General features: G+C 41.8%; 5 protein-coding genes across 11 annotated transcripts; 3 read left to right on the top strand and 2 right to left on the bottom strand.

Annotated features, from left to right (window-relative positions):
- Positions 1 to 12,188: 12,188 nt before the first annotated feature.
- On the top strand, positions 12,189 to 14,855 carry fibinb (fin bud initiation factor b). The gene has a single exon (XM_084000321.1). It carries the CDS (start codon positions 12,599 to 12,601, stop codon positions 13,220 to 13,222), a length of 624 nt encoding a protein of 207 aa, XP_083856447.1. The 5' UTR covers positions 12,189 to 12,598; the 3' UTR covers positions 13,223 to 14,855.
- A 5,693-nt stretch (positions 14,856 to 20,548) lies between these two features.
- bbox1 (butyrobetaine (gamma), 2-oxoglutarate dioxygenase (gamma-butyrobetaine hydroxylase) 1) lies at positions 20,549 to 51,135 on the top strand. Its single transcript, XM_083998379.1, has 8 exons — positions 20,549 to 20,675; positions 22,762 to 23,224; positions 26,504 to 26,618; positions 43,537 to 43,735; positions 44,616 to 44,721; positions 44,917 to 45,113; positions 46,654 to 46,820; positions 50,776 to 51,135. Exons 2-8 carry the CDS (start codon positions 22,820 to 22,822, stop codon positions 50,934 to 50,936), a joined length of 1,350 nt encoding a protein of 449 aa, XP_083854505.1. The 5' UTR covers positions 20,549 to 20,675; positions 22,762 to 22,819; the 3' UTR covers positions 50,937 to 51,135.
- A 2,202-nt stretch (positions 51,136 to 53,337) lies between these two features.
- madd (MAP-kinase activating death domain) lies at positions 53,338 to 113,297 on the bottom strand. 3 transcript variants are annotated; one of them, XM_083998797.1, is made up of 32 exons: positions 112,941 to 113,297; positions 104,568 to 104,786; positions 102,042 to 102,689; positions 97,150 to 97,453; positions 95,933 to 96,064; positions 93,667 to 93,780; positions 93,390 to 93,470; positions 90,267 to 90,439; positions 88,940 to 89,175; positions 88,041 to 88,197; positions 87,821 to 87,924; positions 87,533 to 87,738; positions 86,636 to 86,889; positions 86,214 to 86,353; positions 85,357 to 85,458; positions 78,696 to 78,804; positions 77,643 to 77,829; positions 77,073 to 77,223; positions 73,514 to 73,617; positions 73,297 to 73,380; positions 72,680 to 72,838; positions 72,368 to 72,488; positions 70,416 to 70,536; positions 70,182 to 70,287; positions 69,966 to 70,076; positions 69,153 to 69,260; positions 67,647 to 67,811; positions 67,491 to 67,563; positions 65,806 to 65,912; positions 60,833 to 60,902; positions 58,311 to 58,357; positions 53,338 to 55,891 (listed from the first exon to the last, which is right to left on the bottom strand). In XM_083998797.1, the coding sequence occupies exons 2-32, from the start codon at positions 104,624 to 104,626 to the stop codon at positions 55,778 to 55,780; spliced, it is 4,647 nt and encodes a 1,548-aa protein (XP_083854923.1). In that variant the 5' UTR covers positions 104,627 to 104,786; positions 112,941 to 113,297; the 3' UTR covers positions 53,338 to 55,777. The 3 variants fall into 3 exon arrangements, with proteins under 3 accessions (XP_083854923.1, XP_083854924.1, XP_083854925.1); XM_083998798.1 differs by having other exon boundaries at positions 86,753 to 86,889; XM_083998799.1 differs by lacking the exon at positions 60,833 to 60,902.
- Positions 113,298 to 115,831: 2,534 nt separating this feature from the next.
- On the bottom strand, positions 115,832 to 129,080 carry nr1h3 (nuclear receptor subfamily 1, group H, member 3). Of its 4 annotated transcripts, none has more exons than XM_083995111.1 (11): positions 128,897 to 129,080; positions 126,119 to 126,338; positions 123,921 to 124,003; positions 123,442 to 123,684; positions 121,978 to 122,244; positions 121,642 to 121,847; positions 120,955 to 121,134; positions 120,154 to 120,253; positions 119,698 to 119,811; positions 119,458 to 119,552; positions 115,832 to 119,124 (listed from the first exon to the last, which is right to left on the bottom strand). In XM_083995111.1, exons 3-11 carry the CDS (start codon positions 123,961 to 123,963, stop codon positions 118,978 to 118,980), a joined length of 1,395 nt encoding a protein of 464 aa, XP_083851237.1. In that variant the 5' UTR covers positions 123,964 to 124,003; positions 126,119 to 126,338; positions 128,897 to 129,080; the 3' UTR covers positions 115,832 to 118,977. The 4 variants fall into 4 exon arrangements, with proteins under 4 accessions (XP_083851237.1, XP_083851234.1, XP_083851235.1 ...); XM_083995108.1 differs by having other exon boundaries at positions 126,124 to 126,338; positions 128,897 to 129,079; XM_083995109.1 differs by lacking the exon at positions 128,897 to 129,080 and adding an exon at positions 128,632 to 128,869 and having other exon boundaries at positions 126,124 to 126,338.
- Positions 129,081 to 130,872: 1,792 nt separating this feature from the next.
- On the top strand, positions 130,873 to 138,571 carry arl14ep (ADP-ribosylation factor-like 14 effector protein). 2 transcript variants are annotated; one of them, XM_083969380.1, is made up of 5 exons: positions 130,873 to 131,049; positions 135,702 to 135,897; positions 135,997 to 136,125; positions 137,453 to 137,493; positions 138,122 to 138,571. In XM_083969380.1, exons 1-5 carry the CDS (start codon positions 130,979 to 130,981, stop codon positions 138,348 to 138,350), a joined length of 666 nt encoding a protein of 221 aa, XP_083825506.1. In that variant the 5' UTR covers positions 130,873 to 130,978; the 3' UTR covers positions 138,351 to 138,571. The 2 variants fall into 2 exon arrangements, with proteins under 2 accessions (XP_083825506.1, XP_083825505.1); XM_083969379.1 differs by having other exon boundaries at positions 138,119 to 138,571.
- Positions 138,572 to 144,179: the final 5,608 nt, after the last annotated feature.

The raw sequence follows: 144,179 nt of genomic DNA, 5'->3' as shown, positions 1-144,179 counted from the left end.
TGAGAATATTGCAGTAACGCAAAACTGAATCACCTTGTGTAACTGATATTGATTTGGAAAACATGTTCTTTTGGCCTCCCTCCTCCTCTCCTACACTGTATGTGCACAGTGTTGGCTTCAAACACCCATGTGCAGTGCACACAGGAGATCAGGCACAGCACGTTAGTTATATTTTGCCCCAAGCTCAAATAACTGGCTCGAAAGTTAGTGTGTCACTTAGTTTGTTGTAAATTAATTAAATACAAATTTACCATAAATTGGCTTTTCACAACATGATATGTCCTTGGCATAATGCAGGAACTTCAATCATATTATTGTAATTTGCAGTTCATGATATGACACACTAACTCACCTTGCACCTTCAAAGCCTCTGAGGACCAGGAGCCCAGGGTAGTTGTCCACTTTGGTGGGTAATGCAGCCTTGGCAGTGACTGAAAGAACTGAGTTAGTTAAAAGACTTGATTTTTAATTAACTTCCTATCCTCCTGGGGCAGAGGGCAGACACCCTCTTCACATTTGAGAGTGTGCTCAAAACTTTACTTTTTGATAAAGTTTATAATTAGGGCACGCTCAGGCTTGCCTTGAACCATCCCCTAGTCATGCCGCCTAGTCCTCGACTGCTGGGGGACTTCCCATGATGCAACAAGCTCCTCTCTCCTCCTCTTCCTCTCCATCTGCACGCAGTCATATCCCATTAATGCATTGCATACTACTAACTCAGCATCTTCTCTCCTCCTGTTGCTGTCTACAGGTATTTCTGCCTCAGGAGCTGCAGATTCTGGATCTCTGACACCTACTGCATCTATAAATCTGCTCAAACCCACTGTTACCACTACTTCTACTGTTATTATTGTTATATCCATACGTACATCTCTTGCATTGTGCTTTGTTCTATTTCCTAATGCTCACTCTTTTTCTTTCGTTTGCAGACAGCCACTCATCACGATCCTGGCCCTGATCTGTTTCAAGGGAGTGTTTTTTTTTTTTTTTTTTTTTACCACTGTCACCGAGTGTTTCTTTATGAGTCTCTGCAGAGTGCAGTCTAGACCTGCTCTATATGAAAAGTGACCTGAAATGACATCTGTTATAATGTGCAGGTTCAACTGAACTGTGCCTAAATTGCATCAGTTATCTACTGTAAGCCAGCTACTGTAGGTGTGTTAGAAAGCATTGGTGACATAATTCCAGTATGCACTGAGTTAATGGAATCATTATCAATGCAGGTTGTGCTAAAACACAGTCTCATGTTGACACACATAACATTATCATCTGTTGTGAGGACCTAAACGTTCCTTGCAACCTGACCACATCTTTTAACTTGTAGTGGATGGATGTGCATTCATCAACATTTTATTGCTATGGCGAAAGTGTCACAATTTAGTGTTACATACAGAATATATGATAAAAATGTTAATGTTATTGTATGTTTATGTTATTTGTATGAATCTGTCCTTAAGCAGAACTGAGTTTCCTTTAACTGGAGGGTGCTATTTGTAATTTTCTAATTGCTTTATAGCCAACAGTAGAATTAGGAGCTGTTTATTATACCATTAAGGCCAAAAACTTCAGCCCTTGTTGCATTTACAGTAGGTATAGATGATGAGCTTCTTCTAAACTGGACACTACAGTGACTCAGGAGTGGAGAGGGGTGGTTGGTCCAGCCCAATTTGGGACTAGCTGGTTAGCACACTAACTTCAGAAGAAGAAAAGAAGTGATAGAAATGATGATGACAACTACGTAACAAAAATGTATAGGCCTAACCTCCTGTTATAGACGGACTAATCACTCAGTGTCACCAGGTGACTGCAGGACCTCATTACGTATGAGTTTAGACAGTAAAACTCTGCCCTTTGTGTATATTACAATGCTTGACTCATACCAATCCTGATGATGAGCATAAACCCACAAATCAGCAAATTTGGCTCTTGAGACTCACTGGTAAATGTTTTCATCAGAACTGCATCATAACATTCAATCGTACTGAATTAGCAGCCTGCTGCACATGTTTATTTTTCCAAACTTCCTGTGCTTTGAATGAAGTAGTGTATTATTTATGTCTCCAGAGTTCAAACACCGCAAAGTCCCTGAAGTCATTATCCATTGAATGAGACGTACCCAGTGACGCAGCCCTGTGACTGGTGCATATGCAAGGCATTATCATTTACTGATTATACTACTCCTGACGTTGTAGGCTGTGGATCTGAGATGGAAAAATGTCACATGTCAGGACTCAACTATACTTCCAGAAGAAACTGAATCATTATTATAGTGTCTCTAGTGTGCTTTTCAATCACAGAATCTAGGACTATTGTCTATTTCTAGAGTTACAAAGGCATCATCATAGCTGCAGAGCATTTTCCTATCAGGCTCCTTTGCTGTGGAACAGCTAATGTCAGCCTCTCTGCTGACATTAGGACAGCTGACTCCATTCAGACCTTCAAATCCAATCTTAAAACATATTTTTATGCCTGAACCTTTAATGAGCACTAAAGTTCAGGCTTTATTCCTGTTGTCATTCAACCTCCAGTGAGTGGGCCTCAGTTTTACTAGGTAGTTTGCCTTACCGAGTTTAGGCCAGGTGAGATATCATATACTTTTTATAAACGACTGAATCATCCTAACCTGTTGCTTTCTCTCTCAAACACATGAGCCTTTCACTCCTTTCTCTCCCCTCTACTCCTCTTGTAGTTTGTCCAAGCCCTCCCACCTCCACACTCACAGAGTCTCTGCAACTGTGGACCACCTTCTGCTGCCGGATCATGTCTATTGCCTTCTGCAAAACTCTTCAATCATTTTTATTAGTCCGGTATTAGTAGATTATGTCTGTACTTGTTGTACCTCTCTCTTTCACTCTTCCTCTCCAACTCTACCAGTTGAGGCAGGTGGCCGCCCACCAAGTCAGGTTCTGCTCAAGTGTGTCTGCCTCTTTTTTTCCAGCCACTGTTGCCTTCTGCGCTTCGTCTTGGTGGGCTCTGCCTGGTCTCTGTAAATACTGTTATGAAGAGAAGGTCTAGAGCTTCTCTATTTGTAAAGTGCCTTGAGATAACTTATGTTATCCTATGTAATATTGACTTGACTTGGCTAATGGTATACTTCCTAGAGTATCTACTCATTCTGTACGCAGAGAATTTGCGTGATTATCTGTCTGAGTTCACTGGAAAATTGTTTAGTGGCTTCCCTTGCAACAACAAGAATCATTAGATAAACTGAGTATATTACACTATGAGGGAACTCTATAAAAATTAAGACACCCATTGAGCTTAAAGCTGCTACCAATCCCTTCAAAAGTTTTTCCACACAAAGTCTCAGTAAAGGTCCCCTTAGTCAGTGTTGTGTGCGTTTTATGGCAGTAATTGTGTGGTTAAACAGTTGAAGTCACTATTGGACAGAGTACAAGGCGCATTATGTCCCTGATCACTTAGAGGACGAGTGACGCACGAGTACTTGCGCTGCAGCCATGCTTAAAATCTCTTAATAAAGTGGTTGGTTGAGTTTTTGTTCTGAAATGCTTCATACTTCCTCCACAGCGCTGGTAATTGAGCAGATTTGTCTTTGAAAAATGCAGTTGTCTTATTAAATTTATAGAGGAGCATGCAAAGAACTATTGGGGCTACCAACAAGCCTCTGATTTACAGTCAGTTCTGTCCCCAGTTAATTTTGGTGTGATATATTTTCTGTTACATACTATATCATAAGAAAAACAGCTGAGTGTCATAAAACTGCTGCTCTGCAAAAGTGTGGATTAAAATGCAATGAAAATGCAAATGAACTTAATTATTTTCTAATAGTTGTGTAAAAGGAGATAAGGTATAAATTATGTGTTATGCCTGTAATTGGCTTTAAATTGGTTTTGTTTCTGGACCCAGAATATGAGTAAATGGTGGTATGGCATAATATTAAGTACAGAAAATAAATCATATCATTCTAAAGAGGCTTAATAATTGAGTTTTAGATTTTCATGGGTGTTATCACAAACTGCAGAGACACTGGTTTGTCAAACTCATGTTGAAGCAATTTCCGCCCCTTTACAAACACAAGTAGGCCTAATTCTAACGTCACGTTATGAATCTGAAACTGCCTCAGAGTAAAGTAAGACCGTATTTATCCAGGGAGGGACACACAAGCTTACCATAAATGAGAATAAAAGGAGTTTTGGTAAATATGTTTACAGTTTTGTCTCTGGAGGAGAGACCAGTTGCATGTCTGGTATACAAGCTTCAGCTTGCTGCTGTTAGCTCAGCTTGGCAAAAAAAAAAAAGATGGTAAACATTTAGCAAGGCTCTGTCTGTTATTGAAAAAAAATTGCCAACCAGAAGTTCTGCTCACTAGTTAACATCTCACATATGGTATAACACAAATGTTAGGTAATTGCAGGTGAATTTGCTCTGTGCTAAGATAAACTCGCTTGTCTAAACTAAGCTAATGAGCATCTGGCTGTAGGTTAATGCACATAAATACATGGTACCAATCTTCTCATCTCTCACACTGTAAATAAGCACAGTTAATGAAATGTCAAAATGTTTTAATGCAAAGTCGGTAACTGTACGTGCCAGTTAAAAAATCGATCTCATCCATGTTTAATGAACAAAATGTGCGGTTTTTGAATCAGGCTGAAGTCATTGCTCCTGAAGAGCTTATAAATGAAGCTCAGAGACTGTGTTTCATTGTAGTTTTATATGGGGTGAATCATTTTTGGCATTGGAGGATTTGCCAGTGAATGTTATACGACACTTGGAAAGAAATTTCCACAAAACAGAAACCCCAATTTCCTCAGAAAATGTTGAAATCTGAATGCATTTAATTTCTTATTGGTCTCCTCAGAAATAATGACGAAACACCCACTGTCCTAAATCCAGTTCTTTTCTGGCATACCTTTAAGTTCACATGAGGTTCATTGTGGTGAAGTATTCCCTGTTTCTCAAAGATCAATAGAGCTGCACATGTGCATGGACACAAGGCCAATACGCTTTGCTGTCCATTCGTCAGTACGGTCTTCATTTTACACAATGAGTCAAAGGACATGAGCCAGCATGAATAGGAACAGCTGGAATCTGCCAGTGGCCATAAGGGAAGACCACGGTTTTAAAAAGACAGGTCACTCGAGGCAAAAGCATTCGGTGGTGCTCATACGGCACACTATCATGTGTTTTTTAAGATATCAAATAAAAATCCAGACATTTCGTATCAAGAAAAATATCTGATGACAATTTTTTTCTTTCTTCTTTTTTTTTGATCCATAAAAGACTTATTTGGGCTGGTCAAAAAAAAAAGAAATCAAAATGATTCCACTATTTTCTTTAGTACTGTAAACAACATGATTTGTGGTTCAACTCTATTAAAAGTTTTATCTTAAGATGTTGGAAAAAAAACATCATTCAGCACCCAAAATTAGAAAAATAATATCAACATACTGTGCCTGACAAATTTGAAGGAAGACATAATTAAATTGGATGATCCTTAAAAAAGAATAAATGACCCTGGCATCATATCAAGCAAGGAGAACTCCCGTTACAGATGTCATCCAATTACCAGTAACGACTCATGTTAATTAACGATGTTGTGTTCACATTAATGAACACCAAAACAAAATGATACACCATGACACATTTTATTTTAATCCTGCACATCCCTCGGGGACAGTAATTAATGTTTTGAAACCCACCCTTGCAGAATGCCTCATACAGTTGAAGTTAATCAAGTTTAAATTCAGACTTTCAAAGTGGATCCATGTTAGAACTGTAGGATAGAAGTCATGTGGCTGGCATACGATAAAACCACATGCAAAAAGAACACATTACATTTATTAAGCTTTCTGTTTTTTTCCAAGTAAAACCGAATTACCAGCCCTTCTGAAATGTATTTTGTAATGACACGGGCATTGAACGTGCAGACAAATGGATTTGTTCTTGGGCCATTATCTCAGGCTGAAAAGAAATAACTTCATTAGACGGGGAGGCAAACTGTGAGCCCAGGCTGCTGGAGCAGGGGAAAACTGACACAATGAAAAGGGGAAATATGAAGGGAATATATAAATATGGATGGAATAAATTAGGTGGAACAAAACATAACATAAACACTGCAAGAGTTGTGAGAATTAAAAACTGATCAAGCATGAAAAAAGTATACAGTATGCGATGTGCCTTTCTTCTGATTCCTACAGTAACTGTATAGCATATCATACACAAAACATTCCGTATACAAATAAGAAAAAACAAACATTAAGGAATCTAAATTACATGCAAACAAAAAATGTATTACCATCCAGAAATTGTTAAAGGGTTAGTTCAACATTTTGGCTAATCCGTATAGTCATAGGAGTAGGTTCATTACCTTTAATTATCGGTGCATGTTGTTTGTAGATCCGCGGGGCAGAGACACAACTCTGTTTCATGATGTTACATTATTTCACCACACTATGAAAAAATAGTGTAACATCATGAAACAGAGTTGTTTTCGAGGCAAATGCGTAGCCGGAGTATTTGCTTCATGTGTCATAATGGTATATAATGACTATTTCATAGCGTGGTGAATGTGCAGGTCACAACTTGTCCATGAGAGCGTTTTGGAGTTGTTGGATTGTGTATTTGATGAGTTTGATGAGGGACATGAGACCTGTACCATTCACCTCCATTGTGTTGGGTGAGCAGCTCACGTCTCTGCCCCGCTGATCTCAAAACAAAATGCACTGATAATTAAAGGTAATGAACCTACTCCCATGACTATAGGGATTATGGCATTAGGCAAATTTGCTAAAATGTTAAACTATCCCTTTAAGATATTTCAGTGTGGACCAACCAACAGACAGACCAACACTGCCATCCATAGAACCATGGAGCGACTGTGGTTTTTAAAGAAAAAGAAAAAACAGTTTCCTTGCTGTGCACATGCTCTACTGTTAACCGATGCCCATGACTGTCCATTAAGAGTTGTGGACATCATCAGACTGCTGCCGGACTAAAACAATCACCTTCAGTATGGTTGTCTTAGCCTGGTCATCCAAAAAATAAAGTAATCAAATACCAAGATCCCTTTCATGCCAACACATCTGTGCGTATGGGAATAAGGATTATGATGTGTTGTGCATATTAAACTTACATAAGCCTGGTGTTCAAGTTGGAGAGAATCCAGGGAGTCTGTTAGTTACACTCACATGAAAGACTAACACTAAACCAACAGGATGGCTGAAATGTATTACAGCTGTAAGGGGACAGGACATCACACTTATGCATTAGCTCTGCCTTGCCAAGCAGAGACACAGTTTTATACACACAAAATGATAGGTCTGTCGACTTTACTGATACAAAAGACTTTTGGCTTTACAGATAAACTGTTTGAGGATCCTCAGACAAGGCAATGCATCTTCGGCACTGGCTGTCTCCCTGCTGTACTATCTAAATCCTCCTCGGCACCGCAATATGTCAAGAAATACAATAGATTTTCCTACGAGGAGAAACAGCTGATAATGAAAAAGCCATAGGATGAATACTGGAGTTTGTCTTTGTGTTTCATTTCGCAGGGTTCTGAGTGGCTACACAAACAGACTATTGAAAGTCCACATGATGCATGATGTCAGTGGCACCGTCCTGCAGCCACTGGGCACACTGGGTCATCATTTCTTTGGCTTGGGGCTAAGCAGCAGACTGCCAGAGGGTTTTGGAAGAGAGTTGCAAAGTATGGTGTCTGGATATAATTTGAAGCAAACTGTGACATAAGGGCTCAAAGTAAGCAGACGTGCAGCCAAAAACATTTTCATAGATTTTCTGTTATGTCTAATTGGGTGAGACTGAGTGACTGTGGCAGAATATTGTTGCAGCATTGGACACAGATGTGTGACACATTGGACACACAAGGACTTTCCCCAATCGACAAACTCTGTGTCGGAGCTTAAGTCAGGGATGTGACCCATTTGAACTCAACACCGCATCTGAATATTTCACTTTTCTTCAACTTCATTCTCTTGCTTAATTCCCAAGGAGCTAGAAATGACTTCCAGCGATTTCATGCACAAGATTATTGAAGCTATTTGTGCTTTTGGAAAAACAAGCTACTCGATCTGACTTGAAATTAGAAGAGTCAAGTGTTTGTAGTTGAAAATTAGCATATCCATGTAGAGTGGTAAAAGAATGTAGCAACAAAAAAGCAACACATGAGTATTTCTTTGGCCTGCCAAGATCAGACAACCCAGGGGGAAAAAAGCACTTTTCACCACTTTTCTGAATTAGTAGTAGTTATAATATGTGTGTAGTTGACAGTGGGGCTGCTGTTGTGTGACTACCTGGTACAAAACATTAGGTACATTGTGGAATATATAATGCATTGTTGCATGGTTTGGCACCAAGCTTTTTGAGTTTCTTATTTGTAATATTAGTTCATCTATCAAGGCTCTCCTGGGTCTAGACTGATGACAGTTTTGGAATTAACTTCAGCATTACGAAAGGAACTATTATTACAAGGTCATTGTGCTGCATTTCAAAACATTTACTGTGTTTGTAAGTGTTGTTTCCTTGCCAGCATGCACACACCTATTTACACTCTTTTAACATTTGTCTGTCTGTCACCTGATTACTACCTGAAACCACACCTGCTATTTATTCTCCCCATAATAACATACTGTAGTGTATGTATACATACTCTCAAACTCATCTGTTCCTTTTCTGCCTTCTTGTTTTTTTCTGCCTGTTTTTGTCCAGCGGCCTGTTCCCTTTTAAACTTCATTACACTCTTTGACTTCTGTTCTCAACATAGACTGTAGAGTTATATTTCACTAGCTCTGCCTCTTGTTCTGCTGTTTGACACATAACACCTACCAGAATTAGGGCAATAAGGGGGCCTATTAATAACTGTGTTCTTAAATATATAAACTCAGTCTAACCGTTTCCAATAACATTATACGGTTCAGTGCAAAAGTCAGTCTCAATTGGTCCCAACAATTTAAAAGTAAATAAAACTGCAATCACTGGAGGCTGTATTTGAGCCTGATTGTTGAATCATTTTCACTCAAGTTTGGAATCAGAGGTTTGCCAAGCTGGGATCAAATCCCAACTTGGTCAATTTAGCTGAAATTTGGAGCCACTTTCACTTTAACAAATGAGGTTCTTAGGTGTTATTACGTATTGTTAAACTTACATTTGAGCCAATATGCAGGCAGAGGACAAAATGCCTCAGCAGCGCACACAACAGATGACTGGTGAGAGAAAAAAGTCTCTGAATTTTGTGCCTGAAGTGTAAAAAGAGGGAGGTCGCAAAGAAGTCCTTGCAGAGTTCTTTTTTTTATGAGACTGTCCTATGTGAGTAGGTGGAGTTCCTCTCCTCTTCAGAATGATTTAATGTAAATGCAAATGTGCCACAAAAGGCTTCAAGACAGAGTGACACACCCTAAAAGCCCACAACATGACTTCATTTTCCATTTACTTTTTTCTTTTTTCTTTTCTGACACCACATTGAAATTCCTTCTGCAGAACAATGTCACAGGGCAGGCGCTGTTATGCATCTCCAGGCTGCCACTCTGGTCTCCGACAGCATATTCCCTTTCTAATGGAGTTAGCACAGCAGGTTTCATATAAAATAAAATAAAAAGACGTGCATTATTACTGTCGGCATAGAGGGCAGATAATTTGTAATTGTGAAATCTCTGAACTTGAGTGCAGAAGTGAGTTCGAGACGAGTGGGTGACAGACAACATGAAATTATGGTCTGTCAATTTCTATTTTATTATCGAGGTTGGATGCACAGGCAATGAGCAGTAAAGCACATTGTGAATCAAGCTGATGCACAGTGCAGACTGTGGTTTATGTAAGGCTTATGCAACAGACTTTCACTTCCAGTTTTTATGTTATAATAGGATTTTTTTATGTGATCTATAAATCTGTCAATAAATAGTTTCAATGATGCCTGTTTACCGCTTAAAACTTTTTCTGTTCGAGCTTCATTTATGAGGTCACAACCCTAAATAACCACTCATACAATGGAAAAATGAGAGCAGGGCTCCTCGGAGGTAGGTGATGCTGTCTGCTGTTTCCATTGGAAAGATATGCACACATTGAATGGAATTGTGGGTTTAGCAAATTAGATCATCCTTAGCATGTTGGTTCTTGAAATAGAGGATCACATTGAAAATTCCTCTTTCTTGGGGGCATTGCTTTTGTGACTGATGACTTAATCCTGCTGGAAGAAGCACTATCATTTCATTTGAATGGCATTTCTTGGATCAACATATAAAACACATTTTCTGCTGGCACACTGTGGACCGTCTTTTCAGAACATTTCTTTTGCTCTCAGATGAGAACAGTTATAATCAACACACTGTGGTAAAATGGTCTAAGCTATACTCAAGCCTCCGAGCTTCCATTTCTCAACAGGTGACAATCACATGTATTTTTTGCCCTGAAATAAACCAGCCTTGTCATCTGATACCAGGAGGCAACAACAAGCAGGTGCTCTGTCTGTCTGTTAAAGGGAGCACAGTGTATTTCAGATTTACAAAGGCCAGACACAAGCTCTAATACAGTATACCTAATTCTGAATAATGACTTTCACACTTGCATTTAAAAAAAAGTCTTTAAAATTCTATTTAAATTTTATGTTAACAAGAGTTGGCAAGGATAAAGTGAAGGGTAGCCTATATAAGGTGTCCAAAGGTCTGGTTTAAATATAGCTCTTCTTTAAGGAGTATACACAGTGGACTCATTAAGCACTTTATTAGGGACGCCTGCTAATTCAGGCAATTATCCACTCATCCATTCATATCAGGAGCTTCAGTTTATGTAGGGATCTCAGTGACTTTAACAGTGACATGATCGTCAGTGGTTAGAGTATTTATGAAACTGTGATTTTCATACACGGTTTTTACAATGATGTGGAAAAACAAAAAAAGAAAACAATCCAAATCAGCAGTAGTTTTATAGACTGAAATGCCTTGTTGATGATAGAGGTCAGAGGAGCAGCTGAGGAGCTGAAAGGCTACAGTAACTCAGATAACCACTCTTTACGGCTGTGGTGAGCAGAAAAGCATGTAAGAGTGCACAAAACATCAACACTTGAGCTGGATGGGTTACAAGCACAAAAGACCACATCGAGTTCCCCTGCAGTCAAACTACATCAGAAATCTAAGGCTCTCGTGGACACGGGCTCGCTAGAACTGAACCGTTAGGAAAAAGCAAAGTCATCTCAAACCTGCTTCCTGAACATGACAATGAGCTCAGTGTGATTATGTGGCCCCCCAAAGTCACCAGCTGTGACTCCAACGCAATAAGTTTGGGATGTGGTTGAACAGGAGATTTGGAGAGTGAATGTGCAGCTGACAAATCAGTAGAAATGATGTCATATAATCATGTTAACATGATCCAGAATCTCAGAGGCACGTACACTCCATGCCAGGAAGAACTGAGCTTGTTAAAAGCACAAAGGGAGGCCCTATCCCCTGCTAGTATGATGTTCTTAATAAAGTGCTCATTAGCAAACAGTAAACTGTGACTGATCCAGCCTACTGTTGTACAAGGGCATATTATAGTAAGTGGAGGGCAATGTTTTAGAAACTTCATTCAAGAAAATGTCTATATAAATTATAAATCCTGCAATGAAAACCTGTATGACAAATAAAAGGGCTCAGCAGCAAAACTTAATTATAGCTTATTATCTTGTATTGGTATTGATTATCAATAAACATTATATTATGCAGCATTTTAACATTGTACCAGGCTTACTCCACCTCAGACAAATATAATTCAATCAAATAATGTAATGACCTGATCCAGTAGCTTACAATAACACCACAAAAGTCTCACAAATTACTGCATACAATTGAATCCACATTTCTGCCACATGTCATCAGGTAGTTAGAATTATAAGTTTCATAAACGTGGGCTACTACAAGACTGTAATTACTAGACTGGTGTGTGGGATTACGTTTCAAGCTATATATAAGTGGTCACTTATGTATTTCTCTGCAGTCTAATATAACTTTTCTGATCTATCCACGCCAACTTGTCACGGTTATTGTGCGTTAACACAAACTTTGGTCTTTCCTGGTTTCCGTGAGGCTTTAACAGCTTGGCCCCTCTGGTAGCCTGGTCCAAGCTGAATGCAGCCTTTTAAGTGACGGAGGGGCTGTAATTTGAGAGTAGCACAGAGGTATTATTAGCCAAAAACCCAGAGCGCGGCACTTGAGACATCCAGATGTTGCGTTGCAGGCACCGAGTGAAGTCAGGAGTAGAGCCTACAACTGTTTTCCCACAACGAAAACACAACTCTCATACATTTTGCTTTCCTGTTCTCCACCAGCAGTGATGGGAACTGGCAGGGTCGATTGAGTTGAAGGAAGGAGAAGTGAGGTTGTATGAACTTTTTTTTTTTTTTTTTTTTTCCATCACTCCACAAATTTTGTTGTGAGTGTTTGGACAAAGAGGATTGAGGAGGACGTGAAAGCTTCAACAAAGTCCTAATTTAACGACGCACTTTGGACCTTTAAACGTGACTGAAATGTTTGTGTTTCTACGCCTGGTTGGAGTTAAATAGTCCACCCGTCTTCTGACTCTTCCGCTGAATTAAACTCGTCTTATTTACAATTTGTGAGTGTGTTTTGGGGAACAAGCGGGCACCATGGCTCTCCTTCACTTGCTCCTGTGTGTCGGGATGTTATCGGTGCCGACGTTTGGAGCTTTTTTCACCGGACCTTTACACCCGGAGATGTCTAACGGCACTTTTCATCACTACTTCGTCCCGGACGGAGACTACGAGGAGAACGACGACCCGGAGGCATGTCAGATGCTTTTTAAAATGACCGACGAGCGAAAGTGCGGGCTCGACGAGGACCAGGACGCAGTCATACGGGATGATTTCACCATCATCAAGAGGCAGATTGAGGACTCGGCCAGGGTGCTGGAGGGGATCGGGAAAAGCATCTCGTATGACCTGGACGGAGAGGACAGCTACGGAAAGTATTTGCGGAGGGAGACGGCGCAGATAAGCGAGGCGTTTACAAACTCCGAGAAATCTCTGCTGGAGTTGGAGGTGAAATTCAAGCAGAGCCAGGAGAGCGAGCTGAGGGAGGAGCACCGGCTCAACGACGACTTTCTCAACATGATAGTGCACACCCGGGACGTCCTGAAGGACACGTTGGACATTTCTCTGGGACTGAAGGACAAGCACGAGCTCCTGTCTCTGATCATCCGCAGCCACGGCACGAGACTGAGCAGACTGAAGAACGAGTACATGAAGTTCTGAGAGAAAATAGTTCCTACAAGTCTCATTACAGTAGGCTACTTCATTACAGGTCCATTACTTCCTAATAATTTATTGAACGCTTCCTAGAAAGAACCACGTATAGGACCTTTGAACTAATTACAGGATAAATTGAGAGTTCTTCCTGGATGGGACAGTTCAAGTAGCTATTTGCTCCATTGAAACTCTAGTCATTCTTTACTACTAGTTCATTTAGCCTATTATTGGCAACTTTATTCTTCATATGTGGGGAATTATAATTAATTAGTACCAAATTACAAGGTTCTTTCTAATAAACTCCTTAGGAGTTCCTTTTAAGTTTTATGGTTGAGTGTGGCCATGAAGCAGACTGAGGCAAGGATGGAAATTTGTATCAGGGATATGAAGTCAAAGTTTAAACTGTCAGTTTAGCCACAAAATAAATGAATAATTACATTTATAGTGACAAGTGGAAGAAGGAAATACAATCTCTGCTGCAAACTTTAACAACTAGACTCTCTTGAAATGTGAAGCTTTTGAAGAAAGGCTGACTTTGTTTCCTGGTTTTGCGTTCTGTTTGCTGTATGAGCTGTATTTACTTCTCTTCAAATATCAAAAGATACTTCAATTGCCCAGGTTTTGTTATATCTTTTTCCAAAGGTGGAATAGGCTACTAACCAGGCAAAGAAGGCAACTGCTCTAAAGCCCAAGACTCCCAGGGGCCCAAAAGGTCCCAGATTTACTGCTTAACTTGGATTTTCATAATTCCATAGGCTTAGTTTGCTTGTTGTTTTGTTATCACATGTGCATCGCTTAAGTAGCTACATTATCATTTAGGAAGGGTCCTACATTATGTGGAGATGTGGAGAAATCATGTGACAAAATCATGGTAGGCTAAGTTATTTTACTCACGTGGTATGAAGTTGGGTTCTGTCAAATCATCACAAACTAATTTTTTTCCAGCATAAGAGGACTGGTTTCTTTCTGGTCATATAATGAGGCTCTTATGTATAGTCCTCTGTATAGTCTGTACTTGATTGGAGCTCAGGGGCACCATTGTATACACACTACACAGGGTGCATGAGCTAATTTTTGCCCTGGGCCCCTAACAGTTTCATATGACCGTGTATGTATGAAACTTCTGGTGCCAAGAGGTACAATGAAGGTTAAGAGAATTTTGCTTGTGGTGCCCTCTTTCAAAAATCCAGCAGCACTATGTCTGTCCAGAAACAATGTAAGAGTTACTCAGGTCCATCCAAAGAATATGCCTGAATTGCAAAATATTGAACAGGGAACAGTCTTCCTGAAAACAGCATTTTTGCAGAGCGGCCCAAACTCAAGGTCTGCTCATTAAAGGTCCCATGTTGGATGATTTTGTTGTTGTTGTTGTTTTTTTATTATAAAGCAGGTCTAAGCTGTTTATTTATACTGTGAAATTTTCTAAATGATCAGTCCACTGAGAAATGCATACAACTTGTACTATAAATTAATGCCTTACAATAAGCCATAGGGAGTTAACTTAACTTTGTGATGTCACAACACATTCTCCACACCCACAAGCCCAGCCCCTGCACCCATGAATCAGCCTCTCTTCAGATAGGGTTACACAAGAGACTTGTGTTTATCAGCGTTTTAAATGTTTCTACAGATTTATTTTTTTTTAAAAAGGATTATTTTTTATGCTAGGACATCTAAAAGGAGGGATATCGCAAAACCTGGGCAAAAATGTAAATTTATGTCTGACCAGAACATGACACTAAAATCCTTTCTTTGCTTCAGCATTGATAGGAGGCAAAGATTGTACATAGATATTGGCGCCCACCATGAACTATTGTGATTTCGAATGACCATCAAAATTGACACACCAAAAATACACGCAGTATTAACATCGCCATATTTAACAGAACTAAATACAAATCACAGTAATATTTTCCAAGGAAATAATATAAAAATGCCTCTTACTATATTGGTCATGTTCAGTTAGAGCATTGCGTATTGCATTGAGAGCATTGGTTAGAGAATTTATTTTGTTAACAGTCAGAAGTGTGTGGGTATGTGTGTGTATGTGTGCATGTGTGTGTAGAACAATGGCTTCAAATAGGCAGCCAGTCAAAGAAGTTAGAACCCAAATACCAGTTTTCAAAATGTGGGGTTTGTAGTCTCATGTTTGACTACAGCATGAAGGGTTTTTCAAAGTAATGGTGCGTTTTGTTGAGGTTTATTAGCTTTTTAAGTACTACATTTTTGACACTTTGGATAGACTATGTGCCAGTGTCAATATTCTATAATGAGTGATACATGTCTGGCTTGATTTTGATCCAAAAGGTTAAATAAATGAGCTCTGGAAAACTCTTCACATGCAGCAGACAGGAAGAACCTCATAGGAGCTTGGTTGAAAGCTCCTGAAGTGAACAACTGTTCTCTGTTTCCCTGCTCTGAAACTCTAAAGGATTTAAAAAAGAATATTAAAGAATGTTTACATGTGGACACCTATTTGTTGTATTTTAAATTTTTTAAAATTTTATTTTATTTTGCTTTATAGGCTAGCTAACTTTGCACAATTCTTTACTGTTCTGGTGCTAAAGGTTGTGACATAGTTTAAAATGCAAGGCCTTTTCAGTATAACCTTGAAAAATGTACAGTGTATTATTCTAAGTAAATACTGTGAGTGCCAATATCTTTATTACAGAACAACCTAATATGTATTCATTGATTATATTAAGGTTTGAAATAGAGCAGTATATATCTATTCTTGTTGACCTTTAAGATACTGTATGTGTGATGGATAAGACTGCAGGCAGCACTCATGGACTTCAATGTTAAACACTTGTCAGTGTGACAACATTCTCAATGGATTGTGTTGTGTCTTCTCAAATAAAAAGGTTGTGTTTAAAGAACAGCGTTGTTGCAAGGGCATGTTTTTTGATGGCAGAAATTATACATTTTCTAAGGTATTCCACTGACAATCTGCTGTGGTTTGGTCTGTGGTTTGAGTCAAAACATTCATTCTTTCCACCTTTCTTGATCTCTTCTAGTATAGTTAATGACAGAATTAAGAATAAACTATTCCTTATGCTGCAAGGGATCCCCATGGAGCTGGATCTAGGATATCCCTGTACTTTGTGGTATTTAGCATGCCCATAACCACAAGGACTGCACACTGAATTGCCACGTGCTTCAAAATTACAAAGTTCCCCTTCAAGTTTACTTTACAACCTTTTTTCTGCTGTAAATAATACACAGGCTGTGGCCCCGTAATTATCAGTTCTCTGAAGGAAGAAGCTGCTTGTTGGTATTTATGAGGCACACAGATGTAAGGATGTTGTGCGGATGGTATTTAGAGTGTTGTGGTGGGTCATACAAACAACTTGTTTTTTCCTGTGTTCCACTCCAGTCTGCTGAAAACAACTTTTCTTAAATAAAACTTTTATGGTCAGGAGAAAGGTTCAGTAAACAGTTTGAGGATTTGAGTTAAAGGGAATCTAAATGTCACGGTTATCCATGACTCAACAGTGTGCATAAAAGTACCAACTGATTTAAATTATGTAACATTATGAAGGGCAGTGGCACGGTTTCACATGTGATTACACACTGTTTGTACATACTTTGAGCCCACAGATGAGATTCTTGATGAGGCAACATATATACTGTACGCACATCCAGCCACAGAACCTTTACCCTACAATGTTTCCACAAGAAAGGAAAACCCCTGTTACTTAAACAGATGACTGGCAAAATGTAGAGGAAAAACTATAAATGTAACATGCATGAGGACTTCTGCTTCAAGTATTACCCTTAGAGGAAATACATTGTACGACATTGTATTTTATATTGCGGTATACTCTGTGACATCACTTAAAGTGTTGCATAATGTCAGCTCCCTGGAACTCAGGTTGACCTTTGGTATAATTAGATAAATCACTGCAGTGAATTTATGATGAAAGTTAAATCTAAGTAATAGGCTGACGTTGAACACATTATTGCGTCTAATGACAATGTCCTCCATCCACAGGACACAAGGGATCAATGAAAAGTTTGACAAGTATGAAAGGTCAGCATTAACAGGATCCCAAATAGTAGTTACAGAGACTTTGGTTGCATCAAAGCTGTTCTTTTGGCACATGCAGGCCCAACACCACACTAAAACACTTTCTGTTGGTATTTCCTTTGATATTATCCTGTTGTATTTACTAAACACAGCACACATACACTCACAGTATACGCAGACATTTTGCAGTTTTATTGTGATTCATAGTTATATGTTTGAACCAGTGCCACAAAGTCCACGGCGGAACTACAGTATCAGTGTTACTATTGTTGTTGTTAGTTGACACGTGGGCACTGATGACAGTTGCAAAGGTGAGTTGTAATCATCACTTACCCTTTGACACGCAAGTCTGTTATGTTATAAATTGGTCCTCATGTGATCCTGGTTAATAATTGCAAAATGAAGCATTTAAAACTGAGTTGTCGGCCAGTGTCACCTGGAATGAAGACTGTACTGCACATCACCTTGGCCGTGGCACTCTTCTCTGAACCTACAAAGGACACAGAAGAATTCAATTGAAAGTGGAGCTGAGGGAGGTATGACTGAATACAGAAACTTTAGTTACTGACAATACTTTTATTGTGTTGATTATTTTCTTGATAGTCAGTCGTAGTCTTTCAAATGTCAGGAGATTATTATCAGGCCAAGGTTGTGGCCTTAAATTCCTTGTGTTATCTAACCATCAATCTAAAACTCAAAGTTATTCAATTTACTGTTATACTGTATATGACAAAAAAAAGAAGCAAATCATTACATTTAAAACTGAAATAATTGAATATGGAAATGTTAAACAGCTAGTATAACTAAAACTAATTAATAATCCTCAAAATGGTCAAATAATTGTTCAACTAATTGATTAATTGACTCATTTCTTTAGCTGCAGTGCAGTTGAAGAGCCTAGAGGGATGACCTCTATTTCTGTGCATCTACATGTGCACTCAGCTGTGGAAAAGACTGCACAGAATTTCAGGGCATAATTAATTAGTGCTGAATTGATATAATATCTGTTTCACAATATAGCCACCCAAGCTGTATAGCTCCAGGAAGGGTAACCTCAGTCAGTGGGTCAACTACTTTCCTCTAGACTGAAATATCATGTCAACAACTGTCAGGTGGATTGTAAAAAAAAAAAAAAAAAAAAATTACATTAGCATTCATGCTCCCCTGAGGGTGATATTTTTGGTTTAGAGTCAAATATCAACCATTGGGTTGATATGTGTGGCATGAAATTGAAATCAGTATAGGCTATCGTGTTGTAATTAGAAGAGTGAAAGCAGCAGGAAATGTCTAAAAAAAAAAAAAAAAGGCAAGTAAACTGGAATGCCAGAGTTTTTCATTCAATATAATCATACCTGAATTTAATGGCATAACCATCTTGAGCTTGCTGGGAATTCTTGCTGCAGATATTTAAGGTCACAAAAGCATTAAACTCAAATGATTTTGCAGACTTTCCGTCTAGAGCCACCAGCAGGCCAAAGTTTTTAATAAGACCAAGTTAGGGTTGGAGTTACCTCCTCAGCTGTAGCCTACCTTATGTTGGGTACTTGGGTGCTGGCATGTTAATAATCCACACTATGGTGAACATGGGAAATGTTAGACATGCTTAACATCTCAGGTTAGCATGCTGATGAAAGTCAACATGCTTAATTGTGTCCACAGTCTCACAGAGGTTTGGCCCAGTTGTAAATAGGTCAATTACCATTCACTTTGTACAGGCAAGTGTTTGAGCTTCACAACATCTCACCTTGCTGATCCTCTGATTTTTCCTTTAGCAACCGACACAAGTCAAACAATGACTTGAAATATGAAAATTTGTGCTTTGATGACTCACTGACTCCAACCCACAAAATGTAACCAGAGACAAATTTCTATCCCCACATTGGCTCAGCTTAAAACGCCTGAAATTGAAACCACAGGCTGACAGGACCATGATGACAGGTGGTTAACCATCCAGTCCACCCCCTGGTAATGAAAATCTTAACCAATTAACAATATAAAAAAGTAAGTAACGATCAAAGTACTCTGGGAAATCTTTAACACTTATGGTTGTCACACAATGCATTCTATCCCAGTTTGTGGCCAGCCATCTGATGTAGCCTATTACAATGACATTTAGTGGAAAAATATTCATGTCCAAATACCCACAGAGATAATGACATGTCCATTCGCCTCAGCTGCTCTTTCTGTTTCGTGTTAATGCTAACCCTATAAACTTAGACTATAAACACAACAAACATCAGCCTAGTTTTGGCAGTGCTGGCTAGCATTAATTAAGCTTAACCATACACAGTGCCAAAAGTATTCCATCAGGTATTCAGACTGACAAACAAAACAAAACAAAAAAAAACATCAACTTGTGCACACACATTTTGTTGAAAGTGATTCAAAAGCTGCCACTGAAGGGACATTCCAGAGTTGGAGGACATGTCCCACAAATAAATCATATATGGAATTCCAAAACTTGAATTTGCAAAATGATACCTATGTGAGACAAGATATATAGGCTATAGTTGTACAAAAACTGGTTCCAAATTTTAAAATACTGAATAACTCTAAGCACCCCCTTAAATGGCATTTTTCTCTTGCCCCACCTTGATGACCAGCATGCATGTCAAATATAGCCTAGCGGTTACAATAAGTTTAAAATCTTATTTCTTTTGGTATGATTTTGTTGATTTAGGCTATGTCATGGGTAGACCACAGGTAAGTCCTCTCTTATTTTTCAGCCTTGATTGAGTGTCACACTAACCAATGCTAAACAGCACATTAGCATTGAATTTGCAACCCTGTTACTTTAATTAGAGTAGCCTAACAGTTGCAATACTAACAGATATTAGCCTACAGATTATTGGTAACAGGTTTGCACCAAGCATGGCACACAATAACATCTAAGAAAACGTGTAGCCTACCTGAGCTGGACAGGCATAATTAGGCTATTTGATGATTAATTCTGTAGCCTATTTCTTCTTTTTTAACCTATAGCAGGAAATAATCAAATAAATAGTGAAAATGTCAGGTGTTTTGGTCCCTGAACTGTCCCCTAATTCTGGAATGACCCTGAAATGTTTAAACATACTGTAGATATAGAAACCTTTCCATATCTATGTGTTTCAACACAGCAGTCAACAAGGAAGAAATCCTCACATTGTAGCCAGTCAGTGAGGTGGAGTTTCCGCATTTTAATCACTATTTGTTTATGAAAATACAATCATGCTGGCTCAGGACTGGGTTGTCAGTGGGAAGTGAAAAGTGGGGCAACGTTCACACTCACAGTTATGTCATGCAGCAGCAGCAGCAGCAGCAGCAGCAGAGCAGGCTGGCCGGTCAACCTTTCACCTACTTCCTCTCTCAGCACTGACAGACAGCCGGTGTGTGAGTTAACAGACGAGCCGCGCGTACAGAAGAGGAGCCGTCCTCAAAGTGTTTCAGGTAACAAAGTCTGTTACTCACAGACTCTATTTCGAGGGCACTTTGATACATAAACTTTGAATACAGTCGACTGGTTAGCCTCTGTTTTAGTGCGGAGACAGAAACTAGGATGTGTCGTGGAGGAGCCGGGGGGTGTGTTTGTTATCAAGCTAGCAGGCTAACAGCCGGGTTAGCTGCCTCTAACAACACCGGCTCATGTTGTTTATCACCGTTACAGCCCCGGGACACGTAGCTCACATACTGTACTCTTTGTCTAGGTTTATTATCTAGGACAGGCTGTTTTCAAGGGCAACATGTTGTGTGCTGATAAACTTAGGTCAGTGAGACCTGCTTCACTTGGTTATTGTAGTGTTGACATGTTGTTTGCAGGTAAAGTCAAAAGTAAACCATTGCACTCTATGTTTTATGTCGCAGCTCGGGCTACTTATCAGTCATCTTCTGCCTAAAATGAAAGTGTTGTCTGTGACATATGGGCTGCACAGGACTTACAGGACAAGCTACTGTTGCCTCACTTAGCAACTCAGGCGTTAACAAACTGAACTATTTCTGGACCGTCCTGAATGTTCACATTTGCTTAAAGTGATGTTCATCTCATTACTTTCCTTGAACGAGCAGAAGTACTCTCTTTTACAGCTGTTTCATTTACATTGACATGATATTTCTGGAAGACTGCCCTGACCTAATTGTGCAGGAATGGTGGTGGATGGTGATGGGTAATTGTTCTGACAGCGGTGTTGTATCACTGCTTGTCTAGCTTTCTCTGGGAGTAGTTTGCACTAAAAATATGAGAAGAAGAGGAGGAGATGCCGTACTGGTCCTTTAAGGTCTCTTCTAATGCGCTAATGAGGGCCCCAAAATCCACTGTTATCCTTTCATGCAAATATTTATTCCAAAGTTTATCTTAAGATGATGTGAGGTTTTAGAACGCTGAGATAAGTAAATCAAGTAGGCCTAGATATCTCACTGTTAATGATATCATCAAAGGTTTAGGACTTTAGTATACTAGGCTGTAATTTTGTAAAATATCCACATGATTTATTGAACATGGGTATCTGAAGCCTCAAATTATGAAAACATCTTTGCATGGGAGGATTCTGTCCACTTACTTTAGTACTGCATTATTAAGGGATCTCTTATGGTTATTAAGAAAAGGAGGAATGATTTCAAATAGGATAGCCTGTTGCGATGTTCAGATGCACACCTGACTATTTAGGACAGACTAGAAATATTGCAAACACTCTTTTAAATTTGACAGAAAACAGTATTTTTATTAATTAAACTACTAAATTGGTCTTAAATAGTCTCTGTGTTCACTTCATGTTCATGTTTATGTTCATCCCCTGCTGAAACCTGGTAAATAAGGAGGTGAATACACTGAGCAGCCATAATATCAAGACCAGTTACAGGTTTTTAAGTTCTAGGTGACAAGTTTTGTGGTTGCTGGTGTGTGTGGGACACAGGTTTTCCACCTGATCCGGCCTGCTGTCTTGCACTTCAGCTTTTCTCAGACATTACCAACACACAGTCAGCTGACCGTGCTCAGAGAGTACCTCTGGTTGGTACAGTTACCTGTCTTTCCCCATGACTGGTAATTGTTCCCAAAGCCCTTTGAAAAATCTCATAATTTGATCTGTATCCAATGAGCAGCTCAGTTTTGTTCAAAAACAAGTAAAGCACTGTGATTCTCGCTTCCTGAATGGGTTGTTCATTAGATATGAATTAAATTCAAAGTAATAGAAAATGTTTTCATCCTTGTTAATGCATCAACACTGATTGATTAATGCTTTACTCAGTTTAATTTTACAGTATGGCAATGAGAGAATACATAGTTACCATTGACAAATGCGGCATAAGTAAATTTAGCTTAGTTTATTATCCACCATGATTTATCAACATATAAACTGAAAGGTATTCTTTCTTATTTTCCTCGTGTCTCATTTGTCTTCCTAGTTTAGCACCACAAAGGGTATAATCTTGCAGCCGAACATTTACTATGCAAATTTGTGACAGTCACCAACCCTCCCTCCCCTGTCTGAATGATGCTTCTCTATGCTCACAGTCTGTATTTTATTTCTTCCCTCTCTAGTTGGTGGCCCTTTCTGGTGTGCTGACATAGACGTACCTCTGGAGGTAACCATTCAGAAATGTGGAGGAGCATATTTGCACGATTTGCCCTTCCTGCCCTGCAGAAGAGGTCCTCTGCCTTGGCCTGCCAGACACTGAGGGCTTGTCCTAGAGCGGGGCAGGCTGCAGGTCTGCTACCCTCCTGTCTAACCTCAGTGCAGCTTCGTGGGCAGCAGACGCTGGGGTCAGCCTCCCTCCCTATGGCTCGCCAGTCAGTGAGGCTTGTCCGGGCCCTGGATGAGGAGAGGCTGATGGAGGTGGAGTGGGAGGATGGAGGCCACAGTCTGTACCCATTCACCTGGCTCAGAGACAACTGCCAGTGTCCACTGTGTACGCTGGAGTCGGCTCAGGCCCGGAAACTGTTGATGACTGATCTTGATATCCACACGGGAGTCGACGTTGTGGAGGTCACCAATGACAACAAGGTAGGCTGCTGCCATAATATGAGTTCTTCAGCTTCACACACAGCGTGAGTGTTTTGTACTACAAATTACACATGCCTGCTGTGTCCCATGAATTTTAAAGAGCCTTCACCCTGGTCCAATATGAACCTCCCACTCTAGTTCTGTAGTTGTACAATTAGGACATTGTGGGTTCATTAACTCTGATTTTCACTTTTCAATAAGCAGGAGTGAAAAAAATAAGGCTAGTCTTGGGATGTATTTAAAAACTACAACCTCTTTTACCGTCTGATTGCCTCTGTTGCTTATTCAGTTTGACATCAAGCAAAGGTGCTGCATATTTAAATCGAAGCAATCACTTTGGTAATTAACCAGGGGCCTCATTTTTCTAAGCCTGTGTAGAACAGAAAAATGTGCATATTAAACTGTGTGCAAATTTGAAAAGTGGCATCCATTGGTGTTAACATGCACAGTCAACTTCACATCTTGAACAGTGATAAATATCACCTATTCCATTCTCAAACTATTTAGATTGTCACCACACTGAAGTACAGAGTAATGTGTTGAACTTTGCTCTAATAATGTCTTATGTTAGATAAATTGACTCACTCTCATTTTGATAAGATAAATAAGGAAACTTTATTAGGTAGTGATGATTGACAGTTGATTGATTCATATTCAGATAAAGGATTTCGAGTAAATAAACATTAAATACTATTAATAATAATATTAAATGTCCACTTCATTATAAATGCAGACAAATAACAATTTAATTTAAAGATAGCTGCAGAGATAGGAGACAGAGAGAGGAGGAATGGCATGCAGCAAAGGGCAGCTGGTGGAATCGAACCGGGGCCGCTGCAGCAAGGACTATAGCCTCTGCATGTGGGGCGCTTGCTCTCCCAGTGAGCTAAACGACACCTCGTCTAATTCTCTCTGAAAGAAATACTTTAGTTATTTTCCAAATATAAAAGGAAATGCGGGAATGATATGAATGTTTACAATGTTTCATTATTAAATGCTTGGTGGCAGAATTGGGGTTTGTGCGTGTAATATGTAATTTAGGAATCAATGTGTCTGTGACTATAGCTGTCTACCACTCGTTGGTGAGCCTCGTCATTTTTAAGCACATGGGGAAAAAAAGGATAGATTGGATTCTGTGCACAGAATCGGGCGTACACATAATCTAATCACGGTGTGTATGCGCATGGTTGATAAATGAGACTCCAGGTACAGATTTCACAGTAACTTTATCAGTGTAAACAGTGTGACAGCCCATCTCTTCTCACTGGGTCCCCATAGATTTGTCTAATTTGAAATTCTGGTGTTACGGCATTGGCGGTCTTGTCCGCCCACAGCAAGAGAAAAATCCTATATTAAAGAGGGAAATAGCATAAACACTTATTCAGGAAGTTTCCAAAACAAGTTAGAGTGAGTGAGATAAGGTTTGACTCACTACAGTCAGATTTAATTAAATCACACTCAGTTGCAGTGTCAGTCAACTGACTCATCAATTGACAGTAAATTAAGCCACGTCTGGCAAGAAAAAGTAAGTGAACTCTTTAGAGATATCCTCCAGCTCGGTTCAGATGACTCCAAAAGAGTGAGGCAGACGCACAGAGGAACGGCTTAACGTGTACCATACATAAATTATTCTGTGTAGCTGCATGGGGCATGTTGTCCTGTTGTGGAAACCTTACAGGAAGCTTAAAGGGATAGTTCAACATTTTGGCAAATTGGCCCATTGCCATAATACCTATAGTCATAGCAGTAGGTTCGTTACCTTTAATTGTCGGTGCAAGCTGTTTTTAGAATGGTGGAGCAGAGCCGTGAGCTGCTCAGAACTACGCTACGGTTTCCCTCCCTGTTAACCTACATTTCAACCCATATTAACTTATTAATTCTAACAAATAATATTTTCCTTCAAAATAAATTCTCAACAAGTGAAGTCATCATCACAAATTGATGTACATACAGTGGAAGGAGCATCATAATGTGGGGCGTTGTGGCCTCTGCCTGGACCACTTCCCTCCATCCAGAGGAAAATGAATTCTCTGCTTGGTTAAGGAGTCTAACGTGGCTGTCCACCTGCTGAAGCTCAGCAGAACCTCTGAGATGCAGCAGGACAGTGACCTTAAATATCCAAGTAAATCATCTGCTTTCAGAGTCAGAGCCCAGACCTCATTCCAGTAGAGATGCTGTGGAATGACCTGAAGAGAGCCAGAGAGCCTCTCTCACACACCAAACATCTTAAATATGTGGCTAAGCGAGGCAGCTCTGTAGGGAGAAGGTCCAAATTTCCTCCTGAACATTGTGCAGGTCTGATCAGCGGTTACCAGATGAGCTTGTTTCAGGTTATTCCTGCCAACGCCAGTTCAACCAGCCATTACAGTTTCCACCAGCACTGTGAATGCTTAATGGCTTGTTAAGTGAAGTAAGGTTGTAATCGTACATACGATATTAGCTTAGGGACACTGTGGTTGTCTGCATGTATAACTTAGATGAAGAACAGATCAGTTTTTATAATTAATCAGTGCAGAGAACCAGGTCACTCCAAAGGGTTTGCATACTTTTCGTGCTGCTGTCTTTGTCTGATATTGAATTGGATATCTTAGAATTTTTTTCCATGACCCAGACAGAGCAATTAGACACAGGACCTGTACTGTGGTCAGGAATCATTACACTTAAAGGCAACTGCCTGCTGATGAGACGTGAGCTTCTGTGTGGTAAGATGATCCAGTCTGGGCAGAAGCACATGTCCAGCCTGACCTTTAAGTCCTCCAGAGAAAATCACCTTCATGAGCAGGGGCTTTCAGAGGATGCAGCCCCTGAAGTGGAGCGTGGATAAAAACTGATTGCTTTGATATGACAGTGCTGCCAAGCTGCAGTGTGCCTGTGCTTTTGTTAATGAAAGGTAAACACAATAAGTTAGATATATTGTTGCCTGTAACAAGATTTACTGGATAGACTACTGAAGTGAAGGTGTGTTTTTGAGGTACAACACTGCTTTAATCATGTTTGTAAGAGGCTGTAGAAAAAATACTTACGTGGTGAGTAGAAGCAAAAAGTGAAAATGGGAAATCATCATTTGAAAAACAAAGAAAAGGACAGATTTCAAACAGAAAGCTTAAACTTTAAGTGGCAGGCTGATCTTCAGTCTGGAAAGTGAAACAATATGAAAGAGTAAATTATGATGGTGCACTTTGCGTTGATGGCTCCTCACAACAACATATTAACACATAAAAAAAGAGCTACTGTACGAGATTGTGGCCATTTGGGATCAACCTGCTCTTTGTCTCTCAGGTGTCCATCGTGTGGCCCGACCAGCACACCAGTGTGTTTGATGCAGAGTGGCTGAAGAAGCGCTGTTTCTCTCCTGCTGCCCGGCAAGCCATGCAAGAAGAGCTTTTTCTCAATGGTGAGTTTAACTGTCGTATTTTTCTCTGATGTATATGATATTATTTCAGTATGTCATGTGTTGAAGAGGTATGAAGGACGACCCCCACTGTGAGGGTTATTCCTAGGGATGCATTGACTGCCATCTTCCATCGGAAAATACCGATGGCAGTCTGTTATGTGGCATATTGTGCTGACTCAGAGGAGAATCCTGTTATTTTTTTTCTCTTTTTCGGGGGCACGAGACTCCCGAGATGCCAGAGGGCGCGCGCACATTCAGTTTGTTAAAGGGATAGTTCAACATTTTGGCAAATTGGCCCATTGTCATAATCCCTTTCAGAACACAGCTCTGTCTCGTAACGTTCCGTTATTATCTCATAGCGTGGTGAATGTGCAGCTCTCAACTTGTCCACCAGAGCGTTTGGGGGTTGTTGGATTGTGTATTTGATGAGTTTGATGAGGGAAACCAAGAAATCCCATTAGCCTCCGTAGTGTAGCTCTGAGCAGCTCGCGGCTCTGCTCCACCATTCTAAAAATAGCTTGCACCGACAATTAAAGGTAACAAACCTACTGCTAAGACTATAGGGATTATGGCAATGGGCCAATTTGCCAAAATGTTGAACTATCCCATTCCCTTTAAAGTTAAGTGAGTGAAAATTATGTTTTTTTTGTGGGTAATAAATATTTCTTTGTTTCCTCTACACAAAAGAGGAATATACAACAGAGAAAAAACATCGGTACCATCGGCCAAATTGTTATTTTAAACATCGGCATCGGTATTGGCCCAGAATCGGTACATCCCTCGTTTTTCCATGAGTCCAGATTAGTCTGCTTTAGTACCAAGCTCTGGTGTTCTTCCATTGGTCACACTGTTGACCACAGCCAGCTCCCCTCTGCCATGTCTTCGAATATTTTTTCTGTCTCTGTTTAGCCCTGTTCAGCTTTTATAGCTTCTACCAGGATATCTGTGGTTGGGAGGTTAATTTCATTCCATTGTTTGAATTTTCAGAAACCAGCTTTGTTTTACTGTATTGAACCAATGCCAGGTTACTGCAGATGTAAAATCTACCTGTCCTGCTGTTGCTTTCCCCTGGAAAACCAGCAGGATGCTATTATTGTGGAAAAGTTACGGGCAGTGCAGGATGCATATACGGTAGTCATTTTAGTAGGGCTTCAATTAGTGCTGCTATTTTTTTCAAAATCAAAGCAGATTTGAATAAACTCTGCTGTTTGGTCAGCAGATCAGATTAAATATTGCAGGGAGGAGCAGGACAAACAGAGGTAGTCACAGTGAGCCAGAGTGAGCTGCAGGCACGACAAGGTCTTTGTGTGGTTTTGACTAGCACACCTCCAACACATCATCAAGGTAAACTTTACCTTGCAGTGGAAAAACACTCGCACAACTCGACGGCTCACGGCTGTTTGCTGCGTGGCTCAGCATAACTGTGTCTCCTAATGTGGAAATCCCCCTGAACTGAAGGGAGACACGGCCAATTCAAGTGTTATATAGGAATACGTCTGACAGAAATACATTTCATAGTAGTTTATTAGGAACACCCATGCAATAAGTCTATCTTGCTGAATATTCTAATGTTCAGTACATTTTTTGACAGACATGTTTGTTCAACTTTATTTTCATTTTAGAAGCTGGCTGTTGCCATGTAGCCTATTACATCATATTGAAAGGTTTTTTTCTTCTGTCTACTTTGTATGAATGACAATAGCCTAAATAGCTCTGTGTTTCTAATAAAGTGGCCACCGAGTGTCATTCATGAGCATCAGGGGATTTTTATGCAGAACATTTAGCTCAATTTATGATCTACTTGAAAACTTAAGTGTGCTCAGCTCCTCCCAAATACATTAACCATATGTACACACACATGACATCAGTGGTGTTCTAGGAAATGACTGATTAAATAGAAAAAGAAAATACACATATTGCATACAAACTGCTATTAACCAAGGTGGAAAGGATTGACTGCACCGTTCTGACACTAATGATTACTGTCTGATTCATTATTCTGTTGTTGATCTAATGATCGAAGAGCAACAAGCTTTAACAATGACTTCTACCTGCTCACATATAAAAAGCAAACAATAAAACTTGTCATGGACAGATTCCAATCACTGACTACAATCTGTTTAAGATATGATCTTTCAGGCTGTGTACACACTTCTGTTGCTAACAACAAAAAGTGTATCTTTAGTTCTTGGTCCAAAATCTAAAGAAAATGAGCCAAATCTGAGCACATCAGATGCTCAATGACCCGACAGGTTCCGTGCTTCATTTCTCACGTCAAAAATCTCAGCTTTCATGTCTGTCAGTGTCATCTTGACTTTTTTGATGGCAAGCCAGTTACTGCAATTCTTTGCAAAATACTAGATCATCCAAGTTACATATTTTCCTTCCACTGAAAACACATTGGAAAGTGAGTAAATATGTACTTTCCTGTCTAACGTCTTTTAAAGTCATTATAAATTCAAGACTTAGTGCTTAAGATGATCAACACAGTCATTTCATTAATTCCACTCTATAATGTCTTTATTTGATGTCTTGTCCTTTTTCATTTAATATCTATCAGCGTCACTCAGCCTTAAATGATATTCACTTTTATTTCACTGTAAAATTTAATTATGTAGTGCGTAATTGTGTTCTGGCTTGTTATTATTTTTCTTTTATCAAGATGTTTTTTTTTGCGTTGCTGTTATCATCATTTCTTTTATTCTGTTAGTCTTTGTCAGTTTTAAAAACACTCATGTATTCAAACAGTTTCTGCCGACAGCAGTAAACCTCATCAGTAATGCCGAGAGTGTTTACTGTTCTCAAAAAAAGGCAAAGAAATATATTTTGATTAGAAATGTAATAGGTAAACATTTGTCATGTGCCAAGAGCAGGAACTGAGTGGTTGTTCACATCCATAGTCTAATTAAGCAGCTCACTGATGTGTGTTGGTGTGTATGTGGACGTTAAATGAGAATGGGTGTACTGTACTTTCTCAACTAACTTTTTTTCTTTGGGAAAGAAATTCATTTTTTCTCTCTATAACTTAACAGACTTGTTAGGGATGGAGTTTTTCAAGTTTCTCAAGACTGGAACTCATTTTACAGTACATTTACAATGGCTCAAGACAGTTTACAGTGTGCCAGATAGCAGGGGAAGTTCAAATGTGGAACAAGGTAGTGGTACTTCAGTGGAGCGGGGGATGGACTGTAGTCCGTTTGTGTACACACACACACGTGGTCCTGAAGGACCCACAGGGCTGAGAGGCTCCCACTCTGTTCCAGACTGATTAAGGGTGTGTGTGAGTGCGTCTGTGTGTGTGTGTGTGAGAGAGAGGGTGAGTGTTTCAGAATTTTCTCCGTTCATGTTGAAGTATAAACAGAATCCCCTCACAGCAATTTACAGACAGTTATTTTGTAGTGTAGATTTGTTCAGCCACTCTCAGCAGCACAGAGCCAGGAGCGCTCCTGGAAGACACCGCTAAGCTCATGCACCAAAACACAATACAAGATGACGTGTGCGCACACACACTCGCTGGGTTTAATTATTTCCTCCTGAGCGGCAGTCTGAAATTCCTTGCGCAGAAAAATACCGGAAAAGTCTAGACACTGAGAAGATGGATGATGAACAGCTTTTGTTCATACTCTCACTCCTCACTTCTCCATGACGTTAAAGGGATAGTTCACCCAAAATTCAAATTTCACTCATTATCTACTCACCCTCATGTCAACTAAGAGCTGTGAGAATTTTCAGAGTCCTCCGTTCCTTCTCTGAGTTACGGGGGGGTCTGCGCAGCAGTATTTGTCCATATAATGGTTGTGAATGGACACCACGTTTCTTCGTCCAAAAAGACACACCAAAAAACATCCAAATACCTCCATACTGCTCGTCTGTAATGTCCCTCTTGTATTGAAGCCCCGACATGAGAAATTGTTCCGAAAAAAATTAAATAAGTCTATATTTTAAGCTTGTTTGTAGCGGAAGCTCCCAGTGTCTCAGTTCACTGCTCTGCCTGTGTAAGTGCAAATCTCACGTGATTTGCACTGACCGGCGGAACAATTTCTCATGTCGGGGCTTCAATACAAGAGGGACATTACAGACGAGCAGTATGGAGGTATTTGGATGTTTTTTGGTGTGTCTTTTTGGACGAAGAAACGTGGTGTCCATTCACAACCATTATATGGACAAATACTGCTGCGCAGACCCCCCCGTAACTCAGAGAAGGAACGGAGGACTCTGAAAATTCTCACAGCTCTTAGTTGACATGAGGGTGAGTAGATAATGAGTGAAATTTGAATTTTGGGTGAACTATCCCTTTAACTCGCTGAAGCGTAGACCACAGTTTGAATTTCTGTTTCCTTTTTTTTTTATGCAGTGCACCTAGATTTTTATAGGCCCACCTCCGCCTGTAAAAGTGTTCTCCGTAGTGAAACAGAGTGCACACAGGACACCATGAGGTCAATATGATAATTGGAGCTTTGGGGATATTATTCCGCCTGTACGATACCTCCTGTTTTTATGTTTGAACTAATGTTTTTTTCTTCTGCTTTTTCCGTTTCTATGGAGTTGTGCAACTCAAACCACAATATGTAGTTCAGCAGCAGTTATTATTGGAGCAAGACATGGAACTAGTTCTCAAGGGCACTGACATTATGAAAAAAGCAGTTTATCATCTAATTTTTGGGGGTTATACATTCTCAAAGATGCATTGAATTGGTGCTTCTCACGCTTTTTAGAATAGTTTACGACGGTGTCAGGATATGTTTGGTCAGCATCAGGATCCAGATACCCAGTTTCCATCAATCTCACACTGTTATTTTTATTTTAAAGTAAATCCACCTCCAGGTCTTTATTTTCCTGTCTAGTATTGGAAGTACATGGGATTCGTCAGCATTTCTACTTGAGCAGACTGAACTGTGTTACAGTATGTCTGCACGTGAAACAGTGCACGGCAGTGGAGCTTCTGGAAGGCTGACAGCTGTTTAAATGAGGGAGTCTCGTCCAGACCCCCACTCTGCCTCTGCCATATGGAAAACTTACTTTGAGTCAGGGTCAAGAAAAGATCTGCATGTTCTTACCAAACACAAACTCTCCAGTATTTCCTTCCTTGGGAGCGAACAAATCCCTAAGCCTGTAGGCATGTGTAACCAGGAATTTAAACTCACACTGGCTGGTGTCTGAGTTTACACAGACATTATCTTTCTAAGTCCCTAATATGCTATTATACAGTTGTCATTGTTTGGACACTATATCTTGGTTTTTATTAAGATGTGCTTTTTGGCAGCTTTGTCATGAAACTTTTGGAAACTGAGCCTCATATTTGGGCCTGTATTTGAATCGTAATTGAAAATTTCAAAAGGCATGAACCACAATAGGCCACCCCATGTTTTTTTTTTCTTTTTCTTTTGCCAAAATAGTGGCTTGGCTCTAAGGATGGCAATTCCTGTTGGTTGGGTTAGTCCACTGCTTTGGTGCAATTTGAAATATCTCTAAACCTGTTGGGTAGACAGCCATGTAATTTCATACAAACATTCGTGGTCCCCAGAGGATACATCCAATTGACTCAGGTGAGCTCCTGACTATACATGCAGCATCACCACAATGACTTTTTTACTCCATCAGTGAAAAATTTTCAACAACTACTAGATGGCTTGCCACAAAATACCACAGGGACTTGTGGTTGTGACTGATGGATGGCTCATTGTGTAATTTGATTCAAACCTCCATGCTTTCCTTTGGATGAGTCCAGCACCACCAGCAGGTCAAAAGTTTCAAACATATATCAACATCTGCAACATCTGACAGCACAGTGATTCCTATAATGACCTGCGCCTTGACTTTTCCTCTTTGCGCCACCACAGGTTGGTATTTGTGGTTGGGAGTAAAATGTCACAACAGCTATTATATATTTCTATTGGATGGGTAGAAACTGTTGGACGGACTACCGTGCAATTTGATGCAGACATTGTGGTCTTTGTGAAAATTGGTCCTTTGGTTTTTATCTACTAGTTTGGTTTTTGTTTCAGTGAGAATTACATCCTCACTCAGCCACCACTGTGGCTACAGGCTCTCAGTGCTGTTTAATTAAGTCGCAGACAAATATTCAATTAGCCGACTGCAATGTGACAAGCTCGCTGTCAGATTTGTGAGTTTTTCTGCAGTGCCTACTTCGCTGTCTGCTGTTTTAACGTTCACCTCTCATTCAAGAGCTATTGGAATTCACAAAAGCCATTTTCTTGTTGGTGTTTTGCACTTTGTACCTCTTTACAGAGTGGTGACTTTGAATTGCTCTTGGGAAAACCAAAAGCAATGTCACACGTGTCCTTATCTGCAAGGACTCTACCTTTCCCTGATAAATCTGTCAGAGACTTCCCCAGACGCCTGCCAGATGCTTTTAATATTTGAGGCATGTCATCATCTCAGGCCTCCCATTTTGCGCTTGTCATGTTTATTTAGTTGAGGTGGGAGTCATGACTAATTTCATGTCACTGATATTTAAAAGACAGATGGATTTTTCGAAAAGTAAAAATATGCCCAAACCCATGTATTGCAGCTTTTTGCATTTTTTTTTCTTAGCCACATCCAAATTAGGATTTTATAAATGTAGTCTGTCGTCTTTCCAAAATGCCTTGCAACCATTCTCAAATTTAGTACACTTGCTTGAACACTTGCATTTGCTTGAATCACTCAGTATTCCTGCATCGAGTTGTACTAATAGAATTAAGAGCCACTGCTTGGCCCTCCTTTCTCATGTCTTTCCACTCTGCAGGTGTAAGTTTGATGTGGTTTTACTTTGAATGGTAGTTTGACCGTGTGCTGAGAGCTGCGAAATGAAAAAGCTTAAAACTGTTTTCCTCTGTCTACTATATTAAATTTGAATATTCATTCATGTGACGGCTGATTTTATGTTTTAGGTGCTGAACAAATGCAGAGTTGACACACTGCGAAATTGTATTCTATGCATTCTGGTAATGAAGTCATCAGTAAAGTGTGAACACATCCAATAAATGCTGTAGATCTTTAAGAAATTGATTTGTAAAAATGGTTCTATGAAGTTGATTCTTGACTTAGGACACAGGAAATGGACAACTTCTAATCCCTTACTGTGCGTTCACACCAAAAACATCCAAAGCTTCAAAAACAAAAAGTCATTCATTGAGAGCCCGGCGACCTGAGCAACCAAAGCGTCAACTGCCGTCAGCCACGCTTCCAGAGTTTTGGATTAGTCATCTAAATGAAGTGGAGTTTTATTGTGTATTGTTACTGTAAGATGTCTTTAAGCCTTTGTTGTTGCTGCAGTGAGAGGGAGACATCATACTCTGTGTTTACGAGGGTGATGTGGTGGGATCTCCTGTATCTGCGGTCATTCGTTGAACTTTTTGTACCACAGTGTTACAGCTGTACAGATGTAGTCATCAGCTGTGGGTCTGCACTGTGTGGTCTGGTCTACATCACGGCCATGCTTCTCGAGGTAATCCTGCAGGTTTTTGCTCCGGTTCCACAAAGTAAAGTGGCCTCTAAATACTGTAGCCCTGAGTTGAATAAGGAGCGTGACAACATAAATGGATAGAAAGCCTAGTTCTGGGAACTCTTGATGAGTGAAGCGTTTAATAAGAGACATGAAAGATAACTGACTAACACTCACTGACTCACTGGAACAATGTTCACTTAAGTCAGCCAACTGTTTTCAGCACATGGCCCTCATCAGGGTTTTTTTCTACAGAATGAGTAATACCACATACACGCCACAAAATGGTTGATTCTTAACCAATTACCCAGTGACGAGCAGACGCATATGTGTCCTAATTCAGGAGCTGGATCCTCTGGAGCCTTTTATTTCTGGACTGGAACACGTCAGTATAGGCCTGTCCCCTTTTAGATTCTACAACCAGTAAATAAAGCCTTCTGGTTTCTGTATTTTGAGGACGTAATGGTTGCATCCTTTGCAATACATACACAGTATGCCACAATCTATTGTTGTCAGTTCTGATTTGCAGTGATTGTCTAAACTTGGGGGGAAATTGAAAGTTGTTTCCAGGTAATAGCCAGTCATTTATGGAAGAGCTGCAGGTTCGGCTTCTCCTGGCACAGTTGGTGCACAACCACAAATGGCCACATTTGATGCACTTCAAATACAGGCACAAAATAAGCCGTTCCATAAATCAGTACACACAAAAAAAGGTACAGAATATATTCAAACTACAAGTATTTATGGAGACAATCATGTTGGAAATGTCAAGCGGACTGTGCTGCGTAAAATTTATTGTAGAATTTCAAGAGTCTGATTGACGGAAAACTGTTTTGACAAAAGCGGTGCAATGAGATTTCCCTCCCTGTAACAGCTGTCCTCATATATTTCATATCTTCATCTGGCTCCCCAAAAAGATCCCCCAGTTCCTAGTTACAGCCAAAAACATGAAAGATTGTCTATCAACAAATCCCTGGCAGTTCCCCTTGACTTTACCTCAACAACCTGGTTGTAATCAGCCTTGGCAGCACGATGATTGCTGTGAAGCTGTCAACGTCTGACAAAGGCCATACCTGCCCTAAATACAAGGTGGGAAATATTCCCCAACAGGGTGTTGGTAGTAGTAGTAGGCTGTGGCACCGTTTGTGGTACTTTGGTATTACAATTTGTTTCCAGTACTGACAGATTATCTCTATCTGGCAAGACAAGTGCGCTGTTTCTGTCTTGTTGACCCAAAACATTTAAACTCGGTTAACAGTGATGGAGACCTGGAGTGCTGGCTGAGACCAGACGCAGAGCAAACATTGCACCCAATTTAAAAGCTTTCCTCCCGTTGTTTTTTGTGCAGCAGCTCTCAGCTCGTGTTATAATTTCCGTCGTCAAAGAGGCCTTGAAGATCAGTGACATGTAAATTTTGTCATCTGTTCATGTTCGTGAGGAACTTTGCTTTAGTCTTTGTGGATGGAAAATTTATGAGTATGAGCAGTTGGCATAAGAAGACACATCTGCCTGTGCAGACACCCAGTGTCATGTCAACGCGACCATTTGCACGTCAACCAAGTATTTCGTGCAGATTGGCTTAAGGATTTAGGGAAAACTAAGAATTGCAATATCATTAAATTAACCTAACACCTCAACTTCTCACATTTGCACAGTTGAGTTTTTTTTGTATTTTTATACCATAACTCTTAACTTTTAACACATTTGCTTTTTGCCATATTCTGCATTTTAGTTTAAAGTGGTTGCACATGATTTTACTATTTGCATTTTTACCGTCTCATACAGTAAGTTTATAGCATGGCTAACACCAGACCTCATCTCAATGTAGATTGAGATTCGGTCTGGGAACCACCCCTTCATTTTTTCGTATTTAAGGCGTGGTTTACAAAAGCCCAGAGCTGTTTATTGGGTGCTACGAATGTCTATCAAATGTGTCTGTACTGTATGTAGCTTATAGCCAATCGTATCAATCATACCCAATGACGTATGTAGAGGAAAAAAACGCTAAATGTTGCTATTTTTTCAAAATAAACTTGCAGTCTAAACTACTTAAAAGACTTTGCAACGCTGCATCGAAACGTAAAGCATCTGCTTTCGCTCATTTGCAAAACTCTGATCTACACACATCAGTGAAGATGCAATATGCTAAAAAGGATAAAGTGTTGTGGCTGTCTCTGTCACTTCTTTGACAGTACTTTGCTCGACAGCTTGTGGCGGAGTGTTTTTATTGCACTCATTTCCTGTTTTGAATATCTACAGTACATACGTCAATAAGGATTCTACTCCAGCGGGGACGCTTACCGTAAACTTTGTGACAGATTAGTGCGCCACTCTCCTAAACGGACTCATTTGAGTTTGGACTTTTCTCCATTAAGTCTGCTGACTGATTGTATAACGCAGCCAAGTAGCAGCTGATTTGTCAATTCCCTGTCTGGCTGGTGTTTCCCCTTTGCCATCTGGACTGAATTTATTCTCCTATGTCATCAGTCGACAGTTGACAGGAAGGCTCCTGGAAACATAGCTGCGGAGGTCCATCAGTGGAAAAACTGGAAGTCTCTTCCAGAGCTGACCATCACTTCACTGTGCAGCATCAGCAGGACACGTGCTCCTCTGCACGTGTACATGCCTTGTTATCAAGTTGAAAGAATTTCAGGAATCCAAAATGTAAACTACGACTTCAGCATTTCAATTCGTCAAAATCATCCGTTATCTTTGTACAGTGTGCTTTCATGGACATTTGATGGATCTAGTATCTCAGACTTGTCAGAAATATCGGTGGTCAGCCAGACTTTTCCTCCTAACACTTCTTTCTTTCAACAAATCCAGAAATTGTCCCTTTTTCAAATTTCACTAGTTTTCATCCACACAAAGTTTGTATTTCACAGTGTATTGTTGCAATTATTCCTCAGATCAACTGTATTTGGGTTCAATCCCCTCTTCTTTGTCACGTCTTTTGAAATTTCAGCACCTTTGCGTCAGTCTCCCTGGAAAGCTTAGTGATTACAATGATTGGATTTTTCATTTCTTTGGCAAAGCCAGAGCTGCTTGGCGCTTCAAATGATACTGAAAGCAGTTTGAGTATGAGCTGGCAGAAAGGACATCATTTGACAAACTGCTGCAAGGTTCAGTAGAACTTTGGGAACCTAAACTTGCTCATGGAAAGAGCTGAGTTTGGATAAGTGTGAGGAGGGCCCGCAGCGCTCTGGTGAGAAAACACTGCTCACTCTGTCTACAGCAAACTCTGAATTCAGAGGTTGGCTGCACTGTCATCCAGGTCTGTTTCATAAATAAAGGCGTGTTTGTCAAATTAATAGAGGGTGGAGTGGGTTATGTACACACATATATGCAAATCGTTGGCTGGAATATATCCGTCTAGCAGGGGAACCGTTTATTTTTTATGCTCTTAAAAATCGCTGGTCTCTAAGAATATTTACATAATTTAAAAAACGTGTCACTCTTCTTTACAAGTAAATCATTTCTATCTACTTTAGTTGCTACAATACGTCGTAATCCATCACAGAAAAAAACAAAAAGCCTGATAAAAGAAATTTTACATTTATCAATTTAAATACTGAAAGATAGTTCCCAGACATGGTGCAATGCCTGTTAAAAACTAGTAATGTAGTTACTCTGGCTAATTTACCTCAGCGAGTTGTGTAACAAATTATCACTAATGAATGAACAGCATGTTGCCAGTATGGTCATGTAATGGGTTCTATGTCTTCTCAAGAACACTAATCATCAGTCATTTGTACTTGCAGCTGTTTACAAGCTGAGTTGAGGGTGAAGAACCTGGGTTGGTAACAAGAGCTGTTAATCTGTGTTCATTTACACATTTATTAAACAGAGACCAAGCTGTTAATTATTTATTACTCTCAGTGAATAATGAGAAAGTTAATGCTGCTTTATTTACAGGCTGAGGAAGTAGTCAGGTCTTTTACTCAGGTACAAGTTGCAATAAAGTAAAAAGTGCATTAATACCAAGGGGAAATATGAAAATATCACTTTTTGAAGGCTCCTATCTGGGTGTTTGTCCTGCCTTCCGGCCCCCAAAATGTGAGAATTGACCAAAGAAATCTGTAATGTTCAGGCTCCATAGGTTGAAATCCATGTGGTTTTACGTGTTTTCCCTCAGTTGATGTAACTAGTACCCCTTTCCCACTGGCCAAAACCGCTAACAATCGGCTTTTGGTGGCAGTGGGAAAGGCGCATCGAGCAAGCGACGCGGGTTAAAATCGCCTTTAATCGGCTCGGCTCCGAACGGCTTGCAGTGGGAACGCCAGACCCGCGTCAACCCGCTAATTTACGTGATGACACTGAACGTTGCGTGACGCTACGTCATCGCGCCGGTCGCGTCTCATATCACGTACCAAAACAAAGCTCTGCTCCGCTCTGCTCTCATCCGAGACTGGGATCAAAAGATCAGAGAACACTGACCAAAAACGATAGAAAAAACGAAAAGAAAAGAAGCGACAGTCTGTTTAACTGACGTGTTGTGCCGCGGACGTCCGTCATCCGGCCGCAGCAGACTCTCTGTCCTCCGCGGTCCTGGTGCTCCAGGTCAGCCAGCCAGAGAGTCTGCCTCGGCGGACGGACAACTCCGCGGCGGGCGGCTGTGGCATGACTGTGTGTGTCTCTTGCACCGCGGATGAGAGCGGGGAGACTGGTTTATGCTCCGTCTGATCCCTCAGCGGGGGGGCAGACTCGGCTCATTTTGGTCAATGGGAAAGGGGCCAAATGCCAATTGTTAGCGGGTCGACCCGCGTTTAAAAAACCCGCGTCGACCCGCTAATTTTAGTGGGAAAACGGCTTAGGATTCCAATTTGTATAATACCACCCCTACCTGGGACCGGTAGAAGGGATAGGGCAAGCAGTGGTTCATTTGCATTTAAAGGGACAGGCACCGAAACCAGCCGTTCTGAACAAGGCTGTTTTGAGAGGATGAAAAGAGCTGTGATGTTTGATCCTTGGGGTATTTTGACCAAAGTAAAGCAGCAGACATGTCTTTAAGACACTATTTTAATTGTGGAAAGGGGGCATAATATGTCTCCTTTAAAGTACTCATCATGCAGAGGTGGCTCTTGGTAGGTGTTGTACCTTTGTACAGTATAGTGCATTACTGGATTATTGATGCATAGAAAAGACAAATGGACTTTATTGATCCCATACTGTAAAATTCTCTTATTTCTGCACCTGAATAGAAAATAATAATGCAAGAAATGAAACAACAAATAAGAAAATAGATCAAATGGCTGCTTTAAAAAAACTCTGAAAGCTCTGAAATGTGGTCTTAGTATAAACGAATGCTTTAATCTAGTTTATAAAGTATATTTTGTAAAAAAAAACAAAAAAGCACTACTCTGTGCCCCTCCGGCCCTGAGCCCCTCCACTGTGCATTCCATAGACGGTCCATTGAAGTGAGCTGATCCGAGCTGTGTGATAAAACTTGACCAAGTCAAAACAAGAGCTCTGTGGATAAGCACGGCGATTGAAGCAGAGCTTTGAAGGCGCTCCCAGCTGCAGAGGAGAGTGACGCAGCCCTGCGAGCTTAAACAGAGCACAGTGAGGGCAGAGCCAAACTGCCATGAGCTGCCTGACAGCCACAGGAGCCATGGCTTCAGGTTTCCTCATCTGGAAAAGCCACTGTAACAGACCACAACCGAGGGGGGAGGAAACGGGGGGGAGGGGATTATGCACATATACTATCTTGTCAGGCTGTCAGAGGTGTTCCTTCATACACATGCCAGCACAGTCCTTCCTGTAAAAAAACCGCAGCGATTTTATACAAATGAGCTCACACCAGAAACTCAAGGCCGTCTCATCTTGACTCTTTGTCGCTGTCTTTTCCCTCTTGCAGACAAATACGTAAAAAAAGGAAAAAACCATATGCTAATTGTGACATGGTATCTCTCTTAACCACAGCTGGGAACTATGCAAGAGAGAGGGAGATTGATTTCTTTCTCTGTTCCAGAAGAACAAAAAAGCGGTGATGGATTTGCCTCTGGCGAATTAAGAGTGTTACGTATCGGACAACTGTGAGACCGGAGCATTATGGGCTCAGCCCCATCCAGACCCACAAGCCTAGGTTTATTGCTGCAGGACACCGAAGGCGGCATTAGATCACGCCAGGCCTCAGACCGCTCATCCAACACCGCTCACTCTACTTTCGCTTTGTCCGTCGTTCAGTCATTTTCTTCAGTGTTTTTCCAGTTCGTTTCCTCCTCTGTCCATCTGTAAGGCTTTAACACTAGCTTAGGTAGTCTGAGGACATTAATCACTGTCTATGATTAGTCAGTTTGTCTGTGTTACAGATGGTCTACTCCTCAGGAAGTCAAAGTCCTGCAGTGATGGAGGAGATATTCAGATCATTTACCTGCAGGAGCAGTACAATTATATTTTAACAAAGGATCGAGTAGCTACTTGTATATTACAGTATAACTACACCTACAATGTAGTGATAAAGCCACAGAGAATTAGCACCCAACTCTGCTGTTTCTACACAGCTTTATATCTTTATCGTCTTTTTTTCAACCCAAAGTTGCACAACTCATCTCGTAGTCTTTTGTAAAGTTGTCAGAAAAAGTTCCAGCTCACTATCAAACAGCAGACAGACAAAGGTACTGACTGAGCTGAGGAGCAGTTAGCAGCTGTATAAAATATTCCAAGCAGCTGATGGATATAATAAAACATAGAAATAGAATAAAATAGAGCTAAAAGGCTCCTGGACTTAAACATGAACACGTAGAATTGAGCTCTAAGCAAATGGCTGATGTTAAGGCCACCCACCCACCCACCCAAAAAAAAAAAAAAAGATTATGCAAAAATTCTGTTAGTGGAGCATTGTCTTTGTCTTTACACACTGAGCAGATATAGAGCAAGATATGCACTAATTCCAACACGTGTCCACCTAGTTCACCTTTTAGCTCTGTTTTTGGTCTCCACCCACTCCTGAGAAAAAGATATCTGGCTCCATTATGCCCACCAGCTAGCCGCTAACAGTAAAATAAAGAATAGATGCTGGCCCCCTGACTCTACAGAGAGCAGAATCTTCATTAGCACGAGCCGCCCACATCACACAGTCATTAGAGCCATCATTAATGTAGAGATAGCGGTTTTAATCTAAAGAGCAAATGTGTCAAGAGTAAAAAATAGAAAGTAATTAAGCAGAGTGCCCACATTTTCTTTATTATTCTACATTGTATAACTGCATCTTTGTTATTAATGTTTAACATATACCGGTAGGCAGATTCTATACAACCATATGTTTTAAAAAATTTTAAAAAAAATTCTGTGAAGGAACTGCAGCTGTCATAACTGCAGTGGAGCAAAGAGCAGGATATTTCTTACTGAAATGAAGGGGATGAACAGCGAATAGTTAATATTGCTAGAGAGCCTGAGTACATGTACTTTTCCACCGTGTTTTATCGGCTCTAAATCGGACCAGATTCGTATCTACAGCCGCAGTTTGGATGACAAGGCACCTCATTTGCTCTTTGATCTGCAGCCAGCGTGAGCAGAGAGACTAAAAGGGAGCTTCCTCATTATCCTTTGCTCATCGAAGATTTGTGATCGGCCTAAAGTTTAAAAACAAGCACGTGCGAGCTGATGATTACATGATCGGGGAGGCGGATAGTCATGCAAAGTTCTCATCTTTTTTGTCCGACCCCGCGGCCCCCCGCGGCGCGAAACCCCACTTGACAGCGGGGGAGAACGTGATAAGTTTTCACAATGAGAATGTGGCTGAACTGCAGCCAGGACTTCCACAGCTGATGTATAATGCACACTGCGACCAAGGCTGCAGCCTCTTTTGTCACCGGTGACACCCTAAAAACCATTTGAAGGGCCGGAGCAACCGCTGTGCACCACATCCAGGTCCGGTTTCACAAGAGTAATTGTAACATTCAGGCCTGACCTTAGCCCCAGTTCCTCATTCTCAGTCTTTGTTTCTCTCCACCCCTCTTAACAAGTTTTAACAAGCGGGGGGTTCTTGACCCTTTGAACTGTGCAGCCAGATACTCATTGTTTGTGACAACAGCCTGGAGGGAGGTCTGCGAGTCACGATGACGGCTGTGTTTCTGACTGATGTTGCATCTGGTGTGTTTTGCGCCTCTCTGCCCTGCTGCTTTAAAAATGTATAGTTTATATTAAAAAAACACACAAAAAAACAAGTTGGAAATGTGCTTGTTGCATCTGTAAATCTTCCTGGGCCTGCAGAGTGGGCAGCCAGTTACACACACACATGTTAAATAATGATAAATTATACATGGCACCAAGCGAGCTCGCCCTGTGTGTCCATCGTGAGTGAGTTTCAGCCGTGTAATCTGTTTTGCGACGCAGCCATTAGGAAAAGTCGTATTTGTACTGAGAGGAGACGCGAGGAGGAGCCACGAAACATCAGACAGGTACACAACCTCCTCAGTTAACCTCCCCCCCTCCCCTCCTCCCTCCCTCCCCCCCCCCCTCCTGCAAATGTACTTAGCAGCTGTTTCTGTAGAAGTCACTGGAGAGAGACTCCATGGAAAAAGGAGTCGGGCCAGCTGGGTGGAGAGCGGTGGGAGGATTTTTTCCACTTCTGTCTGTCTGATGGAGACATGCTGATTTCTCTCAGCGAGCTATTCATCTTGGAGTGTGCAGAGTATCGCATGCAGTGGCAAGCTGCAGCATTTATAGATGAAATGGGTTTTTAAAAAGCAAAGCAGCCAGTAATAGACTTTGAAATTTATTGTTTCCCCTTTTTTTTTTTTTTGCAGCACAACAAGTCTGAAAAGTCGCAACTACAGATTGAAAATATGTCTGATTCATTGGAATGTGTGCGTTCACACTTAACTTGATTTCCTTCACCCACAGTGAAACACTTTTCCACACATTGTTTGACTTTTTTCTTTATTCCTCATGGGACACACACAAATAAAATAAAAAGAAATGTCCCAAACTAAGCAGTGGTGTTGCTCTGTAACTCATCCCTGCTGCACAGCTCACCTGGGCCGAGCAACAGGGATAATGTTGTTGACACAAACACCGGCATCTTTGTCGGCGTCGGAATCCGAATGGTATCCATGTGCTGTTGTCGTTCATGCTTGTGCGAAACCCTGCCAGCATCCCCCCCCCAGTAAAACAGTCGTCAGGATTTATTGATGCGGCATGGCGCGCATTAAAGATGGGAGCCATGCAGAAACTCACGCAGCGGGCTCAGAGCGGCTTTTTGTAACGGACATCGAGGAGAAGGAGGAAAAAAACAAATGGAACATCTGATAAAGCTTGTGCTGCACGGTTGTTTGTTTGTTTAACGCAGCAGCCAGCATGTTAGGACAAAGATGCTTGTCTGATGGAACGGCTTCATGTTCACACATTGCAGACACAGCTTACTTCCTGTCAGACAAACAAACAGAACCATAATAAACTACAGAATGGACATGTGGGGGGAGGCTTTTCTTTTCTGACTTTCTTTTTTCCCTGTGTCTTCATTTTCAGAGCGTTATTACTGGGACTCCAAACTGCGCATTCCCACCGCCGACTACCAGGAGGTCCTCCACGACGATAAGGCAGCGCTGGCCTGGCTCCTGGCCCTGCGCCGCGTCGGCATCGTGTACCTGCGGGGGGCTCCAACGGACCGGGGCCAAGTGGCCAGACTGGCCGAGAGGATCGGCTACCTCAGGCTGACGTTCTACGGGTGAGGCTGCGTGACGTTCAAAACCCATTTGTCTCCTGTCTCCCCCACTGTTTAATAATAATCCGACTCCTCACTAAATCTGGAGCCGTCGAATTTTTCCACTGATCATATTTTAGCTGGAGCAGAGCCTGGGGGAGCGTTATTAGTAAAAATTTAGATAGAAAGGCTTTTTATTTACATCTCTTTTCCAGGGAATCAAACACTGCAGCCAGGTTTTTGATGAAGCATTCTCACTTTACAACATTAATGTTTAGGAAAATGTGCCCACCAGTCAATTATCTGCAGCTTTGATTCATGTAGCGAAGTGGAGAAGCTTGGAGAGTGTCTGTTGGCCCCTTTCATCACACCAGAGTTCATCCCTTTGACTTATTGCTGCGCTGATTACTCGAGGATAGAGACGAGGAAAACAACCTAAAAGCATTCCAGCTTTTTTTTTTTTTTTAAGCTAGAGGAATTACCTGGTGCACTCAGTCAGAACAGAGGTTTGGAGCGTAAAGCTTTTCCACTGCCAGGGGGATGAGCTCATACTCGTGGAAGTAAAGAGACTGCAGACTGGAACCGAAGGCCCCCGCCATCAGAGAAACTCGGCTGTTTTACGAGTCGGGCATCCAAACGAGGCATGCAAACAGAACATGGGAAGATAACTTTACCTCATTAGTGCTCGGCTCGCGCTGCATCTCAATGAAGTATCTACTTCAGAGGCAACAGCCTAAGCATTCCTGTGAAGCTGAAGTTTCCCCCCTCAGGGATCCCTGCAAAGGTTCATCTCATCTCAGCCCCCGTTTTCTTCACACAGCCCTAATTGTCGCCGCTGATCTTCTGAAGCCAAAGTTAAATAATTAACGTGGAGTTCATTAATGAATATTATCTCTGTCCTCAGGCACACGTGGCAGGTCCAGGACAAGTACATGGCCAACAACGTGGCCTACACTTCAGGAAAGCTCAGCCTCCACACCGACTACCCTGCTCTTCACTTTGCACCCGGAGTGAGTAAAGTCTGAACCCGATGCTCTGTTTAGAGGGATAAACTGAGATGGTAATCACTTATGAATTTATACGCCGCTGTTAAAAGTTTGTTTAGACTGTTGGCATTTGGCTTTTAACGTCGTTAGAGCCGTAAAAAGAGCAGCATTTGTGCAGCATGTGTGTTTGAGTGTGTGTGCGTGTGGGGCCTGTTTTAGGTGCAGTTCCTGCACTGCATCAACCGGGCGGCGGAGGGAGGGGAGAGCGAGGCGGTGGACGGCTTCCACATGGCCGAGCAGCTGCGGAGAGAAGACCCAGAGGCCTTCCAGACACTCACCTCGCTCCACGTGGACTTCACCGACACAGGGACGGACTACTGTGATTTCATGCTGCAGTCCAAGAAACGCATCATAGAGTGAGTGGAGACGAGCTGTCAGATCACATTATGTTGTTTCGGAGTCTCTTACTTGCAGTTTACAGTTTAACAAGCAGAGATATGGGGGAAAAAAATTAATATGACAAGTGCCGAAGAAGGATGCAGTGGTTTATCTCAGCAGTGTGTGATTCTAGATGAGACATTGCCATCTGCTGTTCAGAGTCGTCATGTGCACCGATGCTCTGCTGGGCCTCTGAAGTCCAGTGGAAAGGAGTGTCAAAATTTTTAACTTCTTTGCTAGAAAAGATGGTTTTTAAATAAATAAATCAGGATTTTCTTGTCATTCCTGGATCCAATTAATATTTTCATAACTGATTAATCCAGTGATTTTCAACCTTGGGGTCGGGGCCCCACGTGGGGTCGCCTGGAATTCAAATGGGGTCGCCTGAAATGTCTAGTAATTGATTTAAAAAAAAATTACTGATAAAAATATTATTCTTTTTAAAATTATGATTAAAAACAACACACACAATCTTAAACAACTGCATTCTATAATTTCACTTTCTCAAATATAAATCGAGTTTAAATAAAATGCAAATATCTGAGCTGGTGCATCTTGATTGGGTCGCCAGAAATTTGTGATGTCAAAATGGGGTCACGAGCCAAAAAAGGTTGGGAACCACTGGATTAATCTAATTATTATTTCCTTGATGAATAGTAACATTCCAGAGAAGAGTGAAAGATGCCTGTTAATTCTGTCGATGCCCTCAGGGACATCTTTAACCTGTTGCTTATTTCAAAGAAAAAAAGAAGTATCAACATATCAGAGGTGCCCAAACTAGACAGCAAAGAAGTAATGAGTAATCTATTAATCAGTTAGTTGATCAGCAGAATAAAAAAATATATAAATAAATGTAAAAACTGTTTGAGCTCCTCAGATGTGAAAATCTGCTGGTTTTCATAGTTTTCAGTCATTAGTTGCCATTTAAAGGCATCAGCTTGGGCCACTCCATCATCTAAAATCTTTTTTTACAGCCTGAGTTTCATGTCTTTTTATTAACTTGTTCCCATGAGACAAGTTAAGTAACTTGAGAAAGTTTCTCTCAATGACAAGTTAAAGTGCCATTTATCTTCCCTGACAATGAGCTGCCAGGAGTCCATAGAAACGGGCAGAATGTCTCTTTCTCAGTTAGGATCACAGAGAGGGTAGTCATGGTCACAACACGTCACCATTTAAAACTGAAGTGACACAACAGAGAAAAGCTGAGAAAAGCACCTTTGTGTTTTAACAAGCACTCATTCTGGGTAAATCAAATAAGAACCAATGCCAAGACACTGATCACACCAAACCACCTAGACCAGTCTCAGAGTCAGGGGAAGGCTCTGAGTACCTGGCACCAAATCCTTTTTATACCAAATGAATCCCTAATGTAAAAATAATCAGCAGGTGCAACACTAAACTCTGACATGTTCTCTTGGTCAGTTCTCAAAAATTGTTGCCAGATAATATTGTTTCATTTCCAGAACTCATTCAGAAACTCATTTCTAACCATGTTCCTTCCTTTGTTCCTCTGAGCAGCACTGATTCTGAGGGTCGCGTTGTGAGGATAAACTACAACAATGCCACCAGAGACTCGGTGCTGGACCTGCCCCTACACCAGGTTCAGCCCTTCTACAGAGCACTGAGGGCCTTTGTGGATCTCATGAACCGGCCAGAGAACGTGGTCACCTACACAATGGAGCCAGGTCAGTGTACCGTCCTCTGCCAGTGTAACAGGTACTGTATGAGAGGATTCATCAGTACACACGTGAGAGAGGCTACAGTGATGTGCAACAACATCTTTGTCATCATCAAGGTCACAATGACACACAGCGACATCTCTATCACTGGAGCCAGAATCCAATTACCCACGTCTGATAAAAGACAGAAATAATCACTCTCACACATGAATCATGATATGACTGTACAGGACATGAACATGTGTCTGTTGACAGCATCCTTCCTGATGACGTGTCCTTAATGTTGATGAATTAGTTCACTTCACACACAGCAGTTCTACTTCCATCCAGTTCAAATGAGTTAAAGGTCCAGTATGTAAAATGAGGGGGAAAATTGTATTATTTATTAATGAACGTGAAACTCGTGCTCTCTGGTTGGCTGGATTTTCCATTCCGTACAAACATGGCAGCGCAAGATGGCAACACTCCCTAAGCAAGACCCTTGCTATATGTATATATAAAAGAAGAATTGTAAGGCTATGAAAACCAAAAAGATTTTATTTTATAGCGATTATACTACATTTATGCAGTAGTATATTCAGATTTTGCCAATAAACCTTGACAAATATTACACACTGGACCTTTAAAAGCTCAAACAAAAGAAGAGCAGTGCACATTTTGGTGCTTTGTCTTTAACTGGGCAGCTTCCAGTTGTTATACACTGGTTGGACTTTTTTCTAGCATCATTACAGTAATAATAGTTGGACCATGTTCCACAAGATCTCAAACTGTCAAACCAGACAGACGCCGTGTGGATCCAGGTTCCTGAGCTGACCAGATTTCTGCCTGATCATTGACATGCAGCTTAAGGGCCGTCACAGAGGTCAACAGTTTAATAACTCCTGGACGACGTATTTCTGGATGTATGACAAATCTAAAATGTAATTGGACTGGCTGCAGCAACAGGTCGCTGCAATTTATGTCAGAAATTGGAGTCATAACACAGTCCACCTGAGTATTGATGTGATATAGACCCTTTCAGAGAGTATAAACAAAGACAGGTGTTACCAAGGATACTAATTAAGGCTCCATTCAATTTAGTGTACCAGAGCGTTTTCTAATGAGCCACACCTGTCTTTGTTTATACTCTCTGAAAGGGTCTATACATATTTTTTACATCCAGAGAGACTCACAGTTTACATTGACATCATTATGTCTGGTGTTCATCATAAATAATCTTCCATGAAACTACTTAAAGGGATAGTTCAACATTTTGGCAAATTGGCCCATTACCATAATCCCTTTAGTTTTAGGAGTAGGTTTGTTACCTTTTATTGTCGGTGCAAGCTATTTTTAGAACGGCGGAGCAGAGCCGTAAGCTGCTCAGAGCTACGCTACGGAGGCTAATGGGATTTCTTGGTTTTCGTAACATTCTGTCATTATCTCATAGCGTGGTGCATAACTTGTCCACGAGAGCGTTTTGGAGTTGTTGGATTGTGTATTTGATGAGTTTGATGAGGGAAACCAAGAAATCCCATTAGCCTCCGTAGCGTAGCTTTGAGCAGCTCACGGCTCTGCTCCACCATTCTAAAAATAGCTTGCACCGACAATTAAAGGTAACAAACCTACTCTTAACGCTATAGGGATTATGCCAATTTCCCAAAATGTTGAACTATCCCTTTAAAAATCATAGATGAGAGACACTTTTTATAACTGCAGCCTTGGACTCATCAGACGTCTTCAGTAGCTCATTGATGGTTGTCAGAACAAACAGGATGTGACCATGGATTCAGTAAATTTAATTTCCGTATGTCTACATAAACCAATACATGTTAGAGCTCAAACAACTGAATCCAAGGCAAACTCCTGACCTGAACAGAAACATGTCGTAGTGTGCATGAAGCTGTAGTTTTTATCCTTTAAACAAAAGGAACTGATTGAATGGTGTGTTTATCTGTTGTAGTATGAAAAGTTGATATTTGCAGCAGTGTCCACTCTAGAGGCCAAGAATCATTTAATTAACAAACAACATGGTGATGTGGCGTCACAGCCTGTGTTAAACAACAGACACAGTGACTGTGCAGCAGCTGCTCCCAGGTGTCCTTTGCTCAAGCATTTGTTCCTCTTCATAGGATTCGGGCTTCAGCCAGCGTCACTTGTGTTTCACTTGCTCATTATTGAAATCTCTTTTTAATGATTGGAGGTCATGCCATCAGACTTTTTTTCCTTGTCATGCTCATAAAGTTTGGTCTAACTGTGTTAACACTGCAACACAAGAAGAATAGGTGGGTTTTTAGATTTTTCTGTCTTATTCCATATTTACATTAAAACTCTGGAAACACTGAAAATGAAACAACTCAAAATAAGTTTTATACTCGGCCGAGGTGTGTTGACTAAAATAAGATGCAGGGAAGTTCAGTGGAAGCAGACTTTTTACAGAGAACACCTGTTGATACTGAAGAGATGAAAACAGTAACAGAGCAGTTCCTCAGACAGATGTGCTACATTTTTATTTTCCACACTGTTCTGACTCTTCTCAAGTTTTCCTTACATAACAACCAGTTAAAGAAGAGTTGGATAGAAATCAGGGTAACACTTTATAATAAGTACACTATTAAGCATTAGTTAAGCTTTAAATACTGAATTCATAATTTATAACACATGAATACTCATTAGTATGTAGTTTATAAATACAGTTAAAAATTGATAAGCACTAACTGTTATCTAAAACAATATACTAGTGAGTATTAATTCGTTATAAATGAAGAATTCAGTATTTATTAATGCTTAACTAATGTTTAATAATGTGTACTTATTATAAAGTGTTACCAAAATCAGTGTTTTCACTGATTAGCTAGCTGAGGCTTCACTCTGATACCCAGCAGCTGACCCTGACCTCTCTGGATGAGGTGACAGAATAAACGTCCTCATTAAAAGCGGGCTTTACACTGCACGATTTTGTCGTCCCAGACGAGTCGCAGCCTAATTTGCATAATCGTAGAGGGATCGCGGGGTCGTGAGCATAATCGGGACGTATGGTTAGTGAGGCTCTGCGTCACGTCCCGACGTCCTAAAGACGAGTCGCCGACCTCCCGACAAATTTCTGACATGCCAGAAAATTTCTCGTCGTGACGGACAAGGTATGGGGTCCTACGTCACGATTCTGCACATACGACAAGTTTTTGCCATGACAGATTGTTTTAGCACAGAGCACAGAGCCTTTATAAACCTGATTACAGATGCTGAACCTCGTCAGATGGAGTCAGAACGGGCAGACAGAGAGAGGAGGGACAGGGAAGTGAAGCTGAAGTTAGACCACAGCTGTAGAGAGACAGGGTGACCGGGTGATGATCAGTTATGCAGCGCAGTCCGTGATGGAAGATCAGCCCGACAAATGTACACACACTATCAGACAATCAGCAATTGAGGACGATTATTTTTTTTCTTGCCGTTACAGTATAACACCAGCAGCCACGTCCTCTGTGCTCTGGCTCAGCTGACCTGATCAGCTGAGCTATTAAACAAAGTGCAGGCGAGAGAGAGAACTAGCGAGGCTCCTCTGACAGCAGGTGCCGGAGCACAGTGTCTCTCTCTCTCTCTCTCTCTCAGCAGCACCGGCCTTGGAGGTGATGCGCGCTGTCTGTGTGTGTGTTTGTCGGTCTGATCTTCCACCATGGACTCTGCTATATAGGAACCAACATCAGGAACCAATGTCAATTTGAGGTTGACAATCGAGCAATTATAGAGCAGCACAAATCTCAGCGGCATCGCAGGGTAATCGTGGTGGGGAGCAATCGTAGAACGACGTGCAATTAGTGGGGGTCTGAGACTGATCTGAGACGTAGGACTGAAGAGGGAAGCTCGTGCAGTTTGAGATGTGAACAGACGAATAGTCGTGCAGTGTAAGCCCGCCTTAAGACAAACCCAGGATGAAATGAAATGTCCCTCACACCTTCTCTGGTCTCTGTCTCTTGTTGTCCAGGTGACCTGGTGACCTTTGACAACTGGCGTCTGCTGCACGGCCGGAGGAGCTACATCAGCCGACCAGACAGGCTGCGGCACCTGGAGGGCGCCTACCTGGACTGGGACGAGGTCATGTCCCGCCTCCGGATACTCCGCAGCTGTGTCCATGGCAACGAGTGAGGGCTGGAAACTGAACCAAATTTTTGCAGAGAAACAAAACAAAACAAAAAAGCTAGATTAAATTAAATGTTGCTTATAAAAACGGCGGGACGAGGAGGGCAACGTGCAAAGAAACTAAATTATCTGACACGAGGTCAAGAGCTAAACCTGTGACAGGAGGCTTCTCCTCCAAGTTCAACTAGCAACGCTACAATGCAAAGGTTAAAGGAGTATTATCGCAAATCCAAATCCTTAATTCGGCCACTAGATGGAGCCAGGCGGAGCTTATCAGATATAAACAAGTGGGCAGCTGTCAGAGAGAGAGAGCAGCCTCGTTTAGTCCCCCCCCCCCCCCCGCCCCCCCTCCTCCTCCCTCACCAGGCTGAATGAACGTGCAATCGCGGGAAAAAGAAAACTCGCTAGTGGAAGCGGCAGCTCTACGTCGCGCACAACCACAACAACGACAACAACAGCAACTGAAACGTCCTCCTCCTTAATAACGCTGAGAGGACAGCTGAAGAAAGACACAGGGACGTGGAGACAAAGTGTTCTACCAGCGATTCAGTGACTGTGAGCAGCCTAACACACTGCTACATTACTATTTACTGTTGCATTTTTGTCCAGTTCGGGGTCGGATTTGCGAGTTCCGAGTGCATTTTAACGCAGCAAGCGCCGGGCCGGCTTGGATCATAACAAAGACAAATGCTGCATTTGCCCCACGGACACTATACTGTTGGCGATTTTTTTTGTAAATTTAGTTATGGCTCCCCCCGACCCATCTTTTGCATATTTCATCTTATTTTATGCTATTACTGCTGTATTTGCGATAATGCTCCTTTAAGTTTAAAATAGTCAAAGTGACTAGACATGTTTTTATAAACTTAAATTTGAGTTTTATACGTTTCCTGGCTTCCCCACATTATGATCATCATATTGAGTTTATAAAACTTAAACGACTAACTAATCATTCCTGCTTCTCTGGACAAAGATTTGGTTGAAGACATCCTGGCTGTTTCTGAAATCACTCCTATTTACAGATTCATGTTTACTGTCCGCCATCTTGTCCCATTTCAGTGTCTTGCTCATTATATGGAAAAAAAAATGTATATTTAACAGCTGCATATCTCTCACTTTATAGAAGTGAGCAGAGAAGGAGGCAGTGATTTCAGACTCAGCCTCCATGTTGGTTGTGTTATAAACTTTGAATCCCTTTAGGTTTCACCCCCTTTGCTGCCTGGTAGCTTCTTCCTACCTCTGCTTCCTCCTGTGCCTGCGTCAAGGACGTGATGTCTCCGACTTCCTCTTCATTCTGTAGAGCTGCAGTCTGAATTGAAAATTGCCTTAAGCCCCGGTGCAGCAGCTGCACCACAGGTGGTCATATGTAGTAACTAAGTGTAACTGTTCAACCAAATTACCAAGACTGTCAAACAGGAACATTTGGTTTTATCTGCTGAGGTTTTGAAATATATATTTCTAATTGTATTTTTTTAATGTTTTAGACAAAATGAAAGATGAGGTGATTTAGAAAATGAACAAAACACAGCATTACGTTAAAACCAGCCCTTTAACTTGGCCAGTAAAAAGCTGATGATGTGGTTTTCAGATTTGAGCTACTTGAAACTCCTGCTGGAGCCTGGAGGTGGGTGGCGTGGACAGACCGGTGTGTGTGTGTTGATAGTTCCTGCAAAAACTATTGACAGTGCCTTCTGTGGATTATGCAGAGTAACTATTTATACAGATAAAATGCTGTTGTGCCATTTCCCAGCGTTTTGAGCAGCATACATTACATTTCTGTCACCTCCACTCCACTGGGCTGTGGGGCAGCAGGAGTATCATAAATACTCAGATACAGGTAAAATGATCTTTAAAATACCAACAAACTGTTTCAGTTATGTTTTTTTTTTACAGTGCCAGTTTCTGATTGATGAGTTTTTAAGCTGCTAGAGATTGAGTGCTCACCGTTGTTACTGTCAGAAGAATCTGCATTTAGATCTCCTGTAGCCAAAGAGCCCAGAACATCTGTTCAGGTAAAAACCAACCCTACCACTTTATTTGATGCATTTAATGCATTTTTATGTACATAATATTTACATTTACTCATGTAACCCTGCAAAAAAAAGACAACATGGATGTACTCTCTCCATGGCAACAAAGATCAGCTGAGGTCTGATCCTTGAACCTTCACTCTGGTCGACTTTGTATTTTTGCACATTTGATAATGTGTCTTTATTCAGTCTTAAACCTTTCAGACTATTTTACAACCATGTATTTTAAAGCTGGTATGTTTCTCTCTACTGTTGAACCATGTGCTAAAATAAACATTTAAAGCCTCCACTTGTTTGTGCATATTGATTTTTTTCCCTTCATGCAGACAGTGAAGTACACAGAGCTTCATTTGGGACAACTTTATTATATTGCCAAAGCTGTACATATTCTATAAATACCTTTTCAAAGACTGGAATACTTACACCTGGCATCTCATTTCTTTTTTTTTTTTTCCTTCTGTTACAGCAGCTCGCCAGTAAAATGACAAGAGATGAGTTGTAATAATCCAGTTTAAAACAAAAGTCCTTTGAACTTAAGCAGAAAGAGCCACGTCCTGTTCCCAAAGCTGGAGAAGCCTGTTACTCATAAATGGACCAGCATCTTCTAACTTACTAAACATACAAGCGTGTCAAAATCTAAATAAAACATCTTCCAGTGATAGAACTGTACCGATATTGCTGATCTGAAGAAGAAACTGTTCACCACATGAATGCACGCACGCACACACACAAACACACACACGTACACTCCTGCTGTGAAGGTGAATGGGGCCAGTGGTGGAACCAGCTTCAACACTACCAGGGAACACAGACAACATTAAGACTTGGTGTTCTCCTCGGGGAGCAGAGGACACAGCAGTAGGCTTAAACACGTCTGAATGGTAAATCAATAATCAATCACAGGGTGGAAAACTGTCGCTAAGAGGTTTTTTTTTTTTTTTTTTCGTTTTTTTTTTAACTTTGTTGAACCTCATTCAGTGATGTTAAAGCAGGTATTTGTCTTTGGCTGCTACAGCACTTGGTCACAGCAGAGTAAGCCGTTTGTTTTTTTATGTCAGTGCATCGACTGAGTTCTCAGCTTCAGTCTGGAACAAGTTACATTTAACTGAGAAATAATGAGGGGCATTTAAAACCATTATATGACCAGACGATGAATAAATAATGAACAGAACATCCGGTTGTGGAGTTAGTCTCTTATGGCTGGAGTTACACCTTGTACAGGTGGTCTGTGCTGAGCCTGAAGCCTCTGGATTCTGCTTTCATTTGAATAACTGAAACTACATACAACTACTACACAAAGTGTCCGCTAAGTGAGTTTGTTTTGATTACAACCAACAATGAAAGCCTTGGAGACATTTGACCACTGGTTTTTGTTTGAAGTTTTCCTGCTATGGTGAAAACAATGTGACATGAAACCAGCTGCATTCGGGTGCATCAGGTTTTTACAAACCTCCAGCTGCAGATCAACATCACCATGAGCCACTGACCTGTTTTATAAACTGGACGACATCAGTAATGACCAATCGACCACAACCTGCTGTTGCTTAAAAATCACCTGCTGTGACATCACTGATTGGGGGGTGTGGCCTGAGCGCTCCAAAAAAGGTTTACATCCATAGAGCAACAGATGCTTCTCTCCAGCCCTTGTGTGATTTGTAGTTGATTTACCAGAGAAAGACAAACTATAAACAGTCATGTCACACTGAGTCCTCATATTCACATCAATCAATATATACTTATATTAAAAAAAAAAGAAGTTCTTTCTTACATTCGTCACTCTGTGAAAGCCAGTGAACTCAAGAAAAACCTGGCTCTGGCAATGGCTAACTACTTATTAAGTATTGCACATCTAGCAAATGAACAATATGTAACACTTTTCAGAGAAATGTACAGTCAATATATGTATATATTAAATAAATACTATATATAGAAATATATATAATATTTATTTTTTCATCCTTGTAATAACATGCAATTGATAACAACAGACCACGGACAAGAAATGTTACAGCAGAACTAGAACAGTAATTGAGCCTGTGGGGCCGGGCTAGGGCAAGAGAACACGTCTGAACACTCACAGTATTTCAGGGTTCAAACACCGTTAACAAGCGTTTACATGCGGTGCTCTGGTGCAGTGTACAGTAGCGTTGTCAAGGTGGGACGTCCTGCACTACGAGAGGGTCTCTTGTTTTTTTTTTTCATCACCAGATTCAAACTGGACGGACTGGACTTTTACAGTAACCACATAATCACAGAGTAACTCACACACACAGTGGTATGGAGACGAGAGGGGGAGCGGGGGCAGCGGGGGGACGGCTATTGTACTGTAGTGAAAGTCAAGGCTGTGCACGGGACCTGCATGCACTGTGTGCCTCGGGGATGTCCCTCACTTCTCCTGTCTGTACAAACAGTTGGGGGCAGAGGGAGGGGAGGGGGGGGTTAGAAGACTTTGACGCAGAGGATGACGGCTTACGGGGAGTTGATTCTCCCGAGTTAAGGAGCAGGCAAACATTTAGCTAGTTGGAATGATCATCAGGACGACAGCGATGAGGGGGCTGGGAGTATTTACACGACATCACAGACCAAACACGTCTACACAATAAGATCTAAAAGGGGGGGCTTAGGCTTTTATGTACAGGAGGAGGAGGGGAGGGGGGGGTCGGGGGATCGTGTGCTTAGAGTAAAGTTAGGGATTGTCAGAAGTCTGTGGTCTTAGAGCTGAGATGCCGTTTCAAGTAGAGGCACACCAAGGATGGGGAGGGGAGAGGAGAGGAGAGGGGAGGGGGAGAGGGAAGAGAAGAGGGTGCGGAGCGTAGACTAGCTAGGAAGGGGCCTCGGTGACAGGATCTTGGGTTTTCCTTCCGCCTCCTTCCCCTTCACTGCCGCCACGTAGGAGAAAAGGCAGAGGACCGAGTAACAGATCTGATGTGCCTGCAGAGGGGAGAGCAGACTGTGAGGGGAGGGGGCCGATCCAGGTGTGAGCTCACATCTGTACCCAGCTCAAAATAACACACAGAACAAAACACAGTGTCGTCTCAGGGCAGACGCAGCATGTGACCGAGGGGTTTCTGACCACTAACGCTCTGTCGTCGCGCCGGTAACATCCCAGCAGACTGACAGTGAAGATCTGAAGTCAACAAGCACAGCTGTCAGGTAAACATGGATGTAAACAACGCGCGACTTAAGTTCCTCGAAACCTGGCTCTGGCTCTGCACTTGTTTAATGAAGGAAACTCATTTGTCAGAGATCAGTGTGTGTTTCTGTGAGTCACACTGAATGTAAATAACTGGTGTTTACAAGAAAACTCCACAGGTTCCTCCCAGTGCCAAAATCCTCAAGTTTCCTGAACTCAACTTAGAAAAAACCCCACTGATCTATCAGTGCAGTGAACGCCTCATCGACCGGCAGCTAAACTCCACTTATTTCCACAGGATTCATTCTTATTCTTAGTCATTAGCATCACTCGGACTGTCTGTGTCTGCTCCAATCAGCACTTCTCATGTCTAATCTACAGAGCTGTATGCTGCGTGTCATTTCCTACAGGCCTCATCATCAATCAGCCGTGACTCTAAGTCTTATATACACTTTTATTAGCTGGAACAACTGACATGTCAAATAAACTGAGAGACAGACTAATAATGTAACTTTCTAATTACAGAGTGAAAAAAAGTTACCAGCTGATGAAGTGATAGCAGGTGAGCTCAACATGTATGTTTTGATAAAATGACTGTCACTGTAAAGCTCAGAGGCCCCAACATACAATTATATTACAATACAATATTATTGTTATTTTTTTCTTGAGTATTATATACAGTACCTTGCAAAAGTATTCATACCCCTTGAATTGTTCCACATCTTTTCACATTACAACCACAAACTTAAATGTATTATATTAGGATTTTATGTGATGGACCAACACAAAGTAGCGCATAATTGTGAAGTGGAAGGAAAATGATACATGATACAAATTAAAGACCAAAATTTAACTTTTTGGCCTACGTGCAAAATGCTGCTACTCTACTGTATGTGTGGTGGAAAACTAACACTGCACATCAACCTGAAAGGACCATCCCCCACAGTGACGCATGGTGGTGGCAACATCAGGCTGTGGGGAGGCTTTTCTTCAGCAGGGACAGGGTTGATGGGAAGATGGATGGAGCTAAATACAGGACAATCCTGGAGGAAAAGCTGTTAGAGACAGCAAAAGACTGGAGACTGGGACGGAGCTTCACATTCCAGCAGGACAACCACCCTAAACACACAGCCAGATCTACAATGGACTGGTTTACATCAAAGTATGTATATCCATGTGTTAGAACGGCCCAGTCAAAGTCCTACAGACCTAAATCCTATTTAGAATCTGTGGCAATCCAATCCATCCAATCTGACTGAACTGGAGCTGTTTTGCAAAGAAGAATGGGCAAAAATTGCAAAGCTGCTAGAGACAAACCCCAAAAGACTTGCAGCTGTAACTGGTGGTTCAACAAAGTATTGACTCTGAATATATGCAAGCCACACATTTCAGATTTAGAAATCCTTGAAGTTTTCCTTCAACTTCAAAATGATGTGCTAGTTTGTGTTGGTCCATCACATACAATCTTAAAGGGATAGTTTAACATTTTGGCAAATTGGCCCATTGCCATAATCCCTATAGTTTTAGCAGTAGGTTCATTACCTTTAATTGTCGGTGCAAGCTATTTTTAGAACGGCGGAGCAGAGCCGCGAGCTGCTCAGGGAGGCTAATGGGATTTCTTGGTTTCCCTCATCAAATTCATCAAATACACAATCCAACAACTCCAAAAAGCTCTCGTGGATTGTGTATTTGAATAGTTTGATGAGGGAAACCAAGAAATCCAATTAGCCTCCGTAGTGTAGCTCTGAGCAGCTCACGGCTCTGCTCTGCCGTTCAACAAATAGCTTGGACAAACAATTAAAGGTAACGAACCTACTCATAAAATTGTAGGGATTATGGGAATGGGCCAATTTGCCAAAATGTTGAACTATCCCTTTAATAAAAATACATTTAAGTTTGTGATTGTAACGTGAAAAAATATGGAAAAGTTCAAGGTGTATTAATACTTTTGCAAGGCGCTGTATTACCATTTATCACCTTTTATCTGTAAATGATGTGCTGAAAAGAAAACTTTGTCAGCATGACATGTGTTTTATTGGATTAGATGAAGTTCATGTGACTCTGCTGTGTTTCCGTTCACATTCAGGTGTCAGACGGAGCTTGGTGTGAGTTATTGCGTGTCATTGTTTTAAAACGAGGCGGCGCGTCACCTGGCGACTAGCACTCCACATGCACCGCTAACAAGCACAGAGTGTGACGGACGGAGCGAGGACTCACCATGGGGGTCTTGTACTTGTGGATCACCACTTCTTTAGTTTCAGGAACTATGCCGATGCAAGAGACAAAACAAAGAATTCAAAGGCAGCAGGAACCTCAGTGAGTTCATGTTTGAGAGCTTTGGGGGGGGTTACAGGGGTGAACTGTCAACAAGGTGTACAATGAGACGTGGGCCAAGAGAGTCCACCACAACAGTCACAGGACGAGTGGCTCCTTTAGGAGAGTTAATACTTTATGTTGATACATGGTGTATGTATTTTAATTCATTAAAAAGGCCCATATGAGGGACTTGTGTAATAATTTAACTTTTTGTATTAGAAATCAGTCAAATTAAAGGGAAGGTTGAGACTGTTGCTGAGACGTTCCTGGCCCACAAAATGGACAAATAAAAACATATATGTCTTCTAACAAGAGACCGTCAGAGGTTAGAAACTTTCAATTATGAAAAGAAAGAAAAAGAAACACAAGGAAGAGCCCGTCCCCCTCCCCCACCCCCACCCCCACCCCCAAACCCGTTCCACCCCAGAGAACTGAAAGTTCAGAGACATCACAGAGAAGCAGCTAGGAGAGGTCAAAACCCTTTGACCCAGGACCAGGTCACTGTCCAAAGGACAGGTTGACTTTTCATTAGTAACTGTGAACCCATAGCAGAGATGAGAGGAGGCTGAGATCTGGACAGATGAAGGGGCGGGGCGGGGCGGGGCGGGGTGGGGGGACGGGGCTGGGAAATGTGAGGTCCCTCTGCTCAACCCCTCCTCCCCCCTCCCTCCCCCCAAAACAACAGGCCCACCAACAGATCTCCACGGAGATACAGAGGGAGGCTGTCAGAGAGGGGTGAGCACATGAGAGAGAGATGGAGTCTGTGGTGATCTCCGAAATTTAAAAAAAAAAAAAAAAAAAAAAATTTAAGCGAGTGATGAAGGAAGCAGAGGAACAACTGAAAAATTAAATCAGTGTAACGAACCGAGTGAGGAAACATTGTGCACAGAATTAGTTTGAATAAGAAAAGGAGAAAGGTGACAACACTTTACCTGCTGGAGAATGAAGGTTTTCATAGTGGCAAAGATGAGGGCAACATTACAAAAGCAGCACAGAGACACGACAGTAACCCAGCCTGGCTCCAGCCTCTGCTCATCACACTCTGCTCTGACTCACTGACTGTTGCTCACCGTGTCTGACTGCACTCACTAATCAGACGTCTGCTCACTACAGCAACTATTATACTATTGTATCATATATAAACTCTCTTCTTCTCCCTCACACTGCTCTGCTCATCTGACAATCAAGTCCTGCTCTGTAAAACCGTCCAATAAAGATTCAGTTTGCCTTCAGTCTTCAGCAACATGAATATTCCTGTTTTGTGTCGAGCTGTTTGTCACTGTGAAGTAAAAACTGGTTTTCTTTTCCCCCGTTGTTAATGTAAATAAATCAGTTTAAGAGCTAAAATAGTTTTTTATCCGTCACTCGGGTCCAATCAATGTGTCAAATTGTTACAGAGTTTGCTTCAAATGAGTAACTCTTCATTTATTAATTTACCAGTCAAGCAACAGTGAGTTGCTGATGTGTCTGGCACTCGCTAATAATGTCAGGCTTAATATTTTACTTCTCCTTCAGGAAAACATTAATAGAAAGATTTATTATCCAATGTTCTTCAAACTTTAGGCTTTTATTAGGTTTTATTACCAATAACAAATCCCAGGAGAAGGCTGAAAACCAGAAGTTAAGTCAGTGTCTAGTTACAGTTCTATATGTAAATATAGACTTTAATATTTTATAAAGATTAATGAAGCCACTGCAGTTTTTAATCTATTATTGAAACAGGAGTTGGTGCATGTGTTGGGGACTACTTTCAGCAGTGGATTAATACACGTGTTTGCTCGGGTGAGTCCAGGACAGTGTGTGTGGAACCGACTGAAAATGAGCTGCAGTGTGTGAGTGTTGCTGGTTTTTCAGAGAGCGACAATGACATTCTCTGATGTGTTTTTAACAGTTACTGGACATGATGAATAATAATCAGAATCAGGTTTGGATGAGATGAAAATATGAAAAATGAACAAACATCTGTATGATAAATAAATTGACTTTGTTTCTTTTAAAATGACGTCACAATCTGAATGATACCATTTAAGGTTTAGAGGGGGAATTTCTCAAATTTACTGACATGATTTTTCCTTTCATTCTTATTTATTACAAATAATTAAAGATGGATAAAGCAGCCTGGCTCCTCCCTCACACTTTCTTTCTTTAACCACTGGGCTGACTTCTAGTTTCTTCTCCACCTGCTGAATTAAACGTCTCCTGCCCTGAACCTCAACACGACCTCGTGACTGGAGGAAACCCTCGTCCCCTGAAGAATTCCTCTCTGACTTAAGCACCTGCAGACGTCAGTGTCTCAGCGCTGCTCGAGGAGAACGAGCATCCAATTTAGTGAACGCTTATTAGCTCTGGTCAATACGTTTGCCATGAAGCTGAGTTACTGCCGTGCCGAGTACAGGCCTAGAATCAATAGATGGTGTAATTACCAAATTCCTCCAGGACAAAGACTCCCTTCACTGTATTGCACTTTTTAATGTGACTCAGCTCTATGAAAACCTAAAAACAAACAAAAAAACAAACAAAACAAGACAGAACATTATTAACTCAACAACACTGGATGAAAAGTAAGCACTTTATATTTAGAAATTAACCATGTTTAACTTGTTTTATTCAGTGTGAAAGGTAAAAATAAAACAACTACACATGGAGGCAAGCTTTTATAACAGCTAATGAAAGAAAAGAAAAGCACACTATGAGAAGTTTCCATGATCAAACGCATACATGGGCGACGGTTAAATGAGGAGAAATGCATTTAGTCTGCTCAAAGCTCAAAACTAATTCAGCATGACTTGTTTCATAAATGAAGTGTTTCAGAACTGAAACGTTTTTACTTGTCTTAGGATGTAAACAGCAAAAGGTTAAGTTAAAAAAAGAAAGAAAAAAACACATTTCTTTTTATGCTCAGAGATGCAGTATGGCCCATATGATGCATACATGGAATTTCCATATAAAAATGTAGACAAGGACACAAACTTAGATTTGCCAAACAGCTACGACAGTCAAAAGAAAAAGATAGAGAAAAAACACAAAAGGAAACCCAAGAAGATGTAACTGCTAATAAGCAAACACAGCAGAGGTTGTGTACCTTCCGCTCCTTGCAGGGGGAGAGAGCATGGGAGAGAAATGGTTTGGATTATTATCGGACAGAAGAGCACAAACACTCGACGACACTCCGAGAGGGCGCTAGCTAACAGGAGCCTCGTACAGAGTCAGGTCAAGAATCTAAAAGAGGTTACCAGAGCCAATGTGGAAAAAGAAACCGTCACGAGACCAATCAGCCCCCATAAACTAGGAAATATGAGGAGAAGAAGAAGAAAAGAAAAAAAAAAAAGAGGACTAGAGGTTTGACTAGGGTGTTGAGAGCTGGATTCACCTTTGTTTTCCTGGACTTTAAACATCTCAGTCCCCCAGAGCCCTCCATGCCTCCTCCTCCAGCAACAAGGGCTGGCACCAACACCACTTGCTCACACAGCAGAACAGATATATGAGGGCAGTCGCTGATGGAAAGTAAATCCTGCTACAGGGTAGGATATCACCTCCGACACCTCTCTCAATGCACAGCTGCTCAGAGCCTCGCCCGCTGCTCGCTCAGTACAAATCCTCGCTTAGTCATAACAAACAAAATGAAAAAAGAAAAAAAAAAAAAAAACACGTAAAGCTCCTGCTCAAGGTTCGGTCAAACTGATCTGAGTCCCAAACCACAACTCTCCACGAGCCTAATGCGCAGCCGCTCATCATCTAACAACTGTAGCTAAACTGCTAATGGAAAGTATTCAGTCTAGAGTCGTGCTCCTCACTGAGCTGCTCAGTCTCAGCTCGATGGTGGTGAGAAAAAAAAACAGAAGACGTTTGGACGTGTGGCACTCAACCCCGTGCAACGTGAAGCACAGAAATGCAACTAGAGCCAAAAAGGCTGAGGTAGAAGAAGCAGAAGCAGAAAGGAAAAGCAGGCAGCAGTAATAATAACAACAATAAAAAACAGTGACTCGGTGTAGTGACATTCAAGTTAAAGGGTCAGTTAACCAAAATGATTGAAATACATTGTGTGATATCCAGGTTTTACAAAGGAGGAGAATGAACTTTCATCTGTGATGCTCACAGCAATCAAACATTATATTATTTATATAACATTATATTACTGTACTCTATGGACCGTCTCCCTCTCACAGGACTCTGCCTCCTGTTTACTGCTGTGATTTTATTCTGAAAGTAAACTGTGTGTGCACTGGCACTGCTGTGGCCTGCAGCTGGTTCTCACTCTGCTCACAGAGTCGCTGCACTGGTAAATGTGTCGCTATCCCAAACTGGCTGAAGCTGCAGGAGAGAAGAAGGCCAGCCTCTGTTAAACAGTTAATGATGGGCTGGTTAGCAGCAACTGGACTTAAAAACTTAAAGGAGACATATTATGCCCCCTTTCCATGAAATTAAAATAGTTCCCACGTGTCTTAAAGACATGTCTGTGACTGACATGCTTTGGTCAAAATACCCCAAGGATCAAACATCACAGCTCTTTTCATCCTCTCAGAACAGCCCTGTTCAGAACGGCTGGTTTCAGTGCCTGTCCCTTTAAATACAAATGAACCACTGCTTGCCCCGCCCCTTCTACCGGTCCCAAGTAGGGGATCACTGGAAGCCTACACATTACAGATATTTGTCAAAAAGTGATATTTCCACAATACATCCCCTTTAAAAGTCTCAGTGGAGCACAATGCACCAGTGTTTCTCAGCGTGAGGGAGCAGACACCTTTCTACTACAGATATACAGTACTTAGTGGCCATTTGTACTAGTGCTGCACGATTAATCTAATCGCAATCGCAATCGCGATGTCACGCCGTGCGATTACGTAATCGCACGAAAGAGTGCGATTGGCGATTTAAAGTACATAAATGTGCGACCGCGTGAGCCTGTAAACGGGACTTTAACTCCTGTAGTGTGTGGAGCGGAGCCGCTAATGTGTGCAGCATAGCAGACTCCGTCAGTAGTCATGTGACCAGCAGGTCTGATCACGTGACTACCCAGCTGGCAGACAGCGCTCCGTGTGCTGCAGGACCGTCTCCCCGTGATTACAGCAGGTGTGGAGCTGTAGCGTCACGGAGCGAACTGTGTTTTCCTCCGCAACATGTGCAGTGCGTTTAAAAAACGAGGAGGTATGCCTGTTGGGGCGAACGACCAGAAAGCTCCGGTGTTTGGTTTTCTTTTAACTGTCTTTTTTATTTATTTTTTATTTTTATTTTAGGGTAACAGCCACACTCATTTGCCGTCTCCTCTCGTCCGTTGTGTGTGCGCGCGCGTGCGTGCGTGCGTGTGTGTCTGTCTGTCTCTGTGTTACCTGTGTACCTGTGTACTGTGAGAGGAGGGAGGGGGGAGAAAGGCATTGTAATAAATGATGGCATCGCAGTAGACTATGAAACTGCACAAAAAAGTTACCTATTTTTATTTAATACAAAGATACTGTAAGGAAACACTTATTATTTGAGAAATACACTCCTAAAATATGGTTATTTCCTGTGCTGTGCTTGATAATCAAGCAAATAGACTCCTTACAGCATTAATTTACAATATCGTAATCGCAATCGCAAATATTTTCCACCATAATCACAATCGCACATTTTTATCAAATCGTGCAGCACTAATTTGTACCTCATACAACCCCACTCAAAAAAAAAACTGAACTATCCCTTTAATGTCCACTAATGTTGCAGGGACCACATTCATCTATTACCTGCAGGCAGAGAAACTATCAGTATATGCTGGCTGATCTGTATTCATAAAGCTCTCCTTGTTCAGCTCCATCTTATCTATATGAACATCTCCACAGAGCCGCTCTGCCCTGTGTCCATGTGATTGTCCTCACCTGTCTTCACCAGCTCAGTGCAGACACCATGAACAGTGTGTTAAGTTTTGCTGCCCTGTCTGCATGGCAACTGTCTGAGCTCATCTACAGTTTTGTCTTAAATATCCCACAACGTGAGACCAGACCACTGAACAGTGCCAGTGTTTATTCAGTTGCCTGTAACCACAGCGTCTGCACTTATCTGTGTCACATTTGCACATATTTTGTTTTCAACCTATTGTTTATGAACTGCGCTGAATATTACATATTTACCTTGATGTGTTTCATTGTATATATTGTATTGATTTTCTACACATGACAATAAAGACTATCTATCTATCCATCCATCCATCCATCCGTGTGCTGTCGCTCTTGTGAATGAGATCTTGGATGTAAAAGGGTTAATTACTTGATTCAATAGTGGGCAAAAAAGTACATTAAGTGCTTTAAAGGAGATTTCTAACTACCACAACAAATACATACAGTACGATACATATCATTTGTTGTGATGCAGCCTGAGAACATCACAGGACTATTCATAGGCCACATCACCGAGCTGTACAGTAGCAGAAGAAAATATAAATGCAGAAAAGCAGCTCCAATGAAAAAACTCCACTGACATTACTATTAGCACTTATTACTTATTGATTTCAATACTTTAAATAAAACAGTGTGAGCACCACAGATGAGATTCTATTCAGCTCCTCTGCACTGGGTGAGAGGGAGAAAGATCTGAGACAAACATGTCAAAACCAGGACCAATTAGCTGTCGGTGACACGTCACTCCTGACGTGTGTGAGTGTGTTAGCTGAGTGGGTCACTGCTCAGACTATTCAACTGCGGCGCATTGTTCAATCACAGCTTCACGGCCTAATGAACCTGGGGGGGGGGGCATAGGAACCCCGGCTATCACTACCTGCACAGACGTGAAGACAACACATGACGATGTTCAAGGGTCCAAACTTAAATGTCAAAGTTGCTATTTAATAGCCAATTATTAATGAAAAGTCTTTGCTCAAGGTCGTCCGTCTTAACCACTGATGCACAACACACACATTAACACTTCATCTCCTCCCACACAGTAAATGAACATGAGGTTTGAGCACCACAGATGTCGAAAAAGAAACTTGTGTGGAAGGATGTGTTAATATTATTTGGAGAAACGCATGCACACAAAGAGAGACGCACACACAGGCGCGCACACACACAAACAAACACCATCTGGAACTGAAAGAAGCAAATACACAAAAAAAAAAAAAAAAAGCAAAAGCACAAACAGGAATTCTTCCTCTAGGGGACGACGTCTGTGTATGAGTGAAAGCCAATCAGACATGTTGGAGTCAGTCATCGCTGCCATTAGAGTTTTTGATTTTTCATTTGTTTAAGCGACATTAGAGGAAGACGTCACATGATGAAAGGAAATGATACAGAGGCAAACGGGAAGAGACGAGCAGAAAGGTGGACAGAAGGACGGGATGAACTCTGAACCATCACGAGTGATTTTCATTTTCATGCCCTTGTGTGAGATGAGCAGCAGCGTCTGTGCCGTGCTGCTGGCCTCTTACCTGGCTGTGCATGAATTTAAGGTTGATTCCTTCCAGTGTGACCTGCAGCAGTCCGCCTTCGCCGGTTTTCATGTCCTGGACGGGAAACTCTCCGCCCAGCTCCGGCCCTGGAGGAAAACCACACGCTGGTTCAGAGCTCGTACGGATAATTAATTCCTCGCTTGAGTCTCAACGGGCCGAGGGCACGGAGGGAAAAGGAGGAATTACACGCTGCTGGGATGTGGGCGAAGGAGTGTTTGAGCTCGTCCTTGTAGGTTTTGACTTTTATGCATTTGACTGTGACCCTGAAACTAAAGTGCTTTATAATCATAAGTTCATAACCATAAGTAAAATCTCACCCAGAGAGGGGGCTGGCTCTTAAAGGGATAGTTCAACATTTTGGCAAATTGGCCCATTGCCATAAACCCTATAGTTTTAGGATTACAGTAGGTTTGTTTCCTTTAATTGTCGGTGCAAGCTATTTTTAGAACGGCAGAGCGGAGCCGCGAGCTGCTCCAAGCTACGCTACAGAGGTTAATGGGATTTTTTGGTTTCCCTCATCAAACTCATCAAATACACAATCCAACAACTCCAAAACACTCTCATGGAAAAGTTGTGACCTGCACATTCACCACACTATGAGATAATAACAGAACGTTACGAGACAGAGTTGTTTTTGAAGCAAATGCAGAGACCCCAACGGAAACGTGCATCAGCGGTTTTGCATGAATGATGTTTCGTAACGTTCTGTTACTATCTCATAGCGTGGTGAATGTGCAGGTCACAACTTGTCCACCAGAGCGTTTTTGGAGTTGTTGGATTGTGTATTTGATGAGTTTGATGAGGGAAACCAAGAAATCCCATTAACCTCCGTAGCGTAGCTCTGAACAGCTTGCGGCTCTGCTCCACCATTCTAAAAATAGCTTGCACCGACAATTAAAGGTAACGAACCTACTGCTATGACTATAGGGATTATGGCAATGGGCCAATTTGCCAAAATGTTGAACTATCCCTTCAATGTTAAAAGTCCAGGGCACATAATGCCACATGGGAGGGAAGACAGGAAACACAAAGGTAAAACAGATGTGCATCTCTGTAGTTGGAGTCAAATTGTGGAATTCTCAATGTAATGATCTCAAGACCTGTACAAATATTCCAATTCAAGAAAAATGCTAAAAGAAATAACAATCAGAACTTATGATAAAGTAATTAATGACTCACAAACTCTGTCAGATTGAAACTGTGTTTGTTTACTTTATTGTAAGACTGTTGCTCAGTGATTGACTGATTATTTCAGAAAAATTATGTATTGCGTGAGGGGCAGGCAATATAAAATGTATCTTCTCCCTGCTCCTTTCCAACCAGGAAATAAGAAAGTGTTGTGTTCTGGTATGTTTATTGGGAAAAGTTGTGAAAAAATGAAATGAAATGAAATTAAAGGGATAGTTCAACATTTTTAGCAAATTAGCCCATTGCCATAATAGTTTTAGGAGTAGGTTCGTTACCTTTAATTGTCGGTGCAAGCTATTTTTCTCCGCAGTAGCTCTGAGCAGCTTGCGGCTCTGCTCCGCCGTTCTAAAAAGTAGCTTGCACCAACAACTGAAGGTAATGAACCTACTCCTAAAACTATGGGGATTATGGCAATGGGCCAATTTGCCAAAATGTTGAATTATCCCTTTAAGCACAGCCAACTGACAAGTCCATACCTGGTTTAATGCTCTGCTGTCTTGCTGCAGCTCTTTCCATACTGTCTTTAACACAGTAGTAGAGTTCACGACACTGGAACACAAAGAGGAGAGAGGCCGTTGAGTCACTGACCGCTGCTCTCACAGTGGATAAAAATACAGGATGCCGTTTCTGACCTTTTTGGTATAGAACTTGTTGAGCTGCGTCTCTTGGCCGTTGCGTCTCCACAGACACAGGACCTTGGTCTTGGGGCAGTAGGTCATGTTGATGAGCTTCTCGTACCACCAGCGCTCGTAAACTGTGCCGATGTTGCTGCGCAGGACTATACAGTCGTCACAAACCTGAAACGATCATCGGTCAGTGCAATCTGACGGTGTAATGATGACAAATGTACATGTACAAATAACAGCAGCAAATAAAAGGCCCAGCAGCAGTAACCTGCAGCCCACTGCAATGGATCACATTTCAATTTATAATCCACTTTTCCACACCAGCAGCTCCATCACATTATACTCACCCACCCTCTTACAGTAACAGAAGAACATTAAAGAAATGAGTGGAATGAATTAGAGGATGAAAACATTTCTGAGTAATATTCAAGTAGCAGAAAAAGAAGAAAATCTCAAATGCTTATTTCAATGTTTCTTTTGTCCTCACAGGTCAAACCTGACACCATCTTTGACTGTTTATCAAACATAAGGATACAGTTATTATCCAATAATTGCATTACATCTTTTCAGTCAGTTTAATTAAGTCATTACCATTTTGCTAAAAAAGGAAGAATTTGAATGATTTTGTATACAGTTACAATGAGAGAAACATGTGTTTGATGGATTATCAAATACAGGTATACGCAAAAGTGTAGCCACAACACTGATTTGAAACTGGTGTGCTTTTTGGAGACAGTGTTGAAATAGTTGAGTCTATTTTATTTCTAGAGCACATTTAAAAACAACAGGTGTTGACCAAAGTGCTTTGCATACAAGATTCATTCAAACAAAGACAGGACAGACATTAAAAACAACAAGTGAGTGGGAATGATGGGATGGGAAGTTCTCATGAGACTGAATTAAAAGCCAAAGAGAAGAGATAAGTTTTTAGCTGAGTTTTAAAGATGTCTAAGGAGGGTGAAGATCTGATTGTTTGTGGGAGACTGTTCCATAGTTTGGGACCAGTAAATGAAAAGGCTCCGTCACCTCTTGTTTTTAGTTGTGTAGGTGGAGTAGGAGGTGAGGAGTTCTGAGATATAATCTGGTTCTAAAAAGTATCTTAAAATGAATCCTATATTTAACAGGTAACCAGTGAAGTGTGGTCAGTACAGGAGACACATAATAGATTTTTCTGGTACCAGTAATGAGTCTTTCTGATGCATTTTGGATTAAGTGTAAACGGGATAGGGCTGATCGGGTCTAGTCGGGAGGAAATGAAAGCGTGAACCAAGGTTTCTAAATCTTTGGCTGACAGGAATGATTTCAGTTTTGCAATGGATCTTAGATGGAAGAAGCTCGTGCTGACTACTGAATTGATCTGTTTGTCGAATTTGAATGAATTAGTCCTGAGGATAATTCGTCAACATGACTCAATACTGATCGACTTAGATTTTAGTCCTGACATTTCACAGAGGAGACCGCTTCCACAAGCTGTGATCATTATCTGTAATTTATTGTCAACACGTTGCTCACCTCCATGAAGAAGATGTCTCCTGTGGTGTCTGTGCCGGCGTGAACTACAAACGTTTGCTTCTTGATGTGACGGCTGCCGCTGGGCCTGATGGACAGCTCACGGCCATTCTACAAACAAAAAGACACATTCAGTGTTGGAGTGCTGAGAAGCTTTAATATTGATTACTGGTCAATTTAACAACAGTAAATATTTATTCAAAATTCACTTATTAAAACTTGTATTTTTCATTTTCATTGAATGTTTACACTGATCTGGACTTCAGATGCTCAACTTAAAGGGATAGTTCAACATTTTTGGCAAATTGGCCCATTGCCATAATCCCTACAGTTTTAGCAGCAGGTTCGCTACCTTTAATTGTCGGTGCAAGCTATTTTTAGAACGGCGGAGCAGAGCCGCGAGCTGCTCAGAGCTACGCTACGGAGGTTAATGGGATTTCTTGGTTTCCCTCATCAAACTCATCAAATACACAATCCAACAACTCCAAAACGCTCTGGTGGACAAGTTGTGACCTGCACATTCACCACGCTATGAGATAACGGAATGTTACGAGACAGAGTTGTTTTAGAGGTAAATTCATGCAAAACCTCTGATGCGCGTTCCTGTCGAAGACAGTTTTTCGGCGAGCAGTCTCTGCATTTGCACCGACAATTAAAGGCAACGAACCAATGGCCAATTTGCCAAAATGTTGAACTATCACCTCAACAAAGCATTATTGTCATGATTAATTATTCAGGATATTATTTAGACATGAATCCCGTAAAATTAAACGTCACCAGTTGAATTAACTGAATAAATAAAGGGCAGATATTCACCATGTTGGCCAGTTTGTCCAGTATCTCATTGATCTCTTGGCTGTATGTAAGGCCAATATGGGACTTCCCCATCAGACGCCTCACCTTCTTCCTGATGTCGTTTTTGTTCACCTATAGCAACAACATTCGGGGAAAGGGGGTTAAAGTGTTGGATGTGCAGCATGAAGCCAGTGATTTGACTGTTGGTGATTCAAATAACAAGCAAGATCTTCCTACTTTCATCATTAGCAGGTAAGCAATCATATTGTGCAGCAGGGTGGCCAGAAGTCTGTCCTCATCATCCTCCAGACGCTTTCGGTCGTGATCTCCTAGTGACAGGTATCTGTTCACAAACACAACGCAGGACAGCAAGCGTTAATAGTGTGAAGGCATTTTAAGTAAGAAAAGGTGATGTAGCACAAGACAAAAGAAATGAATCTGCATAAACGAATAAAGACAGCCATGTTGAACCTTTCGATCATCTCCTGGGGTCCCTGGTCCATGCCCATGCCCTCACGCTCCAACATCACAGCATCCAAGTAGGCGTCCTCCCAGAACTGCACCTGGTCCCACAGTGTGGAGCGCTCCTTACCTGAACACATGCAGACAAGTTCACACGTGGCTCCTGGAGCTGGACAGTAACGTCAACAACACAGCTGATCCACTCTAACACCAACTAAACCATGCGCAGCTGCAAGCATACACTGACTTTTCAAGAAATTATTTTAAAAAAGTTTTCAGAACTGTTGTATTTTACATCCTTACTCTGCTCATGTAAATACTTGAATATTTTTTTTTTTGAAAGACATCATCAGAGAGGATGATCCACTTTAAAAAAATATTCATTCATTCGGTATAGAAAGTCCATCAGCCTCTCTGATGATTTACATGGGCAGAGTAGGCTATAAAATACAACAGTTTTATTATGTGGGCTGTTGAATATTATTATTATAATATTATTATTATAATATATTAAGTTGCAAATCTCTGCAAAATAATTCATAGTTTAAAACCAAAAATGCATGCAAATATGGGGATGAAAGAAATAAATACATTTCTCAGGCTGAGATAAAGATGAAATATTTCACTTATATGAACATCAGCTGAGCCAGTTTCTCCTCCTTCATCCAAGTATCATGAGCAACTAATTGGAAATCTTGACATTTCCCAATCTTATTCAACAGCTGGTGGCTCATCTGAGTGTGCTCCAGTCATAATTACATTTCGAACGGCACTTGAAGGCAACACTCATTCAGTATGCAGACCCATGAAATGTCAAGACTTTTCATTCAAATGCAAGTGAACAGAAGTTAAAATAAAGTGCATGGAAATTTCACACATTTTGCCGTCTTTGATCTGCCGGTGAGGGAACGTCTCCCACCTCTATGTCGCGTTAACATTGGCTCAGACGTGCAGCTCACCAGTAGACAGGAAAACACCCACATCACATCAAAGATTAAACATGCGGCGAGTCCGGCCCGACAATGGATACACCCCACACACACAGTATACACACACAGGAAAAAGGGCAAAGGCAAGAGATTAGCCCTACTTAGAGAAAAGGTTTCCATGGCAGCATCCTCTAGTTGATCCCAAACGGAGCTCTTATCGCGGCCTGGAAGAATTTCCCAGGAGAAGCAGCAGGAGGGAAGAGAAGCAGCGAGAGCAGGAGGGGTTAGCTCCAGAGGTGAGTGGGTTTAATGGCAACAACAAGAGCAGAGAGCTGAGAGCACCAGAGGAACAAAGACCAGCACAACAACCACATCATCATTTACTCACTAATTAAATCCTGTAACTTTCAATTGTACTGAGTTACATATAATACAGGATTAGTTCAGACTAATAATCTTACAATGCATCCTTTTTTGTTTTTACACATCTCAAATTAAATTGAGTTTTTCATAATCATTTAATGCACACTTTAATTACAGATTCTTATATTCAGAAGTGAAGACTTCCTGCTTCTATTTATGTATGTGGAAAGTGACATCAGACCACACACAGTATTCAGGATGTAACCTTTCACTGTTAACAGATGTTGACTTCACTATTTCATCATACAACAATTACACTACTTCTGTATCACATGTCTGACTTGTGACTTCTTCTTCTTTTTTTCTTTTAAAAATAACTCGCAGTGAGAGCGATCATAAGTACTGAGTGAAAGGTCACGAAGACACAACATAACACTGCCTTGACTTTAGTGGAGGTGTCTTTACTTGGTATCTTGGTTCTTTGACAAACAACAAAAATAATGTTAGTAAAGCAGCACCGAGCGATATACAGAGGCAGAGGAGGAGAGGCAGTGGTTAAAACTGGATAAGTGTTCTTAAGAACAGGGGAAGGAACTGTTTCTTGACATCTGAGTATTAATTGTTAGTTTTTTTTAGATAGTAAAGTCCAGAGTAGACGGCAGTACATACCCAGCAGGCCTTCACACAGGTAAATCCTCATACTGATGTCCTCCATGGGCTGTGGAGGCGGACCCTTGGCCATAGCGAGTCCGTGGTCTTTTGCACCTGGTTTCAGAGTGTGGGTCTTTCCCTGATGGAGCAGGACAAGTGTTGTGTTTATGAACGAGCCAATACGATGACGAAATACATAACAAATGTTTTGTTTTGCTGAATCTTGAGCAGTTTCATATATTAAATACTGATGCAAGATAATCACATGCTGTTTTCCAAAAGGATTATCCCAACTATGAACTGTGTTAAGTGCACACGTCTTTTACTCACAAACACTGAGCTGGTGGCTGGATTGGTTTCAATCTCACTGTCAGACAGCGTCCCCCTGGACTGATTTAAATGTGCAGCAGTTCTCCCGCCGAGGCCGTCGCCTGCCGTGCTGCTCAGGTCACTGTCGGCTCCCAGAGTCTCCCCGGAGCTATTGCTTATCTGAAACACAACAGTCAAGGTGTAAGAACAGCACAGGTGGAGGTTTTTCCATTTTCATAGCCAACAGCTCCTGACAGCATCACATACATATGTGCAGTGTTTTGTCTTGCAGCCTGAGACGGAGCTGAAGAGATATAGTGATGTTTACACTTGATGACTCACAGAAGTCTAATGCAAGGCTCAGTTTATAATCGGTTAATCATGTCCTGTGCATCTGTTTTACAGTTTATTTTGCCTATATGCATTTCAACAAATGATGATCTGAGAACTGAGAAACCAGACCAGTTTCTCAGTCCTCAAAATGTGTGCACTACTGCACTTTGTCACAGACTTTTAAGTGAAGGATATTAAACACTTCAGACCAAAACAACCAGAACCAACAGTTCATATTGTGATATACTTTGTGTGTGCGACAGATAGAAATGAAGTGCAGGGTGTCTGACTTGGCCATGCCCTACCACTGTGCTGGCCTCCGAGTCCTGGCTGGTGCTTCGTGTCAGGATCGGGGGCTCTGAGCTCGTTACAGACTCTGTGTCGCTCTTCTGTGAACCCACCCCCCGAAAAAAAGAAGAGTGAGAAATAAAAAGTATTTGAATGCAGAGTTAAAGAGTCATTTGTTTAGCAAATCATTAAAAAAAACAACAACTGGTGAATCTCATCAAGCTCTTCACCAACCTGAGATCCAGATGTGACACTGAGGCCACTGTCGGCGCTCATCTGTGACTTCTTCTCGTCGGCATCGGCCACTTGGGGGCGCTGCTGCTTCCCTCCTTCAGACCCTGCGGCACACACATGATTCTCAGCATGTTCTCCTGAACGAGGCCACACTAACCCTCTTACCTTACAGCGTCGCCTCACTCAAAGCCACCACAGCACAGCAACACTGACGCTACCTCCATCTACAGAGCCAGAGCCTCTAGTTCCACGCTGCATTACACTAGTCACTCAGCAAAGCACTGAGTATATAACACTACCTCATATCGCGTTGGTGAAAATAATTTCAGAAGCTGAAAGTACATAGTCTGACTAATACATCTCACACATTTGTTTCACAGCTTTCTGTTTCCAGCTCTGGTGATTAATCGAGTTAAGTAGCACACAGAGAAGTGAGACAGGGGCAGGCAGAGAGTGCAGTTCTACTGGGAGAAAGTTACAAATGAAAAAAGGAAAAAAAAAACTGCAAGAGCGTGACATTAATTCTCAGTCAGTGCTGCAAATGTGGCCCAGGTTACACCAAAAAACAACAGACACAGGCAGTTAGGCATGCAGACAAACTGATGGACGGTACAGGAGACATTTTCTGTTTCAAGTGTTATTTATCACCTGCGTAGATGCAGATGTGGTGACGAGTACATGGTCCTGACATTTCCTTGATTTCAGGGGATTTTTTGTTTTGTTTTTTTCATTGTTTCTTTTTTTTTTCATGACACTTACGTTTTGCAAAACCATTTTATAAAAAAAACCTTAAAATGTGCCAACAGCTGCGGAATATTGGCTGGAAATACACAATTTTCAGCAAGCCACTTGAAACTGGAAAAAATACAGTTAAAAAGAGCAGGACAGGGCAGCAGGTATTCATTTCTGTTCATCCTGATGCATGGCGTCAAGGAAGAAAAAAAAAAACAAAGAAAAAAAAACATTGGGAAATAACTGCATATTGCTTGAGCTTAAACCAGTGACGATAACATTTAATTCCCTAAGTCATGTACCTGCCTCGGCTGACACCACATTCTACATCCAGCTGGAAGACTAACAAAGCTCATTACTGTTATGTCATTACTGACTGTACTACAGTATAACACTGACACATACTGCAGTGAAGCCTACTGAAAGAACTGTCATGTACAAACATACAGACTCTCAAGTGTTGATTTAACACAACATGAAATATTTCTGTGGAATTAAGACAACAGCATAATTTCTCACAGCGCTGTATCTGTGGGAAATTATGTGAGTCTAGTTGTTAATACTGGAAATTCAACCCTGCTAGAGGATAACACAGTGTCATGTTAACTAGCGCTTCAGATCATCAGACTATAATATTCTCATTCCCCTAACCCACACGTCATTTGCAGTAAATAAGCATAAATACACTTTATTTTTATCTTGGTTATCCATTTAGACATGCTTATTAGGAGCTTTCATTTTTACTTATTCATGTATTAAGACACTGGTGAGTTTTGAAAAGCGAAGAGAAGGGGGTGGAAAAAGGTCAACAGCACCCCAATCTTTTTTTTCTTTTTTTTTTGGTGTGTGAAAAGTGTCTTACTCTGTGGTTTTTCCATAGCTTTTTTATCCTGGTGCTTGCTCCACAATTCTACCCAAGATGCATTGCAAGCAAGGAGAGAAAGACAGAGAGAGAGTCAGAGAGCTGGTTGAAAAGGCATGTATGGTGGATGAGCATTTCAAATCAAAACAAAAACAAAATAAGCATTGAGATTTTGTCATTACTGAATGTGGGTGTTTTGTAATGTTTGCATGTAGCTGTGCTTCAATCTGGACAACAGGGGGGAGGAGAACAAAGGAGGTGTTTTGTTGGTAAATTGGCTCCACTGTGCGTAACAGCTGCTAAGGTAACATTACAACACACCCCGGCGCTCCTGGCCCAAAGTCCTGGAGAGCCACACAGTGACGTCAGAATGAGCTTTGGCTCCGATTTCACTGATTGCATTTGTCTGGCTCTCCAGAGCAAAGGTGAGAGGGAGAGAGAGAGGTGGCTGATCCGGAAAAAGAGCATGGGATGGGGGTTGAGAGGCCGACTAGCCAGCAGGTGAAATGGAGCAGTTGCTGAAGCCGGGATGCAAAGTGTCACAGCATTCTGTAGAATTGAAGGTGCAACTTCTAACAGGAAGAAAAGGGGTGCGGGTAGGAGAGGTGTTCAAGGTGGTTGACTCAAAGTGTCCCCCGTATACAGACCCAGAAAAAAATTGTCAGAAAATGAAGTGATAAAGAGATTACGAAGCACTTTCTCGGCCAATTGTAACCTTGGCAACCAATAGGAAAAACCACTTTCTGCGGTGGAATTTGTCTCTTTACTGGGACTGTTTACCGGGGAGTGATGCTTCCACCCTCCATGCTGAGAGCAAAAGGAGCTGACGTTTTCTAGAGCACGCCTCGCAGAAACCTGCAGTAAAGGCACGGACAAGCACCGATTTGACTACCAATGCGCATACCTCTGGTTTTCCCTCGTCCACTACTGCAGATTTAGGTTTGGTAGACCAAAACAAAGACATGCAGTCAAGGTGCTAAGAGGCTGACAACAGAACTCCAGAGAGGAGGCAAACAGGGGGCACAGATGTTGGAGGGAAGGGGGGAGACAAACACGCAAGTCCAGGCTGAAAGACAGGGAAATATTCCAGACACTTTTTAAGGCCACTTCATATCCACGACGTATCGGAACCAAGAAACTGAATTTAGATTTTCTGATTTTGAAATCGATTTTTGAAAATCTTCTGTTTTCTATCAGAGGAGTAACATTTCAGCCAAAAGTGTGTGGAATATTTTAACACCTGCAAGAATCTGTCTGGGACAAGTGAGGGGGGGGTCTTTCTTGGAGACGGTTGGAGGAGAGGGTGGGGGACTGGATTCAAGGTTGATGAGCTTGTAAGGGACAAGGTGGGGGAGGTAAGGGAGGGGAGGGGGGTATCTCACAGTGCACATGCAACCGGGGCTGGAGTGGTGTACACACCAATCGAGGCAATAAAGTTCTCCTCGTTCAGACTCCGGGTATCAAAATGGCGGGCTCCTTTGCCCGTTGCGTGGTGCGGCAGCTGCAGGTGGGGGATATTCAGAAGGCCCTGAGGTCTGGCGGTCTCCATGCGACCGGACGGACTCTCTTTACTCCCCGGGCTGCCAGCACTGTCTGTGGGGCTTCGCTTGCGCTTTTCTGGGTCTACCAAGTCACCAGAGTTAAGGGGCCAGAGACAGAGTTCATCAGAATTACAGTTGCAAAGAAAATAGGAGGAGGTTTAAAGTGGGAGAGGGTTAACAGTGTTAGACAGAGAAGGGAGAACAGTGAGGAGATCTAAAAGGTTACAGTTAATGTTTTGTGTCAACGTCTTACATGCGGCTTAAAGCTTCATAGAAACACAGTGCAAAGAGGAAGTAGCACAGGCCCGTCGTCTTAGAAAGGCAACAGCAACATAAAGATCAACTTCCAATAATTTTTTTTTTTTTTTTTAAATCACACAATCCAGCTTTAAACTGATTCCTGTGCCAAACACAGGTGACGTACCTTTGGTCTGATAATGTGTGCGTGCTATTTCCAGTAAGCTGAAGACACTGGCCATTCCTCCCAGGCCTGCGTTGGTGTACGAGTGCTCCAGACTGGAAACGGTGCACTTCAAGATGTCCAGCATGCCTTTGTACACCTTCCTGCTCACCTCCTGCAGACGGGACAGGGTAACAAGAATTAAACCAGTGTTTTTCAACCTAGGGGTCCGGACCCCATGTGGGGTCGCCTGGAATTCAAATGGGGTCACCTGAAATGTCTAGTAATTGATAAAAAAAAAAGTTTACTGATAAAAATATTTTTTTAACTAACTATTGTTCTTTTTAAAATTATGATTCAAAACACCAAGCACTTTCTTGAATATAAATAGAGTTCAAATAAAATGCAGCATATAAAAATATCTGAGCAGGCGCATCTTGATTGACGGCCGCCAGAAATTTGTGATGTCAAAATGTGGTCACGAGCCAAAAAAGGTTGGAAACCACTGGATTAAACAGATGTGAATCCTGAAATAAATGTGGTGAGTGCGTGAGTCCAGTTTGTAAATGTGCATTTCACACGTGTGCGTCTCACCACATCACGTATGATCTCCTGTCTGGCGTCCTCCTCCGACTGGACGGCTCTGTTCAGTTTGCTCAGCACGAAGACGCGGAGCTGCTCGTTCTCCAGCAGGCGGCGCACTTTTTTCATGTTGAGCCAGCCGACCCCCTGACCGTCCAGCACGCTCTGCACCACCTCCTTCAAGAACTGCTGATTCTCGCTGAGTGACATTGAACACACGTATTCAGTTACATTCGACAAAAAGTAGAGAAGTTCACAGTAGTGCGGATCGATACTCAAGTATCCGTACTTCCAATACCAAACGGGTCTGTTTTAGGATCGATACTCATAAGAAAATATCGATACCATCACCAGTCTGCACTTATTTGAGGTTAACAACTATTTTTTTATTTTTTTTTATTTTTATGACAGTAGACAATTATTTTGCTATTTACAGGACCTATCCCCCGCCGGTTGGAAGGGACTACATCTGCTTCCACCTCTAAGGCGAACTATGGTTGTGTAAATTAATCTGCACACACGTCTCAACTCATAGACCTAATGAGAGCAGCAGGATTAAAGTTTGGATGTTATTCTTGAAAAAAAAGTAAGAAAGAAATATAACCTGTGATTTATTCGCTGCTACCTCAGAGAAATTTCAGACTATTCCTTTAAATGTGAATTCAAATGGTCAATGTAGTCCTCAAAACTACGCTCTAAATTAACAAATTTTCATATATTATGGCCATAGAATTGTGGGAAGTGCACTTTCCCACATACCATGGTTACACCTTTGCATTTAATGTTTAACCAAAGAAAGGTTGTCTGTGTTTAAGTGTCATTGCAAAACTATAATTTGAAACTGTCTGTTTTTTTGTTTCCCCCCTCCTTATACATGAAGCTTTTGTAAAATGCATCGGTATTGGCAATATCACCTTTGGTTTTATTTGGTATCGGATCGGGATGAAAATCAGTGGTATCGCACATCACTAGTTCACAGCTACAATTCTAACCCTAAACCCTGACAATTAGGACAACACAATAAATCCTATAATATATATAATATGTCTTTCCATGTTCCATTACCTTGTGTTGTTGACTCGACCCTGTGGAGAGGGAGACTCTCTCTTTACTGTTGGACTGTGCTTGATGACTGAAGACTTCTGGTCCACAAGCGCTCTTGGTGCACGCGCGCCTGGAAGAAAAAGCGAAAAACACAATGACGTTTCTGAACGCCCCGGAGGCAAGACAACTACAACATCAAAACATTAACTGTCGGCTACTGGATCACTAGACAGAAGAGCACTCGGTACAAGAGAACTGGACACACAAAGGCACTCGCTCGTCAGGAAGTATAAACCGGGGCAGGACGCTTCTTATCAAAGCTACCAGGTCAAATAAAGAAGAAAGCAGTTTTCATCAGGTTATGAAGAGGACAGACACCTGGAATCTACTGAAGGTTATCTACTGCTGAACAGACACATTACTGGGGCTGCTAGAGCCTATTATTGAGAGGTGAAGGACAAAAACAGAGACATGGTGTGTACACACACACACACACACACACGCACACACAGGAGTCCAAATGGTGCTCTTGGTGGTGGCATCACACATTAGCAGCAGAGAGATGTGAGGTCAGACAGAGGAGAGCCTGTACAGCAGCTAAATGAGTGATATCATGCATGAAGGAAAATAAAGAGATGAGAGGATGATGAGCTACGACTGAAGGTCACAGGCTGGTTCTTTATAATACACTGCTGCTGGGGTTGGGTCAATCCTTTTGTTATATTATCATTTAATAATTAAAGAGGCACGATATGTTAATACAAGTCTATTTGTTTACTCGCTCATTTGACTTGACCCAAACCAATCTATATGAATCCAGCATTAAAGGGATAGTTCAACATTTTGGCAAATTGGCCCATTTCCATAGTCCCTATAGTCATAGCAGTAGGTTTGTTACCTTTACCCTATTGTCAGTGCAAGCTATTTTTAGAACGGCGGAGCAGAGCCGCGAGCTGCTCAGAGCTACGCTACGGAGGCTCATGGGATTTCTTGGTTTCCCACATCAAAACTCATCAAAAAAACAATCCAACAACTCCAAAACGCTCCCCATGGACAAGTTGTGACCTGCACCTTCACCAGGCTATGAGATAATAACAGAACGTTACGAGACAGAGTTGTTTTAGAAGTAAATGCAGAGACTGCTTGCCGAAAAACTGCCCTAGATAGGAACGCCCATCAGCGGTTTTGCATGAATTTACCTCGAAAACAACTCCATCTCGTACAGTTCCAAGAGCAGCTTGCGGCTCTGCTTCGCGTTCTAAAAACAGCTTGCACTGACAATTAAAGGTAACGAACCTACTGCTAAAACTATAGGGATTATGGAAATGGGTCAATTTGCCAAAATGTTGAACTATCCCTTTAAGTGAAGCTGGCAATTATGGTGACTGTTTTTTTTTATATTGTAGAGACATTAGATTCCTTTCAATACCATTACTTTGTGCAACTATTATGAATAGTAAGAAAAATGAATTATAAAGCTACAGATATGTACGAAATGTGTGGTCAGTAAAATATTACTTTGGTAACTGGACCATTGACCACCGACCAAAACAACCAACAGCTGATCAAAATTTCTGACATGCAGGAAATCCAACACATGGACTGAGATCCAGGCCATTGACTGGTAAAGCACTTAATCAAACATCGTGACCTCTTCTTCCCCTCGCTCCTCGGTGGCAGAGGTTTAGTCTGTAAACCGTTAAAGGACGACTGATTCTGAGTCAACACCGGGGCTTAATCTCTTCAACTCATTGAGTCGGACCTAAACCACATCCACCATCACCACAATACTGTAAAGCAGCTGAGAAATCCAAGCAGTTCAGTGATCCACAGCTCCACTACCCTACACTGTGATAATGACCAAACATGTAAAAGACAAACATAACGCTAGGATGAGTTCACAATATCTCCATCTTCTGAATCTCTAAGGCACGCAAGAATGAAAACCACAAACAGCTTTTCTGATCCGACAACTGTCATTTACTGTAGTTACTGTCAGTTTTAGGTGACAGTGGAGATCTATTGATGACTACTGCTGCTGGCGGGGCTCTAGGACTACAGATTAGCTTTTATTCCAACACCAATAATTCCCCACATCCATGATGCACAGTTACTTAAGATTTAAGCTGCTGGGATGTCACGTTCATGAAGATGGGATGGTCACGGCTGCTGCTGTTGCAGTGGCCCCACAATAAGAAGCTCAGCAGATCAGCGGCATTCAAGGAATCTGTGTCACATCATCATCAGTCAGATTTTACCCCTGATCTGACCTCACCAAGCTGAAAATCTGAAGAATTAATCGTGACACTTATGAGTCAAACTAGACAGTCATTCGCAGTCACAGCTATAAAAATGACTGATAATAAAATATGGAAAATGTCTCATCCCATTTCGAGTGCACGTGTGACATTTCTCCTGCTTACTCCTCTATCCCCTGTGGCATTAAGCTCCCATGTGGATGTGACACCCATGATTAAGTTCTCCTCTGGGTTAAAAGCTGCTGCTGGAGACAGATGCCTAAAACTCAATAAATTAACTCTTCTAATGTCACCTACAGGTATAAGTTCTCCATCTCAGCTAGGCTGCCATATTTATGTGACAATGGGACTGATTCTGCACTGCACAGCAATGGTAGTGCTGCAGATGGAAGGAAGACGTGGAGTACCATCCATCTGCAGCTGAAGGCTGGATAACTAGCTCTGGTAATGTTTGTTTGGTGAGATGGTGAAATGGGCTTTTCATGTGCACAGCAACACAGAGCCTGTTCTGGATGGAAACATGATCCAGGGAACTATTTAGAAGTTCTTCAGTGCTCCCAGCTGACAGAGAACAGGGTGTATGTATTGCATGTGATTCAAAGCTCTAAGACACAGTTTCCTGCACCGTTTGTAATGTTCTTTTGGGCATTTCATTCTCCACTTATTTGTGTGTGTGTGGTAGCAAAGCTATGAGCTGTCTGATTTGTGTATTTTCTGGAACCAACCTAGATTCCACTTCATAGATTTATTCATTTATACATTCATCTGTGTCTCCCTGTTCTGCAAGAGAGGAAGGTTAAAGTGAATATAAAGGCTAGATTGAAACTACAGATGGACATCCTCTTAGAGAAATGATTTGTTATATCATGTCTAGCTAAATGAAAGCAGCAAAGCAAACTTTAAACTCGATAAACTTTTCTATTCACCACAATGATTATTTTTATATAAAAAAGGTCCCTTTCCTCCTCTCCCTCTTTTGTGTCTCTCTGCTGCTGATTGGTTTGCTGAAGGCTGTTTTTAACCAGTAGGTACATTCTGTCTGTAATACTGTGAGGCTCAATGTCAAGTTACATCTTTCAAAAAAGTAAATCTACCTCGTGGATGTGACACCAGAGATCAAATCTGACCCTGAACTCCACAGTGTAAGAGAGAGAGACAGCGGGAACACACTTTAATAAAAAAAGAGGAATATCCCATTCTGACTCACAGCACCGTGCATTTCTTTCGGTAACGTGTTCTGTTTCAGTGCCGTTGTAATTATTCAAAACAACTACCTAAAGTACCTGGATAGCTCTCTGACAGCGACAGCCTCTCCTCCCCCAACCCAACCTGAAACTCCTTTGAAACAGACAAAATGTCGGAGCTAAAGCTAATGCAGCATAATCCAGAAGCCCCTGCAATAAATCCTCCTTCACGAAGGTTCAAATGTTCAATGTCAGAAAGGTGTCGGTTTAAGTGCGTCATCGATTTGGAGGAGACTTGACTGCAGCGCCGTTATACAGTACAACAACCAGTGTCTCAGAAATCAACTTATGATAAAAGTGAATTTTTATTAGTTAAATTGAGATAATTTGCATAATTTCACTGCTGTCACCGCTCATTGTGCCTGGCACAATTAAAGCTTGATTAGGCCCAACCCCATTTTCTACTCTGTGGGAGCATAAAGGACGTGAAGATAATGACAAACAATGCATGTGGGCAGATCGGCTTAGTCTATTCTATTCTTACTCTGCAACTCCAACATCCTTGTCTCCTCTGTCTCATGCTTCATTTGCTTCCCTGTGGCTATTTGTTGCATCATGTATTGTCTCACTTTTCCCTGTGATGTTGGATCTAGGTTATATCTTTTCCCCTAATCCCTTTGAAGCTGGCTTGTGATAAAGCTGGTTTTAAATAAATAAGACTAAACATACAGTGGAGTGAAAAAAACAGTTAGTCTGAGGATAGGGAACAGTCACTATGAATGGCGGCGTGATAAAAACAGACTCAATGCTCCACTGGATCTTTTGATGGCACACACGGTGACTGGAATGAGGAAAAGACAAGAGGGGGATGCTGGGAGATGTAGTTGACTGGCTTGGAGAAGCATGCAGCTCACTCGATAAAAAGGGCAGAACCCACCTTCTCCGCTCCCCGGGCCGGCCTCAGTAATAATCTCCATTAGAGAATTTAGCCCAAATACTGCACACAGAACCCAGAATTAGTGCCGCGAAAAAGGTGGACAGAGAGAGGGACACCGGCCCAGACACAACCAGTCTGAACATCAACCCATATCACACATGCACACTCAACATGGCGCCAAAACAGAGAAAGAAAATAGAAAAAGAAAAAAAGGGCAGACAGAAAAGACAAAAATACAATATGTACTGATGATGGTATCAGTCCTGAAAGTGTTTGAAAAGATGACAGATGCCATGTCTAACATTTACAGTATCAAGTAGGAGCTGTAATAGCTCTACGTTGTTGTATATACAGTAGGCTGATGTGAATACTCCATTTCAACAATGGGAATGGAAAGCAAATGACTGGAGGAGTTTAAGCATGATGTATCACAAGACAGAGCGCAAAAAAAAAACAGAAATGATCATCATGATACAGAATAAAATACTTTGTTACGAAATCTGTAATCTTCACTGTTTTTGTAAAAAAAAAAATCAGTGACCGCAAAAAGGGGAAAGGACACACTCAACAATGGAAGCCACCAAAACAAGCAAGCAAGGCAAAAAACACGTGAGAGTCAGGAGGCAGGTGGGAAATAAACCGCTTTGACTGAGAACAGATCTTTCTGTGAACTCCATTCAGATACACAGAGTGTAAACCACATTAAAACATTAATTATGTAAATGCAGTTATAACCAGACTGAACATCCTGCTTAGTAGGGATGTGCAGATGCCACACGATGAAATCCAGTGAGTCTGTATGTGTGCATCGTAATGCATCAAAAAGACTCCCACCAGTCACACACAGAGGAATGGTGAAGGGACAGAGGGGAAGGCATGGATGTACACGAATGACACTAAAGGTGTCTTCTATCTTAGGCCCTATGCTGAGACACAGGGTGCAAGGTAGGAATAGGTCACTCCAAGGTTAAGGAAAAGCCTAGTTAGAGGTGGGGAGGTCTAGAAAACACTATCACACCAGACGTAACATACCCGGGCTGTCAGGGTCATCTGAACGACAAAGACAAAACACATCATAATCAAAGGAACAGAACAGTTTCTATGGCAGCTATTCCACGTGGTGTGGAGCTATTGAGTTAGATCACCATGCTCCACCTGGTTTTTCTCTCAGTTTAGGTGAAAATCCAGCCAAAACAGAATTCTTCACCATAATCACCATTAAGATAACTAGATTCCTGAGGGAAATTTGACTCTGTAACTTAAGCAAAGAATGGCAGATTTAACAGAGTGTTTATAACAGGTAAGACTTCGATAAACAACTGAATTTAAGCATCAACTGCAGATGGATTGAGTTTGATATCCGAGGCCCTGCAGATTGCTCACTCTCTCTTCTCACATGGAAAAGGAAACCTGCCGTGCCACATGTTTTCTGCTCCCAAATGATACCTGGACACACACTGGTACCAATGTTGGTGTGTCTGAGCACATGCTACACCGCCAGCCAATGGTTAATGGTAAGGGGTTTGAAATGAGGAGAAATTAATCAATAAAATAAAATTTAACTGATGAATAAAAAAATCATCAAAATCATAAAGGCCCCAACAAATCTGAAGTCTGTTTTTGGGTGGATTTTCCTGTTATGGCTCCTGAAAGAAAAACTCTGCTATATCCTCAATATTCTCCTTTAAATAGTGCCATATGTTTTTGGCAATCCAGAGGGAAGAAAGTCAGGCCATAAAAACAACTCTACAAACCTGCTTGCTCCATTTCCTCCTCAATATCAAAATCAAAATATTCTTTTATCCCAACAGATCATATGGAAAAAAATTAAAAAGGCAGAGAAGAACAGACAGTAAAATAAGAACACTTAATGAATTTAAATATTTTAGTGCTTTTCTGTTTAGACAAGTGTACATTGGGTAAGGTTGATTTTGTTTTAAACATCTGACTAGTTAGAGTTTGTGAATTTATATGAGTTTGAGACTAGATTGAATATGATGATTAAAATTGTGGTGTTTGAATGATTTGATGAGTTAGTGTGATAAATAGCAATAAAAATGGCTCTTTAAGAGAGGTTCATGACTGCAAACATGAAGCCAGTGATAAAAAGAGTGAGTGAGGAGTGAGTGACTCTCCCTACTGTAGCACCTGTGTGTTCTAAACAAAACATTTTTAGCATTTCTTTTTTTTTGCCCTCGACACAGCACTGAGCAACTGGAAAAGACAATAAGGTGACAGAAACACCAGCTTCATGAAGGACAGCTACAGATGTACAAGTGGTCAGATTGGCTGTATGGTCCTACCTTTCAGGCTGGGGAAAGGTGTTGCCTTCTCCCTCGCCGCCTTGTTGGGGAGAGCAAGGTTGGACAGGCTGAAACTGGTGCCGTGGTTCTTGTACAGATTGCCTACAGTGGTAGAGAGTAGCAACCATATCAATTAGATGAAAGGCAGAATAAAAGGGATCAAGCTAAAGCAAAAAAAGGTATTACAATTCATATTATTCATCCTTCAAATAAATAAATGAAAATGGTGATGAAGCGGTCTCTGGTAACAAAAAACAACAGCTCCAGCTGTAGAAAAATGAAGAGCGCAGTGCTAAATACCAAGTACCAGTTTAAAATACATACAATAGACTAGAAAAGTTAATTCAGAAATCAAAGATGTCACATGAAAAAAACATACTATAACCCATCTACCAAACTCATCACTGATTTTGTATTAGGGTGGAAAAATACAAAGATATAAGAATATCCTTTGACAACACAATGTTTGTGTAGAGGTGTCTTTTCACAAATCCATAACATCAGCATGCATTTAGGACTTCTGCATCTGGTTATCTGAGGAATCCAAGTCCAAGTCCATTTAAATATAAAAAATATAAAAAGCCACTTTAAAATGTAAACGAGCACTTAATCTTCTGCTTTGGTGTTAGAATCAATAACAGTACAATATAATGGCTGTTCATATAATTTGCTAATCTCAGTTGATACGGTGCTCACTGTACACTCTGGATTAGAAGGCAGGTCTGAATATGAGAGGACTTGTTTTAGGAGGTTTTTGAGCTCCGCTTGCTCTTCATCTACATAAATCAACCCATTTTCCACATTACATAACCTGCACCTCGCTGAAAAGAAACCAAATGAATGTCAAGTATTCTTACTGGCGAAGGACATGAGTCCTCCAAATCCATCGTTGCTGCTGTTGGAAATGGTGGAGTTTGGCGAGCTGTTACGGGAGTCTCCCTCCCCATCAGACTCTCCTGGGAGCCTCAGGCTACTGGGACGTAACGGACGCGGCACCCTAAAGGAATGACCACAAAGACATTACCATATGGCACACACACACACACAGAAACAAACAGAAACATACAGAAACATCCAGAATGCAAATGCGTACTACATGGGAAACTCGCGCACTCACACCATACCACAGCATCACACCACCAAAGATTCAAGACCACCATGAATGGAGAGAGTTAATTTGACATGCTCGGTTTTGATAGAGGACATTGCATGGTTGGTCAGAGAGCCCATTTGAATGATGATAATGCATTCATTCAAGTGATGAACAAGTTTAACACACTTGTTGCCATTGAGGTTCTGGTTGAATCGAGGGGTGTATGACTCCACTTGCTCTTCTGCATCAGGGTCATCCTCTGAGGGGAAGCCGTACTGAGGCTCAAAGTATGGGTTATCATACTCTTGCTTTTTGTTGGCTGGGTCCACCAGGCCTGCATCAGCTGTAGGCCTGAGGAATGGCTGACTGGCCAATCCGGGGACAGGGTTCTGTAAAGCAGCACTTGCTGATGCTTCAAGTTCAGGTGGTTCCCCCTGCTCCTGAAAACACAACCACACAGATTAACCATCAATAAATATTGATTCATAAATATTGTTTCCTTTACTTTAATACATTTTAGAAATAAAGTTACGGGGCGTCGTTTAGCTCAGCTAGTAGAGCAGGCGTCCCATATATAGAGGCTACAGTCGACTCGGGCGTTCCTCATGGTTATTTTTCACTAACGGCAATGGTCAGTGGACGCCATTATTTCTCCGACCCATTGTTTTTTTCCTCATCAGATTTCTGTCGCTCTACATATGTCATCGGGTATGATTGATACGACTGGCTATAAGCTAGGTACAGACACATTTGAGACATTCGTAGCGCCCAATAAACAGCTCTGGGCTTTCTTTAACCACGCCTCAAATACAAAAAATTAACGGGTGGTTCCAAGACCGAATCTCAATCTACATTGAGATAAGGTCTGGTGTTAGCCAGGCTACTAAAAACTATCAATTAAAGGCAAAAATGCCCCAAAAACTATACTTAAAAAAAAGAAGAAAATGAAGTTGCATTACTTGTTTATGAATAAATAAAGTCAACCTCATCTAAAACAAAATCGGGAAATTTAGTTTGCAGAAAAGTAAAGTAAAAAAAAATCCAAAAGCAAATTATGTGACATTAAATGTAAAGACCACACACATTGTTGACACCCTGGATGATTGTACTGGGACTTGAGCTAGCGGTCGTGCTGGAGCTTGAGCGAAGAGGTTGTCCATCAGAGGGTTCAGCAGGTCCTTCCCCACTGGGCGGACCCTCGGGGCCATGACCTTCCCTGAAGTCATGGAAGTCCTGAAACTCAACCTCGCTAGCGTCTCCAAGTGCAGCGTGGGTCGGAGGGTCCAAGCCTAAGACATCAAAGTTGGGTATCATGAGGAGGAAAGTCAGGTGAATGCTGTCAATGTGCATCTTTTACCCAAAACAACTCACTTGGTGTGTCTCCCTGGATGTCACCTTGGATCATCTCGCTCACAAGGTCTCCAAGTGAGGAATAGGATGAGCTGGAGTCGTCGTATGCCTCACTGTCGCTGCCACTGCAACACATCAAATTAAAATCAAAACTACACCAAAGTAAATTATAAAATAAACTCAAGAAGAACTCAAGTACGCTGATTAAATTGGATTGTTATGCACAAAAGGATTTTTTAACCTGTCTGTGGGATCGGACTCGTTGCCCTCGTCCTCCAGGGGACCGGCCATAGCTTCGACCAGCTGGGAGCTTCCATCATACACTCTGTAAAGCACTGGCTGCAGCTGGTGTGCGTACCACTTAGGCTTGTCTCCAATTAAAGAGGGGTCAAACACATCTGAAACACAAGTGTGCAGGGTTTAATATTTATAATATTTCAATGAGATGTCATCTATTATCCTTTTAAATGAACTAGAGGTCGACCAATTAATCAGTTGGGCATGCTGTGTGTGTCACTGGCCCCAACACACACACACACAGCATCAGTTTACCAGAGCTCGACACATTTTACATTTGTGTCTAACTAAGTTACAGTTAGCCAACATACACAGAGCTCTCTGTACAAGTCTGCATATCCTGTTGATGAACCAGCGGCTGTGACTGTGACAGAAAGAAGATTAAAATACCTCGTTCTACATGTTTGTGGTTCTGCAGGTTGATCAGGTGTGTTTGGGGCTTTTTACTTGGTTTTATTTCTCTTATTTATAGTAACTATGACTATAGCTTGACCCCACCACTCTGCCATGACCCCTGTGTGTGTGTCTGTGTGTGTTGATATGTTGTTTATTTTTTAACTGATAAGCAGAGATCTTCTAACTGAAACGATTAAAAACACAATAACAATGTGTATGTATGAGAGGGAGAGAGGAGCCTGTTTAGCTGCAGGCACCAAGGGAAAGTTTGGATTCTATAGAACTCAATTAAGTTCAAATTAAATCTAAGATTGTTCATTCAGAAAAAACATCATTGTTTTCATGGGCTATCAGTCAATTAAGCAGCTTTTACTTGCGCCAAACTATCGTTATTGTATTGACCTTTAAAAAAATCCACTATTGGTCGACCTCTGAAATTAATCTTACTGTTATGTATCCTTTGAAAGGCAAGGTTGGTGGGATTGAGGGCCCACTCTCCGTAGAACTCGACTGCCTGGGTGTGAGAAAGTTTATCTGCAAAGCCGGAACGTCGTGGCCGGGATGCGAGAAAAGAAGTGGACTGAAAAGCCACCACTGGCCGGGGGAAGAGACGCAAGGTGCGAGTGTGCATCTGGAACCCCTGCAGAACGTTTGCCGAGTTGAAGAACCGTACCATGGCCACCCTGTGAGGCAAAGGAATTATTTCAGTTTAAAGGGATAGTTCAACATTTTGGCAAATTGGCCCATTGCCATAATCCCTATAGTTTTAGGCGTAGGTTCGTTACCTTTAAAGCAGAAGTAAGCGATCCGGTCGTTTTGGCTAATGCTGCGTTCCAGGCAGGCTTTTGAAACCGTAAGTTACGGCTTCAAGTCATGACTTAGTAGCGTTCCAGGCAACCCGTAACTCGTGTTTTTCCGACCTGTTGCCTGTGAAAGTCACTATAACGGCCACTAGTAACTTCCGACCCGTGAACTTCACAGGTCGGAAAAACACTTACGGGTTGCCTTGAATGCACCATAACTTCTTGTCAGCCGATGGAGTTAGCAGCCCCCGCCCTCGTCATGGATCTATTGGTCCTTGTCCCTACGTCACCACATTCACACGCATCCCTTGGCTGCACACACAGCCCTTCACGTCGTTCTCCCTCCTCTTTGGATAAAGGTTGTAGGATACAAGAAAAGTTTTCTCCTGGGCTTACAGCAGAGCAGAGTGACTGACAGACCCGTGTCTCAGACCAAACACTCTATGTAAGTGATTGCCGTCGGAAGATATAACTATTTAAGACTTGTATTAACACAAAAATTCTGCTTACTTCTGCTTTAACTGTCGGTGCAAGCTATTTTTAGAACGGTGGAGCAGAGCTGCAAGCTGCTCAGAGCTACGCTACCAACTCTGTCTTGTAACGTTCCGTTATCATCTCATAGCATGGTGAATGTGCAGGTCACAATTTGTCCACGAGAGCGTTTTGGAGTTGTTGGATTGTGTTGATGAGTTTGATGAGGGAAACCAAGAAATCCCATTAGCCTCCATAGCGTAGCTCTGAGCAGCTCGCGGCTCTGCTCTGCGTTCTAAAAATAGCTTGCACCGACAATTGAAGGTAACGAACCTACTCTTAAAACTATAGGGATTATGGCAATAGGGCCAATTTGCCAAAATTTTGAACTATCCCTTTAACATTTCTTTGTTTTTCTTCTAATATTTCTTCAGGTTTGTACAACTTGACGTCAGGGTCCACAGCCGGTGACGGACAGTGGATGGATATGCGAGGCTTACCTGGTGGCCACGTCCACAGAATCCACGTCATTGCCGTAAATGAGAGGATTGAACTCGGTGGAGGACGGTGAGGCTTTGTCTCGTCCAGGCGGGAGCAGAGGCAGCTCCTGACCTTCCTGGAACTTCTCCAGGTTCAGAATGGGTTGGGTGTTCAAACTCATACTGGCCAAGGCCTGCGACAAGTAACGGTGACACTAGTCATGAAGATAGCAATGGATCTGAACACAAAAACACAGCGCTGTGATGGACCACACCCACAACTGGCATCAACATTGAGTTCATTGTTTAGTGTCTACACTAATTTGGCCTCATCAAAGAGGGAATCGATTGAGATCAAATTGACTGACTGCTAGAAAGGGGCCCTACAGCTGGTTTTCATGATATTAAGGGATGATTCCACTTAATCCAAACAATAGTAAATAAGTTAAAGTGACATGACTGATCCAAACATAGCATCTCTCCATTTCACTGGTTTCACAATTACACTTTACTCTTGTCATATACGGTAGCTGAAGGATCAGCTGTGTGCACGTTGATGCCTGTAGTGGGCGCGTCGTTGTTGGAGAGGAAGAGCACAAGGGAAGTAAGTCACTATGCATGGTTTGCTTTGAGGGAACTGCTGCAGACTCAAGTGTCAATGTTTAGCTTAGCATAATGGAACATTTAGTTGCCGGGTCTGGATGGATGTTAACTTGGTCAACGTGATTAGCTTCATCATATCTTGTTTTGGTTACGAGAACACTCACTGATGCCAAGATAGATGCACGCACATTCAGTCATGCGCAAGCCAGAGCTAAGCAGTTTATCAAAAAGGACTGGTCCGCGACATTCTGTGACACTGTTATGCGTTTTTTTTTTTTTTTTTTAATTCAAGTCTGGAAAATAGGAGACAAGTAGTAGTGACAAGCAAAACAATGTGAGAGAGAAGATATCCGTGCAGGGGCATTACACATTCCACAGGAGGAGAAATGAGTAACCTTATTTTCAGAGGAGAAGATCTGCTTTTGGGTGATCACGGTCAACCTAACCAGACACTAGGAGGAGGGATAAGAGAGATGCGAGGAGAATCATATGAAGGCTTGGAATGACAACTCTGTGACTGACACTGGAACAGCACATGATGGGAGGGTCACAATCACGGCCCCTTCCCTTTCTTTTCTTTGTCTCCTTTTGACAGTTCTTCCCTATTTGTCTGTTCTTGTTGACAACAAATAAGTATATTTGGTGGTGCCCAATGTGAATCAAAAAGATCCAATTAAAAAGAAAAAGTTATTTTCAATTTGTTTGCACAATGAAAGGTATGTTTGTGGATTTCTTGCTTCCAATTCTACTATTTACTGAAGAAAGGAGATAAGAAAAGATAAATCTGTGTTTGTTTTGAAAAGTTGATGGACGGCCAGTAAAGTCAGAGAATTTGCAAGTCTGACTGACGGGGAAGAGACAGAGAGAGAGAGACAAGAGAGAGGAGGAGGAGGAGGAGGAATGTGAGGAGGACATGAAATGACAGACAGTGAGAAACACACAAAAGCAATAATGTGACCAAAAACCAGGTTTCACCCAGAGAATCCAGCCAATAGAAGACAACATGGAGGCCATCCATGGTGACCAACTGGGACGGGCCAGTGGTTACAATGGAGTGGTGATGACAGATACAACACAGCAGATCTTTTCAGACATACACTGTAGATAAGTAACCACACAACAAGGCGCCTTTGGCAAATTAAAGGGCCTGTGATCTAACTCCAACTTCAAAAACAAATGTCAGGTGAGCTGAAATAATAGAACACACCAAGAATAAATAAACCAGTCTCTTCTGAGGACCAGTTTATTTTAGTTGTCGAGTGTGAAATGCGGTATTTCGGTGGCTCTCACATCAGCAGCATTCTGCTTTGGCATCACAGTCCTCAATTAATCACTTCAACCATCTTCCATTACATTTTATTTTTTTCCCCCATTCACAGATATCATTATTTTTGCGCTTGTTTCCAAATATACAACTGCTAAACTGAGGCTTTGCACACTCCTACACACCAGCCTCTCAGTCACACATCCGCACACAGGGAGAGAGCTGCTAATCACATACGGCTAATGAACCGGCTCTGATTCAAGGAAAACTAGAAACTTAATGAGTAGATGCATTGAAAAAAAATGTTTGAAATTAAAGTAAAGTTCTGTGTTGGTCATCTTTGATGAGACAACAAAATAAAAAGATACATTTAACAGATTAAATAGCTTCAGTGTGTGTGTTGACTACTCTTTGAGCTTGGCTTTCTGAAAAAGCTCTTAGTACTCATCAACTACAACATTAATCAAAGGGTTGGTGCTGGACCTCAGTGATGCAGTCTCCCTGTATCAATTAAAATCATGATTAAAAAGTAAATCATCACAAGGACCCTTCTGTGTTGTTACTCATGATTCATGAGCCTTAATGTGAATGTGAGGTGTAGAAACATTTACTATTTACTTAACTGTTTTCAGAATTTCACTGGAACAGAAATACATTCAGGATGAATAGGAAACAAGATCCATGGTTGACTTTTAGTTATTCAAATTAAATGATCATACAGTTTCTATATTTGCCAAGATATGAGGGGGCTTTGTATGTTGTGTGTTATAGGTGTTGCTCATGGGAAAGTGAGGTGTCCATGAATCAGAGCCAGATTCTGTTGTTATGTTAAACAACTGGGTAAGAGGGGCGAGTTAGTCACTACCAGCATTGCTAAAGGTTTAGCTTGGGTAGCACAGCCCTAGCATCTTATTTTACCTCCAAGAGCTAGAGCATGCAAAGAAAACGGGACAAGGAAAAGAAAAAAAAAACATTCGTTTTTGTTAGTGCACGACAAATCTCATTTCAAATGCTCCCACACTCATGTACAATACATACAACTGTGCTGAAGAGGGAAACCCCTACTCTTCACACTGCTGAAAGAGAGGTTTTATATATTTGTGCAATCAGTCACAGGAACAAACATCAAAGGTTGGCTAGGCAGGAGAATCTGGGCTGCAGACAGTTCTCGGCTTAACGCTAATATGTGCCAGTGGTTTTGGGCTGGCTGCCCGCAGTGTAGAAGAATGAGGAAACGTTACAGTGATCAAATCTGAGAGATATCAGACGTGCCGTACCTGTTTCAGATGTTTCTTAAGCTCGTTTGCTTCAGGCTCTGGAAGAGGTGGTAGCAGCTCTGCATTGGTGGGCGCTACAACCTGCCGGTAAAACACAGTCCTCTAAAGTTACTTCATGATTCATACGATGGAGAAAAGGAGGGGGAAAAAAATTACTTAATATTTCATCCACGTCCCTCAAAAAGTACATAATGTCTGTCAGCTTTGTCTGACCATGATGAAAGCAGACGAAACAACATCGGGGGTTAGTAGTAGAACACCATGTTGATGCACTGACCTTGCTGCTGTCAAGGTCCACGAGCCACACGTCATCTGGCATTTTGAAATCAGCTTTGTAGAGAAAGAAACTGGCTGGTACACCGATGATGTAGGGAGTGGGGGCAAGAAGGAGCTGCAGAGGAGACAGATACCAGTCACTCACAAGTTGATTTTTCGGTAACACTTTATTTGACGCTTATCTCTTTAACGCATAATAACAATACTTATGAGTTATAATGCAGTTATAGCACTGTATAACTATAGTTATAAACACTCAAATGATCATAAAGGCTCCCACATACTCGGGCGTACATGAGTCCGCGGACATCCGCACGTACTCAAGGCTTTTGACATTCTCAGATCGTCCCAATCGCCCTCCCAGGAGATCGCCGATAGACCTATCTATCGCCGGGGTACGGGGGGCCACCCTGTTTACCACAGAGATTTTGTGTGCGGTCATATGACTACCTGGCTCCGTCTGATTGGACGTCGCCAGTGGCTGCATTTGATTGGTGAAACACTGTCATTTGACAGAGTATCTGTTGGAAGCAGCCAGAGAAGCGGCTTCATTAAAACAAAACAAACAGATTGCGCATTGGATCAATAAAAAAAGTAGCGAGTATGTGTGTGTGTGTGCCGATCGTCCTTCCAATCGCCGATAGACGATTGGATCGCCAATCGGCACAACCAGACCCAAAGCGGACGTCCGCCAGACCCATGCGCGCAAAGCTCAATATTTACGACCGCGCGGACTCTGCGTACGCGTACTCAGTGTCACACAATAGACTGCTCGGCGGGAAATCTTCACATCGACCTGTTTTTAAAGAGCAACTAAACCCCTAAACCACTTTTTTCTGCTGAAAACAAATGTACTTGGGTATGAAGTAGTGTTGTTGATTGATTCTGGTCCAACTTTTGACATTTTAGTCAAAATATTTCAATTTGGTGTATTTTGCTGTAAAAATGTAGAGTGACTGCCCTCTATGGGTTGAAACACGGCTATTACAATCAAATTTTTCTATTGGCTGAGATGGAGGCAGATGACGTTTTGGAGGCAGCTTTCGTCACCGGCCACCAGCTCCCCGACCAATCAGCACCGGCTGCTGCCTGCCGCTAACGGTTGCTAGGCACTCTAGCTGCTCTGCTGCGGCTAATGGCTGCTAACAGCTGCCTGAATGGGAATCCTAACGAGCCGCTAACGAGCTAACGAGCCGGCGGATCAGCTGTAGATGCTGTGTCACGGCTCCAGCGTCCGCTCCTAGTAGTGTCCATGCTACTAGTGCTGTCAGAGTCGCTCGTTAGCACTATATCATGGTGTTTATTACTTTTTTTTCCTCCTTTGTGTGATTTCGCGGGTGTGAATGCAGCGCAGGGGGGAGGGGGGAGGGGGGATCGGAGAGTGCTCCTGGAGCCCCGCCCATAATCAAGGCATTTTTTGAATTTCCAGCTTAGAGCACGTCATCCAAAACTGAGGGGTTTAGTTGCTCTTTATTGTGACGCTGTACGCCCGACTATGAAGGCTCAAACGTCCGCGGACAGTGCGCACGGAGTCCACGCTGCTCACAGTACGTGCACAATATGCCGGAGTATGTGGGGGCCTTAATGCTTTATAACAATAATAATAACACGCTATAAAGCATTTTATCATGAGTTATAAGGTCAGGTATTATAATACATTATAATTGTTAGTAACTCGCTGACAATGCTCACATCGATAATGCATTATAATTATAACTATAGTTATAATTGGCCTATAAACGTGTATAACTATCATTATAAACACTCATAAATCATCACAAGGCTTTATAACAATAAGCATAACACATTATAGAGCATTATAACTCTATTATAATACTTGACCTCATAAGCCATTATAAAATGCTCTATGATGTGTTATGTTTGTTATAAAGCCTTATGATAATTTATGTGTATTTATAATGATAGTTAAACATGTTTATAAGCCACATTCTAACTATATTTATAATGCATTATCGATGTGAGCATTGTCAGCGAGTTACTAACAATTATAAAGTATTATAATACCTGACCTTATAAGTCATGATAAAATGCTTTATAGTGTGTTATGGTTATTGTTATAAAGCATTATGATCATTTATGAGTGTTTATAACTATAGTTATACATAATAACTGCATTATAACTCATTATAAGTATGGTTATAATGCATTATAGAGATAGGCGTCAAATAAAGTGTTACCACATTTTCAATTAACAACTGCCCAAAGAAACCATCTTGAAATGTATTTTAAGTCATCATAAGTTTTACCTGTTCAGCCGAGGCCATGCATGTTGGCAGTAAAGGAATGACGGGGAACATGTACTCCAGTGGGTAAATCATGGCCACAAAGGCCATGACACTCATAGACAAGGCGTTGTAATCTCTGGATTGAAGAATGACCTGAAGAGACAAAAAGAAACACTGGGTTTATTTCCCTGCATATTTCAATACAAACTTGGTGGGTTTCACATCATGTTGTGTTACAGTGCAGAATCTAAACAGACAGTTGGCCTCTTGCTCTGGTGCTCCATCACACAATTATATGTCACATCTATCCAGATTCCCCCTTTTATTTCTGTAATTTAAGGTGTGAAAACATATTCCGCCTTGGATTCAGAACAGCAACAAAAAAGGGTTAGATTTATGATAAATTAATTTGGCAGCACTGAAAGCTAGAGAGGAAGAAAGCTTTTAGTTCAGCCTGACTGGATTTAATGATCTATTGAATTCATTTTTTTAAAAAGAGCAAAATGGATGAATACGAGATGACAGCGTTTCAGCCGGAGTGAGAATTTATTTCTGATGCGACCCTGGGAAGGAGTAGGGGAGGATGGTGGGGGGGGTCAAACGCCAACTAATGACTGCACATGGATGCACCTTTCTGACATTCCAGGCTGACAAAGGCCCAGCATTTGGAAGCTACGGTTTGATTTGTGACCGCTGCACATCGGCCTTCGTATCAGTGTCGGTGTTAAAACAAGAGCAACAACAGAACACTACACCAGCACCACACACACACACACACACACACACAGACAGACTCCTATTACATCTCTACTCAAGCTTCCAGTGTTAAAGATGAGACAGAGATGAAGTGTCTCTCCTTTCATGCCATGCTATTTTTACCCATCATCCTTTGTCCAAACTGCAGACAAATGGCTTCAGTGTGCCTGCATTGAACAGGAAATGTCTGATGAGGGTCACTTTTGGAATTTTTTTTTATTTTTTATTTTTTAAAGGGAGTGCTTTAGTCAGGGAGGGACACACACACACACACAGAGCTGCACCCCAGAGGAAACCACTGACCAGTCACAATGAACTAAATATAGCCTTGTTTCTCCTTGAAACAATCAGTCTTCATTAAAATCCCATGGGTGGTTCGGTTGCCAACTGCACCTCTCATGTTTCAACTCAAAACAAAGAGAGAGCCGAGCTGCGACTGATAGGAGTTCACGTCCTGAGCTCCGTTGCGTGTCTGTCCTTACCTTGTGCTCCAGCAGCACACAGCTGAGGACCTGGAGACAGGCGTCCACACCCAGCAGCTCTAATGGCAGGTGCAGGGGGAAGTCGACCATGGAGAAGCGGGAGTTGTCAGGCAGGGCAAAGGTGAGCGAGCGTTTGAGTTCATGGGGCAGCATTTCCACATCCACACGTCTCTGGCCGGCCAGTGGGACCGGTGAACGCAGCAGCCGGTACACCCAGGACTCAATCTCCCGCAGGTCGGCCAGCAGCTGGCTGCCCTTCTCCTCCACTGACAGCGCACCGGTGAACACACGCCACATGGTGTCCCTGAGAGAGAAATTTGATAAAAAGGTTTCACTTAAGCAAGCAATCGTAGGTAAAATCATAGAGACCCTTTTTATTGAAGCACACAAAGTCAACAGGAAAAGAAAACATCCGTTTATCTTAATGCTCATGAAAAGCCATTGCAAATGCTCCCACACCGCATCTATGAAAATGAGACATCACATTAGGTGATCACATTGCATCACAACAAAAAGTCTGTCAATAGTCAAAAACATGTTAAAGGGATAGTTCAATATTTTGGCAAATTGGCCAATTGGCCCATTGCCATAATCCCTCAATTGTTACGAGACAAAGTTGTTTTCGAGGCAAATGCAAAGACTGCTTGCCGTAAAACTGCCCCCTTCAGGAACACGGATCAGCGGTTTTGCATGAATTTACCTCGAAAACAACTCTGTCTCGTAACGTTCTGTTATTATCTCATAGCGTGGTGAATGTGCAGGTCACAACTTGTCCATGAGAGCGTTTTGGAGTTGTTGGATTGTGTATTTGATGAGTTTGATGAGGGAAACCAAGAAATCCCATTAGCCTCCGTAGTGTAGCTCTGAGCAGCTCACAGCTCTGCTCCGCCGTTCTAAAAATAGCTTGCACCGACAATTAAAGGTAAGAAACCTATAGGGATTATGGCAATGGGCCAATTTGCCAAAATGTTGAACTATCCCTTTAAATTTACATTGATGTGAAACTGCAAAAAAGCAATAAACCTTCATGTCTGAGCAGGTCTATTCAGTGAGTGTCACTCTGGGGTGATAAAGTTAAAGACAGAAACAGAATTATGAGAAACTGTAGGAAATGAAAAATAAAAAACACTGCACAGTGTAACAGCATCATTGCAAACTGTTCTCCACAAGCCAATTTCTCATTGAAAACATGATAAACTCCACAAACACATGTGATGTCATTCAGCAGTAATTTTAGGGTTAAAATCTGAATAAATTATATAATTTGCTCATTTTATACCAGCGGACGGCTACCAAGAGGCCTGAGCAAACAGCCAGCTAAATCACTAATATGATGAACAAATGAGACTGAGACACGGGGGAAAGCTCTTGAGCAATTACGAAATATTGATGCGAAACCCTCCACACTACGCACACGTGGTGCCATTAAAGCCTTTCTAGCTTTCTAGAGTGTGAACTCGGTTTATGTGTGGCAAGACGGCAGATAAATCATTAGTCCTTTGGAGCCCTCCCACCAACTGCAGCTGCTACCCAAAGGCGGCCACAGACCTCAATCTGTCAGAGCCACCAACACATAGTGCCTCCAGCCATTATGCAATGGCCCGCCTTCTCTTCTGTCATTAACATAACGCATTTCAACAAACCAAATATATATATATATATATATATATATATATATATATATATATATATATATATATATATATATATATATATATATATATATATATATATATATATATATATATATATATATATATATATATATATATATATATATATTCATTCTCAGGTCTGTTCAGCCTTTGGCTTGGATGGCCTTTCAGAGGTTTGTCAGAAACCACAGCCCTGTACTCATGATATGTGGATCCACTGCAACGTTTTAACAGAAAGAGAAACCAGAGGGAAAATAAGACAAGATATGAGATTAGCTGTGCATTAGCCTACACATTCCTCCAATCCCGTGTCGTGATGAGGGAGAAGGCTGCGCTGCCTCTACAGCTCTGAATACACGACTGTGGAGAAAACAAGTGAACACCAACAATCACACCAGGCCTAAGCCAGTGCTAAGTGGCAGCCTAATTAACACTTTGTCACAGCAAAATTGCAATCTATTGTGTCACCCATGGCAACAAAATTACCCAAAGAGTGCTGCAAACACTGACCCGTTACAACACAATGTCACAACAAGATTCAGTGCAGAGCTGTGGGTGTTCAGCAGTTCTTCAGCTTAAATAAAATATGAATCCATCGCCCCCGATGCTTCATTAAGCAAGATCGCCTGATATAATATCATCAATATCATCAAGTCAAGCAATAAACATATTGTGCTAGAAGCTACTTCATATTGTTTTGTATATAGAATGGTTGCACAGCTCCTCATCACTTTTCTATTTTGTGGTTTAGGGTTATTATGATGTTTATGATCCCCTAAAGAGTTCAGAATCAACACACTTTATGCATTCATGAATCATCATCCTTGAGAACTGCCTGTACTTCTGAACCTGTGAGACTGAATGAAATAATATTTGCAGTAACACACATGATTCAAAACAAAACTGATGGAATGTGCTGTGCGTATTTCCCTTGCCATTATTTATCATCAAGGTGGAGCGTGATGGCATAAAGTGAGTCGTGACTACCAAGCTGCACATGGCCTACAAACTGTATGATGCTGCAGACGAAGCCTCGTGTGTTAATAATTGATTGATTCATTAATTCTGACGCACAAACAGATAACAAGGGGGACAAGGAGAGAGGCAGAAGAGGGGAGGGGAGAGGAAGCAATGAGCTCTTCCTCAGCAGCAGCAGAAATACTGTGAAAGCTGCAATATTATAAACTGCACACTTTTCTGGCCTTGAAATGTTCTATTAAAAAATGGCAAATGTATGAATGGCAACCAACAGAAGACAGGTTATAAACCATGAGCCCTATTAGTCTATCTTTTTTGTATTTTTTAGGCTGCATTATTCATCCTTTTTGCATAATGTTATACTGCTTATTACTGACCATTTGGCTTTCACAACACTGACGGAGAATATTGCTTATTGCACTCCATAAAACAGCAGCACCGAGGAAGGAAACACTGTGCCGACACAAAAAAGGGCTAAAAATGACTGTGGGAAGTAAATGGGATGGGTTCATTAAAATCAAAGGCCTTTGTATCTTGGGAGTAAAAACACACTCAGCAAAATGCAAGACAATCAGCCTGGTCAATTACGAGATCAAAGTTAGCATCAAACCTTACGGTGGCAGAACAGAAAAGGTCATAGGGCCAAAAAAACAACAACAAGCGTTTTATCCCTGTAGTGGGAGTCATGCTTTACTGACACCACAGTGAACCCTGAGGGCAGAAACAATCACAACACATTACGGTGAAACACACAACGGCTATTCAGCTTTTTCCCAACGTCAAAAACGTAAGGCCATTTTGCTCTTCTGGTGGAATTGAATGTTTACGTTTCCATGGTTTCAGTAGTCGCAGTAAACACATGGATCTTTCTTCTTTTCTTTTTTTTAACATCCATTGTTAAAAGCCAGCGTCAAAGGTACCATCCCAGGCGTCTCATTTTTTATTTTCATTTTATTTTATTTTGGCAAAATTATAAAAATGTGTGTATATCTGGTAAGTATTAGACAGTAATCAATTACATAAGGGATTTGACATATCAATGACGAAATGTGGTCATCTGTGTAAGGAGCAGGGGAACAAAATGTGTCCTACCAATCAAATTAGACTCAGACAACTTTGGTTGGATCAGTCAAACTGCCTAATCATGCAACCGCCATCTACGTTTACGGGACACGTTTGTGTTGCAGACTCTCGGTGACACAGAGACGAGAGCTGTGACACCGGGCCCGAGGCTCTGATCAGCAGGTTTGGTTTTCAGCAGCGGTGTGGACGGCAGAGAGCCTCCACTCTCTCAAGTCATTTATCTAACATCACAATTAGTCCCAAGCTGTTTAATGACGGTAAAATGAAACTAAGGTAAATATCCTGCATAGTTCTTCTGCTCTGTGCTACTTTGATCAGAGCGGCGTCCCTAGCAACGGTCTGTTTTACTTAGCAATGGCCTATTTAACGGTTTTGGTGATTCCTGATTGGACGGAGGGGGTGGGTGCTTATCAGTTGTGCAATTTGCAAAAAGTCCAGCCGCCTGGGATGGTAACTTTAAATCCATGAATCCACAACTATGACAACTAGCGAAACCATGGAAACTAGGGATGCACATTTTGAAAAATTTTTCTGACCGATAACCGACGCTCGTTAACCGATTATTAACCGTTAACCGATAAGATTAAGACACTTGAGGCGCACGGCCAAATACACACGTGCGCCGCGACAGCTGATCAGTGCGCTCCGTCTCAGCTGATCGCGCTCATATGGAGGTTAGATCGTCCAACTGTTTTTATAAAGTGCAGCCAAACAGGCTGAAGGAACAGCAGAGCTCCTCTGACAGCTCCTCTGTGGAGCTGCAGGAGAGCTGCAGGTGAACCGGCTGGAGAGCAGCGACGTCCTCTTTTTTTTTTTTCTCAGCGCCGTAGTTACAGGTGATTCACATCTATGTCCATGTAGGCTACATTTATTGTCTGACCTTCCTTCACTGGGGCTGCTGCTGCACATACTGTCAGTCCTCCTGTGTAACTTTTTGCTGGGAAATATGACGACACGCCCCCATGAGTTGACGACATAAGGAGCTAATAAAATAAATAAATAACCGATAGTATTAATCGGTCAAAGTTCTTGTTATCGGTTAACGGTTAATCATGTGCATCCCTAATGGAAACGCAAACATACAATTTCACCCAGAGGAGCAAAACCGGCTTCTGTTTTTGACGTTCAGAAACTTGTGGATATGTGTGTACTTTTAGGTACAGTCTTAACCCTCACCTCTGGGTGGCGCGAGGGAGCCCGGCCCGCTGCGTCAGCCTCTGACTGCAACAGTCCACCAGCCTCTTGAGAATATACAAGCACTCCCTGAAGGTGGAGAAAAAGGGGTAGTGGCTGAGTATGCACAGGGAGGTCAGCGTGCTGTTGCGGTTCCTGGCTGCCATCTTAGCGGCGCTTCGTCTGTGCTGTGGGGATTTGCCGGCGTTCGGCTCGGCGCCCGGCTTCCCGCCCTCTTCCCCGGGGCCGGGCGGAGGCGCCGGCTCGGCGTTGTCGGGCGGAGGCAACGTGGAGGCCGGGCCTCCTCCGCCGCTGCCGTCGGACCCTTCGCTGGCCGTCTCCGCCGCCTGCGATGCCGTCTCCGTGTGACTGTTCTTGTCCCCTCGGGCACGGTGGTGTCCTCCTCGCTGGAAAGAGCGGTAAAAGTTGACGCAGATTCCGTAGCGGGTGGTTCCCGAGTCCTTGTCGGTCAGCGTGAAAACAAACGAGGAGTCGTCGCGGAGGCTGACCCGGCGCTGGCGGATGCTCAGGCAGCCCTCCGGTTGGCAGAAGAACACCACATCTGGTGGGAGCGGGAAGTCGTGGTGGTCCTCCAGCGGGTAGCGGCGGAGGAGCTGGGGGGTCTGGGCCACGCTGTCGCTGCTTGGTTGCCTGGAGGGAGGATGGACAAACTGTTTTTAACATGGCAACAAATGTATTAGTGCTGCATCCATCATTGGCTCTACATGGTGTCTCTATCCATACATGTCATAAGTCACCTCTGATGTAATCCGTTTCCGCTCATAGTGATTGGACTCGTGAACTGGTTCCAGTTGAAAGCCACTTCCTCACTGGCAGAACAATCAGAGCCATATGTCTACAAGCTTATCAAACCCTTTTATCCATGCCAGCATGTTTTTTTCTGACCGTTTGCAACACAATGACATCAAACGCATTCATCTACCCTGCAGAAACCTGTGAGGAGTCGTGGTGGTGAGGAGAAAATAGACCAAAGATGACGACAGTGCTCACTGTGATGTCTGAAATTGTTATTTCAAGCCAAGCTGGAAAAACCAGCTATAAAACGTCTTCCTATGTATTATGGGCTGGAATTGTATTTTCAGGACCTCTGAACACAGTATGACAACACTACTGGCCAGAACAGACACTCAAGAGAGAGTCAAGAAATGAGTCAGGCTGATGGAGCCGACATAAACGGCATCTCAGCAATTCCCCATCCCTACTCATGCATTAGGACAGTTTTGAATTAACTGATAAAATAAGTATTTCAGAAAGGAGGAATTAAATCACAAGCCTTGATCGAGTAGTAGACAGTGGTCGGGTGGTGACAGATGCACGTTTGTACCTGTATTTACCTTTTAAAATCCAAGAATGAGCACACACTGTGGAATCTACCCCACTCCACAACAACTATGAAACTGACCTGAAGCACAACACTGGAATTCTTAAACGTTCCAGCAGAGACGCTCAGTGGCCGACGTGAAAAACAGTTCTCCGATTTCACTGTGTTCATGTGAGTAATCCTATTCCCCAGTGGTTCCTCTGCTTCAAACGGCGCACCCCTACGCTTCATTATGAGGGCTACATCAATTCCAAAGTGAAAGCAGGGAGTGTTTTAATAAGTGATGGAAGCATTAATAAAGATAATACACTCTTAAAGTCATCAAATGTCAAGCCTGAGGTTTCCAAAAAAATTCTAAAAGTCACACTGACAATTATGGAGCACTCAAGACAAACCAGAATATGCAAGAGGCGTTCAGGGCGGAGTGTTAATGAGATGCTGCAGGGTACGGCTGTAATGACCAAGAAGACCAGTCTGCATGTTTAGCAAAACCCCAAGACAGCACAGGACTGTACGACTGGGAACTTCTCCTGTCTCTGTCTGGATCAAGATTCAAGCTACACAGTATGCTACATGTGAAAACTACGCAGCGTTTGAGGTGTGGAGAAGTGAAGTCGGGACCTACGTCTTTTTTGTGAGTCGACCCTTTTTAGCCTAGTACAGATGCCAGTAGCTGTGATTCCAAGACTTGACAGAACTTTGATTCTCCAAGTCATCTTCACAGCCAGGTGGACCAGGACTTAAAGGAGACATATTATGCCCCTTCTCCACAAATTAAAATAGTTCCCAGGTGTCTTAAAGACATGTCTGTGACATGCTTTGGTCAAAATACCCCAAGGATCAAACATCACAGCTCTTTTCGTCCTCTCAAAACAGCCCTGTTCAGAATGGCTGGTTTCAGTGCCTGTCCCTTTAAATGCTCACCCCGCCCCCTCTACCAGTACCTGTACCCACAGGTAGCGGTGGTATTTTGCAAATTTGAAAACTAATGACATCATTGTATAGCAACTGAGGGAACAGCTTGTACGACCACATGGATTTCAACCTAGGGAGGCTGCAGATTGTTTTGTCAAATCTCACATTTTGGGGCCAGAAGGCAAGACAAACATCCAAATATATGTTAAAGAGCCTTGAAAAAAGTGATATTTCCATAATATGTCCCCTTTAATGTCAGATGAAGATCTTACCTTGCTCCAACTACTACCAAGTAGTCAAGAAGGCGAGGGCACGGTTTCTTTTTCTCCATCTTGGATTGACCACGTCCTGTTTGTCACGGCATCCAGGATATACGTTTCCTCTTGAGTCAGTGGCGCCTTTTCATCACAACTGGGAAAGTTGAAGTGTGAAGTTGCAACACAGCGTCTTGGTTATCATTTTGATGGCTCAAAAATACGACCAAGGCCGACCTGTAACACACAAAGAAGAAAAAACATGTAATTCAGTTTTAGCTCCAGTGTTTCTATGGACACAAAATCTTTGTTGTTTGTCGTTTTCTTTTCTTGTTTTTAATTAATTCATAATTAATTTCAAGTATTATAAGACCACAGAGAAGTTGTATGAACCATTTGACTTCAAACAACCAATGACAGAGCAGCAGAGAGCCAAAATGTAGCTGCTGCCTTCTCTCTCCTTGCTTTGTAATGACATAAAACATCAGTGTAGCTCTGCTGGAAACGTTACAACAATATCACATCTCCATTTGTTTTGCAGGACATGAAAATCATTTACGCTGAAGCCGTGTTGACGTTCAAACAATCACAGTTTACAGCGCGTTCATTTCCTCCAGACAGGGTACATGGTGATAAGTGGGAGCAGGAGGAACGCTGAGATGTTGGACGTGACAAGCAGCTCACATCAGCGTCTCCGGGGGAAAATAATATTTACCACATATTCCCTCAAACAAAGTGGAATCCAAAAATGCAGAGGGAATTCTCCAAACAAAACCACAGTCAATGTTTCAGCACGCTGCTCGCACCATTAGTTCAGCTGGTTGTTTTCGTTGGGAGGATAAGGCTTTTTCAGTTGAGGCTAGCTAATATAGTAAGCAGCTTAGGGGCCTTGGTGGGACAAGCAGCACCCTTCTTTGCTGGCACTTTGGCCTTTACATGCCTGTGACTGACAGGAAGCTACAGCTCACCCAAGCAGCCGCTCTGCTGATTGGTTTATGCATACAGAGTTCAGCTGCTATGAGTGAGTGCAACAGTGACTTCCTAACATAACAACCAGGTATAATAAGGAAGCAATCAGCTGTCAGCAGTGGGGCTCTGTGAGCAAGCAGACTGTCAAACAATCAAGTCAAACAAAGCCAAACCAACACTGATATTTATCATCTCAAAAGGACCAGTGGTGTGGATGTGCTCCTGTAAAGGTGAGGAGACTGCATGAGGCGCTCCATACTAAAAACAAACACACACACACACCAGGAGAGGGTTGGGATTATGCTAAATTGAACTTCAGACATTTACCTAAAACTACTTGCAGAAACACAATTATTTCCGTGGTCTAGCAGAAACGTCACTGGACACATTACTGATATAAGACAGGGTCAGAGGTCAGGATAAAACTAAAGCTGCTTCATTCACATCTGTGAGTTAAAGGAGAATTCCGGTCATGTTCTAAATAACGCTCTACAGCTCTAGGTCCCCGAGTGCGGCCGTAGGAAAAGACCTGAGAAAAATATGTGCAGCCAGGACCTAGCTCTCCTCCTGCTAGCTGCACTACATTGCAGTTAAACAGCGTGCCTTTGGCCTCTATTATGCTCAAAATATCACTACACATGCTTTGCAACATCCACCATCCACATCCAATCATTGCAGACATGTAAAATTAAATGCTATTTCACGATTATTTGACCAGTAGCAGTTACACCCTCCGTGCCCTCTGAGCAGGTGAGCCACCTGTTTATTGCCTGATCACAGTTGAAATCTTGAACTGAAGGGCCTTTAATGGCCAAAAACATTCACCTGGACAACATTTCAACAGATAGCTGCCTCCTCCAATCAGTTTATTCTTTTCATTGCATTTATATGCTGCAGTGGACAGTGGACATTTTAGCTTCAGTATTAATGCAGTATATAAAAAAATATATATATTAGAAAAGACCAATTTAAAAAAGCATTTTTAATAAGAAAATGCTCACGTCCATCTATACGGTATGCTCTCAATACTTGATTGCGGCCATTTGACTTTGAAATGGCCGATTAAATACGACGAGCCGCGAGCGATGTACAGCCTGTCTCACCTGGTAGAGCACACCCACTGCAGCGACCCAGTTCGATTCCACCTGGTCCCTTTGCGCCGCGTCAATCCCCCCTCTCATTCTCACTCTCTTCCCCCTCCCCTGTCTCTCTCCAGCTCTCCTTTCAAAATAAATGCATAAAAAGCCCGAAAATAAAAAATAGTCGGTGCTTGCCCGACCGGGTAAGTCTGCACAGGTTCTACTGGCCCGCCTGCAATTTTTACTTGCCCCAGGCAATCGGACAACCGTTCATGTCAAACCCTGTAAGGTCTACCAAGGAAGCCAGCATGAACAGAGCTACGTGACAGAAACACATGTAACACTGCTCTCTCATATTCACAGAGTTTATGCAAAGTCAGTGTCGTGTGGTAAGGCACTGGTGGATGTTGCAAAGCATGTGTAGTGATATTTTGAGCATAACAGAGGCCAAAGTCACGGTTTTAAAGTTCTGCCCCCATTACTTTGCTGTTTAACTGCAATGTAGTGCAGCTAGCAGGAGGAGAGCTAGGTCCTGGCTGCACATATTTTTCTCAGGTCTTTTCCTACGGCCGCACTCGGGGATCTAGAGCTGTAGAGCATTATTTAGAAAATGACCGGAATTCTCCTTTAACTGCTCTTAATGGCAGTAGACCTACAGTCACATGACACTACTGACATAAAAACAGAGTAACAATGAGCATTTTCATTTCAAAAGGACGCCTTGTGGCTAAGATGAAGTCTGGCTTATCATCAACACCATCATCTGAGGATGATCTCAGTTCCCCGTACCACCCACAAAAGATTTCTTGCACAATCATTGTAAAACACTGTTGCAGGCTACATTTTAAAAATACACAATTCAAAAGTTCAAGCCCCTTTCTTCAGACTTCTGTCTGAAGCCAAGCCTCCAGAGCACAGGAACACCCAATGTTTGTTTTTTTTTCTGCCATAACGTTGCTGCAAATGTCTGATTGAATTTAGCACACTAGCATAAGCTCTGGATTTGGTGTCGTCTTTTCCATATCATAAATCATTGGGGGGGGGGGGGGGGGGGGGGGGGGGGCAGATGGCAGTTTGATAGACCCATCGGCATCACAATCTAATGAATTTGTTTGTGGTGTTCAAAATGATTGGATGGTGTTTTTACAGGATTGTCCGTTCCACAGGTGACTGACATTTTTAATTTTTGTGAAAAGGCATTTCATTAATTGGCTACAGTAAAAAAAAAAAATGCTCCAACTCCTACACCTTTAAATGTTGATAACCATACACATACAAACAAAACTACTTCAATACACTTCATTGTACCCTGATACAACACAGAGAACATAATTGAAGCGTGGACAATGAGAACAAAGGAGCCGAAAGGCTTTAAGCCGTATCTGACACGACAAGCTCAAATTAGCAACTATAAGAAATGTTTGCTGAAAAAGAAAATCTACAGCGACCGGATCTACTTTTACCAGTGTGTCATGCCACAGCAAACAGCCTTAATTCCTATACCAACACATGCCACATGAGTCTAAACAAACCCCGCCCTATACACAAACACCCTAAAGCCTGCAGCAGTTTCTCACCATCTCTTCAGGGCTGTTATCACTACACTGATAATGAATAATGGATCTATAATTGGCCCAGTGGTTGGTGCCACTCAGGCATTCCAACTGAAAAAAGAAATGAGTAACCTGGAGGGGAGTGGACCAGGTTGTTCCCTTAAGCCGTTTTCCCACTAAAATTAGCGGGTCGACGCGGGTTTTTTAAACGCGGGTCGACCCGCTAACAATCGGCATTTGGCCCCTTTCCCATTGACCAAAATGAGCCGAGTCTGACCCCCCGCTGAGGGATCAGACAGAGCATAAACCAGTCGCCCCGCTCTCATCCGCGGTGCAAGAGACACACACAGTCATGCCACAGCCGCCCGCCGCGGAGTGTCCGTCCGCCGAGGCAGACTCTCTGGCTGGCTGACCTGGAGCACCAGGACCGCGGAGGACAGAGAGTCTGCTGCGGCCGGATGACGGACGTCCGCGGCACAACACGTCAGTTAAACAGACTGTCGCTTCTTTTCTTTTCTTTTTTTCTATCGTTTTTGGTCAGTGTTCTCTGATCTTTTGATCCCAGTCTCGGATGAGAGCAGAGCGGAGCAGAGCTTTGTTTTGGTACGTGATATGAGACGCGACCGGCGCGATGACGTAGCGTCACGTAACGTTCAGTGTCATCACGTAAATTAGCGGGTTGACGCGGGTCTGGCGTTCCCACTGCAAGCCGTTCGGAGCCGAGCCGATTAAAGGCGATTTTAACCCGCGTCGCTTGCCGAGTCGTTTGACCCGCGTCGACGCGGGTTGACGCGGCTCGGTGCGCCTTTCCCACTGCCACCAAAAGCCGATTGTTAGCGGGTTTAAACGGGTTTTTTGGCCAGTGGGAAAGGGGTATTATAGACAAGCTGTCAAATGACCTCTAGCAAAAAATGAGAAAAACAAACTTCAAATCAACATTTATTTTCAATTGATACAAATTCATATGCATTTCACATGATGAGAACATTAAAGGGATAGTAGCATTTTTTTAAAGTGGGGTTGTATGATCTACAAATAGCCCCCCAAGTACTTTAATTGCAGTAGAAGACTCAAGAAAGAGACCCAAAGAAACGGCCTATTTTCGCGGCCTAAAAGAGGTTTTACCTGAAAAAAAACAGTTCCATTGTTCGCTATAATATAATTTTTTCCAGCCCTTCAAAGTGCGGGAAAAACGCAGTTTTTATTTGGACCCAACCAACTGCTGCGGAGGGATACGCAAGTTGGTTAGGTCCAAATAAAAACTGTGTTTTTCCTGCACTTTGAAGGGCTGGAAAAAATTATATTATAGCGAACAATGGAACTGTTTTTTTTCAGGTAAAACCTCTTTTAGGCCGCGAAAATAGGCCGTTTCTTTGGGTCTGTTCACAACACTGTATGTTGTAAATCTCTGGGCAGGGCTATGGGCTGGCGTTGCTAACGGGAGGAGTACAGAGAGTCTTCTACTCCAATTAAAGTACTTAGGGGCTATTTGTTGATCATACAACCCCACTTAAAAAAAATGCTACTATCCCTTTAATGTTCTCATCATGTGAAATGCATATGAATTTGTATCAATTGAAAATAAATGTTGATTTGAATTTTTGCCATCGGGCAAAAGCAGATCACCAGCACACGCAGCTAAAAAAGGGCAAATGACAAATGGACTGCATTTCAGTCATAAGTGGGACCACAGTCCCACATTACAGGCTGTAATTAAGCCCAGCAGCCACGGGGAAGCCAGCGTGAGACGCAGCTGTGTCCAGTGGACGTCAGGACATCAGGGGTGACTTTATCACAGAGGGCTTCAGATGCATTATGGGTCCAATTACATCTATTAGCTCTACTTCTGCTTTTGAGCAGAGAAGCCATTTGCAAATGGACACGAGACACATTTCGGGTGAACTAATCTTGATGAGTGTGATGGTAAATGGTCGGAAATGCACTTCATTATCTAATATATCAAAAATATAAGGACATTCATAGACACGTTGGTGTTATGTCGGTGTAACGGAGGATTCATTCATACGTTTTGTGTTTGGATGAAAATAGGGCTGGGTCATACTTGATGGGTTTGACATAAGAAATGAGTAGACAGGCTGACAGTGTGTGTGAGTGTGTGTGTCACAGTGGACTACACAGTCAGCAGAAACAAATCGTTTTTAGAAAGCTTAATGTCAGCCCTCATCACGCTTGGTAAAATTATTCAAATATACTGTAAGCCTGACAGGCTCTACTGTGTTTTGCATGCTGATGAACAAAAAACCAAACTAAACTGTCACTGAACATTATTGATAAAAATAAAAAAAATCCATCTATCTGTTGAGTTTATCTATGCAGAAAGAAGAAAAACTGTATTTTTAAAGCTTTCTCCTCACAATTCAAGACATTCATGGTGGCACAGCACTGAGCATGTAGGGGAGTGGCAGAAGCCTTACAGCAACAGCTAGGATTATATTATATTATATTATATTATATTAAACTATATTACATTATATTAAACATTGAGTACTAGGGCCAATATAGAGCGCAGATCTGACTGTTTTTTTATCTCACTAAACCATCAGGACAATCAATCAGCATTTGGTACTGGCAACATGAAGGCTTCCTGGTGCCAGGCCAAAATGGCTATTTTATGAAGCAGCGGAACTGGAAACAGAGCTATAAGGCAGACTCATCCAGCACAAAGATACAGGACCACGCACACAGCATTATTTTTAGATGAGGATGGAGGAACTACACCACTTCGCTGATTACAGTGCATCTAATGAGCATGCATGGGATTGGACCTGGTTTCTCTCTCTCTCGAAAAAGACATTACACATCACAATAGTGTGTAATCTTCAAAGGCAACATAATGATGTAGGTTAGGACGGATGAATCTGGCCAGAGTGGTCTGCAGGCGGCACTCACTGGTTATATAAGCACACAGAGAGGAGATGGATATGATTCACAGGCCTCCAACATGGACAGCGTTTTCTTGCCAGTCACAGTGAACAGCAGTAACTAGTGATGGAGGAGGCTCATTTGAATTAGTCCTACTTCAGTGAGGATGATGATGAAGAAAAAAGCGAAGGGGGTGAGGGGTCCATTGAGGAAATATTGATCGCTACATTGTCTTTACTCTTACTGCTCTTACAAAACTACGTGCCTGAAACTGTGTTCGATCCATTTTAGCCCCCTGTCAATAAATCTGGTTAGCACAAAATGACAGTCTGGACCTCATCAGATACACAGGAGGCTGCCATTACGGCTCTCTCTTTATTTCATTTCTGAGACTCAGTGTGCTTTGTTGTCTGTTTGTCTAGCAAAATTAAATAAACTGTATATTTGCATGACATCCTACACATTCACTTTGCATTTCAGCAGCAACAGACGTGGTAGGCTGCAGCAGTGGGTGACAGGTTGCATTTGGGTCACGTGCACCATCGTGCAAGATGTCACATCACATCGTGTGTGGCGAGCTTTTACGTTTTTCTTGAGCAACAGGGCGTTGCATAACGATGATGACACACAAACCTTGTTTTTTTTCCTCCCTCATCTTAAAAATAAAATCATATACCAGTGCCTTTGTTTTTTTTAAATACAACCCCACCTATCTGAATTTCATAATCACAGAAGATAAACTGGTGTTTTTCTTTGTACATGTTTTGCACTGAGGCTTTGACGCACAAATCTAATTTTACTACAGGATTAATGATTCCTCTAATAAGAGTAACCACATGGACCTGACAGGTCACAAGATGAGCAATGGGAGAAGATAGAAAACAAAACAAAGTTCTGGTTCACAAATATGTTCTTGTCCTTTATATTTTATTTATTTATTTAACTTCCACATTTTGTGTCTTAAACAGTTATTGACATTTAACCATTAGAGGAGCAAATAAAGAAGAAATAAGGCATCTGTAAGTGCTAACAACGTATAGACACCTGAGGGGGTGGGACCAGCTGCTGTGATATTTAACATTGTCTTGACATTTGTTAGATTTATGTATGTCAAGTCTCCATCTGCAAAGTAGCCAGTGACTAAGAGGTACCTACGTATTTACACAGCATATAGGACCATACATGCTCGAGTATGAGTAATTGTCATGTGAACATCAGTACAGTAGGCTACCTGGGTTAATGTACCTCCACTGCTGCTGCTTTGACATTGAGGAACAACAACACAACCTCACAACGATGCTCGAGGCGTGATGAGGCCACAATGACACACGGTTTCAGCAGCACTAACCAGGGTGATCCGTTACACAGTCCAAATCCCACATGAGCCCAGCCCGGTTAGTGGTTACCGAGGTGTAGTGGTGAATTTTTTTTAGTAAGTTACGTTACCGAGCCCGGTTAACGGTGGAGATTAGAGTAACGACATACGGTGAGACAAGGATACCGTTCGCAGTGCCACGGTAATAAATGAGATAAGGCGATGCCGACGCCTCCTGAGGGCTCGGAGGGAGCCGTGGCGTGGAGCCGCCGTGTTATCCCATTTTTGTATTTCAGACCAGCTGCCAGGCCTCGGCTCGTCCTCGATGTTTAACCTATGTGTTTAACCCAATGATGCATCCTCCTCGCACCTCCACTCGGCTAGCTCTGTGCCGTCTGACGCCACGGATGGATTAGCCAGCTAGCCGCCTAGCTGCTAACTATGTTGACACATTTTGAGTGAAAAGTAAAAACACGTACGAATGGACCGAACAGCCGTTGACGTCGGCCAACGGCTTGGAACACATGACGCCACATAATGTAGTTGCTCTGGGTTTCAAACGGCTCAGACGTTGGTTCAGAACCAGCCTTACCTGTCTGCTCTAGTTAGCCGGTTAGCCGCTAACGCTCGCTCGCTCGTGCGACGCCAGCTGCTGATGGTGACGGCCTGGGTGGAGGTGGTGGTGGTGGTGGTGGGTGCCCTCCCCGGTCACGGAGCGAGATGGGCAGCGCCGTGCGTCTGAATTCAGCCTGGTTTCGTTCAGGTCGCGGTGTTATCATTGGAGAAGTCGCTACAGGGAGGACGGTTAAAGGGGCGAGCTGCGCCGGCCAGCTGGTTGGAGGCGTTACGCGATGCGAAGTGTGTGTATCCGCCTCTCTCCGCTCGGTGAACGGGTGGCACTGGCTCGGTCAGTTACAACCAACCTGCCTTCACAACATCCCCTTCATCATCATCGTCGGTCTGCAGGGAGTTCCGCATACTCACAGCCCGACCGGGCGGAAGCGACACACAAGCCTGACACACACACAAAAAAAAAACCACTGCTCCGTGCAGCCACCGACATCAGTGACGCTGCTCCGCTCAATAATCACTGATTACTTTGCGATATTTCACGGGTTTTTATCACCTCACAGGGCCGGTCGTAGGCTTTCAACGGCCCCGGGGCTCCGGGCTGTGCACCACCACCCCAACCACCTCCATCCATTGATCAGAGTTCATTCATTTTTCAAAAAAATTAGATTACAGTTATTCAGTTACTTGCGTTGGTTCGTTGTATAATTTTCTATGAACCCTAAATTCTCAAATAGAAGCCCGGGCTTTTATTTGTTTAAACTGCTGAACTGACCTGGCTATAGGTTTTTTGAGACAGGCGTCTGTATGGGACAGGCTTTTATTAAATTTTTAACTAATCTTATGCTCAGCAAAGAGTAAAAGAGAAGGAAAGAGCATCTGGAGCACGCATTCATTTTGAAGTTTAATCAGCATCGATTAATCATCTTCTGAATTGTGTAGGCTACTATAGACTGTATCTTTCCTTGAGTCAGTCGGAGTTCCCAACGGGCTGGGCCGGCCCAAACAACATGACCAGACACATTTAATAATTCATGATGGGACCAGACAAGGGCTTCTTTTTATTTTGCCCGCGTCTGTGCGGAGAATTAGCCTAATACTCGGGAGTCCGTTTCGCATCAGGTCCAAACACCCACAGGTCGAACCTGGCTGCCTGGTTGGCAGAGCAGCAGCAGAGGATTATTGTGTTTTATTATATTGATTTATTTTCATTTATCAGAGCAAGTTCCGGCAGCCAGAGCCAAGATGTCTTTGTTCATGTTGAAGTTTGCTCACAATGGATAAACAGACCTTTATTTTATATTTTTCTCATGTTCTCCCTGGGTTCTCTAGTTTCGTCCCACAGTCCAAAGACATGCACATAAGTTAAATGGTGATTCTAAAGTGCCCATAGGTCTGAATGAGAGCATGTTAGGCTGTTTGTCTCACATGACAGCCCTGTGATGGGCTGGAGAGGCCCCACCCCCCGTGAGTCCTTGACCCTACAGTAATAGGGGGTATAGCTAATGAATGGTTAGATGGATGTAGCCTATAACAGTGGCTGTTAAATGTCAACCCTTGATTTCTGTTTGATTTGACCATTTTCTGTAACACAACAGGAAAAGTATTTGTCATTGAAGAAAATGTGTATGTACAGTCTATAGACCAGAGCGGCATCTGAGAATGACTGATGCATTCTGGGTAATTTAGGGGCAGCGCCCGGCATCCCTCCATTGAAAAGTTCAGCCTAACTGGCTTGATAAACTAACTAACAAAAAAGTTGGCTATTAACAGGCTATTTACAGACAACACTTAGCCAAAACCTCCCCGGTGATTCCACCAAATACGTGTAGATGTCTGGGTCAGACATTTCTGGCCACTTTGTGGGGTCATTGATCACTGTGGGAGGCTAAATGAGCATACCGGTAGATTCATTCATTGTAATTTTTCAAGATAGCGTGAACGGTGGGTTTCAAAGAGGGTGTCAAAATAATTATGAGACATAGTGCTACAAAAGAAACAAAAAATAAAACATTCAGATTGATTGTTAGTTAGTCTACGCTCCATCAAAACACAAAAAGCCACTGAGTGCAATGTAAAAATGCCGGTAGCTGCCCCTAAATTACCCAGAATGCATCGGTCATTCTCATTTGCATAAAAAAGCTGCTCTGGTCTATGATATAACTCCTAAAAAGTCATATCATTTCAGCAAATAGACACTGGGTTGACCTAGCCCGGTATGTTAATATACAGGCACATCTCAATAAATTAGAATTGAGGTCAGCAGTCTTCCCCATGATAGTGTTACTACTGAACCAGAGACCATTTAAAGGCTCAGGAAACCTTTGCAGGTGTTTTTTGAGTTAATTATCTGATTGGAGTGTGACACCATTAGGTTACAATAGTGAACGTCTACAATATTCCTACAATTGTTTGATTTACTGAATTTGGGGTTTTTATTAAATGTAAGCCATAATCATTACAATTAAAAGAACTAAAGACAAAATATTTTAATAAGGAATCTATGAGTTTCACTAATTGAATTGAACTACTGAAATAAATTAATTTTTCCATGATATTCTAATTCATTGAGATGTGTCTGTGTATCTACAGTATATGTAGGCCTATGTTTATAGTATGTGGCCTATTATAAAAAAAATGGCACAATATTGATCATTTTGAAACCCGAACTACCCAAGCAGGTTGTATTACAGATCTTAGAGCAAGCTCTGTTCACAAGGTCATTCAAAACCCTCTGTGTTTCTGTCATTTGTAATCAGGAGTCACTGACAACGGGTCGATAAAAGAAACGTTCCATTCTCCAGCAAATGCAGCCAATAAACCAAGATAGGTATTGGCCATATTTAAATATGATTTCCTAAGGTCTGAATTGTCCCACTTGGTCTCTGAGGATCAAAAACAATTCCAAACATATAAGCACTACAGCATAGCTTTAATTTATACTGTACATACAAAACAGAAAGTCTTCAGGAGTTACAAGTATTAAAATAGGTTTGCATTTCTATATATCAATGTTTACAGTGTCACCCTTTGAGGACAGGAATTAAATGAAACCAGAGGCATCAATTACAGTATATACAGGATAATTAACTGTGATACGTACAGCATCAACATGAACACTAAGAAACAGAAGATTCGAGAACCAACAACAGATGGTTTTTGCTAGTCTGATCAGAGTACAGCACACCAAAAACAATTCAGTTTCATCAGATCTGTCAGTTGACCTCTGGTTCATTGGGGCACGGTGAAAAATCCACCCCAATATTACAGAGGCTACGTTATAATAGGTTTCAAATGTTTGACCAGAGATACCCCGCAAACAGCAAAACCAGAAACCAAAAGCAAACCTGACATGTCATTGAAACAGACCCAAAATAAAGATTTGCAAAGCCAACTGGAACAAATCACTGGTACAGTTTCTGCACTTTTTAAATCTGCTTCATTAACTATTGATCCATGTGTCAAAAAAAACAGGGAAAACCCAAATACCTTACCAAAAGCCTTACAGGGGTGTAAGCAAGTCATTAACAAAAATCATATTCCCATTTTTTGAGTATCAATAAAAAGGAAATCAATATTTGAGAGGGAAGGCAAAAGGCTTGATACAATACATGGTCAGAAAATGCCAGGACACCTTCGGCTCCTTTCTTTTAACGAAAAAGGTGCATCTCAGTAAAGTGTTATTACTTTTACTGATGTCAAGTTTGAGATTAAATTCAGGCAACTTTTAAATAAGCAGTGCAACATAAGCCAGCCAAAGAGAGAGGAATGAAAGTGTTGTCCTGTATAACTGGATCACATGTTTTATTTAGTTTTTTCGAAGCAATTGTAGGGAGAGGAAGAAAAACTTATCAACTGTGTGATGCACATACTACCATAGAAGTGGCAAGTCAAAATGTCTTTGAAGAAAAAGGTTCTCAAATATTATAGAACTTGAATATGTAGGATGAAAAAAAAGGACAAAGAAGGACATCCCTGGGCTAGACAGAGTCTACTGTAGAGTCACATGGAAATTGAAATGATCAATTATTAAAACTCATTAGATTCACCAACTGATTTTGGATCAAAGTCAGCCCGTCTGTGAGGACATGCTGCTATTGAGAATCCTGTTTGTTTGTATTTCTGTGCTTAAGTGATCCCAATGTCCTAGTTTAGCTACAACACCTTAGCTGTTAGCTGTTAAATACTATTTTAGAAAGAAACCAAACGCTGGAAAAAACTGCAGCTGAAAATAAAAAACAACATATACTTCTGTATAATGTGATTTTACTGTACCTCATAATAGGTGAAATGATTGAAAAGGTTAACGTTGGGACAGAGCATTCAAGTCTTGCCATGATAACTAGAAAGGGCTAAACACATAACATTTCATCTCTCCAAAAATGGACTGCAATGACGTTACTCTGTATGAAGCCACCATAAACTTCACAATTACAAATTTAAGATCGACATTCCTTTAGAAAACCATGATGCAGCATTTCAAGTTGAGGAGAAAAACATAGCATGATTATAAACATCTAGATCTCTGTAGCTATAACATGTATCATAAATTAAAAATGTTAATGTCTACTAATTTCTCTGTTAATATGGACTCTGGTGCATAGCAAGGGTTTGCAACATCTGACCAGTTAAAGCTGTTTGTGTTGAGCACCTATACAAGGAAGATACTCAGGCTATGGTAGATATTTAGATGAAGCCGTTTGCCCTCTATATTCAGTTTGACATGTTTTCCCCTCAGCGCCATTCATACAGTAAATTATCAAAAATAAAAGGCTGCAAAACTCTGTGTATTGTGTTCAAACTATATGTATAAGTTGATTGCACCTTTCTCACACCTTTAATTGCTGATAAAATCAAAAGTCAAAATATGAAAATAACCGCTGTTTTCTAATGAAATGAATAAAAGTATGTCTGACATAATTATAAACATCAATAAGGTGTTAAGAGGCAATCCTTTCTATTTTGATTTACGATCACAACTTTTTGAGTGTGTTTTTTTTATTCTTCTGAAGGAAGCGTCACAGGGATGGCAGATCGACTTCCTTTTTTAACCAACAGTTCATCTTTACAAAGAATCTCAAGACACTTGAGGACCACATACTCCAAGATACCAGTGCTCTGTGTAGAAAAAAAAAAGAATTTGTTACACCAACTCCTCCTGTAAATGAGGGTACAGTCTGCCAGTCACCTGCAGAGTTTTACTTTCTTGTGCGTTAGTATGTGATTGTACAAAACCTCTTATGTGTGCACTCTCTACATTTTTCCTGTGAAAATAAATATACAATTCACACGAAGATTCATGGGCATCTCTAAATGACCAAAAGGGTCCCTTATGCGCTTGGAAGAAAACTAACCTAATAGAAATTATAGAAGCCTCCAATTCCCAGAGGTCTACTTCACATTACTTTACCTGAGCGACTACTCCAACCTTTTGAAAAGGAATACAAATTATTTGTTGCCATATAACAATTCACAATACCATCCAGATGGCCTATCATTTCACCCTAACATCAATAAAGTGAGTAGCAGATATAAATCTGCTCATGCCCAACTCTGTATCCATTTCCACCTATTGCACGACTGCAATTAAAAAAAAAGAAAAATCAACTAATTTGCAATTTCAACTGGATGTTGAGCTGTAGGAGAACCACGGCTAAGACCTGCTCTGAACTGTCTGATAATTGTTAGAGAATGAGAACAGAACTGCACTAGAGATCGACGTAACCTTCAACAATATTAAATCAGAGATAAACTGGCTAAAGAGCCTGATGCTGGTATTTAATGTCATCACAATCATGTCAGCATCTACAAAAAAAGGAAGAACGACAAAAGGCTCAAAGAAAAACTGGGTGTTCATGTTTCTCCTTATGAACACAAAACCATTTAGCAGTCCGTTTGAGAGCAAAGGGCAAAGACACTCTCCTCCCACAAGAAAATAAAATCTCAACGCCTTCACCAATCCCTGACCAGATGGGCAGAAAGCAGTCAGTGCTCCTGCTGGATGCCATGTCTGTCTCCGACTTGACAAAGTCACAGAGTGTGGGACAGCAGCTTCACTGTCACTCATTGACGTCCCAGATTTCAGAGAGCAGCGGGGGAAGCTTCTTGTCCTGGAGGCGAAGGGCAAACACCTGCTCCGAGTGGACGCTACTTAGAGTACGGAGGCTCACCAGCTTCATGAGCATACGGGGGAACATCAAGTGATCCTGAGGAAACCATCCCAACAAAACAACACATTAGTCTATTAAAAAGGTGAAGAAGAAGGAGCACAGAAGACACTTTGAGCCATGTGATCTCTACTACATGTCTGTAGGAATGTCCTGTTTTCAGCTGAAAAACAAGAAGTATCTGTTTCTCCATGTGGGCTTTTAGTCTAACACACACCTGCTCATGTAACTGCCTGAGACCACCCACCAGCCTGAACAAAAACACAAATCCTCAGCCCTGACCCAATGTGCTTGTTGTGATGATGGTAACCAGGTTATGCTGACATACTGCTGGTCACAAGAGACGAGGTTATGTAAACACCAGGCACTTACGTTTGGTCTCTTTATCATGATGTAAGAGCGCAGTGCGTCCACATACGGCTGCTGTAGCCTCTCCACCAGGTCATGATCCTGCACATTTGGCCGATCTAAAGAAATGTTAGAGACACCTCTTTATACCATCTACTTTTTTGTGGGGTAAAATATGAGTTTTGAAAGATGCAAAAATCTGCAACTATCATCAACTCTGTGCTGACGAGTCAGTGCCTGTTGTGTAGATCATAAAAATCTGACCTGCAGAGAAGATGTTGATGGCGATGAGCAGAGCATATTCGGCCTCGTCCAGATGAAGGTCATTCATTCCTTTTGAAAACTCGAAGATGGGGTTAATGAACTCGAACTGAAGCCCTGAGGTGGTGAGAGTAGAGAGAGGGACAAGGAAACAAACACTCACTTTAAAGGAGGGAAATGATGTGCAATAAAACACTGTTGAACAGGAGTTGTCTATTTGACAAGTCGCAGCAACATATACTGTAGATCAATTGTAGGTTATAATGAATCAAACATGTCTATTTTTGCCATGACTAGTAGCATTACATGTGTGTTCAAAAATAAATTAGTTTCATTGTTTAGACAAACTTTTGTGAGGAATAGCATATCTGTAAAAACTGTTGGAAAACAAACAATAAGTGCCTGATATTGACATTTTCCACAAAGAACTGACAGGCAGAAATTAGCAAATGTACCTACCTGCTTTGGCAAAGTCCTCCTTATTGTAGCTGAAATCCTTCAGAAATGTGATGCTGTCAATAGCCGGGTTGTAGCGCCGGGATGTCTCCAGCAGCATGATCTGAGGAAGACAAGCACACGTTGATGAGTGGAATATTAATGTACAAACTAACACAAACGCTCTCACTCACAGAAATAAACACAACCATACAGACATGAGAAAAATGATGCTGGTAGCATCTTCATCAATAACTTACTTTGCATATTGTATGATGAAACTGCAAAGAATTATGACCATAGGGTAATGTTTTATTTTATTTATTTATTTATTTTAAAAAGGGACAGTTCACATTAATGACCATCAGTATATAAATACAAATGTAAATGTGCCGTAGTTAGCAAGCCTGCTCATTATTGCAGTTACTGCATTAAGTTGACTCATTTCATTTCAAAATGAGAGTTACAGAAAAGGGATGCCCAGCTTGAACAGCGGCCAACAATTATCGGTAGATTTTCATTAAAGATATGTGATGAGCAGATTAGAATTAAAGCATCTCGTCAGCAGTCACTATAAAACTAATGATAGTGTGATTAATACTTTGATGTCTTCAGCAGAGAGAATTGTATTCCCACCTCCAACCATGTTCAATGTAGCAGCGTGACAGGCTACCAAAACAAAACATGTAAACTATATGGAACTTATGTGTGAGACTGATAAAACATACAACATCTGCTCAGTGTTGGCCATGGATCAGCCAATCTGACCCACAGATGATCGTGGCATCCCTAAACAGAAACCATGTTTCATGATAGCACACAAACCTCAATGGTTGACGTCTTCAGTAGAGCGATCTGGTCCTCCCTGGTGAGCTCCAGGAAACCAGGAAGCTGCTTTGCAAAATCCACAATTTCCTGGACCGACATGATTGCTAGCTCAGTGAAGTGAGCAAAGCGCTGCTGACGCACCTCTCGGTTCTGCGGGTCCTGACTCTGTGGCCACGGCTGTCGGTTACACACAGCACATTTATGAATTGGTTAGCACTGGAGTTAGCATTTACACAATGTGTTTTGTAAACAGACACAGTATGACGCAGGTTAAAAGTGGATTCAAATCAGGTAGGTTTTTAGCGGATATCACACACAGCACACTGCAGTGACACTCTGTCTCTGAAGCAGCTGTATTTTCTCCTAGAGTGCCATGTCAGTGCAGAAGTCTGTTTCTCCAGCCTGTGAGTGTGCTGCTGGAGAAGTGAAGCAAATTTCACTGTTGTACTTAGCTGTGCCTACTGCAAACTGCACAACAACAAAACAGTATTCATCCTTGGTTTGTTTTGCTGCATCTTAAAGTAGCCCACTGAATTTATTCCCTGCGTGGGCTGGCAGAAGTTGCATTGTGCCGTTTCAGTTTAGCAGCTAATGAATAAAATCAATAGTCAGTATATAAGTGGTGTCACACAATAAACAATTAACCGGTCAAAAACAATTCTTTCCTCTGAGACGTTGGCTTACCGTCACTTTTGGTCGGTCGAGGAAAGATCTCTTGTTGCATTGCTTCTGCATGGCTACCAGCTTCTCTATCATCTCCTGCTGCTGTGGGTCCAGCGTGGGCATTTCCTGCGGAGGAGTGGGGGTGACCACTGTGGACGTGCGGGCTGTTTCCTCCTCCTGCTGCTTCTTCATCTTCTTTAGTCTGATTTGCTCCTCAGAGAGAACACCTACGGGTCAAAGAAGATTCACGTCTTGACCAAAGTTTTCCATTTTGTTCTCAAGGTTGTTGTTTTTTTATTCTGACTGAGGAATCGAACTTTTGTACATCTCTGATTCATTTGCCGTACGGACACTCACATTGCTCCAGCATGCCCGCCTCCCGACACTTGCGCAGGCGGCACTGCTGGCACTTTCGCCGCATGTACATGTCCATTTCACAGCGGCCATTGTTCTTGCAGGAGTACTGGGCACTTTTAATTACGCTGCGGCGGAAGAAGCCCTTGCAGCCCTCGCAGCTCAACACATTGTAGTGGAAACCCGAGGCCTTGTCGCCACACACACTGCACACCTCATTACCCAGCATCTTCGGGGCAGGGCCCTTCTTTCTCTTCACAGGCTGACCATCTACACACAGAAAAAAAAGAGGTGAGAAGCCATATTAAAGGGACACTTCACCCGAAATCAATAATTCACCAATTTTCTACTTACCGTCATGCCAAGGAAGGGTTTGGAGAACTTTTGGAGTTATCAAAACGCTTTTGGAGTTCCAGGGGGGTCATATAATGGCGGCGGATAATGCTCACTTTTGAATCGTCCAAAACACATACTATGAAACATCCAAATACCTCCATACTGCTCGTCTGTACTGACCCAAGTGTCCTGAAGCCGCCACATGAAAAAGTTGTTCAGAAATAATAAATACTATTACAACAAGGCTAAAAACAGAGATCAAATACATTTTTTCTGAACAACTTCTTCATGTTGCAGCTTCAGGACACTTGGGTCAGTACAGACGAGTACAGACCCCATAGAGCAGTATGGAGGTATTTGGATGTTTCATAGTGTGTGTTTTGGACGATTCAAAAGTGAGCTCAATCCGCCGCCATTATATGAAAATCCATTGCCCTGGAACTCCAAAAGCGTTTTGATGACTTTGGTGAATTTATCGATTTTGGGTGAAGTATCCCTTTAAGTAGTTTTAGCAATTAATTTAACAATCCAATACAAACCAGAAACATTGAAAAATTTGATTCAACCCCTGAGGCTTAGGGATAATTTTTTGTTCACTGTTGTTAGTGTAGATGGACAGAATAGCATCAGGTTGTGCAAGTACACTACGAAAACCTTACAGATACAAAAGAAGACAAGTGTCAAGGAAACTTCCAAGCTAAATGTGGAAGTTCAAAATCATGGCATGAAAAGGTCAAACGATGGGCAAGACACGCCTGAGATTAGGATGAAGAAGAAAAAAAATACTGGTTGGTCTAGTCTCATTGTAGTTGTCCCACCAGTCCAAATCCACACAGGGACATGGGTGAAGAAACATGCCACGACTAGAAATTCTAGATTAGGACTGCTGTATCAGGTGGTGAACGTGAACATAAAACAGACTTCCTTAAAATACAACGATGACAGTTGACTGTTATCTTAACAAAAATAAAATGCAAACAGACATCATAAACGTCTTGTGGACTCACTGCAACCACTGCTCTAATATTGCCTGTTTTTCAATGATCACTGATCTTAAAACTTAAGACACACTTCTCAAGTATGCACTTTAGTTTGCTGTTTTTAAATCTGTTTAATGAAAAAAACTCTCACCTATGCTGGCAGATGTGTCGCCTGCAGCTGGATCCAGCTTGATGTCATTTGGCTCTACTGGCAGAGGGCTGCTCATGTTAGTCAGTGAAGGGCCATTATGGGGGGGGTTGTGGAAGTCGTCTGGCTGGGAGAGGTCAGCTAGTGACAGCAGGCCGTCGTGCTTCACTGTGGCGCTTCCACCGCTCTCCTCAACCATGCAGTCCAGCTGCAGCTCAGAGGCCCCATCAAACACCTTACTCTCATCTGAGAAGAGACACAAACACATTCCCATTCAAAACAAGCACAGACCACCTTGTACCATCGTTCAACACTTTGTCTCCATTTGGCTTTCCTATATAAAAGTATAAAAATCTTGGGCTATCATTTTCTGTAGCTGTAGCTTTTGTTTTTGTTGAAGACTCTACAAATAAAAGCCACATAGGACAACAAACAACTGTGTTGAGTGAACTAGTACTTGTGAAAGTCGTGGTTCCTCTTACCATGACCAACATCTGGGATATCAGTCACAGACAGCGTGGACATCTTCTGCACAGCAGCTTGTCATTACGAAATCAACGTGTACCTGTGAGTAACAAACAGCAAACACATTTGAGTGTGGTAATTTTACAACAACAAAGTCTGCATATGACGAAGCAATGGCTCTGATTAGCATTCCCCTAAAACAGATATACATATTAAGCAGTAAGATAAAGGGGAGCCGACGTGATGGGTGCGCTAGTTTTAGGTATAAAATGTAGAAAAAATGTTTTTTTATGTACTAACTCAACCCAGAGATGCCAGGAAAGGCTGGGCAATTATTATTTTCTTCCACAGATCACAGCAGGTCTTAGAAAGATCTATAGTATTAAAAAGCCTTGGAGTCGATTCAAACCCTGCCTATGAAAATGTATGTACAGGAAAATCAAGAGGCCGCAAAAGCAGAAATGAAAGTTTGTCATGTGGCATATACGGACGCATTCCAGGAAACTGATTCAGCAGACACCCATGCGTGATTTTTTGGCTATTCTTACCCACCCTGCATGATGGAAACCAGGTTATAAAATGCCCAGCCGACTGCAATTTCATGTGCACAATACGCCCCTTGTGTTTAACCAATATTACAACATATGACATAGCACTGTAGTTGTGATTGAGACATTTTTTAGTCCACTTTTATCAGATAAAAACGCCATGTACTTATTTTTCAGATGACAACATGTTTGAAATATCATCTCATGTGTGGCATCATATGTTTAATGCTGTGTATGCTGTTATGGTAGCCAGGTCTGTCTTGTGAAAAGGTTTCTTTTATCTGAATAGGGATTCCTATAATAATAATAATAATAATAGCATGCACCCTTTCATACAGTATGTGTGCATATTTTCTGGAAAATCATTCAATGCAATGATGCCTTTAAGCAACCCCGTGCATTGATTTGCAACATGGAGATACCCTACCTACTGTCATCTCAGGTATATAGGGTCATACTGCCCCATCGGCACATTGTAATTAAAACTGACCTGTTTCTTGAAGAGAACCCCTATTTTTATTTTATCTTTACATGTTATTGTTAATATTATTATTATTATAGGTATTGTAGGTTTTGCCTCTGGCAAGGCAACAGAGGCAGCATTGCATGTGTATAATCCACTTTTTAGAACGAGGCAACAGTTCACAGTTAAACAAATAGGCACATATTGTGTCTGCTGTATGAGACAGAAATACCTCATGTGGAGTTAATATCTAAAGTTGAGCTACTGCTGCTGTTAATTTTATATTTACATGTACATTTGATACAAAGAGAACATTATTTTTTTTTCTTTCATATCTCAACTGGCAATTCAACCTTTCTGTGAACCCTGGCATCAAAGGTTTAAATCTGTTAGCAATAAAAATGATGCCTTTCCCTGTGAGCCAGTACACCACTGCAATGAACAAGTTACAGTGACATCAACGTTCCTAGATAATTCCTAAAGGAGTATTTAATGCATGACTGGATTCTTGTGTATTTTATAGTTGTTTGTGCTTCAAAGAGACAGACAGGTAAAGAAAATGACAGAACAAGCAGGATTACACAGGCCTACTATAAAATACACAACTTGTCAGATTATGTTCATGTGAAATCAAAGGGAAAACCCAACAACAAATGAAACTGTGACAATAGCAGGGATGGCAGTAAATTTCAAAGAAACACTGATAAGCTTCTAAATAACACAGTCAACCGGTGAAGCTGTTATTGTTGCAGTCTGAAATAAAAGCGTCCACACAGGAAGAGGTACTAATGAAGGCAATTCTCTACTTGGCACAAAAATGCCTTAGTGGCTTTTGGCTTTTTAATTAAGACCATGTTCACTTAATGCTGGCTAATATTACACTACAATGAGGCAGAGAATGACTATGAGTAACACTGTGTTCACCTTTAAAATATCCATGTCAGCATTCAGCAGTTATGTTGCAATTTTGCTAACAAACAGAGTGCAGCTCTGTGGGGATTTATAACAATATCTGGGTTTGTCTTTTTTCCCCCCATCTTAAACAATTTAAATGTTTCCGCTAACAACTACAGGGATTTTTTTTCAAGGTAACATCAGTCAAAGTTGAAGAAAAACAATAGGGACAACGTTTTTATACAAAGCCCCATTTAGCTGGAATAAATCTTCCTCAGTGACTCTGTGACAGACACGGCGTTGGACTGACCTTACCTCTGAAGTTGACGTCTTATTTATCGCCTATCCATCTTGCCCATGTGAGTCCACAACCCCAGTCTGTCGATATCCCTGCGGTGATGGAGGACTTGCTGGCCTGATGAGTCTTGAGGGTTGCCAAAACCACTGTGACTTATTGGGGTGGAAGTGTAATGACTTTATATCTTGAAGAGAGTGAGTAGAAAAGAAGACGAGTCCCTTTCTACAATGCCCTATGGGAGACAAGAGGGAAAACAGAAGGGAGGGAGGAGAGAGGGGGGGGTGAAAGAGGGAACATAAGAGGTTACTCTCGGTCATTCGCACAGCTCTCAACTCCATGCAGGGCTGTGCTGCTCCAGCTTTCCTCTCTTTGAGTATTTCAGCGGCAGATTTGACTTACATCAGCCTCCTACCACACAGACACTTAGGGATGACCCCGTCTCTCCTCCAGTTCTTTCAGAATATAACTAGTGTTGTGCTGCTCTGTCTCAGCTGAAAGGCTGCCACCACTTAAAGCCTCTCTCGCAGAAACATCTCACAGCACATGAAGAGAAAATGCATGAAAAACCTTATTATCCCTCACTGTCAAGCACCAGTCCTTTAACTGGAAAATACAGCCTGTAATTCGGGGTATCGAGATTCAAAATTGGCCCAATATTCATATTGAGAAACCAAAAATCAATATATCAAACGTCATGTCAGTACAACAGATCGTACAACAGATCATACGTCTACAGTTTGGATTCTCATTGTTCTGACGCATCTAAAAAAAAGTTTTTAAAAATCTGCTTCACAGACAACAGGTCTGCTAATCAAAGGTATCAGCTTTTATTGGGTGAATTCACATTCTCTGGTTGTAAAATATTTCGACTCTTCCTGTGACATTATGTCATCCGCGCCCTGATCTCTCTGTTCCAGTCCAATGTCCCCTTCACCTTATCAGTCAGTCACCTTTGTCCATGTGCATGTTCTCTTAGATGACTGGAAATGAAATGAGAGCTCCAACGAAAATCAACTAAGCACCGAAAAATAAACCCAACATTTAATCATATTTAACACCTTTCTTCAACCAAACCTAATTACTCCCCCGATCACCAGTGACTCGTCCTCCTCAGTGAATCATCCACTGACTCAGTACGTTATTAAAAAGCCACAACATTCATAATGGGCCTGGTTTAGTCATTATAATCTTACTAGTCAATGTTAAACTATAGTATCTAAGCTAAGAGACAAGACCAGTTTCCACAATACACATCATTTAGTCAAATATAAGTTTGCTAAATGATAAACATTATAATTCAACTAGATTTGTAAAGATCTTGTAGCAAGCAAGTGCATATACTGAAACAATTACAAAAGTAATCAATAACACAATTGTAAACAAATGAATTGCTAACAATTGAATTTATCAACCACTCATGCCATCATTGTCAGGTGAGGGATGCCAACAATTTACTGGTTTCCACTTCCTCTCATGAACATCTTTACTGGCTCTAATCTTCTATGGTTGTTAACTGAATATCTTTTGGCTTTGGACGTCTAGTTGTACAATATAATTGACAAGATTAGCTGTTAAGGAATTATATTGAACGTTTTTCACAATTTTCTATTATGGTATAGAGCAAATAATGAATCAGTGAATCAAGAAAATAACTGCAACCAACTCAGGACATGACCAAAGCCTGAAAAAATTGCAGCAATGTGTCAATTGCTATCACTGTTTAGGTGATTGTGTAAAAACACAACTACTTTATTCATCCCCAAAGTGAAACACATGTGTCCAGCAGTCAGCACGAGTTGGGTGGGAAATGTCCATTTCTCACAGTCTCATAGTACCAACGGATGTAACTCTCACCGGTGAAGCAAAAAATGGACTACCCTACTCAGCAACAAGCTGGTGAGAAAGCTAAGAGTCAGTGCTTTCTGCAGTCTCAGGCTCTACGGATAATGTTCCCACACAAAACTATAATGGAAGAAGAAGTTGTACATTCACTGCTCAAGGGAGGCCCCCTCGAGATCCACCCAGTGTTTTCACTTCTTCTGAATGGAGACCTCTCCTCAGGTCGAGTGAGGTCACCCATCTAATAAAACTATTGTACGTAGGCCAACCTGCACTGACAGCAGATGCAACAGATGGTGTGTGGGTTCATGTCCACATAGAGGACTAATCAGGCCAAATAAGTGAAAACACCTGTGTTGGTGGAGCAGGACTATTTAAGTGACAGCTTTGGTTTGACCCAGCACACATTAAGGAAAAGGTGTAAAACCTGTCTGCCACAAGCTAAATTAGCCTCAGTGGTTAGCTAGGCAGTTGTCAACTAACCACCACCAACGTTATTTCGCAACCGCATTAGCTATGTAAACACTTAAAAACAGCACACCTGACCACACATGTGACAGCTTACCCGTTGAGGTTGCTATTTGCCTGATACGACTAAAGTTAGTAGTTGTTTTGACTAGAGAGTTACCAGCTAACATTAGCCGAGTTAGTTGACCAGCAGTGAGTTAACGTTAACGTTAGCCTACCTGGTGGGCGAACGAGCTGATAGCTACAAGCTCGACCTGTAGACGGAGCAGGCGTCAACACATTAAATGTACCAAAAATGACATCGAGGTGTTTACGTAGGGTTGGCTAACATTGGCTTCATGGTCGACCCAAACAAGGCCAATATGGTTAACGTTAGCCCGACACCCCCGCACTCGACAGGAACTCCCTTTTAACAAGTTGTGCTTCGCTCGCTGAGCTAACACGGCTAACAGGCTCGGTAAGAAAAGACAAACATTGACTTGCCAGAGACTTGACGCGGGTTTTCCCCCACCACTTGTTATGCAGGGCGGGTTAGCTACTCCGTCCGCCCGTGGCTCCTCACAGCGGCTTTGACAACTAGAGCTAGCATGTTAGCTGGCTAGACGAACCAGCGTACTTCACGTCATGTGATCCGGCGGCCCCCGGGTACTGACTCGGGCTGCGGCTGCGACTGCAGCAGGAAGCGGGTTTCATCAGGCTGAGAGCCGCGGGGAGCGGGCTGCACTCAGTCTGCCCTCCTCTGCTGTGTTCATGTGCAAACCAGCTTTACCAAAAATAATGAAAATAAAAAACATTCCTCCTATATTTATAGCCTACTGGTATGTCATTTGTAAATAATTATATATGTCTGTATTGCGGGTTGTATTTATTGGATTTAGCATTTAGAAATTAAGTATCCATCAATTACAAACCAGTTATTCGAGTGGTGTCAGAGTGTGAAGTGTAAATAACTGAATGAGTGTAAAAAAAAAAAAAAAAAAAAAAATCTATAAAGTACCTACCAAGAATTAGCTACCTGAATTTCATGAATTGCAGCATCAATATGTGTTTATAAAACACTCACTACCTATTAGTACACGTCTACATTACAACATAAATGTATATCTAAGAAATCTGTTAATTATTTACAATTTATAAATTATCTTAGGAACCACTGACATTTCTTAAATAACTGCCTGTAGTACCTAAATTATAAATACTGATAATTTATCATCCATATCAGTTATAAACATTTAAAACGTATAACTATAGCATTTTAATTAGGCTACTATCAGTGTAGGAATAAGTTGATGAATTAAGTATTTAGTAATATTTAATAGTGTGTGGTTATTATTAGGTGTTGCCAGTGTATCATGTGTCATTTATGACTGGTCAAATGTAAATTCAAGCAGGCTGTATACTATATTTAGATCTGTATACATGCTCATGCCATTGAATATTTATCTCAACATGCCCTGCACTCTCCCACCCCTTTCATACTTGTTTACAACCTGTCCTTGTGTTTGCCCCATGTCTATCCCTGGATATGAAAATATCATGTAACATGACCATGGCAAACATTTTGATTCATCGAATGATTAATAATTTCAGTCATAATATATCACTTTTTCATTTATTCATTTTTTTTTTTAATAATGATGGGCAATTCCAATGCTATCTGACTTTGATTTCTAAAAAATAAAAATAAAAATAGGGGTGATAATGAATATAGGCTAACTATCAGTTTCAGACAGTTACAGCCTTCAGTGCTCCTATTGTTGTTCCAGGTCTTCTGTGTGTTATACACAAAAAGGTTATTGGGAGCAATTTTGACATTATACAAAAAATGAGCACAATATAAACAAACAATTAAAGCATAAAACTCAGTTTTCAGAATATATTTCTCATTTATTAAGCTACTAAAAACATTGTGTATTGCCATGATCACATTAACCTGTATAAGTGCTAAGGCCAAACATTTGCTGCTGATCTCCTTTTGACCCCCACCTTGTCCTCTTTGAACTGTAAGGCTCCTATTTATATATAATTGGGAAGATTCACGCAGCAGATGAAGGCAGACACAAAACATATCAGGTTAACACTGGTGAGACTCCAGTACTGGCCCCAATGTGTGTCAGCTCAGCTGTGGTGATTTATTTAGGATGAGCTCAATATAAACTGTTGTACCACATTTTGACAATGGACCCTCTACCAGAAATCATCACAGTATTACACTAAGTGTTAAACTGCTATGGTACTTCAGTGGTGTAAATTACATTATTTTTTTCAAATGACCAGAAACCACGTGTAATGTTGTAAACCATCAGGGGTTTGTGAAAGCTGTTCATTCACACAGCCCTTTTCATTGAAAAGTAAAACCTCCTGTGCTGCGGGGCCGCCGCTGGGGGGCAGACCAGTCTAGGGGGCAGACACTCGGGGTAAAACAGGAAGTTGAGGCGGATACAGATTTTAGCAACACCGAAGAAGAAGGCGATAGAAAACAATCACAAACCAGTGGTTTTACCCGGCGAGATTCTGCATCTGTTTTCTGTCATTTAAGTTACACACGACTTCTACAGAGACACCATGCCTGTGATCTGTGCGGCTATCGCCTGCAACAACAAATTCGTGAAAGGGTCGGAGATACGATTTTACAGGTGAGTTTTCAACAACGGAGCTGATTTGGTTTGGATGTTAGCTTTAACGTCAAGTGAAAGCGGAGCACAAAAGATACATTTACCACTTATCTTTTAAATAACCTTCATGGATAATTATGTCCGTGTCAGCGTACCAGTGTCAGGTTTTACTTTTGAGATAAAGTCCTATTGACCTAAATGCACGGGTCTTGCTACAAGCTAACCCACCGCTTCAGAGCTAGCGGTAACATCATCATCTCCCTGTGAAACCACACCACGACCTCATGTGGCAGCTGCTCTGGCATCAGTCTGGATCTGTGCTGAATTATCCAGTTACCGATGGAGACTGTGTCCCATGGACCGAGACCCATGATGCACTGAAGCATAGGAGAGATAGAGAGAACATAATGCCTTTACCCAGGGAATATGAAACATTAAGACTTGAGAAAATGACAATATTACGTTGTTGTGACTAGATCAGTGACAATGACCTTTGTGATGAATTGGACAGGGCTCCAGACTGGCCCTAAATGGTGAAATGTGGAAGGGACAAAATATGCAATTTGTCATAACATGTGGCAGAACAATGTGTGATGATCATGATTCATGAATGAAAAGTAAATGTGAATATTTGCCTTGCAAGTTGATTTACGCCCCTAACTTTTCTGCTTGCACTCCCAACATTTTAAGTTAGGGGCCACTGTGCTACTCATAAAAAAAGAAAAAAAGTTAGTATGTTAGTATGAACGCAAGACCCGTGAAAACATCAATTGTTAATACATCAAAACTATGTGTTCTGGTCGATACCCCAGAGAGCTGTGTTCACTTGAATACTTCCTACATGAAAAATTATGATAAATTGCATCTTATAACATTATGTTTCTTATACGGAGAAAGCATGAAAAATAACAATTACAATAGAAATTTTACATTAAAAGCTCTCGCAAACAGGAAGAATAATAAGGTCCAAAAACAATAACAAAAAACTAAAAAATATAATACACATAAAAAATAAAAAAAAATTCAATGGAGATTGATTAAAAGTAGGGATGCACCGATCCAATATCCGATATTGACACACGAAAACGGAGCTTCATCCAAAACGACCTTTTTCTTGTTCGTTTTGAAGATAATTCTCCGTAAACACGACCAGAAATGTCTGCGTGGAACTGAAGTCAAAACGCTGCTGCTACAGTAGGCCTAGGCTATGCTTACATACTCCGGGCCTGCGTGGCGCTGTATCGCTGCGACACATAAACACCAAAAACAGAGAAAGAGACAGAAAGCTTCCCCGCTGTATTCAAACTCCAAACACCCACAAGTGGATTATGTTGACTGAGAGTTGTGTCGTGCAAATATGACGATTGATGATGATTTGACGGGCGCGATTCAGCCGCAGTGTCCGAGGGGCCGACAGTTAGTCAGCTGTTGATGTTACATTAGGTCGATAAAGTGTAACATCTACCAGGAGTTGTCTCAGGTTTTTTTTTTTTTTTGAGTTGTCTCAGGTTACAGGTCAGAGCTGTGGGGGAAATGACATCATAGGTCAGTGAGGTGTCTACAGGAAAACTCTGGGGCGGTGGGTTCAGCTTTTCTCACTCTGGGACCCGTTTCCAACGCCCGAAAACGCCGTTTCCGTCTGCACGAAACGCCGAAACATTTTATTTTTTAACTAATGTGGATCCGTATGGTCTGGGTGTGCTTTAAACAGCTAGATCGGGTTTTGGATAAGCCGAGGCCGATCCACGAGGCCGATCTACTCACGTCGACCCTTTGTTTGTGACGCTGCTACGTCACGTGACCGCAGCACGAGCGCCCGCAGCGCAGTATCGGAGGAGCAACACAACAGGACGGAGCAGCAACATGGAGAGATTCAAGTCAGCCGTCTGGAAGCATTTCAAGCTCAATACGCCAACAAGTCCGCTGGCTAGGTGCAGCTTCTGCAACAAGGACATTTCGAGGGGTGGTAATAACATCGCTAAATACAATACCACAAACTTAAACAGGCACCTCCAAAAGTGCCATGCTAAAGAGCTGAAAGCGGGACGCCATAAAATCAAGCAAGAAAACACACCGATGCCGAAGCCGCTAACTGTGGTGGAAACTATGCTGCAAAGACCGGACAAACTTCCCGCCGACAGCGTGAAAGCAACAAACATCACAGAGAAGGTTTTGGAGTTTATTGTTTTGGGTTCGCAGCCGTTCTCTGTTGTTGATAACGAAGCCTTCCGCCGCCTCATTGAATCCCTTGAGCCTAAGTACTGTTTACCTTCTCGGGACTATTTTTCCGAGATGGTTCTGCCTGAGCTGTACAGGAAAGTGTGCAAACGCATGTCAGAGGACTTGAAGGATGTAAAATGGATGAGCTTCACAACAGACATCTGGAGCTGCGACGTGTGTCCCATCACACTTTTAGGTTTGACCGTCCACTGGTTGGACACGAGTTGTTCACCTCAGAGCGCGATGCTGCAGGCCAAAAACTTCCGCGGACAACACACCGGCGACGCGATGTCGGCTGCGATAAGGGAAATGCTCGATCAGTGGCATATCCCGCTGAATAAAGTGCACGTTGTTTTGAGGGACAAGGTTAGCGACATGGGAAAAGCCATGAAAAACATGGGAGTGCGCAGCTTAGGTTGCTTTGCTCATACGCTGCAGCTCGTAGTCAACGAGGGGCTGTTATCACAACCCAGTGTGAGTGAGGTGGTTGCAGGCTGCAGACAGATCGTGGGGCATTTTAAACATTCTCCACTCGCATATGCACGGCTCCATGACATCCAGCTCCAGATAGAAATGCAACAGAAACGCCTGCAACAAGACGTGGAGACCAAGTGGATCAGCACATACTTGATGATAGAGAGTTTCCTGGAGCAGAGGGGGGCCCTGTGTGCCTACGAAGCTGATTATGACCTGCCCACTACGACACTGACGGACAGCCAGTGGGCCTTGCTGGAACAAACCATGGCCGTCCTAGCACCGTTTGAAGAGCTCACCAGGAAGATCAGCTCAACCACAGCCTCCACCGCTGATGTTATTCCGGCCGTCACCGTCCTCAAGCGCATCCTGGCGAAGGAAAGGGATCCTGGTGTTAAAGCAATGAAAACGACCCTGCTACAAGCTGTGAACATCCGCTTCAACACTGTGGAAGATGAACCCCTGTACGCCCTTGCCACCTTGCTGGATCCCAGATATAAAGACAGGTAAGATAGTAAACCTACATTACATTACATTATCTCTATCCATAACACTCAGTAGTGTGCAAATTTGAATGTGATAAGATGCCATTATGTACTGTGTATATATAAAGTTAGTGTAAATATATAAATTATATACATTAGATACTATTTTTATACATTAGTTATTATGAATGTATATTAGATTTCTTTTTTTGCTGTGTGCAAGTTAGTAATGGCCTATAATTTCACCCATGTTTTATATTTGTTTCAGATACTTCACAAGTGCAGGCTCCGCAAAGCACGCCAAAGACATACTGACTCGGGAACTTCAGGAAGATGAGTGGAGGAGCGGCAGAGCGAGAAGATGGGATGCTTCAGAGCCAGCAGAAAAGGCCCCCCGGTTGGAAGCTGCACCACCACCTCCAAGCAAGAGCAGCTTCATGGACGAATTTGATCAGATTCTGGAGGAGTGCGAGGAACTTGGTCCGGCCAGCAGTTCGCGCACTTCCGTCCAAGTGCATGAGTTTTTTACTGAGAGAACAATCGCTGCCTCAGACAGCCCGTACCAGTACTGGGCGGTCAACAGGCATCGGTTTCCCGACCTCGCCGCCACTGCCGTAAAGTACCTCTGTGCCCCTTGCGCTAGCGTAGACAGTGAGGGACTGTTCAGCACAGCCTCCAACGCTGTGGATGAGAAGAGAAACAGACTTACACCAGAGAGAGCAGAAATGCTTGTTTTCATGAGAAAGAACCTGCCGTTGCTGCTGAAGTGAGTATTTCAAGCAGGTTGCTAGTGGTGTGAGCAGAAAATGTTCTTTTAAGTTAGTTACAATTGTGATAAGCTCCTTTTTTTTGTTCTCATTTGCTTCATTTTATGTTTGGATCTGTTTGAAATAAATGTTTACATGGAATTGTAAGTGTTACTGCTGTTTATTTTTTGTATTTTTGACCAAGTTCATTTAGCCAATTGTTTGTTCAGTTTCCACTGCTATGTTTTATATTGGATTTTGAATATCTGTCAAACCAAATGTTAACATAGAAGTGTTATTTCTTTTTACTGCTAATGCACAATTTGTCATTTGTGTATTTGTTAAGTGCATTGTTGATAAGCAGAACAAGATGGATGGATAATTTGTTTGATCTTTTTTTTTTAATAAAGTTAGGAAAGCAATGTTCATGTCAAGCCTGATGCCTTCACTCTCTTCCACATGGCCATGTATACAGTTCCTTCATTCAACAGTAGTATCAGTTCGGTATTGGTCGATACGCTGAGCCCAGATATCGGGACTGAAAAAGCTGGATCGGTGCATCTTGAAATTACCCACAGGTTCCTCGTCTAATCTGTAGTGTTCGTTCCAGATCAGTTGTGTTAAAACAATGAATACATGTGCTTTAAACATGTGATAAATGATGGTTTTGCTCAGTCGTAACCGTCTGTCATACTGTTGGTTATTACTTACTTACTTGAAACTATCTCTTTCCTCTCCTGTTTATCAGGTTTCCACTTAGCAAACCTCAACTCGCCAGCAAATGGGTGCACAGCCTGGGGATGAAGAACTTCATCCCCACCGCCAACACCTGCCTGTGCTCGGAGCATTTCCGGACCGACTGCTTCAGGGACTACAACGGCAAACAGTTTCTGAGGGAGGATGCCGTGCCCACCATATTCACCCAGCCACAGGATACATCAAAGGTACCAGGCTCAAAACATTTCATAGATTCTTCCTCTGCTGCAATTAAATCGTTTTCAAAAACCAGTCTGTCTATTAACTGAAGTGTGAAACCTCCACAGATCGAACTGCGGAAAAGAGGAGTGATACCAAAGGAGACCAACGTCGCAAATCAGATGGGGACAGCAGCAGACAGAGACAGAGTGAGAGAGGCAGTCAATCTACGCCGAGAGAAGAGAGGAGGAATGAGGGTGAGCTTTCTGTGACTGTTCATTATGTATTCATCTCATTCATCAAGTACCACACCAGGTCATCAGCATTAAACACAGACACTTGTTTACTGTATAAAGTGCACAAAACACAAAGCACAACCCGATGTCATCATTTGAGGAAGTTTACTGTGAATTTGCTGTAAACTGGAACCTTTTACCTTAAATTTCTTATACTTAAAGGGATAGTTCAACATTTTGGCAAATTGGCCCATTGCCACAATCGCTATAGTTTTAGCAGTAGGTTCGTTACCTTTAATTGTCGGTGTAAGCTATTTTTAGAAGCGTTTTGGAGTTTTTGGATTGTGTATTTGATGAGTTTGATGAGGGAAACCAAGAAATCCCATTAGCCTCCGGAGCGTAGCTCTGAGCAGCCCGCTGCTCCGCCGTTCTAAAAATAGTTTACACCGACAATTAAAGGTAACAAACCTACTGCTATGACTATAGCGATTATGGCAATGGGCCAATTTGCCAAAATGTTGAACTATCCCTTTAAACAGTGAAAATCATTGTCAGACAATGAGTTTATTGAACTGTACCTACACAAATGTTATCATTAATATAATGATAGATAATTCAGCAATATTCATTTAATTATGATATACAGTTCTGCTTGAAAGTTTGTGAACTTTCAACAGGTTGGCTGTGATTGTGGCAATATAATTAAATCTTGTCATCTGACCAGAGAATGGACATGGAGCATTTTTCGCTTGATTGTTGATAGATGTACATTAATCCCATTCCCAACTCTCTGGGATGATGTGTGCGTTGGCCTTTACCTGATTTTTTCTGTTTCTGGTGCTTCTTGGTGAAAGTTTTGATGGCAGTCCACTTCTGAAATGAGTTGTGGTGTAAATTATTTGTCTTACAGATCTTACAAAACTTTCTAGTCATGTATAAGTCTATTACCTACTTGACTTTACCAATGCAGCTGGGGTTCACTTACTTATGCACATACTCTGGTGGCTACTCACACAGTTCCCTCAAAACAAGGACATGGATGGATCAACATGTAAAAACTGGCGATGAAATTAGAAAATCATGGTACAAAAAACAAACAAACATAAAAATCTAAACTACTCAAGAGGTTCACAAACTTTCAAGCAGCACTGTTTGTCAGACAAAAACATAAAAGATCAGATTGCTATGATTACTACTTCATTTCAATGTTGTATCTGGTGAGGTCTAACTTATCTAAATTTATATGTAAGACATAAGACATCAGTGTTTTAAATGTAATTTTCTTACTCATGATTATATATAACAAATATTGTAAAGATAATTCACTGCTTATGTGTTTTTGTCTCAGGGTGGACGAGGCGGTCGTGGAGGAAAACAGCTGGCTGACAGGTGGGACACCGTGTGTGTGTGTGTGTTTCTTCTGTTCTCACAGCATCTTTGCTGAGCTTGATGACTCTGCACCTCTTTATCTCAGTGCAGTGAATGAGTGTCCTTTGAAACACTAAGTAGTCCATCCCTGATAAAACACATTGCCGTTTCATTTAGCCTGGAGTTGGCTTTGTGCGGGAACGGCGGAGTAATGTGGGCCTCGCTGGACTTGTGCAACAGTGCATCAGTTTTAAAGGATTAATAGTTTAATTACAGCACGGCCAATCACAGCACGCGGTGGGTGGAGGCTGGTGGCTCTCTGGTTTTTGGAAAGTAGCAGAAATATGAGATGTGACACTGTGTGCGCTCGCAGTGGGCAGGGTTTTCCCCCTATAGGCTCTGCGTTGGCTAATTCCACTATTCTAAATCTGAAACCAGAGTCGAACATTGTTTCATAATGAAGTGAAAGACTGAAGTGTCCCCAGGTTTTTGCCCTTCCTCACTGAATGCCTCATTATGTTAATTGTGACTGCCAGAGTGTGGTAGACGCAGATTACAGCGGGATGGTTTATATTCAGCCGTGGTCACTCTCTCTCTCAGAGTCAACGGCTCAAACACTGACATGGCTTTTGTCCTCTACACCCAGCAGGCAGAACATCGGAGCCAAGAGCAGAGTGTACGACAACAAAGGTCGACTGCTCTCCAACGGCAATGACATGTGTGACTGTTTGGACGTGGACTGCATGGGCTGCTTCTACCCCTGCCCCGAGTGCGGCTCACGCAAGTGTGGAGTGGAATGCCGCTGTGACAGGAAGTGGCTGTACGAGCAGGTGGAGGTGGAGGGTGGAGAGATCATCCGGAATAAGTATGCCATTTAGGCAGCGCTTCAAATGAACCAGGGGGGATTCTGGGAAGAAAGGTTTTGTCCGTCAGTCCAGCTCCCAGTCAGGCTGCTGCTGGACCGTTCAAAACAACAGTTCTGTTTAAAGGAAAGTTCCACTACAACGACTCACAACAGGATTTGCAAAGATACTGCCCGTGGTAGAAAACTATGCAGAGCAAAGAAAAGATGAATGCTGGATGTGCATTTTTTATTTAAAATGTTTATGTTCGCCAGCTTGTGTTAATAAAGCATTTTTTTTCAAATACCTGATGTCTGCACTCTTGATTTCCTGTATCATCTACAGACGTACAAATAAACCAATCTCATCTGATCTGTTTTCATGTTCAGCAGTTTCAAGTGAAGCTCCAACACTTCGCCTCCTCCCAGTTTTTATTTAACTCAACTTGTTAAAGGGATAGTTCACCCTAGAATGATATTTCGCTCATTATCTACTCACCCTCATGTTGACTAAGGGCTGGAAGAATTATCAGAGTCCACCGTCCCTTCTCTTAGTTACAGGGGGTCTCGGCGTAGCAGTGAATTTCAATGCAACGGTTGCAAAGGGACACCGGAGCTCTTCGTAAAAAAACACACACAAAAAAACATCCAAATACCTCCATGATGCTCGTATGTAATGTCCGTCTTGTGCTGAAGCCCCAAATTGCGTAATTGTCCCGAAAAAAATTAAATAAGTCTATATTTTAAGCTTGTTTGTAGCGGGAGCTTCTCGTCTTCTTCTTCTTCTCCTCTTCCTGGTCCGTCCAAATATCGCGTGATTTGCGCCGGCGTCATTGCGGTTACTGCGAATCACGCGATATTTGGACGGACCAGGAAGAGGAGAAGAAGAAGAAGACGAGAAGCTTCCACTACAAACAAGCTTAAAATATAGACTTATTTAATTTTTTTCGGGACAATTACGCAATTTGGGGCTTCAGCACAAGACGGACATTACATACGAGCATCATGGAGGTATTTGGATGTTTTTTTGTGTGTGTTTTTTTACGAAGAGCTCTGGTGTCCCTTTGCAACCGTTGCATTGAAATTCACTGCTACGCCGAGACCCCCTGTAACTAAGAGAAGGGACGGTGGACTCTGATAATTCTTCCAGCCCTTAGTCAACATGAGGGTGAGTAGATAATGAGCGAAATATCATTCTAGGGTGAACTATCCCTTTAACATGTTTATTGTTGAAGTCTGTTTCTTTGTATAGCTTATTATCAAGTCACTGACACACATTTTATTGTGATCTTTGTAATGTTGAAGCCTTAGAGCCGACTCCATAGTCTACACTCAAACATCTTGGTTGTTCAGGATCAGGGTTGTACAGAAACATAGAGAACATGCAAACTCCACCCAGCAAGACCCCAGGCCCAGAAATTGAACCTAGAACCTACTTCCTGAGAGGCAACAGCGCTAACCACTTAACCACCATGCCATCCTACCTAAATTAAGGTGAGTTTGTGTGGTTTATTATAATGTTAAAATCACATGATTCACATATTATTGCAAACTGTTGGTTGGCATTAAGTATTTTCATGTCCCCAGCCTGTTGTGTGTTGTTCAGTTACACATTAGTGTCCTTACATGTGTTTTCTTCTGTTGCAGTGTGTTGAGCTCTCAGGGCCACCGTACTTTTAACAAGTGAGGCCATTAATTTTTAAAGATCTGAATAAATGTTTTATCTCCATCAGATGGTTGTTTTCTGATTATTGCTCACTCCAAGTTTAGAGATGTATTTGCCACACAGACATTTCGGGTCTAGACATTTTAATAGTCATATTACATATACACACTGTAAGTGACCTATATTATATGTGTATTGAAACAGTTAACATGCCACGCATAGGTGGTAACAGGAATAAGATCCTGCTTCAGAGAGAGACATATTGGATTCATCATTAGATACACAGATTCCTAAAGGTTTAAACAAAGACATTTTATTCACAAGTTTCTTATGAGTTGTTCATACTCCATTACATTTGTTTATCAATGTCTATCATTGTTATCAGCAATTTCATGATTTTTCCATTGTGTTTCATGTGACTCTGACATTCATGACTTTTATTGTGGTGATGGACAAGCTGCGTCAGTCTTGATTTATTTTTGAGTGCTGTGTATTGTTTGCCAGATCACACTGAGGGAGGGCTAGACCTGAAACGTCTGTGTGGCAAATAAATCTCTAAACTTGGAGCGCTGTTTCTGACATTTTTTAAACTTTATAACACATTAGAAATTCAGCAGCCAGTTTTTGTTTTTGTTCATGTGAGTTGAGCGTGTTGTCTCCCATTTATAATGTTTTCAGATGATCACAGAGTGGAGCCACTAGGGGCCCCTCTGGTCACTTGGCCCTTCACAGTGAAGTGCCAGCGGCAGCAGGTGAGCAGCATGACACAGCAGTTCACCGTGCTGGCTAGAGAAAGAGTTGCAGATCTGCCCTGACAGTAAGTGATGTCTCATTTATACACATCCTGCCGTCCTTGGCCTCAGCTCTAGGTCAAGTGTCATGCACTCCTGCGTTGCTTTGTCTCCATATCTTCTGCTTGTTTCCAGGGAACAGTGAAGAATTACAGCAGTGTGTATTTATTGTTTTTGAATGGCGTGGAAGTTGCTTGCACAAACCTGGTGTGCAGTCAGCTTTCTATATTAATCTGCGAAACCTGCTGTTTTGATAAACGACGGGGAACCGCTCTGTTGTATTTTCTGTTGTTTTTTTCATTTCCATTGCGGCTGTCTTCAGAATGCATTTTGGCTCATTTTTAAAGGGGTGAATCTCATTAATATTTATGAAACCAAGTCAATGGGTGCAGAGAGCAAACCATCCATCACAGCAGCTGAGAAACTATATTTAAGCTGAAGTTAAAATATTTCCCCAGTGACAAAATGAATGCTCCAGTTCCACACCACTCTCTCATGCTGACCGTCAGGAATATTGATCACTCACTGTTACTGTTAACTAGATGGTAAAAGTATCAGGACGTCCTGCCGGGGACGGGAGAGTGAGCCGGTCCAGACTGGAACATCTCGACTATTGGACTGACTCCCACTTTGATGTACAGTGGCATGCAAAAGTTTGGGCACCCCTGGTCAAAATTTCTGTTAATGTGAACAGTTAAGCAAGTGGAAGATGAAATGATCTCCATAAAGTTACAGATGACACATTCCCTTTACATTTTAAACAATATATATATATCAACTTTTTTTGGGGGGGTTAACACTTTATTTGATGCCTATAACGCATTATAACCATACTTATAATGAATTATAATGCAGTTTTAGCACTGTACAACTATAGTTATAAACATTCATAAATGATCATAATGCTTTATAACAATAATCAACACACTATAAAGCATTTTATCATGACTTATAAGGTCAGGTATTATAATACGTTATAATTGTTAGTAACTCACTGACAATGTCTACATCGATAATGCATTATGGATTGAGTCAATTTATAACACATTATAACTATGTTTATAATGCATTATCGATGTGGGCATTATCAGCGAGTTACTAACAATTATAATGTATAAGTCATGATAAAATGCTATAGTGTGTTATGATTATTGTTATAAAGCATCATGATCATTTGAGTGTTTATAACTATAGTTATACAGTGCTATAACTGCATTATAACTCATTATATGTATGGTTATAATGCGTTATAGAGATAGGCATCAAATAAAGTGTTACCATACCATACTCAAACACTGGTTTGAGTCCCGCATCGGGCGGCCCTTTGCTGCATGTCATTCCCCCTCTCCCTGCCTCCCCATTTCCTGTCTCTCTCAAGTGAATAAAAAAAAAAGGCAAAAAAGCAGAAAAAATATACAAAAAAGAAAAAGACCAGCAGCAAAGGTTTGGCTACACTGCATAGTAGTTAGTAGCTAGTAGTCTTTTGTCTGCTGTCAGATTTTTGTTTAATCTACCTTTCATTCACACATTAAATACAAGAGGCCAGATGTGGAAGCTTCAAACTACTTCAGGAACATAACTTCCAGCCAAATGAAAAGACTTTTCTCCTGGATATACATATTCATGTGGCCACGCAGAGCCCTCAGTGCTTTTAGCAGCAGTTAGTGGAGAATCCATCATAACCTGACACAAAGGCTTCCACTTCATGACCGTGTCTATTTCCCCCTCTCCAGCAGAGGAGGCAGCGCGACAGACTCGTCTATAAACTTGATAAAATGTCTATCTAAATATTGGCTGCAGCAGTCATTAGAGAGGAGAGAGCACGAACCTCCAGGGAGCAGCTGGATAAAAACAAGCTGCTATTAAAGGACACCAGTGACCTGAGCAGACTGAAATCTGTCAGCAGATATCCAGCCTGCAGTGTTTGGCATTGAGCTGAGAGTGTGTGTGTGTGTTTGTGTGGAGCTGAGTAGAGTTAAAGGCTGAAGCAAAATCTATGAACATGAGTGAAAAGGTCTGAGCTCCTTCAGGATGTTGACAGAGAAGACAAAGTAATGAGGCCATCACAGCTCTCTCTCTCTCTCTGAGGCTGGAACATGAAGCCAACACCGAACGACCAAAACCTGCAGAGCCCACAAAGACTGAAATACAGTACAGACATCATTACTTCATTGAGATCTTGCTTCTGTGCTACAAACAATCCTGTAATCTGCCCACATCCCACATCACACATCCTATTTCTCTTCCATTGATCACTCTGTTTCATTATGTTCTCTCATTCATCATTTCATTGACTGTTGCACCTGCTGGGACTCTGTGGCTTTGACCCTTGCACCACTGGCTGAAACGTTGACATTAAAGATGAATTTCCTCAGTAAAGATCAGATTACGACCTGAATGAACTGAATCACTGCAGCGATTTCCAAGTGATCACATTGATGTATCACTATCTTCTGACTGGGACAGAACACAGAGGCAGTTTTACTCCCTATGAGGAGCAGGTTAGCACTGGAGAAGATTAAGGATTTTACTAGGAATAAAAAATGAGAATATGTTTTTTTTTTCATTTGTATATATTTTTCTTAGGTTATGTATACATTTTTACTCAAATTGTTTCTTTTTTTTTTCTTTTTATCTGCTTGCTGCTGTAACACAGTCATTTCCCAGTCCGGGATCAATAAAGTACATCTTCATCTACAATCTTAATATATCTCTTTTGGCAGCTTTGAGTTTGTGTGTCTTGTGAATTCCCAAACTTTCTTAAAGGTTTAATACTAATTTAATGCAGTACCCATTTATGAAACAAAAAAACATGCAATGTAGCAAAAAGAGGCACAGCTAAACCATCATAACATGCACATACTACAAGACCTGTGTGTTCTTACTGTTCTTTTAATTTCCTCTCCTTATTGTAGCTTTAACATTCAATTTCACAAGCAATTAGATAGGAATTCATATTTCATAATTTGGAGCCACTTTTTTTTTCATGTCACTGTGAAACACGGTCCAGCCCTGCTCCCTCCTAACAGGGTTGTAACTGTTGAGCCTCGGAGCAAACATTAAATAGTAAAGTAAATCACAGCGCAATGGTTTTCTCAATCACAGTTATTCACCACACTAACGCAGATTTATGCTGTTAACCTGAGTTAGATGCTGACCAAAGTGAAGGAGGTCTTCTCAGTGTAGTAGGCATCTAATTAACAGCTTGTCATGATAATGAGTTAGTCCTCATGTCATGAGCGGGGGCCTCTGGTTTGTCCACACCACTCAGATGCTGCACCTGCTTACAGCTAAAAACAAACCCGGTCCAGACTGAATCAGCAGCAGTGACAGTCTCCAGTGGACTTAGGGGCAGGGAGCTGATTTATTCATCCTCTTATTCTCCTCTGAAAAGCCAGTGTCCAATAGC

This window comes from Trachurus trachurus (assembly GCF_905171665.1).
Source record: "Trachurus trachurus genome assembly, chromosome: 3".
NCBI classification, from domain to species: domain Eukaryota; kingdom Metazoa; phylum Chordata; class Actinopteri; order Carangiformes; family Carangidae; genus Trachurus; species Trachurus trachurus.
Note: the sequence above shows the minus strand (reverse complement) of the source record. Positions and strands in the feature narration are given on the sequence as shown.

Excerpts from the sequence above, each read along its gene's own strand:
- nr1h3 (XM_083995111.1), bottom strand. The coding sequence starts at position 123,963 with ATGTCCACGCTGTCTGTGACTGATATCCCAGATGTTGGTCATG. Across the intron at positions 119,812-120,153 it reads GGAGGACTTTGCCAAAGCAG|GGCTTCAGTTCGAGTTCATT; the intron begins GTAGGTACATTT and ends TCACCACCTCAG. Across the intron at positions 119,553-119,697 it reads CATCAACATCTTCTCTGCAG|ATCGGCCAAATGTGCAGGAT; the intron begins GTCAGATTTTTA and ends ACATTTCTTTAG.
- bbox1 (XM_083998379.1), top strand. The coding sequence starts at position 22,820 with ATGTGGAGGAGCATATTTGCACGATTTGCCCTTCCTGCCCTGCAGAAG. Across the intron at positions 23,225-26,503 it reads AGGTCACCAATGACAACAAG|GTGTCCATCGTGTGGCCCGA; the intron begins GTAGGCTGCTGC and ends TTTGTCTCTCAG. Across the intron at positions 26,619-43,536 it reads AGAAGAGCTTTTTCTCAATG|AGCGTTATTACTGGGACTCC; the intron begins GTGAGTTTAACT and ends CTTCATTTTCAG.
- fibinb (XM_084000321.1), top strand. The coding sequence starts at position 12,599 with ATGGCTCTCCTTCACTTGCTCCTGTGTGTCGGGATGTTATCGGTGCCG.
- madd (XM_083998797.1), bottom strand. The coding sequence starts at position 104,626 with ATGGAGAAAAAGAAACCGTGCCCTCGCCTTCTTGACTACTTGGTAGTA. Across the intron at positions 89,176-90,266 it reads TCTGTGGACGTGGCCACCAG|GGTGGCCATGGTACGGTTCT; the intron begins GTAAGCCTCGCA and ends TTTGCCTCACAG. Across the intron at positions 87,925-88,040 it reads GAGTCCGATCCCACAGACAG|TGGCAGCGACAGTGAGGCAT; the intron begins GTTAAAAAATCC and ends GATGTGTTGCAG.
- arl14ep (XM_083969379.1), top strand. The coding sequence starts at position 130,979 with ATGCCTGTGATCTGTGCGGCTATCGCCTGCAACAACAAATTCGTGAAA. Across the intron at positions 131,050-135,701 it reads TCGGAGATACGATTTTACAG|GTTTCCACTTAGCAAACCTC; the intron begins GTGAGTTTTCAA and ends CCTGTTTATCAG. Across the intron at positions 136,126-137,452 it reads AGAAGAGAGGAGGAATGAGG|GGTGGACGAGGCGGTCGTGG; the intron begins GTGAGCTTTCTG and ends TTTTTGTCTCAG.